The following is a 128,507-nucleotide window of genomic DNA, read 5'->3' as shown; positions in this document are numbered from 1 at the left end:
GGTTTTACTGTAGCAATAACATGATTTCCACTGTGCTCCAACCCGGGAGAATTTCAACACATATTCATTTTCAACCCTAACGCTGATATTCTCCCATGAATCGGGCCGTGACTACTATCAGCCATGGAAGACATTTGAAAAAATGAGGGACTATTCAAAGCCTTACCTTTGACCTCGTCCTCGCACCGGCAGCCTCGCACTCATGTGCGCGCCTTTCCTCGGGGGCACCTACTCCAAAGGCCTGATCATCAACACAGCTGACACACGTATACCCACGCCTGCCCCTCCTGATTCTGCCCCTCGCCTCCTCCCTCACAGCTGCCTGGGCACTTGAACTCTGTCTTCATGCTCGTAGAGCAACCTGGCTTCACAATGGGATTGTGTCATCAAGAAAAGCGGCCCCCTTCTAATCAACTCACATTGTGGGGTTGTTAGAAGGAGCATCTGTCGTATAGAATGATTGGGGACGGCCTGGATGCGGTTTTGGACGAATTGAAAAACTAAACGGAAGACACAGGGTCTGAATAAAAGAAGGAGAAAAACAGGTATTAAAGGACTAAGAATTGGGAGGACCTAGGACATCTAATTAGAGAGTGCCCAAGGAGATTCAGCACAGCCCTGCCACAAAGATTATTTGTTTACTTTAAGAGGGAGTTAAGAGTGGCGGTTTGGGGATAGCACCAGGAGATGTCAGCTGTGATGGCTTGGAGAAACAGTGTAAACTGGCAGTGTAAACAAGGGCAGGGCATTTATGAGTAGTTGAGAACGGTGAATATGAGTATGACTAGACAGAAAATAGTAGGGATGACAAGTTTTTTGGGGTGCAGTCCAAGTTGGTCTGGTATCTGGAATGAGACTGGGGCTTAATAAAAAGGAGCGTCTATACAGGAGCTTAAATCTGCTATACCTTGTAGCACTCTGAGGACAGGCCTGAATTCTGAGAAGGGCAGGTGGTAAAAGTATTGTCCAGTCCTTTTTAAGTTGGTGGCTGAGCTTGGTGAGTTGTGTTTTTAAAAGACCATTAGTCTGTTCTACCTTTCTTGAAGATTGAGGACCGTAAAAGGTATGAAGGTTTCACTTAATACCAAGAGCCTGAGAAACTGCTTGGGTGATTTGACTAGTAAAGGCCAGTCCGCTATCAGACTGTATAGAGGTTGGAAGGCCAAACTGAGGAATTATGTCTGACAGAAGGGAAGAAATTACCACAGTGGCCTGCTCAGACCTTGTGAGAAAGGCCTCTACCTATCCAGTGAAAGTGTCTACCTAGACTGAGAGGTATTTGAGTTTTCTGACTGGGGCATGTGAGTAAAGTCAATTAGTCCGTCCTGGGCAGGGGCAAATCTTTGAGCTTGATGTGTAGGGAAGGGATGGGATCTGAACAGTCCCTCAGGGGTAGTAGAATAGCAGATGGAACACTGAGAAGTGATTTCCTTGAGGATGGATTTCCATGATGGAAAGGAAATGAGAGATTCTAAGAGGTGAGCTAGCGGCTTGTAACTTAGATGAAAGAGGTTATGAAATGACGACAGAATAGAATGGGCCTGTGAGGCTGAAAGGAGATATTTTCCTTGGTCTAAGAACTATTTGCCTTGTGTGGGAAGAGATTGATAGGTGGAAGTTTCAGCGGGGAAGTAGGTGGGAGTGACGATGTGAGGGAGAAAAACTGGCGGTGAGGAACAGAAGTTGGAAGGCTAGCTGCTTGTCTAGCCACCTTATCAGCATAAGCATTGCCCAGAGCAATGGGATCTGATGCCTTTTGATGGCCCTTGCAGTGAATGACTCCAGCTTCCTTTGGAAGTAAAGCGGCCTTGAGCAGAGTTCTTATTAAAGAGGCATTAATGATGGAGGACGCCTGGGTAGTGAGGAAATCTCTTTCAGCCCATGTAACAGCACGGCGGTGCAGAATATGGAAGGCATATTTAGAGTCAGTATAAATATTGACGCGTAGTCCTTTAGCAAGAGTGAGGGCCTGAGTTAAGGCAACTAGTTCGGCTTGCTGAGAGGTAGTGGAGGGTAGCAGTGGTAGCCTCAATGGTAGGTGTGGAAGATACTATCTTTGGGGCGTGGAAGATACTATAGCATAGCCTGCCTTTGCTGGTGAGTGGCGATTAGGTCTGGTGGAACTGCCATCAATAAACTAAGTGTGTTCAGGGTGAGGAACACGAAAGAATATGGGGAAATGGAGTGAATGTCAGGTGACCAGAGATACAGTCATGGGGGTCAGGTGTGGTATCAGGAATAATGTGGGAGGCTGGATTGAAGTCTGGGCCAGGAACAATGGTAATTGTAGGAGACTCAACAAAGAGTGAGTACAGCTGAAGGAGCCGGGGAGCAGAAAGTATATGCATCAGGTGGAAGGAAGAAAACAGATTTTGGAAGTTATGAGGGCTGTAGAGCGTCAGTTGAGCATAGTTTGTAATTCTGAGGGCCTCTAGAACTATTAGGGCGGTGGCAGCCGCTGCACGGAGACATGGTGGCCAGCCTAAAACAGTAAGGTCAAGTTGTTTGGACAAAAAGGCTATAGGACGTGATCCTGGTCCTTGTTAAGGATTCTGACTGCCCTAACTATGCCTAGGAAGGAAAGGAGTTGTTGTTTTGTAGAAGGGATCAGGGTTTGGGAGATTAGCCAGTCACGATCAGCAGGGAGAGCACGTGTGTTCTTATCAGAATTATGCCGAGATAGGTAACAGATGAGGAAGAAATTTGGGCTTGACTGAAGTAATGGGGGCCGTCCGTGAGGCCTTACAGCAGTACAGCCCAGGTAATTTGCTGAACCTGACGGGTGTCAGGGTCAGTCCAAGTGAAAGCAAAGAGAGGCTGGGATGAAGGGTGCAAAGGAATAGTAAAGAAGCTTGTTTGAGATCCAGAACAGAATAATGGGTTGTGGAGGGAGGTATTGAGGATAGGAGAGTATATGAGTTTGGCACCACGAGGTGGATAGGCAAAACAATTTGGTTGATAAGACGCAGATCCTGAACTAACCTGTAAGATTTATCCCGTTTTTGGACAGGTAAAAAGGGGGAATTGTAAGGAGAGTTTATAGGTTTTAGAAGCCCATGCTGTAGCAGGTGAGTGATAACAGGCTTTAATCCTTTTGAAGCGTGCTGTGGGATGGGATATTGGCGTTGAGCGAGGTAAGGGTGATTAGGTTTAAATGGGATGTAAGGGGTGCATGATCAGTCGCCAAGGAGGGAGTGAAGGTATCCTATGCTTGTGGGTTAAGGTGGGGAGATACAAGGGGAGGATGCGAAGGAGGCTTTGAACTGGGGGAAAAAAAGTTGGCAATGAGGTGTGGCTGTAGACTAGGAATAGTCAGGGAAGCAGATAATTTAGTTAAAATGTATCGGCCTAATAAGGGAGCTGGGCAGGTGGGGATAACTAAAAAAGAGTGCATAAAAGAGTGTTGTCCAAGTTGGCACCAGAGTTGGGGAGTTTTAAGAGGTTTAGAAGCCTGGCCGTCCATACCCACAACAGTTATGGGGACAAGGGAAACAGGCCCTTGAAAAGAAGGTAATGTGGAGTGGGTAGCCTCTGTATTGATTAAGAAGGGGACGGACTTCCCCTCCACTGTGAGAGTTACTTGAAGCTCGGCGTCCGTGATGGCCCAGGAGGCTTCTGAGGCGATGGGGCAGCGTCCGTCTTCAGCCGCGAAGTCAAGAAGATCTGGGAAGGAGTCAGAGAGCCTTGGGCCAGAGTTCCAGGGGCTCCGGGAGTGGCTGCCAGGTAAGTTGGACAGTCTGATATCCAGTGGGGTCCCGCACAGATGGGACACGGCTTAGGAGGAATCCCGGGCTGCGGGCATTCCTTGGCCCAGTGTGGCCAGATTTCTGGCGCTTGAAGCAAGCTCCTAGGGGAGGAGGTTCTGGAGGAACCCCTGGCAGTTGCAGTTCAGGCGTTTGGAGTTCTTGTGCACTGGAGATTTGGCTGGGGTTTGTCTCACAGTGAAGGCAAGGAATTGCAACTCAGAAATACATTGCTACTTGGCTGCCTCTTGCAGACCTTGAAGGCGAGGTTAATTAAGTCCTGTTGTGGGGTTTGAGGGCCAGAATTTAATTTTTGGAGTTTTATTTAATGTCGGGAGCGGATTGGGTAATAAAGTGCATATTGAGAATAAGACGGCCTTTTGACCTTTTAGGGTCTAGGGCTGTAAAGCGTCTAAGGGTTGCTGCTAAGCGGGCCATGAACTGGGCTGGGTTTTTCTATTTGATAAAAAAGAGCCTAAATGCTAACTGATTTGGGAGAGGTCGGATAAAGAAAAAAGGAGCATTAACTTTGACTATGCTTTTAGCTCCAGCCACCTCTTTAAGAGGAAATTGTTGGGCCGGTGAGGGAGGGCTAGTCACGGAACGAAACTGTAAACCAGACCCGGTGTGAGGAGAGGAGGTGATAGAAAGATTATGGGGTGGGGGAGCAGAGGCTGAGGAAGAATTGGGGCCTGGCGAGGAGCAACCTGGGGAGAAGGGAGAGGTCAGACGGGTCTGTAGAAAAGGAAGACTAAGGCCGGGCGCGGTGGCTCAAGCCTGTAATCCCAGCACTTTGGGAGGCCGAGACGGGCGGATCACGAGGTCAGGAGATCGAGACCATCCTGGCTAACCCGGTGAAACCCCGTCTCTACTAAAAACACAAAAAACTAGCCGGGCGAGGTGGCGGGCGCCTGTAGTCCCCGCTACTCGGGAGGCTGAGGCAGGAGAATGGCGTAAACCCGGGAGGCGGAGCTTGCAGTGAGCTGAGATCCGGCCACTGCACTCCAGCCCAGGTGACAGAGCAAGACTCCGTCTCAAAAAAAAAAAAAAAAAAAAAAAAGAAAAGACTAGAAAGACTCAGCGACGCTTGGGGTTGGGACAGGCGGGCGGGAAAGGAGGGGGATTTGGGAGAGTCGCATTGGGAACAGAGACTAGGGAGGGACTGATGTGTAAAAGAATGCCTGGACCTCAGGCACCTCAAACCGTTTGCCTATTTTACAAGAATTATCTAGATCTTGTAGGATGGAAAAATCGAAAGTGCCGTTTTCTGGCTATTTGGAACCCCCATCGAGTTTGTACTGGGACCAAGCGGTGTTGCAGAAGAAAATAAGACACTTAGATTTTAGGTCAGGCGAGAGTTGAAGAGGTTTTAAGTTCTTGAGAACACAGGCTAAGGGAGAAGAGGGAGGAATGGAGGGTGGAAGGTTGCCCACAGTGAAGGAGGGAAGTTTAAAGAGAAGGGTAGAGACACGGAGAAGGGGGTAGGGAGCAGCCCTGGGCTGCAACGTGGGTGAGCAGCTAAAGGAGGCGTCCCTGCAATTGACTTGCCACCAAGGGAGCGTGGGTGAATGACCAAAGCAGGCATCCCACGGAGATCAGACACCAGTAGAACGTGGGTGAATAATCAGAGGCGTCCCCGCAATGATTAAACACAGAGGGAAGGCTGCTTTCCCGAGTCTGTGACCGGCGCCGTAGTTTTGGGTCCACGGATAAAATATCTCTCCTTTGTCTCTATCAGAAAATGAAAGGAATTGAAATTAAGAGAAGGGAGAGATTGAAGTGTGGCGCCGAGATTGAAAGGAGAAAGAGGTTGAGGGATAATGAGGTTGGAGAAGAGAGTAAAAAGAGGCCGCTGACTGGATTTAAAATTGGTGAGATGTTCCTTGGACTGGTGGGTCTGAGGACCCAAGGTCGTAGGTGGATCTATCTCATGGAGCAAAGAGCAGGAGGACAGGGGACTGATCTCCTAAGGGAGGTCCCCTGATCTGAGTCACGGCACCAAATTTCACGTGTGTCCACGTGAAGAAACCACCAAACAGGCTTTATGAGAGTAACGAGGCTGTTTATTTCACCTGGGTGCAGGTGAAGAGCGTCAGCGAAGGGAGATAGGGGTGGGGCCGTTTGATAGCATTTGGGTAGGTAAAGGAAAATGACAGTCAAAAGGGGTTCTCTGGTGGACAGGGGTGGGGGTCACAAGGTGCTCAGTGGGGGAGCTTTTGAGCCAGGATGAGCCAGGAAAAGGAATTTCACAAGGTAATGTCATCAGTTAAGGCAGGAACAGGCCATTTTCACTTCTTTTGTGGTGGAATGTCATCACTTAAGGCAGGAACTGGCCATCTGGATGTGTACGTGCAGGTCACAGGGGATATGATGGCTTAGCTTTGGCTCAGAGGCCTGACATTTTGGATTTGTGTCCCCACCCAAGTCTCATGTCGAATTGGAGGAGGGGCCTGGCGGGAGGTGATTGAATCATGGGGGCGAATTTCCTCCTTGCTGTTCTCATCATAGTGTTGACAAAAAGTCAAACTCTGTGAAATATTTGAAGAGATTTGTTCTGAACCAAATATGAGTGACCATGGCCTGTGATGCAGCCCTCGGGAGGTTCCGAGAACATGTGCCCAAGGTGGTCGGGTACAGCTTGGTTTTGTAGATTTTAGGGAGGCATGAGACATCAGCCAAATACATTTAAGAAATACATTGGTTTGGTCCAGAAAGGTGGGACAACTCAAAGTGGGGACTTCCAGGCTATAGGTGAATTTAAACTTTTTCTGGTTGACAATTGGTTGAGTTTGTCTAAAGACCTGGGATCCATAGAAAGGAAATGTTGGTTGAGATAAAAGATTGTGGAAACAGGATCTTTTGAAGTCTCATAGTGGCTGCCCTTAGAGACAATAGATGACACATGTTTCCTATTTAGATCTTTTTTTTTCTTTTTTTTGGATATAAGGAATAAGTTTTAATGTTCATTAGCAGAGTCAGGTTACTACAATAAACAACAATGTATATTCCAAAATAGCTAGAAGAGAGAAGTTGAAATGTTCACAACACATAAAATTGATAAATACTCGAGGTGGTGGATCCCCAAAATGCATGACTTGATCGTTACACATTCTGTGCGTATAACAGAATATCACATGTACCCACAAACATGTACAAATATGTATCTTTTTTTTTTATTATACTTTAAGTTCTAGGGTACACGTGCACAACGTGCAGGTTTGTTACATATGTATACATGTGCCATGTTGGTGTGCTGCACCCATTAACTCGTCATTTACATTAGGTATATCTCCTAATGCTATCCCCCCCCACTACAATAGGACCCGGTGTGTGATGTTCCCCTTCCTGTGTCCAAGTGATCTCATTGTTCAATTCCCACCTGTGAGTGAGAATATGCAGTGTTTGGTTTTCTGTTCTTGTGATAGTTTGCTAAGAATGATGGTTTCCAGCTGCATCCATGTCCCAACAAAGGACATGAACTCATCCTTTTTTATGGCTGCATAGTATTCCATGGTGTATATGTGCCACATTTTCTTAATCCAGTCTATCACTGATGGACATTTGGGTTGATTCCAAGTCTTTGTTATTGTGAATAGTGCCGCAATAAACATACATGTGCATATGTCTTTATAGCAGCATGACTTATAATCCTTTGGGTATATCCCCAGTAATGGGATGGCTGGGTCAAATGGTATTTCTAGTTCTAGATCCTTGAGGAATCACCACACTGTTTTCCACAATGGTTGAACTAGTTTACAGTCCCACCAACAGTTTAAAAGTGTTCCTATTTCTCCACATCCTCTCCAGCACCTGTTGTTTCCTGATTTTTTAGTGATTGTCATTCTAACTGGTGTGAGATGGTATCTCAGTGTGGTTTTGATTTGCATTTCTCTGATGGTGAGTGATGATGAGCATTTTTTCATGTGTCTGTTGGCTGTATGAATGTCTTTTGAGAAGTGTCTGTTCATATCTTTTGCCCACTTTTTGATGAGGTTGTTTGTTTTTTTCTTGTAAATTTGATTGAGTCTTTATAGGTTCTGGATATTAGCCCTTTGTCAGATGAGTAGATTGCAAAAATTTTCCCCCATTCTGTAGGTTGCTTGTTCACTCTCATGGTAGTTTCTTTTGCTGTGCAGAAGCTGTCTAGTTTAATTAGATCCCATTTTTCAATTTTGGCTTTTGTTGCGTTGCTTTTGGTGTTTTAGACATGAAGTCCTTGTCCATGCCTATGTCCTGAGTGGTATTACCTAGGTTTTCTTCTAGGGTTTTTATGGTGTTAGGTCTAACATTTAAGTCTCTAATCTATCTTGAATTAATTTTTGTATAAGGAGTAAGGAAAGGATCCAGTTTCAGCTTTCTAATTATGGCTAGCCAATTTTCCCAGCACCATTTATTGAATAGGGAATCCTTTCCCCATTTCTTGTTTTTGTCAGGTTTGTCAAAGATCAGATAGCTACAGATGTGTGGTATTATTTCTGAGGGCTCTGTTCTGTTCCATTGGTCTATATCTCTGTTTTGGTACCAGTACCATGCTGTTTTGGTTACTGTAGCCTTGTAGTATAGTTCGAAGTCAGGTAGCATGATGCCTCTAGCTTTGTTCTTTTGGCTTAGGATTGTCTTGGCAATGCAGCATCTTTTTTGGTTCCATATGAACTTTAAAGCAGTTTTTTCCAATTCTGTGAAGAAAGTCATTGGTAGCTTAATGGGGATGGCATTGAATCTATAAATTACCTTGGGCAGTATGGCCATTTTCACAATATTGATTCTTCCTATCCCTGAGCATAGTATGTTCTTCCATTTGTTTGTGTCCTCTTTTATTTCACTGAGCAGTGGTTTGTAGTTCTCCTTGAAGAGGTCCTTTACATCCCTTGTAAGTTGGATTCCTAGGTATTTTATTCTCTTTGAAGCTATTGTGAATGGGAGTTCATTCATGATTTGGCTCTCTGTTTGTCTGTTACTGGTGTATAAGAATGCTTGTGATTTTTGCACATTGATTTTGTATCCTGAGACTTTGCTGAAGTTGCTTATCAGCTTAAGGAGATTTTGGGCTGAGACAATGGGGTTTTCTAAATATACAATCATGTCATCTGCAAACAGGGACAGTTTGACTTCTTCTTTTCCTAACTGAATACCCTTGATTTCTTTCTCTTGCCTGATTGCCCTAGCCAGAACTTCCAACACTATGTTGAATAAGAGTGGTGAGAAAGGGCATCCCTGTCTTGTGCCAGTTTTCAAAGGGAATTTTTCCAGTTTTTGCCCATTCAGTATGATATTGGCTGTGGGTTTGTCATAAATAGCTCTTATTATTTTAAGATACGTTCCATCAGTACTGAATTTATTGAGAGTTTTTAGCATGAAGGGCTGTTGAATTTTGTCAAAGGCCTTTTCTGCATCTATTGAGATAATCATGTGGTTTTTGTCTTTGGTTCTGTTTATATGCTGGATTACGTTTATTGATTTGTGTATGTTGAACCAGCCTTGCATCCCAGGGATGAAGCCCACTTGATCATGGTGGATAAGCTTTTTGATGTGCTGCTGGATTCGGTTTGCCAGTATTTTATTGAGGATTTTTGCATTGACATTCATCAGGGATATTGGTCTAAAATTCTCTCTTTTTGTTGTTGTATCTCTGTCAGGCTTTGGTATCAGGATGATGTTGGCCTCATAAAATAAGTTAGGGAGAATTCCCTCTTTTTCTATTGATTGGAATAGTTTCAGAAGAAATGGTACCAACTCCTCCTTGTACCTCTGGTAGAATTCGGCTGTGAATCCATCCGGTCCTGGACTTTTTTTGGTTGGTAGGCTATTAATTATTGCCTCAATTTCAGAGCCTGCTATTGATCTCTTCAGGGATTCAACTTCTTCCTGGTTTAGTCTTGGGAGAGTGTAAGTGTCCAGGAAATTATCCATTTCTTCTAGGTTTTCTAGTTTATTCGCGTAGAGGTGTTTATAGTATTCTCTGATGGTAGCTTGTATTTCTGTGGGGTCGGTGGTGATATCCACTTTATTATTATTGCATCTATTTGATTCTTCTCTCTTTCCTTCTTTATTAGTCTTGCTAGTGGTCTATCAATTTTGTTGATCTTTTCAAAAAACCAGTTCCTGGATTCATTGATTTTTTTGGAGGGTTTTTTGTGTCTCTATCTCCTTCAGTTCTGCTCTGATCTTAGTTATTTCTTGCCTTCTGCTAGCTTTTGAATGCGTTTGCTCTTGCTTCTCTAGTTCTTTTAATTGTGATGTTAGGGCGTCAATTTTAGATCTTTCCTGCTTTCTCTTGTGGGCATTTAGTGCTATAAATTTCCCTCTACACACTGCTTTAAATGTGTCCCAGAGATTCTGGTGTGTTGTGTCTTTGTTCTCATTGGTTTCAAAGAACATCTTTATTTCTGCCTTCATTTCATTATGTACCCAGTAGTCATTCAGGAGCAGGTTGTTCAGTTTCCATGTAGTGGAGCGGTTTTGATTGAGTTTCTTAGTCCTGAGTTCTAGTTTGATTGCGCTGTGGTCTGAGAGACAGTTTATTAAAATTTCTGTTGTTTTACATTTGCTGAGGAGTGCTTTACTTCCAACTATGTGGTCAATTTTGGAATAAGTGCAATGTGGTGCTGAGAAGAATGTATATTCTGTTGATTTGGGGTGGAGAGTTCTGTAGATGTCTATTAGGTCCACTTGGTGCAGAGTTGAGTTCAATTCCTGGATGTCCTTGTTAACTTTCTGTCTCATTGATCTAATGTTGACAGTGGGGTGTTAAAGTCTCCCATTATTATTGTATGGGAGTCTAAGTCTCTTTGTAAATCTCTAAGGACTTGCTTTATGAATCTGGGTGCTCCTGTATTGGGTGCATATATATTTAGGAAAGTTAGCTCTTCCTGATAAATTGATCCCTTTACCATTATGTAATGGCCTTCTTTGTCTCTTTTGATCTTTGATGGTTTAAAGTCTGTTGTATCAGAGACTAGGATTGCAACCCCTGCTTTGTTTTCCATTTGCTTGGTAGATCTTCCTCCATTCCTTTATTTTGAGCCTATGTGTGTCTCTGCATGTGAGATGGGTCTCCTGAATACAGCAAACTGACAGGTCTTGACTCTATCCAATTTGCCAGTCTGTGTCTTAATTGGACCATTTAGTCCATTTACTTTTAAGGTTAATATTGTTATATGTGAACCTGATCCTGTCATTATGATATTAGCTAGTTATTTTGCTCGCTAGTTGATGCAGTTTCTTTCTAGCATCGGTGGACTTTACATTTTGACATGTTTTTGCAATGGCTGGTACCTGTTGTTCCTTTCCATGTTTAGTGCTTCCTTCAGGATCCCTTGTAGGGCAGGCCTGGTGGTGACAAAATCTCTAAGCATTTGCTTGTCTGTAAAGGATTTTATTTCTCCTTCACTTATGAAACTTAGTTTGGCTGGATATGAAATTCTGGGTTGAAAATTCTTTTCTTTAAGAATGTTGAATATTGGCCCCCACTGTCTTCTGGCTTGGAGAGTTTCTGCTGAGAGATCTGCTGTTAGTCTGATGGGCTTCCTTTTGTGGGTAACACGACCTTTCTCTCTGGCTGCCCTTAACATTTTTTTCCTTCATTTCAACTTTGGTGCATCTGACAATTATGTGTCTTGGAGTTGCTCTTCTCAAGGAGTATCTTTGTGGCATTGTCTGTATTTCCTGAATTCAAATGTTGGCCTGCCTTACTAGGTTGGGGAAGTTCTCCTGGATGATATCCTGCAGAGTGTTTTCCAACTTGGTTCCATTTTCCCCGTCACTTTCAGGCACACCAATCAGATGTAGATTTGGTCTTTTCACATAATCCCATATTTCTTGGAGGCTTTGTTAATTTCTTTTTACTCTTTTTTCTCTACACTTCTCACTTCATTTCATTCATTTGATCTTCAGTCGCTGAAACTCTTTCTTCCAGTTGATCAAGTAGGTTACTGAAGCTTGTGCATTTGTCACGTAGTTCTTGTGTTATGGTTTTCATCTCTATCAGTTCTTTTAAGGTCTTCTCTGCATTGATTATTCTAGTTATCCATTCATCCATTCTTTTTTCAAGGTTTTTAGTTTCTTTGCACTGGTTACGTAGTTCCTCCTTTAGCTCTGAGAAGTTTGATCCACTGAAGCCTTCTTCTCTTAACTTGTCAAAGTCATTCTCCATCCAGCTTTGTTCTGTTGCTGGCGATGAGCTGCATTCCTTTGGAGGGAGAGATGCACTCTGATTTTTTGAATTTCCAGCTTTTCTGCACTACTTTTTCCCCATCTTTGTGGTTTTTATCTGCCTTTGGTCTTTGATGATGGTGATGTACTGATGGGGTTTTGGTGTGGGTGTCCTTTCTGTTTGTTAGTTTTCCTTCTAACAGTCAGAACCCTCAGTGGTAGGTCTGTTGGAGTTTGCTTGAGGTCCACTCCAGACCCTGTTTGCCTGCATATCAGCAGCAGAGGCTGCAGAAGGGGATATAATCTCCTGGTGTCTCGTTTGCTAAGACCCTTGGTAAAGCGCAGTATTAGGGTGGGAGTTACCTGAATTTCCAGATGTTGTGTGTCTCAATTTCCTTTGGCTAGGAAAAGGAATTCCCTTCCCCCTTGCACTTTCCAGGTGAGGCGATGCCTCGCTCTGCTTCAGCTCTCGCTGGTTGGGCTGCACCCGCAGACCAGCGCCAACTGTCTGACACACCCCAGTGAGATGAACCCGGTACCTCAGTTGAAAATGCAGAAATCATCCGTCTTCTGTGTCGCTCATGCTGGGAGCTGGAGGCTGGAGCTATTCCTATTCGGCCATCTTGGCTCCTCTATGTCCCTATTTAGATCTTTAAAAGGTGCTAGACTCTTAATCTCTTCAGGACTGGGAGGACTTGAAAGAAAAAGATCTAGCTATGTTAATACAGATTGTTTAGAGGTGCAAAATTTCCTCCACAAAGGACAGCTTTGCAGGGCAACGATATGTCAAAGAAACATGTTTTGGGGTAAATTATTTTGACTTTCTTCTTTGTCACATAATGTTATGCCAGAGTCAGACTGGGAAGTAAGTCACAACATGTAGGGTTAAATAAAACCATCTCATGAGAATTTATAGTGTGTAGGACATGACCATCCAGATAGGATTTAGGACCATCTAGATAGGAATTTGGGCAAGATAAAAAAAAAAAAAAAAAAATGAGAGCTTAGTCCTCAGTAGTGAGCGAGTTCTCCTGAGATTTGATGGTTTAAAAGCGTGTGGCACTTCCCCCCTTGTCTTTTTCCTGCTCTGTCAAGTGAATAAGATACCTGCTTCCCCTCAGCCTTCCGTCATGACTCTAAGTTTCCTGAGGCCTCACAGCCATGCTTCCTCTACAGCCTACAGAACTGTGAGTCAATGAAACCTCTTTTCTTCATCTATTACCCAGTCTCAGGTAGTTCCTTATAGCAATGTGAGAACAGACTAATACAAGGAGCACTCACACACAGTAATCACAACCCTGCGGTCAGCTATTCCATGCACTGGCTCCAACCCAGTGGAGTGAATTGGACACGGATCTTCAGTTGACAAAGCCACCCTGGCACAATTCTTCACTTTTCACTTCACTTTATCCTTCAGCGTCGCTGCCTTGGTAGCTGTTCACCTTCTCTCCCTTCAGGTAACAGGATCCAACAACCCATCAGGAACTTCATTAGATGTGGCACAATCCCATTTCACCCATACTACACAATTAAAAACATTTTAGGCTTGGTTCTCCTCCCATGATGATTACCTGTTGGAGTCCTGTTTTAACCTGACCTACTAGGAGACCTAGATAATTATACCCCAGCAAATCCCCTAACGCACCACCTCACATCCAACCAGAATGACACATCAACCCCATGCTCTATTCCCAATACCTCAGGAGGAATTCTAGCCCCTGTCTTCTCTGTTCTCATCCTGGCCATTTTCCCAATACTTCACCTGTCTAAACAATGGAGTACCCCTAATATTCCACCATTCAGCTAATGTCCATCTGAGTTCTAGGAGCAGATCTTCTCACACATATGTGGATTGGGGGTCAGCCCATTGAACAGCCTTTCATTATGTTTGGTCAAGCAGCATCCATTATGTATTTCCCTCTCATTCTCCTTTTAATACCACTCACTAGCTGAATCGAAGACAAGCTACTGAAAGGAAGAAGTCCTTATGGTATATTTATGTGACCCTGGTCTTGTGAACCAAAAATGGAGAGCACTCCTCCCTAGGCCAATTCAAGGAAGAAGCCATCTGCTCCACCACTGGTACCTAAAGCTGTGATTCTTCTTTACCCCCTGACATTCATACTTGAGGTACAATTAATTAATTTTAACTGCCATGTCAGTATTGGAAAAACTCCTATAAATTATTATGACAACCATGAACATTTTTGCATTGCCACTTTTCCCCACTAATTATGTACTATGTGTTTAATCACACATTGTACGTTTATGTATTATTGTACGTTAAATTGTGCCCTGCATGAGTATTAAGCAAGAATATGAACTGTCGTGACAACCTGTCATATGTCAGCCAGGCCAAAATCCACAAACCCAGTTCTCAAGAGTGTGAGTGTCACCCAATACAGACAATCCTTAACATTACATAGGACATGTAACTATAGATCATACATAGCACATGTAAGCCAGATCATTTCCCAACAACATGCTTATCACCTCCAAATAAACTTCTTAACTACCAAGCTTCTAGAAATTAGCCACCGTTTGGGAACAGTCCTCCTCCTTACTCCGGGACCATAAAACCTTGGGTCTTTCACCATCTGTGAAGTTCACCGGCACTTTCCCCTTCCCCGAGTCATACAGGAAAGAGGACCTGGTTAACACCGTCCACATGCCCTAGAAATAAACAAAATCAGACTGCAGGACACAAAGACTTAGACAAATCTTCAAACTGATGTCCTAGCATTGTAAAATGCCCCAGGTTAATATGGCGTGTCTATGCAATTCCAATCAAAATTCCAATGCAACCCCTTCTCTTCTCTCCCCTCCTCTGCTCACTTCCCCTCTGCTCCCGTCCCCTCCCTTGCTCCCGTCCCCTCCCTTGCTCCCGTCCCCTCCCTTGCTCCCGTCCCCTCCCTTGCTCCCGTCCCCTCCCTTGCTCCCCTCCCCTCCCTTGCTCCCCTCCCCTCCCTTGCTCCCCTCCCCTCCCTTGCTCCCCCTCCCCTCCCTTGCTCCCCTCCCCTCCCCTGTTCCCCTCCCCTTCCCTGTTCCCCTCCCCTTCCCTGTTCCCCTCCCCTTCCCTGTTCCCCTCCCCTCCCCTGCTCCCCTCCCCTCCCCTGCTCCCCTCCCCTCCCCTGCTCCCCTCCCCTCCCCTCCCCTGCTCCCCTCCCCTCCCCTCCCCTCCCCTGCTCCCCTCCCCTCCCCTCCCCTCCCCTGCTCCCTTCCCCTCCCTTCCCCTCCCTTCCCCTCCCTTCCCCTCCCTTCTCCTCTCCTTTCCTCTCCTCTCCCTCTTTTCTTTTCTGAGACAGAGTCTCGCTCTGCCACCCAGGCTGAAGTGCAATGATGTTGGCTCACTGCAACCTCCGCCTCCCAGGTTCAAGCAATTCTCCTGCCTCAGACTCCTGAGTAGCTGGGATTACAGGCATGCGCCACCATGCCCGTCTAATTTTTGTATTTTTAGCAGAGATGGGGTTTCACCATGTTGACCAAGCTGGTCTCAAACTCCTGACCTCAAGTGATCCGCCCGCCTCGGCCTCCCAAAGTGCTGGGATGACAGGCGTGAGCCACCGTGCGCTGCCAGTGCAGCCCTTTTTAATAAATGACAAGAGTCATAAGAGAATCTTAAATAATTACTAGGTAAAACTACTTAGGAAGGGATACTTGACCTCCAGGTATTAAATTACATGAAAATGCTCAGTAAACAAATCAACCTACAACTGGCATAATTTTTGGAAAGGTTTACATTACAAATGTTGGAAATAAAGATTCTAGAACTTTTTTTTTTTTTTTTTCATTTTAGGGAAAAACATTCTAAAGGTAAAACAATAGAAGTAAATGAAAACGGAACATACCTATCCAGTGTGACATATTTGTGAAATATATAGTTTTATATATTTTAAAATGTACACAAGTAGATCTGGGCTGGGCACAGTGGCTCATGCCTGTAAACCCAGCACTTTGGGAGGCTGAGGCAGGCAGATCACCAGAGGTCAGGAGTTCGAGACCAGCCTGGGCAACATGGTGAAACCCCATCTCTAGTAAAAATACAAATATTAGCCGGGCGTGGTGGCGAGTGCCTATAATCCCAGCTACTTGGGAGGCTGAGGCAGGAGAATCACTTGAACTTAGGAGGCGGAGGTTGCAGTGAGCTGAAATCGCGCCATTGCACTCCAGCCTGGGCAACAGCGTGAGACTCCATCTCAAAAATAAATAAGTCGATCTGAAACAACAGCACAAATGCTGAAGCTACGGCACACCAAGGGCTTGGTTCACTCCAGTGGCTACACCCAGGCGACAGTGGGAGGGCAGCACTTGAGCCCGGGGCCACAGGAAGCATCCATGGGAGCCCACAGGCTGTTTGATCTTTCAAGGAGACAGACCAGGCAGGCCTGAGGGGCAGGGCTGGGTCATGGTGGGCACCTGTCAGGTACAGGCTGTGGATGCCTCCTCCCGAAAGGAATCAGGGCTCCCCAGGGCCAGGGCAGGAGGGGATAAGACAAGAACCCCGTGTTCCACCCAAGAGCCACGAAGCTGCGAGGACAACCAAGGCTGGTCATAAAGACAGAGCAGACACGGAGGCGCCACTGGTCACAGACGGGACACAGTGGCTGCATTAGGAAAAGTAAGGCCACCAAATGTGTTTAGAGCCACGCAAGATGATGCTTACAACATGACTGTCACCGTTAGAGGAGGCAGCTCTTCACCCTGCCCTTGGTGAATCAAGGAGCGTAGCCGGTGACCCTCCCGCCGTCCCTCAGGAACCAGGCACACGGAGGGAGGCACGGATGCTCTTCCTGGAAGATTCTAGCTATCAAATGAAGAGGGCTCACGGACCAGCAGATCCTGCTCAACCACCTGGTGAATGAACAGTGGCTGTAAACGTCCCCAGGAGACAACTGAAGACACACAGCCCACAGGAGCGTGCGGCCAGCAAGCCCTGCGGGAAATCCAGCACGCTCACGCATTCACAGAGGTGTGTGCATGGCGCATGGGGGCTCCGGAGAATCCAGGCGGGGTGTCCCCGGGCCGGCGGCCAGGCTGCTTCAGCAGAACCACCGAGAGGGGAGCCAACAGCAGACAAATGGGGCCCATAAGCTAAGAGACCTAAGAGACCTCGGCCAGTGGCCTTGGAGGAGCACTGGGGAGACTCTGATTCCAGCCAGCCCAGAAAATACGACGAGACCGTCCGGGAGATGTGAGCTCTGAGCGAGGAAGACTCAGGAACCGCTGGAATGTCATTTTCAGGTGGATGGTGGTTTTGTGGTTATATATTTAAACAAAAAAGAGGCCGCATGTGTGAAGGGTTCCTGCTTATATTTACAGATAGGTTTTGTTTGTTTTGGTTTTGTTTTTTGTTTTTTTCTGAGGTCTGGGATTTGCTTTTACTTACTTGGAGGGAGAACATAGGCAGGTGTGAGGATGGGAAGCCGGGTCAAGCAGGCATAGATCACGGCAGGAAGCGGCGAATGGAACCCGGTACAGCACTCTCCATTTCTTCCGGGGTGTGTGAAACTCACTGTGATCAATGTTATGATTTACACATTGATCATGGGAACTAGAACACACTGGTGCATCCAGACAATGGAATATCAATGAACAGCTGCCACGCTTAACTGAGGTCTCATGTACGACGTTTCCCGAAAGAAGGAAAAACTACAGAAAACAGTGTCCTGCTTGAGACACCACCGGGTGCCAAAAGGGGAGCTGGTTCTCTGCCCTCTGAGGTGAGCAGCCTGGCTTCTGCAGCGAGGCCTTTCCCGAGGGACAGGACCTGGGATCTGCACGGCTGTCCCGTCCCTCCGCTTGGGAAAGGGCAGGGCCTGGTGGTGCTGTAGCGGGGGCTCCGTGACAGGTGGGAGTCGCTGCAGGCGGGAGGCGAGGTCTCCCCTCCCCACCCCAGGAGCTGAGGGCCAGGGCAGGCTTGGGAAGCAGGCGGGCCAGCAGGGGCCAGCAGGGGCCAGCAGGTGGGGACAGCCAAGCTGTCCTGAGGAGAGACGGGGACAGGCAGGGTGGCCAGGAGCACCAGGTAGTCAAGAGGACAGCATGGACAGGCCAGCACCTGTGACGGGCTGGGGCCTGGAGGTGGGGGCTGGGCTGTCAGGGGCCACCATGCACCAGCGGGAGGTGGATCTAGTGAGTCACAGCCCTGGAGAAGCAAATCACATCCTGACCTGGGGTGTGGAGGTCACACGGAGAATGTGTCCCCCTGGCGCGGGCACCACACCCTGCTATTGACCAAGAGCCTGCACAATGGTGGTCTCTGGAGACCCTCACCGCAGCCTGGGAGGCGACCACACAACAAGCTCCCCCCGCACCCCGGCAGTGTGGGCTGAAAGATGCTGACAGCCTCGGGGGGACAGAAGTGGGGGTACCCGGTGTGTTGACATTTGCCAGTTTCCTTGATGTAGAGACTGCTGCCATGGTCACATTCAGGCTGCCACCATGATGTCACCTGGTGCAAAAATGCCTGAAACCTTAACAGTTGGCTGTCAGGAGCTACATTTAACCATCCACTGTCATTAGCCTGCTGGAACCTGCACAAGCGGGCTCTGCACCCTCTGTGGGGCTCACGCAGGTTCTGCTCCTGTAGCCCTTCCGGGGCCACAGCTGTGGACTCACAGGTCCCTCAGCTCCATGGCACTGCAAGGTCTGGGGAAGGGAGAGGCTTGGGGTTTGGACCAGGCTGCAGAGTTGCAGACAACAGAATCCACGCTTGCTGACTGAAGCATGAAAAGCTTTACTGAGGGCTCACAGAAGGGCTGCGAGGACAGCAGAATCAGATACTGGCACAGTCCGGGCCAGCAGCATGGCCCACTCACACCTGCCTCTCCAGGTCACACAGTTCAGGATCCAAGCCCTGCGTAAACACATCTGACCGGAGAACCGAAATCCCATCGAGAACAGCTGCAGGGAGCCTGGGGTCATGGTTTTCAGCTCCTGGCCACTGCAGTCCAGGAAGGCCAGCAGACAAGACCTAAGCCAAGCCCCCACATCCCCCACGAGGGGACATGCCAGGAGCGCCCAGGACTCCGGGCCGCCCTCTGTGCTATGCGCCGTGGGGTCAACTGCCTCCCAGCCATGAGCCACACCTGATCAGAGTTCCTTAGAAGCCGGGCTCCTTGCCTTCCTGCCTTGGCTCTGGTGACCTTGGGATTTTGCAGACCCTCAGGAAGAGCTGCCCAAGACAGCAGCCCCACTCCAGACCCTGTCTGATGGGCTGTGGACATCTGCACATTCCACAGAATGTGACTAGCTGTGGAGCTCAATGTGAAATGCCCCTTTGCTGGCCGGGCCCTGCCTTCAGCCTGGACACTCGTCCCCATGTCCTGCCCAGATGAGCTCTGGGCAGAGCCAGAGTTTCCTGGCTGCTTTGGTTATGAAACACACGTCCAGGTTTAGCCCAGCCTCATCTGCGGTTTACAGCTCTCATCTACCCTCCCTGTAGGCGAGGTTGGGGGCCCCAGGTTCCCCTCCCGCGGGCAGCCCCTGCAGAGGAGGCGGGGGTCTCTTAGGGCCAGATTCCTCTTCCCCAGGGCCCTTCATGAGAAGAGGCCCCCACTCACCCACAGCTGCCAGCATGCCCCACACCCCATTGTCTGCCACGCAACCCCCAGCAGGCCCACGCCCTGCACCCCTATAGCCTCCAGCCAGCTCCTGTGGTGCCTACGCCGTGAGTGGGCCTGGGAGTCTCCCTGCCCTTGGTGGCCTTCCTGCCCCAGGGAGCCTCACCCCACCAGGGACGGCCCTGTGGATCAGGATGGTTCTGCTGGTGGCTACACTGGCTCCGGGCCCATCCCCCACTGCTGGACCCCACCCCGCACAAGGGAGCCTCTGGGCAGGCATCTGGGGCGCCAAAGTCCAACAGGAAACTAGCAGGGGGAGGGGTCCAAGCCTGGGCTCCTCTCCTAGGGTTAGGAGTTAGCTTTAGAGTTAGGGCTGGGTTGGGTTAGGGGTTAGCATGAGGGTTAGGGTGAAGGTTGGTTTAGGGGTTAGCATTGGGGTTAGGATTGGGCTGGATCAGGGGTTAGAATTAGGGTGAGGGTGAGGGTTGGGTTAGTGGTTAGCATTAGGGTTAGGGCGAGGGTTGGTTTAGGGGTTAGCATTAGGGTTAGGGTTGGGTTGGGGTTCAGGCTCTGCCTCCCGTGATGCCCAGGGAGCTTCCGGGGGTGAGGGTGGTGAACTGCCAGCATCAGGAAGCTAAGTCCCGCCCTGCCAGTCTGGCTGGAAGATTCTGGCTCCCTGGTGGCCCAGAAGTCACAGAATCCCCCCAGTTGCCTCTCCCCTCCCCCTTGCCTTGTCTCACAAGGTGCAGACCCCCACCATGTCCACACGTTGAACTGAGACACTCCCTTTGTCCCCGCCTCACCGCTGTCAACGCTGGTGGCCTGGCTGGTGTGGGGCTGAGCCCACGGCCTCTGCAGATGTGGGAAACTCTTGCAGTCAGTGCAGCATGGAGGCAGAGGGGCTGATCTGGCCTGGGCATCCCAGCGGGCAGCAGGTCCCGGGGTGCATATGCTCACATGTGGGCTGCAAAGAACTGAGGCACGGGGAGAGGTGGGGTGCTCTGGGGCCAGGCAGCGATGTCATCTCAGGGTGCTCCGCCGCCCCTCCTTCAGCAAGTGTCCATCATGGGCTCCAGGCCCCGCCAGTCAAGAGGTCACAAGATGCGACGGGAGGGGAGGACAGAGAAAGGAAGTAGAGGGGATGGGAGGGCTGTACCCCGGGAGAGCTGAGGACTTGCAAGCACCTATGGTGGGAGCTCCAATGAGCATGAAGGAGCTTTGGGGCCCCACAGTGTTGGGGTCTCTATGGCCTTCCTTAGAGGGGAGGTGTTTTCCCCTATGTCAGTGGGGCAGGGGGCACAGTAAGGCCAGGACGGTGGGCAGCTTATGGACCTGACTGAGCTCCAGTGCAAGGGACGGGACCTCTGGTGTCCTCCTGGTCCTCTCCCCATCTCCTTCCAACAGGAGGTGGGCAGGGGCCCAGCAGACCTTCACCAAGGGGAAGGCCAGATCCTGGGCTGGGGCAGCCCAGCAAATTGGGGCAGGGAGGGATGGGCCTGCCCCTGCCCTGTGCACCTCCTGAAGGGCCACGTCTGGGTGGTGTACAGGCTCTGGGCTGATTCTAGGGTAAAGGCCAATGAAGAGTCCCCTGGCAGCAGGGAAAGGGCCCCCCAAAATGTAAGATGGGACTGGCTGGCACTCACAGGACACAGGGCTGAGGAGAGGCCCTGCCTTCACCACCCAGGCCTCAGTCCACACTCTCCTTGGGAGCTGGGGTCACACATGCCGGGCAAACCCACCACAGGCACCCTGGCATGGAGAAGGGGGGGCAGGAGGACGCCAATCACCATGTGACCCCAGGCCTGCAGGCCAGGCCAGCAACAGTTCACCTGCCCCGCCTGCATCCATCAGAGAGCCAGGGATGGCACCAGTTCTTCACCCACACATCCTTATGCTATGCTTTCAGCCACTTGGCCTGTGGATAGAAACCCCCACAGGCCCAGGGCACTCTGCTGTGTCAGCTCCTGCTTCCTCCAAACAGTGGAACCGGACACTCCACCACATGCTGGCCGTGTCTGGACCATGAGGACCACACGGCCCCACACCAGCACGGGTGCACTCCCGGGAGCTGGCACTTGGTTCTAGCTCTCGCTGGAAGGGTGAGCGGCGCTGGCAGTTTCCGTGGAAGTCTCTCCTCCGAGCACGGCGACACTTGGGCAGCATGGCATGAGGGAAGCAGGCGGGGCCTGGGGCTGCCTCCATTCACACACTGGGCCGGGCTCCTCACCCACCCCACGTCTGCACGGTGGGCAGAGCAAAGCCCACCAAGCACCTCACAACACAGACGCTCTTGTGACTCACACTGCACACACCCTGGTCAGGCTCTCACCTTCCAAGTCACCTGATGCTTTCCAAACACAAACCACCCTCAACTTCCAATCATGTTTAAGCATCTGTTTAGTGAAGCATCTCTACATACCTACACTTCAGTCTACACACAATGTACACTGATCACTCATTTGCACCCCCCAAAAAATACTCAAAGTACTTTAAAATATAAACACTCATAAAAAGGACAATAAAAAATAAAATTAGGAATTACTATCATATAGGTGGAGGTAACATCTAACCTGAATGTTAAGGTAAGTAAATTGAATACTAAATTATCTCTGAGATTCCTGGCAGCAAAGGTGAAAAGAGAGAGTTCCTGTTGCTGGAGAAAATGAAGCATCCCATTGATTGGCCTTGAAACATCAATCACCAATACTCCCGGCCTTGGAAAAAGCTGTTTTATATTTTAGTAGAAAAAGCAAGGCACAGGGCCAGGCATGGTGGCTCACACCTGTAATCCCAGCACTTTGGGAGGCTGAGGCGGGTGGGTCACTTGAGGCCAGGAGTTCAAGACCAGCCTGGCCAACATGGTGAAACCCCGTCTCTGCTAAAAATATAAAAATTAGCCAGGCATGGTGGCAGGTGCCTGTAATTCCAGCTACTCAGGAGGTTGAGGCAGGAGAAGTGATTGAGCCTGGGAGGAGAAGGTTGCAGTGAGCCGAGATCACCCCAGGGCAGGGCCTTCCACAATAGGCACAGCCAGAGGGGCAGGAAGCAGGCAGGGCCCCAGATATGTGGCTGCTGTCTTCCCCTAGGCAAGCTACCTTGGACTTTTCCCAGGTCTCTCTCCATATTGTTCACCCCATTACTGGACTGAAATTTTGGCACTAGGGTTACTCAAACACTGTGAGAATAAAAAGCTTAGGGCAGTTTGTTTGAGCTACACACCCCACTTAGCTCTCTAGAAAAACCTGGTTTCTGTTACTTTGCTCTGGAAACAGGGCTCATGTTCCAATGTACCTGGAACAGTAGAACAAGGCTCATGTTTACCTACAGTGCACTTTGTAGGTAAACAAGGGCAAGCCAGGTCCTCAGCACAGGACTTATCAGTGCCTTCAGCAGGTGAACCTGAACCCGAGCCCCCTCTGGTGAACCCTCATGCTTGTGGAGCACCCCCTGTGTCCTCTGCGTGCATATCCACAGCCTGCGGGCCCTGTGTGGGAGAGGCTCGCATGGTGGAAGGAGGCGGAATGTCACGATGGACAGCCCAGGTTGAAGTCCCATTGGGATCATTTCCTGATGGTGTCACAGGCAGTCATTCTGTTTCTCTAAGCTTCAGGTTCCTCATCCGTCACACGGATGTGATGGCAAAACCATTCAGCCTGGAGGTGCGCTGTGCCCGAGGGCAACAGTGGGGAGCACGGCACACATGGCTGTGACACCTGCCTCAGGGAATAGCAAAAGCATCAGTTACCACCTACTACAGAAGTGACAGCAGCCATCGGCGGGGGTCTGCCGGAACAGGCGCTAGGGCCCTGGGCCGATGGGGTCCTTGGAGGCAGGGGCGCTGGGCAGAGACTTCAGGTACTCCAGGTGCCTCCGGGCATCCTCCTGGTTGTGGCGCACATAGTACACGACATAGGCGATCACCATGGCGAACCAGCCGAACATGGTGACCAGCATGGCCACGTCTGTGGTCCTGTGGGGGACGCTGCAGAGGCTGGCACCCGCATCCAGAGCCTGAACCAGCGGCTTCCCCACAAACTCCTCCTGCACTGAGGTGTGGCAGGCGATCTCGTCCACGGAGTCGGGGTCCAGCTTCAGCTCCCACAGGGCCTCCTGCAGGGCACACTCGCAGTGCAGGGGGTTGTGGGACAGTCGTATCTTGGCACTGAGCTTGCCCAGGGCGTCCTTGGGGATCCTCTGGATGCGGTTATAGGACAGGTCCAGCAGCCGCAGGCCCCCGGCCAGGCCCGCGAAGGTGGCGGGGCCGATGGCCTCTATGGCATTGTGAGACAGATCCAGCTCTCTGAGCCGGTGCAGGTGCTGGAAGGCCCCGTCCGGGAGGTGGGAGATCTTGTTGGCATCCAGCTTCAGGAGCACAGTGTCGGCCGGGATGTCCTGGGGGACTTCCTGCAGGCCCCGCAAGCTGCAGTAGACAGCCACAGCCCCTGCATGGTCAGGGCACCGGCAGGGCTGCGGGCAGGTGGCGCCCAGGCGCAGGCAGAAGAGGAGGAAGAGACAAGACCCCCGGGTGGAGACCAGCAGGAGGGAGGGGCCAGGCAGGCGCACTGTGCCCATCCTGAGCTGGCCTGGGAATGGGGAGATGCGCGCCTCTGCTCAGGCCTGGAGATGGAGCTCTTTTCTGCTGGCAAGGCCTTATCCAACCAGACAAGAACCCGCCATCCTGCCCCACTGGAGAAGCAGTGCACTCCACTCTGGCAGCTCTGAAAGGGAAGACGCAGGAGGGAGGGGAGAGGGAAGGAGGGTAGTCAGCACTGCCTGCTGCAGTCATCTGGGAAACGCGTCCACTGGTGGGAAGGGTGTCCAGGGCCCACTGAAGGGTCTGGGGTGGGGACCACGCCTCCTTAAACAGCTCTGCCTGTAACTTCTGGAGACTCCCAATGCGCCCGGGAGGAGCGTCCCACAAGTGCAAGGAACTGGCACTGCCAGGGGGCTCCGTGTGGCCCAGTCGGTGGTCACTGCGGTCAGCCCTGGCCACCTCCCACACCTCTGGGGACCAAAGGCCGGGTGGCGGGGTGGCGGCGGCCTGGGACCACCCAGCCCCTCCTCAGGGTGGATGCCAGGAGGACGGGGACGGCTGGAGCTTCTGCCAAACCTGGAGCGCGGGTCAAGCTGGGCACGTGGCCGGGCACCAGCGGGCGCTCGCGCGCCAGGGGCTACTCCCGCAGCCAACGCCTGGCTGACTCCGACAATCCCTAAAAACTGTAATAACCCAGCAAGCCCTTCCCTGCCAACCCTAAAGGAGCCGCGGCTCGCACCGGGCGCAGAACCGCGCCTTTTAACTGCCTGAAGAAGCGGAGAAAACGGAGAAGCCAAGCCCTGTGCGCGCGGCCCGCGTTGGGCGTGGACGGCGGGGCCGCGCGCGGAGCCGGCCGGGAGGGGCTCGGACCCCCGGGACCTCGAGCCTTTAGACCCTCCGGCCCTAGGACCCCCGGAACCTGCGACCCCCGAGACCCGAGCACTCCCAGCGGGGGGATGGTCATGGGTGGTGGGGAATCCACGCTCCCAGGGCTGGGCGGGGGCTTTACCTGCGCGGCGGCGGCCGGAGGCTGCTCTGCGCGCCGTTCCCGGGTCTCTCGGAGCCCGCCAGACCCGGTTCCACGCCTGGCGCGGCGGCGACCCCGTTGCCCCTGCGCCCGCGCACGCGACCACTGACAGGGGAGGCCGCGGCTCCGGCCTGCGCGGGCGAGGGGAGGGGCGGGGCCTGGAAGGAGGGGCGGGACGAAAGGCGGAGACTGGCTGTGTCGATTCCCGAGTGGGCGGGGAAGGGGCGGGGCATGTAAGGAGACCTGAACGGGATTCGTGGTTAGGCGGGGGCGGGGTTTGAGGGCGGGGCTTGGAAGAGATGGGGCGGGGCATAGGAGGAGCCGGTGGTGCGACTTTAGATGGAGCTGGTACTAAGACTCAGGTCGCAGGGGCTGTGGGCGGGTTGTGGGCGTGGTTGAGGCTTGCTGGGGACGAGGTTGTGGGGGCTGAGGGCGTGGTTATGGGTATGGGCGGAGCCTGCGGACAGGGAGGAGCTACGGGTCCAGCCCCTGCCCCTCTTAGTAGGCAAATTCCCTCTTCCCTCTGGCATCGGGGCTTCTGGGGCTTGAAGACCCTGGGTCTAGCGGGAAGCCCCTGCTGAGTGTCCCTCGCCTACCCCGTGGCCAGTGGGTGAGTAGGGCTAGATCTCCGCCCATCTAGGTTCCCTCCTGCCCCAGCTCTGGCGTCTGACATCCCAAGGAGGAATGCAGGGTGGGGGTATTTGAGCCGGACCTGAACCATCCTCATGATTCTCAAAAAGTAGCTTTATTGTGGTGTAATTGATAGACGGTAAGCTACACATTTTAATTTGATACGTTTTGGCACTCGGATATGCCTGTGAAACCATCACTACAATCAGTCTAGTGAATACCCTGGGTTCCCTCTTGGTCATCTCTCCCTGCCCTCCCTCATCCCCAGGCAAGCACTGATCTGCCTGCTGTCACTACAGATTACTTTGCATTTCCTGTAATTTGCACAAATGGAATCGTATATGTGCTTTTTGTGTAGCTTCTTTCGCTCAGTGCAATTATTTTTGAGATTTATCTGTGTCGTTTGGTTTGTCAATGGGTATTTCTTGTATGGCTGCGTGGTACTCCAGTGTATGAGTGTACCACAGTTTGTTTCCATTCACCTGCTCATGGGTATTTGGGTGGTTTCTGGTGTTGGCTCTTACAGATAAAGCTGATCCGAACATTGTGCACAAGTCTTTGGATGAATGCTTTTCTTTCTCTTGAATAGATGTCTAGGAGTGGAGTGGCTGGATGCCACGGTAGCCATATGTGAAACTTTTTAAGAAACTGCCAAAGCGATTGTATGGTTTTACATTCCACATCCTCCCCAGCACTTGGTATGGTTGGTCTTTTTAATTTCAGATACTCTAATAGGTGTGTGGTGACAGATGGAATTGTGGTTTTAATTTGTATTTCCCTGTTGGCCAGTGATGTTGAGCATCGTTTCATCTGTTTATTCTCCATCTCCCATGGTAAGCATTGAGTTGAAATCTTTTACTCACTTTTAATTGGGTTGTTTATTTTCTTATTATTGAGTCTGGGAGTTTGTTGTATATTCTGGATACAAGTCCTTTATCAGATATGTGATCTGTAAATGTTTTCTCTGAGCCTTTGGATTGTGTGTTCATTCTCTTAACGGGTTTTCAAAGAGCAGAAGTTTTTAACTGTGAGGAAGTGCAATTTATGTTTTTTTTTTTTTTTATGGATCCTGCTTTTGGTGTCATAAGATTTTCCTCACCTGAAGTCACAAGGGTGTTAGAGTTTTAAAGGTTTGCATTTGGGTCTATTACCTATTTTATTTGGGTTTATGTATATGATTCAATGTTTACTTTTCGTGTATGTGGATAATCAGTTTTTTCTAGACTGTTGAAAAGACTATCCTTTCTCTTGTTTGCTGAGAGTTGTTTGAATCAGGAATGAAAGTTGGATTTTGTTTTTTCTGCATCTATTGAGAATCTTTTTGCGTGATGGTCTGTTACTATGATAGCGTATACTGATTGATTTTAAAGTGTTAAATCAATCTTGTGTTCTTGGGATAAACCCCACGTGGTCATGATGTATTATCATTTTTATGTATGGTTGAATTTTTTAATGGATATACAACTGCTGTGTTTGTTGTATTCCTGAATGAATGTATGTCGTTTGTATCTCTCAAGAAATTGCCCATCTAAGTTGTTGAATTTATTAGCATAAAGTTATTCATAATATTCCCTTATCTTTTCAACATCTGTGAAGCATGAAGTGACATCACCTTTCTCATTTCTGATACTGGTAATTTGTAGCTTTTTTTTAACTGAACAATCAGAAGTTTATCAATTGTATTGATCTTCTCAAAGAAATAGTTTTTTGATTTCATTGATTGTTGCACTTTTTTTTCATCGACTTCCACTCTTACCTTTATTCTTTCTTTTGCTTTTTTTTTTTTTTTTTTTTTTTGAGGCAGAGTCTTGCTTTGTGGCCCAAGCTAAAATTCAGTGGGTGCAAACTCAGCTCACTGCAAACTCCACCTCGCGGGTTCAAGCAATTCTCCTGCCTCAGCCTCCCGAGTAGCTGGAATTACAGGCATGTGCCACCATGCCCAGCTAATTTTTGTATATTTTTAGTAGAGACAGGGTTTCACCATGTTGGCCAGGCTTTTCTCGAACTCCTGACCTCAGGTTATCCACCCACCTCAGCCTCCCAAAGTGCTGGGATTACAGGCATGAACCACTGCATCCAGCCTCTTTTGCTTACATTGGGTTTGACTTTCTATTCTTTTTTAGGTCTCTTAAGGTAGAAGCTGGAGTCACTGATCTGTGACCTTCTTTTCTAGTATAAGCATTTAGTACTATAAATTTCCCTCTAAGTTCAGCTTTAATTGCATCCCAGAAATTTTGATATACTGTATTTTTATTAAGTTTAAAATAATTTATAATTTTCCCTTTGATTTCCTTTTTGACACGTGAGTTTAGAACTATGCTATTTCATTTCCAGATACTTGGGCATTTTCCAGAGCTCTTTCTGCTGTTGATCATTAATTTAAATCCATTGTTGTCAGAGGACATCTATGTTTTGGATCCTTTTAAATTTTTTGAGACTCCTTCATGGCCCCGAATATGGTTGGCAGTTGTTGCATGTGCACTTGAATTTGTGTTCTGTTGCTCCACGAAGTGTCCTATAAACAGCAATGACTGTGTTATTTTAGTCGCCTATATTATCATCCCCTTTCTGTCTACTTGCTCTGCTAATTATTGAGAGAGAAGCCTGGGCAACAAAGTGAGACACCGTCTCTACAAAAAATCAAAACCTTAGCCATGCATAGTGGCGCATGCCTGTAATCTGAGCTACTCGGGAGGCTGAGGCAGGAGGATTTCTTGAGCCCAGGAAGTCAAGGCTGCAGTGAGCCATGATTGTGCCACTGCATTTGAGCCTGGGCAGCAGAACAAGACCCTGTCTCAAATTCTTGATAGCGGTGTCGAAACTTCTGACTGTAATTGTAGGTTTGTCTGTAATTTTTCCTTGCAGTTCTATCAGCTTTTGCTTCGTGTGTTTTGAGACCCTGCGCTCACATCGTGCATGCTCTTGACTGGTTGACTCCTGTGTCATCATGAAATGACCCTCTTTATCCCTAGACTCCGACTTGAAATCGATTCCTGCTTTCCTGTGATTAGTTTAGCATGGGATATCTTCTTTCACCTTGCTACTTTTTACCTAGTGTGTCTTATACTTACATTAGCTTCCTTGGAGATTTCCGTAGCATCAAAGTATCTGCTTTGACATATTTATTAACTCTAAAAAAGTAATAACAGCTTTTCAGTGGAGAAACCACCTTATCTATGTGACAAAGCTCGGGCTGTCAGTGGCAAGGCAGATTGGCATCATGTACCCTTGATACGACACCCTGAGAAGGATGTCACTTCTGCGATATTCCTGCCAAAAATGCATCTCCCCATTCCAATCGTGAGAACATCCCGGGCACGCCCAAACTGAGAAAAACTCTACAAAGTGACTGGTCAGTGCATTCAAAGGCAAAAAGCTCACGGAAGATGAGAGAAGACAGGAGAAGTGACAGCTAAAAGCAGTGGGGAATCCTGCAAGGCACAAAGAACATGAGCAGAGAAACTGCAGAAGCTGAGTGAGGGCAGCTGTGAAGTTGGTATGTTCAAAGCGGAAGGGATGCCAAAGGCAAACCCAAACGTTACGGTATATTTTAAATTCAGTGAATTCATGCAGTTGCCACCGAACACTGCAGTGTAGACAGGAATGAGTCCGCAGACATTACCAAGAGTGAAGGAGGCCAGGCTCGCAAAGCACACCTGGCCAGGTTCTGACCGGGGAGGTTCAGGAGCAGATGAGACTCGTGGGGGTGAGGTCGTCAAACGCATGGGGACAACAATGCGGGGGCTCCGGGGGCTGGAGATGACCGGGTGCTCGTTGTTGACATAAGAAACCCATCGGCTGCTCACACCTGAGGTGTGCGCATGACTGTGTGTTATGCCACCGTCAAGACTAGGCAGATGTGCAGCCTGCTCACTGGTCGCAGACACTTCTGGGTGTTGACTGTGTGTGCACTGACTGCTGAGTCAGCGGCACTTGCCTGAAGCCACGTGGTGAGTGCCTTCTTGGGTTCCCTGGGTTGTGTGTGTATGTGGCCTGCCCCATTTGGTGAAGACGTCAGCGGTCTCCGAGGGCCCTGCACGCAACCTGGGCCACCGTCTGCTCCAGACCACAGCCTGTGCTCTCAAAAACACCAGAAGCCGCCTCCTGCCTCCCTGGTCTGAGCCTCCCTCACGGCTGTGATTGAGTTCAGGGCTGAGCATCTCACTCTCTTATCTGCCCAGGATCCAGCCTTGTGGTCTGGGAGTAAAATGTAGCTGCTCCAGCTGGTTAATTGCTCTCCCAGCTCCGAGGGTGTCTCACTGGGGACTGGCATGGAAGGAGCTGCACTTCCCGCATCCACGGGGCTGGGATGCCATCAGGCAAATGAATAAAACATCCTGGGTGAAGGAGCCGGGGTTGCCCACCCCACACTCAGACAGGGCCGCCTCAGATGAGCCTGCCCCACTGCCATGGCTGGCCACTGGGTGCAGGCTGACCACCCTGCTGCTCTCCGGGGCCCTCTGCTGCCCCTGCCTTCACACTCGTCCCTCCTGTCCCGGCCCCTGACCCAGGATGGGGACCCTCAGACAGAGCCCCGGCCGTCTCACAGGCAGGGCAGGGGCAGCGCTGTGGGGAGGGCCAGAGCTGTCAAGGGGAATCCACAGCCCCCACCCCTTCCCTGGGTGCCACCTTCAGCTGAGTGTTTCTAGATCCCACAGACACAGAGCTGAGACCTGCCCCAGAGAGTGGGAGCTCAGCCTGGTGGTGCAGCCAGAAACAGGAGCACTGAGCACAACATGGCCCTGGCAGAGGTCTGGACCCACAGCCAGTAACTGAGGAGTCACAGGCTTTCCCTGTGGCACCTGGAGGCTGCACTGCAGGGAGAGAGGGAGCTGGAGAGGAGTGGGGTGGGCCACATCCAGTCTGCATCGTGGTTCAAACCTGCCACCTGAGCCCCTTGGGGGTGGAGGATGCTGACCACAGATGCAGCTTCCACGACCTCCCAGCCCCAACTGCCTCTGAGCTTCGAAGGGGCCTGAAGATCTACATTTTTATCAAACCCACGGTGACTCCGTCACAAAAGTTGGTGACGGGACTGACACTAAGCAGGGCATAAGGGGTCAGTTGTGTCCTTGGTGACACTGATGGGGTGAGGGGGATACCTGGGGACACGGGGTTGGCCAGAGAGCTTTGGGTCAGGGGGAAGACAAAGGCCTGCCCAGAGCAGGGTGGGTGTCACCTGCGGCCAGTGCTCAGCGGTCAGGCAGCCCCAGGCTCCATCTGGAGCCCCTGCAGGGCGCCAGGGCACATTGGCACCACTGTGCAGGGGAAGCCAAGGAGGAGGGCATGTGGATGCCGCCATCCTGGCCCGGAGGGCTTGGGGACGATGTTGGAGCCCAGGTTTAGGAAAATGAAGACTCGGCGCTGGTGGGTTGGAGAAACTGGGGGTGTAGGGCATCCACAGGCCTCAAGAAGCTCACGCGTGGATGGAGGAGAACTTCAGGCAGCCGTGACACAGCCCCCGGCCCTGGACGTGTCAAACTTTATTTGTGGAAAGCACAGAGAAGCCAGCCAGGTCTGAGATGGCAGATTTAACATCCTGGGTTTTACCACATTCCTCATCCTGAGGGCCCTGATGGTTGGCACACTTGTGAGCTGTTGACACCAAACCACAAGGTCCCCACCTCCTGCCCACACCGTCCCTCCTTCCTGCGCGTGGCCAGCACGTGGCTCCCAGGTAGTGGAGAGGGAGAGCTGCTTCGGCCCCATCCCAGGGTCCCTGGGGCTAACCCTGGCAGGGGCCCTCTGCGTCTCTTCACAGGCCTGGGCTGTGTCTGGACTCCTATCCCCCCACGGAGCTTATCCTGACAGGAGTTCAGATGGTGCCCCCGGGCCAGGCAAGGATCCGTGTTGAGTCACCTTGGAACATGGAGGCCCTCTTGGGGAGAGTGGCAGGGCCCCTTCCTCACAGGTATAGGCCCGATGGGGCCACAGGGGACCCCAACTCTCCAGGGAACTTGCCTTGGGCCGGTGAACTGCTCGGGGTTACACAGCCAGGAAGGGAGTGAACTCTGGCCAAGGGCCCAGCACAGGCCCAGCCCCTCACCTGATGCCCAAGGGTCTCAGGGGCCCCTCAACTCCAAGTGGCCTGTGCCCTGTCTTGAGCTCTCCTCCCAGGTCACCCTGACCCCGTCCAGTTCATGAGGTCGTCTGTGGCAAACTTGCGGCAGCCATGAGGGGCAGTGGGTCCACCAAACCCCATCCGGTGCAGGGCCCAGGATCAGCCTAAGTCCTGGACAGGCTCGGGAAAGAGAAGCCGCAGTTTCCGGGGGGACCACCCACGGACTGCAGCTGCCGGGCCTGAGTGCAGAGTCAGTAGTGAGCCCCAAATTCAGCTGCCACCTTCTGGAGGAGGGTCTTGTGGTTTGCATATAGTGGGATGCGCCTGTCCACCACTTGCCATCGGATGGAGGCCCCCAAGTCGCAGGCGTGCAGGTTCTGGAAGAACAAGGGCAGAGCTGACCCTCCCTGCCAGCCCTGCCTCTGCCCAGCTGAGCCCTACAGACTGCAGCCTTCGAGGGCACCCTCACTTTACTCCTCTGTGAAACAGGAGGCAGGACCCCTGTGTCAGGTGCACCAGAGATGCACTCACAAGGCCCTGAGGATCCTTCAGGGGAAGAAGATGCAGGTGCAGCTTTGCTGGGAGCTGTTTAGCCTCCATATAAAGCCCTGGGTTATCGCATTCTTTCCCATGCAGTTCTGAATTAAGAGCACGCAGGATTGATCCAAGCACTGGGAATCCACATCCCCATAAAAGGCTAAAAGCCGGCAGCAGAGGCGGCGGGGGGGCCTTGCCAGCCTCACCCCTGGATGCCATCCTCGAGGCCTCCCTGGAGGACCCAGGTCCCTGAACTACACAGGGCCTTCATAGTCGCCTGTCCAGTCCTGTCAGCTCTGGCCATCTGCAGTGGCTCCCTGGCCCCTCCCTGGTACCCCCTTTGTCACTTTCTGGGCAAGACTCTGATCCTGTAGCCTCCACTTTCTGGCCCTGGGCCCCGGGAGTATGGCCAGGTCCCTCCCTTGGACGCCCCAGAGGCACGTCCAGAATCCAGACCCCCTCCCTCCTCCCCAGAGGCCACACCCATACCCTTCCCCACCTCCCCTCCCCGGAGGCTGAGTTCATACAGAGTTCAGCCTGTTCAGTTCCACGTCGTTCTGGTCCTGGAAGTGGACGCTGACGGCCACTGTCTCGATCCAGGCATTGTCTGTGTTCCTCGGGTCGTCCATGTAGCCTTTGTACACCTGGATAGGCAGGGCAGGGTAAGCCCAACAGCAAGGGACCCCTGAGCGGTGCCCCGGCCTACCACGTGCCCTTGACCCTGCCCCAGCTCTGAGCACAGCTTCCACCACGCACAGGACCCTGGCCCAGCTCTCCCCAGCTCCCCCGAGCCTGCCTGGGCCTGCACGGCAGAGCAGCCCAATGCCGGCTTCATCCTGAACAGTCCTTGCCCTGCAGAGATCTTGGAAACATCTGCTCAGTGAAGGAAGTCAGCTTCAAAAGCCACCTGCTGTAGGAGTCCACTCCTAACAGATGTCCAGAACCCGCAAATCCAAGGAGATGGGAAGCAGATTTGGGAGTGCTGGGGATGAGCTCAGGGTGATGGAATGTTCTGGAACTGGATAGAGGTGGTGGCTGCACAATGTTGTGAAGTGCTCCACGCTGTGGCATTGATCACTTCTTTTTTGGAGACAGAGTTTCACTCTGTCACCCAGGCTGGAATACAGTGGTGCAACCTCAGCTGCCTGCGTTCAAGCAATTCTCCTGCCTCAGCCTCCCGAGTAGCTGGGATTACAGGCATGCACCACCAGGCCTGGCTAATTTTTGTATTTTTAGTCAAGACAGAGTTTCGCCATGTTGGCCAGGCTGGTCTCAAACTCCTGACCTCAAGTGATCCGCCCACCTCAGCCTCCCAAAGTGCTAAGATTACAGGCGTGAGCCAGTGCACCTAGCCCGTGTAGCCTGTTATTATAAAGAGTGTCCATGAAGGTGGCTGTAATCCCAGCACTTTGGGAGGCTGAGGTGGACAGATTGCTTGAGCCCAGGAGTTCATGACCAGCCTGGGCAACATGGCCAAACCCTGTCTCTACCAAAAATACAAAATACTAGCCCGGTGTGGTGTCTCACCCCTGTAGTCCCCACTACCTGGGAGGCCGAGGCAAGAGGATTGCTTGGGCCCAAGATCGCACCACTGCATGCCAGCCTGGGTGACAGAATAAGACCTTGTTTCCAAAACAAGTGTGCATGCATCTGTGTGAGAGAGAGCTGGAGATGGAGGCTTCCTAAGGAAACATTGAGGTTTCTAAAGAAGTAAACAAGTCCTGGTACAGTCGGTCCCCAGGCTGGGCATGCCCGTGGGAAGGGCTCTCCAGAGCTTGGGAGCCAGGGGCAGGTCTGAGGGAGGGGCTGGCTTCCCAGCACTCTTGGGCGCAGTGGTGCCCCAGGCAAGGGTGGCTGTGCGGAGGAGGGTGGCACCATGCCTCCAAGCCGCTGTCACACCCGAAAGCAGCAAGGGTCCTCAGCCCAGCCCCCTTGACTTAGGAGAAAATGGAACAGAGAGGGAGGGTGAGATGTCTGAGGGGCCTGCACACAGCTGTGCTTCCTGGTCCTCTGGGAGCTGTGCAATGTGGGGGCAGGGGCTGGGACCACCATCACCCAGTGAAGCTGGGTGGGACTGCTGTCACCCAATGGGGCTGGGGCAGGTCCCCAGTATCATGCTGTGTTCATCCTACAGCCCTGGGAACACACAGGGGGAGCAAAGCACACAGGCCAGGAATACCTCCATGCCGCGCGTTAGCAAGTTCTCAAAAGACAGCCAGTGCTCCTGCCGAAGGATCTGCTTCAGCTTCCGAGGCAGCGTCTCCCCTGGCTCCCGGGAGCCCTAGACAGACAGAGGCAGGTCAACAGGGTGCTGAAGTGGGACCTCAGGCTGCCCTGGCACCCGTCTCCACTGGCCTTCTGCCCATTGTGGGCAGCGGCCCAGCCCTGGGAGCCACAGGCAGGCAGCGTCTCGGGCTGGAGTGACATTGCCCAGAACCAGTCATCCACGTCAGCATCTGTGAGCCTGCCATGGCCTAAGCAGGGGGCACTGGGCTGCAGGCACAACCTCTGAGGAGCAGGGACAGCCCCCAGGATACCCACCCTGAGCTCAGGCTCCCTAAGGGTGACAGGGCACCCCCTCCCAGCTCACACCCAGTGCAGCAGGCTGCTGCAGTGCGTTCCCTGTTTGCATTCCTGTCTCTCCCAGTCCCACCCTGGCCTGTGCTCGGGCTGGCTGGGCTCGCAGATGCTCCCGAGCGCCACCTGCCTTAGGGACCTGACTGTAGCCTGAACCTCCTCCTCCCCACACCCATCTTTCCCGTCCTATTTGTCATTCAAAGTCCCATTGAAACACCCCTGGGTTTCTCATGAAGACTTTGCAGGCCACGTCAAGACAGTCCCACCTCAGCCCCGTGACATTCTCACCCTCAACTGTGAGTGCCCTACAGAGCCAGGAACCCAGGAGGCCCCTCAGAGCACCCCTCTCAGTGACCAGCCAGAGCTGACAGAGATGCCAGTGAGTGGAACCCCAGACCCAACCCCACGCTCCCCACATGGAGAGGCTAAAGTGCCAGAGAGCAGAGGGTGACTCATGCCCTAGGGCTGGGTGTGCGCAGGCAGAGAAGCCACTGGGTGAGAGCGGCAGGGCAGCAAGGGGACCCTGAGGCCAAAGGCCCCCTCTACTGTGAGGTTGGTTCCAGCTGTGGAGTGAGGCCCCCAACGCACTGGGACTCAGCAGCTGGGCCTGGGCTCCGGCATCCCTGTTCCTGCCCAGACGCCCTCATGGCACTGCTGCCCTGCACACAACGGTGGCACACACACCCCCACCCCAGCAGTGGCAGCCACCAGGCCATGAGCTCGGGGCCAGAGAAATGCAACAGCTTCTTGCTGAGTTGTTGTAAGTCACAGACTCCCCCTATCAGGTGCAGAAGAGAGGCCCTGAGGGGCAGGCTGTACCCCAGAGGTCCTGCACCATGGCAAGACCTGGCAGGACGAGCCTCTTCCATCCCCTGTAGTGAGGGGGCTGGACGGCTGTGGAGGCCGGGCTGGCCTGGGAGGAAACAGGAGCTGTTGGAGGCACTTGAAGAGGAAAGGCCCAGGCCATCTGTCCCGACTGTGTCCACCCCTCCCACAAGACCCTGGGGTGTGCTCCAGCCTTAGCCCCACAACCAGCCACTGCCCCTGAGCTGAGGGGCCTGTGCACACCCCTGGACCCCGCCTGTCCCTGTATGACACTGTCCTGTCTTTATGGCTTAGCAGGTTTGTGTCTGAGACACTGGTGAGGAGCTACCTCTGACCCCAACACCCTGAACCCCACAAGGGGAGCCCAGGTGGCCTCCAGCCCAGCCCATGCCTGGGACACAGTAGGTGTCCCGTTAGTGTTTATGCACCAAAAGATCCTCTGATCCTGGGTTTTTTCTAACTGCAACATGAGGAAACAGGAGGAAGAGGAGTGTCTTCTAAAGACAAAATAGGCTGGGGTCTTGAACCCTCCCTGCCCCGGGGCTGGTGTTCAGTCCGTGGGTGGAATGGATGAACGGATGAGTGACCCACACACAGCCCAGTGGACAGAGGCCCCACGAGCTGCAGCCTTACCCCAGGCAGGGCCCAGTGCTCCGAGAGAGGGAGCTTCACTACCAGCACTTCCAGCATCTTCTTTATGCTCTTCCTGCAGATGGCTCCGTCCTTGTTCCGCCTCCACCTGCAGAGGGAACGACCACAGCTGCCCCGGACCTGCTATGGCCTCCACCCTCCCCTGTGCCACGCTGGGGCTGGCCCTGGCTGGGGCGGGGCGGTGTCAGGCCCACTGCAGGCTCAAACTGTGTTCTTTTTCAAGTTCTTCATCCCCAGGGAAAAGACTGAGCCAGTAACCGCTTAGGGGATGTCCTTCCTCACTTCCATCAGCAGCTGGTAGGACTAGAAAGAGCCCCAGCCTTCATGGAGAATTTTTTAAAGATTAAAACCTTTAGAGAGGTACCTGCCCTTTGACCCAGCTTTGCAGTTTGACCACTCTTAGAAAATGCCGGTGGGAACCCAGTGGGGTGATGTGGGGTGCCGAGTGCCACCTGGGGGTGATGTGGGATACTGAGTGCTGCCCAGGGGTGATGTGAGGAGCCGAGTGCCACCCGGGCATGCCAATGAGAGACCAAAGGACAGCAGAGGGTTTGACTCGCACCCCAGGGCCATGTCTGCATGGCCCTGAGGCCAAAGGCCCCTCCGCTGGGGGAGGTCCAGGCTGTGGAGGCATAGCCCCCAGAGAGCACGGGGCACAGCAGCTGGGCCTGGGCCCCAGAATCTCATTCCTGCCCAATGTGGGCAGCAAGAGCCCCCAGCAGTTTCCTCAGGGATGGAGGCTTCTGCACCCGCACGGAAGGCGGCCTGTGCCTTGGGTGAGAGCAGTGGGCCGGCTGCTGGAGTGCAGAGGAGTGAGTCTGAGGGGGTGAGTGTGGAGCTGTGTCCCTGTCTGTGGATGGGTGTGGAGGAGTGAGTCTGAGGGGTGAGTGTGGAGCTGTTTCCCTGTCTGTGGATGGGTGTGGAGGAGTGAGCCTGTGGTGGGAGTTGAGTGTGGGGCTGTGTCCCTGTGGAGGGGGGTCCTCTAATGGGCCGGGACAGGCAGAAAAGTGAAGGCAGCCCCGGGAGAGGGGCATGGTCCTGGGATCTTCCTCCAGGGGGGAGCATGCACATTCCTGCCCCGTTTCGGGTGTATTCATGTTTATCCACAGACGCCCCTCATGTCCCCTTGATGGGCACCAAGTGCCAAGCACCAAAGCCGCCCTTCCAGCCCCTGGGCACCGGGGAGTGGCAGCAGCCCCTGGTGAAGGTGGGAGCGGCCGCGTTGCTGAGGTGCTGGTGCCTGGCAGGCGTGAACTCACTGCGTGACCATGGGGTACAGCGTGTGGTTGGGTCCAAAGCAGCTGAGGCTCCCGCGCCCACGCAGTCCCGTCCGGCCCATGGGGTTCCTGGTAGGCAGAGGGGTCAACTCAGTCCACCATCCACCACTGGGGGAGGACAGGGTGGGGAGGGCAACTGAGAGGGGACAGCGGGCGTCAGAAGCTGGTGCACAGTGGGATGGCATTCAGGCTTCTTTAGGGACCTGCTCTGGCCTACAGGGGAGGATCCCCTTGGGACCCCCAAGGAGTAAGACCAAGGCTCTGGGTTACCTTGGGGTCACCTGGTGGGGGAAGGGTCTCCCTGGGAGCAGAAGTCCAGCCACTGCAGGCCAGCGAGGGGCTAAAGTGCCACCTTCTCCCCACAGAGCGTGGAACTAGCTGACTGCTCGGGCCAGCACTTTGCATCCAAAGGCCCCAGAGCATGGTCTCCATCCTGGCAGCCTTCCGAGGGGCAGCGTGGGAGCCAGGCCAGACACCCAGAGGCCCTGCGTCCGTGTGGCCACAGAGACCCCCAGCGGAGTGTGCTAACCACAGGCAGCAGGAGCCACAGATGCTTTCCCTTGGGCCAGGCTGGTCTCCCTGACACCACGAGGTCCTATACGAAACAGCAAGTTCTAGAAATGGGCGAGTTCCTGTGAATGCACCACTAAAACAGAAGGAAGAAACGCACCGCTGCTACCATGCGGTGGGGGTGGTCTCCACGTCTACAGAAGGTCCCCAGCGGTGTCCCCACCACAGTCCCTGCCACCATCCCCACCACCAATGTCCCCGCCACCATCTCCACCACCATCCCCGCCACCAGCATCCCCGCCACAGTCCCCACCAGCGTCCCGGCCACAGTGTGGATAGTGGTATCATTCCTCCACCAATCCACTCTGACCTCCAGATCCCACCAGAGCCGTAGCCTCCGACCCACCCCTCATGGGCCTCCTCTCTGCACAGCCTGGACTCCATCATCCTGAGTCCACGCGGCCGTGCATGGCTGCCCTGGGACAGCTGACCACCTCTAGCACTGGCGGCCACCAGCCAGGCCTACGCCACCTGTGCCACCGTCCCCGACCCTGCCTGGCGTGGCAGCCTCCAGCTGGCCTCCCCGCCTCCGCCCAGCCCCTCCTCTCTGTTGCCCCCCAGCAGCCGCCCTGCTCCTGCCCAGCTGTCAGAGGCCCCAGCTCTCGTTGCACCACTGCGCGGACCTGCCTGCGTCCGTGGTGATCAGAGTCCACACCAGAACCTGCCCAGTGTGTAGGGCCCACCTGGCCGGGCCTCTCAGACAGCCCTCCCAGCTCACTCTGCGGTCTCCTCTGTGGCCGGGGGGCCTTGCGCAGTGGGGCCCAGGCAGCCTCCCCAAAGCTGCTCAGAAACCAGAGCCCCGGCCCCACCAAGCTCCAGAGCTGGCACCACATGCAGCAAGCCCCGGGGACCTCAGCGCCAAGGCTGAGGCTCACTCAGGGTTCCTGCGAGGGCCACTGCTGCCTCCCCTCAACCCCAAGCCCGTCTCTCACTCCCGTCTACCCCGCCCTTGCCAGCCACTATTCTCCTTCCTGTACTCACGCCACTGAGCGGGCAGAACCCGGAGCCAAGGCCATGGACAAATGGGGCGCCGGGCAGAGCTACACTGAGCTCCAGAAGGAGAAGGTGGTGGCAGGTCCTGCTGCTGGGAGCAAGGCTGCCTCGTCTCCCCGTAACTGCTGTTCACGCCAAGTGCGGCGCGTTGGTCAAGAAGCTCACAGAGGAGGCCGCACGCTCTGCCTGGCACGAGTCCACCCCCACAGGAAGCTCCGGGCCCCAGGGCCCTGCTGTCATCTCACTGTCCCTGCCCCTAGTCGGCCAGTGACAAAGCCAGGAGGGAGGTCGGGGCCTGACGGCTCCTACCATTAAACCACATGCACACCCGCTCCTGCCAGGAGGGAAACAAACGCTATGCACCCTTGCTTCTCAGTCAGCCTGAGTGGGCCGGGCAGCAGGGGCTTCGGACCACCACGCTGCCCTCCCCGCACCGCAGCCCCCACCCCACAGCCGAGTCTTCAGCTGCTGTCACTGTGCCCTGATCTCTGAGCCCCCGGTCATGATCTCGTCCATGCGGTTCTCAACCCCTCATCTCCCTGCTGTATGCCCGGTAGCTCCATCACGACGTCAAGGCATAGGCCCGTCCACAAACCTACCCACACAACCCCAAAGCTCGAAAACAGCGACACTCCAGCTGCAGCAATCACATGTTCATTCACTCATCCACTCACAGCTCCAGAAATGCAGGTGGGTTGTGGGGTGGAGAGCTGGCCTTTGGGTTGAACAAGGCAGAATCCTTGCTGACCTGACCTCAATCCATTTCAGAAAGAGCGGGCAAGACAAGCCCAAGTGGAGTGGATTCAAAAGAGGAAGGGACGAGCTGGCAGGGGCCAAGGAGACAGCGTGTTTAAAGAGTTATGTCCGCAGGAGCAACGCAAGAGGGCAGGACGACCCGGACGCAGGAGGAGCAGTATGCTCAGGATGAGGTCCTTGAGAGGCAATGGGAGACGGGTCTAGCACAAAGGTGCACTGGGGTGAACAATGCCCACAAATTTATGTCCTTCCCAGAACCTCAGAATCTGGCCTTGTTCAGAAATAGTGTCTGCAGGTTTAATTAGTTAAGATGAAGCTACACTGAAATAGGGTTGGCCCCAAACCCAGTATGATTTATAATCCTGAGAACAGAAGAGGCACAGACACATGCAGGGAGAGGCCATGTGGCTAGGGGGCAGAGATCAGGGTGATGCATCCACAAGCCAAGGAATGCAAAGGGCTGCCAGGAACACCAGGAGATGGAGAGGCAGGAAGGGGTCTCCCCTCAAGTCCTCAGAGGGAGTGTGGCCCTTGATTTCAGACTCCTGGCCCTCAGAACTGTGAGATAATCCATTTCTGTTAAGCCCCCCAGTTTGTGGTACTTAGTTACAACAGCCCCAGCAAACTAATACAGTGAGGGGGCTGGCCCCAGACGGACGTGGGGGACAGTCACTCCTGTACCAGAAAGGGCATCTGAGTGTGTGAGTGACTTGAGTCAGACAAGTTCACACAGGCTGCTGTTGTGAATGGGCCAAGAGGATTAGGGTTAAGGTTAGGGATTGGGGTTAGGGTTAGGGTTAGAGTTAGGGTTAGGGGTTGGGGTTAGGGTTAGAGTTAGGGGTTAGGTTAGGGTTACAGGCAAGCAGCTGCAACAACCCAGGGTAGAGACTGGGGCCACGGAGGACATTTCAATTTCAAGAATCAGTGTGTTGCCAATCCCACTCCAACAAAAGTGCAATAAAATTAGGAAGTGATAACAAAGAATGGCTTAAAAACTGTAAATAGCGGACAAGGCATAGTGACTCAGGCCTGTAATCCCAGCACATTGGGAGGCCAAGGCAGGTAGATCCCCAGGTAAGGAGTTCAAGACCTGCCTCACCATCATGGTGAAATGCCATCTCTATTAAAAATACAAAAAGAATTAGCTGGCATGGTGGCACATGCCTGTAATTCCAGTGATTCGGGAGGCTGAAGCAGAAGAATTGCTTGAACTGGGACCCTGTAGGCAGAGTTTGCAGTGAGCCAGGATTGCACCACTGCACTCTAGCCTGGGCTACAGAGTGAGACTCTTTCTCAAGATTAAAAAAACGAAACATACATCACTAAATAATCACATGAAGATTATGCTGGGTGTGGTGGCTCACACCTGTAATTCCCAGCACTTGGGGAGGCAGAGGCAGGAGGATTGCTTGAGCCCAGGAGCTTAAGACCTACCTGGGTAATAGAGTGAGACCGCATTCTCCACAAAAAGAAAAAAAAGAGCAAAACAAAAGTGTAAAATGAAGATTATAATGAAATTTATAAAGTAAAAAATAAAATCTCTACACATCAAAACTTAAGGGATACAGCCTACCAGGTCTTAGAGAGAATTTATAGTCTTAGGTACCCTTATTAGAAAACCGGGAAAATTGAATAAAAATGAGCTCTAACACATAAATCAAGAGCAAATCCATAAGAAGTAGAAAGGAAGGAAAGATAACAATAAAAGCGAAAATGGATGAGATAGAAAAATTAAGATAATCAACAAATCCAAAAGCTAGTTTTTTGAAAAGATAAAATTAACCACTGGCAAGAATAATCAAAAAATAAAAATAAAAAACAGAGAAGAGAAATACATAATAAATATCAATGCTCAAAGGAGAAATTACTGTATATTTATGTTAGAGATTTTTTAAATCATAAAATATTATGGATATCTGTGACACAATATATTTCAAAAGTTAGATAAAATGATAATTTTCCAGAAAATTTACAATTGCTAAAAAGGACCCAAGAAGAAACAGGAAATAAGGTTCCAAAAATCATTATGGAAGATAAAGTAGTTAGAAATCTACTTGCTCAAAATATGTTAGACCTAACAGTTTCATAGGTGAGTATTATCCAACTTTAAGAAACAAATAATTATCTCCACCTCATTCAAAGAGTTCCAAAGAAGAGAAAAGAAGGAAAGCTGACCAGCTCATTCATTGAGATGGGTATAACCTCATACCAAAACTAAAGTAAGACAGTACAAGAAATATAAATTAAAGGCAAATTCCACTTTTGAACACAGATTTTTTTAAATCTTAAATAAAATGTTAGTAAATTAACTCCAGCAGTGTATTAAATATAACAGAAGAGTTTATTCTAGGAATGCAAGGATGGCTCAACACTGAAGAAGCTATAAAAATAATTCACACACTGGCTAAAGGGGAAACATCTTATAACTATCTCAGTCAATGACAGAAAAACCATTTAGTAGCATTCAGCTCCTGACAAACTGGGACTAGATAGAAACATTCCTAATCTAATAAAATGTATTTATAAATTTCTTCAGTAAATACCATACTTAATGGTGAAATGTTGATAGCATTCCCATTAACTCAGAAACAAGGAAACCTGTTAATATTAGCAATATTCTAAATTACACTGAAGAATTTGCCCAGCACAATAAGGCAAAAAAAAAAGGAATGAGGCATGATTATTGTAAGGAGAAAGACAATATTGTTATTCACAGAATATATATTATTTACATAGAAAATCTACAAACACATTTATATAATTAATGAGAAAGTTTAACAAAGTTGTTAAAGTCAGCATACAAAATTAATAATGCCTCTATGTATTTTTTAAAAATTGAAAATAGAAAAAATATTATAGGCCAGGAGTGGTGGCTCATGTCTGTAATCCCAGCACTCTGGGAGGCTGAGGCGAGTGGATCACCTGAGGTCAGGAGTTCGAGACCAGCCTGGCCAACATGGTGAAACCCCGTCTCTACTAAAAATACAAAATTAGCTGGGCATGGTGGTGGATGCCTGTTAATTCCAGCTACTCAGGAGGTTGAGGCAGGAGAATCACTTGAACCCAGGAGGTGGAGATTGTAGTGAACCGAGATCATGCCATTGCACTCCAGCCTGGGCAACAAGAGTGAAATTCCATCTCAAAAAAAAAAAAGAAAAAGAAAAAGAAAAGAAAAAATGTTATAATTTCCCCAAATAACAAAAGTTATCCAATACCTGAGGAATAAATATTACTTAAAAGTGTAAGATCCTTATGAGCAAAATTATAAAACTTTAAGGAAGGACAAACAGAAGACATAAATAAATGTTGGCATATATACATAGATGATTCATTATCATAAAAGTGTCATCTCAAATTTTTCTATAAATTTAATACAATTCTTATCAATGGATTTGTCATGGAACTAGGAAAACTGGTTTTTAAACTCACAAAAATGCTAAAGTCTCAAGACCAGAAAAGGCAAGTTTAAAGACATGCTACCCCAGAGTCAGGATTATTGCAACGCTATGGCAAATAGTGGCATGATCTGCTACGAGATGAGTGGGACAGAGGCAGACAGAGCTATGAAAGAGGAGTCAGACCTCATGCACACCTCAGGGGAGGAGTCAGACCTAAGGGGAGGAGCCACGCCTCGGGGGAGAAGCCAGACCTAAGGGGAGAAGCCACACCTCAGGGGAGGAGCCAGACCTAAGGGGAGGAGTCACACCTCAGGGGAGGAGCCAAACCTTAGCAGGAAAGGAAGTCAGGCAGCTCACTTTCTGTGTGAATTCACAAAATTAATCAGGCCCCTCCTCACACCTTATACAAGCAGCCTTCTGCTGTATTAAAGACTCAGTGAAAAATCTAATTTTAAAACGTATCAAATGAATATAGGAAGGCGTGTCTTTATAATTTCATAGAAAGAAAACACACCTAAGGAAAGACAATGAAAATATGATTCGTAAGTCCACAACAGAAGCACGGTGCATATAGAAAGTGCTCTTTGCTACTGAAGCCCGCGTGGCCACCACATCCTGCCATGTCCTGACACACCTGCCTGTGTGGCGACCGCCGGTGAGAGCAGGTGCTTGTGCCTTGTCACCCACACCAGGCACCTGCAGCTCTCCTCAGCTTCCCACAGCCACCAGATGCACCTCCCTAAATACCCACCCTTGCCCATCCCGCACACCCCCAACACCAGAGCAGGCCGCCTGCAGCTGCAGCCACCTGGCCAGGACCTCTGCTCTCAGGCCCCATAGCCTTCTACCACCTCCTTCGACCTCCAGCTCCAGGCAGAGGAGCGCACACCCTGTTCCAGAGCATTCCGCCAAGGCCTGCCATGCAGTCCCCCGTCCTTCAGACCCCTTGGCTCCTCTGCTCCATGGTTCGTGTCCCACATCCTGGCAAACCCCCAACCCCAGGTTCTGGTGGCCCCTCCTCCACCTCCTCCTCATGGCAGGGTCCAAGAGCCCCAGGCTCCTTCCCTCCAGGGCACTTGTAGGCACTTGCAGGTCACCTGACACTACTTTGGGTTTCCTCACCTGTGTGATGGGTGCAGCGCCGATCCTGTGGGGAACACGACGCCAGGTGAGTCCACCTTCCCGGCTAGGTGAGCCTGCCAGTGCCCATCCCCGTGTCCCCTCCCTGCTGCACAGCCCCTGCCCATCCTCCAAGGTGTCCCCCTCTCCCAGCACAGCCGTCTCCCGCTGCCCATCCTCCGAGGAGTCGCCCTCTCCCAGCACAGCCGTCCCCTCCTGCCCATCCTCCAAGGCGTTGCCCTCTCCCAGCACAGCCGTCCCCCCAACCTATCCTCCGAGGAGTCACCCTCTCCCAGCACAGCCATCCCCCCCACCTATCCTCCAAGGAGTCGCCCTCTCCCAGCACAGCCATCCCCCCTGCCCATCCTCCAAGGCGTCACCCTCTCCCAGCACAGCCGTTCCCCCCAACCATCCTCCAAGATGTTGCCTCTTGCAGCACAGCAGTCCCCAGGTACACAGACAAATCCAAGTCCCCAGGTTATGGCAGGGACTGTGGGGCAGGGCCTGCCGGAGGCCAGGGGGCAAGTCCCACCATCCCATGCCCTGTCCCAGGAGCTGCAGTGATGCCGTGAGTTGATGTTTTCTTCCTTTCTGTGGCTCACGTGCTTTTTTGGTTTGTTTCATGAAAAAAAATGCCTCCTTTGCCCACAGAGGAAACCTGTCCCCCAGGCAAACCCCAAAGGCTGACAGGGCGGGGCCTGCGGGGGGCACACTCACAGGGGCAACCCGGCCTGGACTGCGTACGGCCCGTGGAAGCTCCGGCGGTCCCTCAGGCCGTCTACCATGTTGTACTTGATCGTGGACAGCGGCTCCAGGGTGCTGGGAGCAGAGGAGAAGTCGTGTCTGTGTCCCCGTGTTGCAGGTGGGACAGAGCAGACAGGCAGGGTTCACCCCCCACCAAGGGCCCAGCCGAGTGGCTGTAGGCTGAGTGTATATGACAGTAGGAGCTGGGCCCCTTCAGGCCCCCATGGACCCTTCCTGCTCACAGGGCCTCCCCAGGCTGGGCCCTGACTGGGATACTCGAGGGAGCCCCTGGGAGGTCCTGGGTTTGGGGCCAGCTGGGAGCACAGACAGCAGCTCACACTCACTCTCCCACGGGGTCCATGGCGGCCGCGTCCTTCCTCTCCGCTGTGTAAAAGGGCGGGTCATAGATCAGGAACTCCGTCTGTTGCAAAACAGGGAATTTTCCCCTAGATTTTTACCCCCACTGCAAAGCTGGGCCCAGGTACCCGGGTAAAAGGGCTGCTACGCTGGGTCTGAACCCAACCCCAACATCCCAACATGCAGGGCAGAAGCTCCAAGCTGGACAGAGCCGGGGGCTGGGCAAAGCCAGGAGCTGGGCAGAGCTGGGGGCTGGGCAGAGCCGGGGGTTGGGCAGGAGCTCCAAGCCGGGCAGAGCCGGGGGCCAGGCAGAGCTGGGGGCTGGGCAGAGCCGGGGGCTGTGCAAAAGCTCCAAGCCGGGCAGAGCCGGGGGCTGGGCTCAGGGACCCCCACCCTGGGGCCAGCTGAAGGGCAGGCAGCCATGACTGGAGGCCTTGGGGGTCTTCCCAGAGTGAGGCAGGGGTCTAAGCTGGACCCTGGAGGCAAGGAGGATTCTGTGTGGTGGACAGAGGCAGTGAAAGCAGCAGCCCGGAATGTTCTGGATGGGCCAGAGAGAAGCCCTGCACCAGGAGGGCAGGGGTCTCCGCAGGGCCATTAGCCATCTCGCTGTCTCTGTGTCTCTGTCTCTCTTCCATGCCTGGCATCTGGAAAGGGGCCAGAGCCATTCACGGGGATGGGTGGGGTCTAGGACCAGGGCATGACCTGGGGGAATGGGGCCAGTGGGGCTGGGCCCCAGGATGGTCATGGGAGGAGCCTGAGCTTCGAGCTCTGTGGGGGTCAGTGTGCCCCCTGAGGCCCCTCCACAGAGCTGTGGGGCTCCTGTGATTTGACTCCCCTGTGCCTCAGTTTCCTCAAATGTCAAACAGGGGCTGCCAGACGTACAGATCCCCCTGTGGCTGCAGTGGCCGGGAGCCAGGATTAACACCAGATGGATGGGGACAGGGCTGCCCTCGCCTCCCCAGGGGCCCGGCCACTCTGCCTGGTTGGGCTCGGGCAGGCGCTCACCTCCCACGGCACCTTCTCGTTGGGCACGGGGAAGCGTGTGACGGGGCAGTTGGGATAGAGGAGGTGCCGGGCATTCACGTGGTAGCTGTCGCCTGGCTCTTCTATCTTCTTCCTGCCTCCTAGCTCAGTATCTGGCTCCTCCACGGCCTTCTGGGAAGCTGGGGACAGTCAGGAAGCCATCATGTAAGGCAGAGCCCAGGCTCAGGTGCCCACCCGCAGGACAGGGACTTCCTCTGTAGTCCTTCGGCCAAAACATCTGGGCTCTACCACCTCCCCAAGCCCAGATGGCCATGCAGGTCGAACACCAGCTCTGAAGTGAGCAGGGCCCCCAGGGAGGACGGCCATCAGAGCTCAGGGCAGCGTCCCTGCCGGCACCTGCCCCTTTGTGCAGCAGCAATCAGGGACCTCAGTAATGAGCTGAACTCACAGTGCAGTTACCAAGAGAAATGTGCTCCTTGGGGGCCAGCGAAACTCAGTGGCCCAAGGAAGGCTACCTATGTCCATTTCATAGCCAGCTGTTAACTTAGGAAAACAGACTTTGCTTCTCATCGCTCAGTCCACGTGACCAGGTTCAGACACAGTCTGCAGCTGCCCAGCTCGCACCCCTAACTCCACAGTGGGGTATGTGGAGAGCTCAGGGCACGGCAGGCCAGGCCTCCCCATGGACGTCCAGGAACCTGGTCAGGTCAGGGATCGGGCGGGGCCTCGGCACCAGCATTGGTGGGTGGACTGAGTTCCTGAGGGCGCTGGCCCTGCCAGGCCTGGGAACGGGCTCCAGCCAGTGCCTTCCTCCTAGCCAGAGCCCCGCCAGCTGCCTCTCCTCCCAACTGACCCCAGACCCAAAAGAACACAGGCGGGTGAAGACCAGCTGCTGGCCTGGCCACCCACTCACCCAGAGTGGGGACGTCCACCTCCGAGCCGAAGCCACTGGCCCGCAGTGTCTTCACAATCCAGTGCAGGGCTCGGGCCGTCTGGGCCACCTGGAAGGCACGGCCCGAGACACAGTGAGCACCTACCACCCACATGTATGGCACACACCCCAATGCCCACCGAGACCTCACTCCCCCAGCCAGGAGCCCCACCCCTGTCACTCAGCCCCTGCACACTTTGAAAGTGAGACACCACCTCCTCCCCACGCAGCCACCAAGCCAGCCAGGATGCTGCCCCGGGCCCACCCAGCTTCCCTTGGGGGCTGCCGAGTCACACATCTGATGATGCAGCCTGCCCAAGAGATACAACAGTGGGACTGTCACTGGACTAGACAAGTCAGAGGATGGAGCCAGCATGAAGCCACAGTCAGGCAGTTCTCCACCACAGGGAGAGGTCACGGGCCGCCAAAGCCAGAGGTTTCCAGGGTTCCTGCACCTCCCAGGAGGAGCCTCCCCAGAGGCGATGCAGCCCCCACAGGGGACAGCAGGACGTATCTCACCCATGTGGCTCAGAGCTGGGTACCCTGTCAGGGGTCCCAGCAAAGCCTAGACTGGGGGAGAGGGTGGCCTGGGCAGACCTCTGGGTGCAGCAGGCAGGACTGGTGGATGGTGGATGTCCCAGGAGCACAGGGCCCAGCCCTGCCCCAAAGAGCCGCTGGGAGCAGCAGCACTGGGTGGCTGAGCCATCCACAGGGCTCAGCGCTGACCACAGAGGCTGCCGTGGCCTCAGGGGCTGTCGTTGGAAAGCACGGCCCAGCCCAGCTGGTGGATGTTGATGGGGTGGGTGGGCAGACCCTCACAGGCCATCTCTAAGTCCTCCCCACCTCGGTCTCATGGCCTCTCCAGGGCTCAGAGGCCGGGAGGGACACTTTCTTTCCTGGGAGCAGCTAGGAGCACAGCCCGGCCACAGAGGCCTCAGTGCACACAGGAGCAGCTCAGTCACAGAAACGCTCGGGCAGGGTTTTCTGGAGGACACACAGGGCGCCTCTGCCAGCTGGGAACGGCTGCCCCGACGTTCTGGCCTCCTCCTCACCATCGCTTCTCAGAGCCCTACTCGGTGCCACCACACAGCAGAGCCGCCCAACAGTGGCACCTCCTGAACGGAGGCCTGGACCTTGGACCCACCTGCTCCTCCAGGGAGGCCAACCTCTGCTCCATGGAGCCCAACCTCTTCAGCGGGTCCAGGTCTAGCAGGTCCACCATGGCGTCAACCCTGAAAGAGGAAGCAGCTGAGCTGGATGCACACCAGGCCTTGGGGCCCCGGGAATGCCACACCGCTCTGCAGAGGGCCCTGCATCAGTCTTCACTTCCTCTTAATATGAAACTATTTCTAACATGCATTTCTCCCATAGAACCAAACTGCCCAGGGCCCCAAAGGGAAAGACGTCTCAGCAGACGGACAGCCGAGGCTCACACAGCAAGCTCTGGCAGCCCGTCCGTCCCAGGAGAGGGGGCAGGTGAGCGAACTGAGGGCCAGGAGACAGGTCACAAGCAATGAAACTTCCTCTGGGCACAGCAGAGGTTGATTTGTTGTGGGGGTGATGTGGAGAGGCGCTGCTGTTCTGGGGATGTTTGGTTTCTGTCGTATTTTGCGAGGATCGTGGAGCAGCGCTGTTTTTCTGGGAGTATTTGGTTTCTGTCGTATTTTGTGGGGATGTGGTGTGGTGCTGTCGCTGGGGAATGTTTGCTTTCTGTCTCATTTTGTGGAGTTGTGGAGTGGCGCTATTATTCTGGAAATATTTGGTTTCTGTCTTATTTTGCTTTACCCAGCCTTGGCCTGCTGTGTTTATGGTTAAAATAAGTCTGTGGCCAAACACGAGTCCCCAGCTCTCATCCACTGTCCCCTGGGCTCCCTCACTTCCTTGCGCCCACTGCAAGTGATATTCTTATAATACATTGAGCAACTATTTTAGTAACACAGAAATTTTCTGGGGATATGTCCCACTTTAAACAGTTATCTAGGGAAAGGGAAGAAAATTATTTCGCGCCGGGCCTGGGAGTCTCCTTTCACCCACACTGCATTTTGCTTAATCCCACAAAAGCCGCTTAACTGCACCTGCTGTGTTTTCCCAGACAGCCTTGCAAACATGCGAGGGTGGTTACTGGCGCCTTCTCGGACCCGCGTGATTCCACCACCGTGAGATGCAGAAACTGTCTAGATTTGCAGACAGAGCTTGTCCTTGACCCCCAAGGCTCCAGCCCTGCTCTGTGGCAAGGAGCTTTGGTGAACTCAGCTCACCTCAGTGCTGCAAGGTTATGGCACCCCACGCTCATTCGCCTCCCGGGTCCCCGGCTTCCTCACTGGACCCACGGAGGGTCAGTGACCAGGTTAGGGCCCTTGGTGAGGGCTGAGCTCTTTCCTCACTTTCCCTGGAGCCCGTGTTCTGCAAGATCAACTCGACTGAAGCACATCAGCTTCTGTCCCAGGCCCCTCTGTAGATGAGCCAGAGCTGCTGACCAATGGGAGTGACAGGTGAGCACACCAGCCAGCGACCCAGTGGAAATACATTCTGCAGGCTCATCTTGGGAAAACTTACGTTCACACACAAATACGCATTAGAGTCAGGGTCTCGCCCTATCACCCAGGCAGCCTCGAACTCCTGGCCTCAGCCTCCTGAGCAGCTGGGACTCTGTGACCCCAAGTACACCACCGCACCCGGCTACTCTTTCCGTTTTGTTTTTTGTTTTTTTTTTTGTAGAGATGGGGTCTCACTATGTTGCCCCAGCTGGTCTCAAACTTTTGGCCTCAAGAAATCCTCCCACCATGCCTCCTGAGTAGCTGGGATAACAGGCATGAGCCACCATGCCTGGCTAATTATTTTTATTTTTTGTAGAGACGGGGTTCTCACTATGTTGCCTAGGTTGGTCTGGAACTCCTGGGCTCAAGCAATCCTCCCACCTCAGCCTCCCAAAGTGTAAGGATTACAAGCGTGAGCCACTGCGCCTGGCCTGAAAATTTATATTTTAGTTAAGTTTTTTCAACCTCAGAAAATAACTGGAGGCGCCCAACTTCCACTGAGCACCCAGGCTGGGAATAGGCAGCAGACCGACTCTGAGCTTTAAGACGTCTGGGATAGGGCAGGAGCTGAGCAGCATTTGGGACTAAATTGTTTTTTGAGGTGGAGTCTTGCTCTGTCGCCCAGGCTGGAGTGCAGCAGCATGATCCCGGCTCACTGCAACCTCTGCCTCCTGGGTTCAAGTGATTCTCCTGCCTCAGCCTCCCAAGTAGCTGGGATTACAAGTGCATGCCACCACACCTGGCTGAGTTTTGTATTTTTAGTAGAGATGAGGTTTCACCATGTTAACCAGGATGGTCTCGATCTCCTGACCTCATGATCCACCCACTTTGGCCTCCCAAAGTGCTGGGATTACAGGCGTGAGCCACCACACCCAGCCTGGGACTGATTCATTTGGGGCCCAGCCCACTCCCTTAAGGCAGGAGGCTGCAAAATCGCTGGGGCCTGCATTCCAGGCCACACTGCTGGCCAGTGGTGGACACTGAGCCACCTCTCTCACTTTCCTGGGCCTCCACTTCCTTGTGGGTAAAAGTGGAAGAAAAAATACCTCCCTCTGCAAAAGGGTTGAGCGAGATGATGCAGGTGAAGGGCGGGGTCCTCAGTGAATCCTTAACACACGCCAGCCATTGTATTCCAGCCCTGACTATGTTGGTCATCAGCAGAGCTGTGGCCTTTCAGCTTCATCCTGACATGCGGAGGCCGCCTCTCCCAAGCACCTTCCCCCAGCATCTGGGCCCTGGGCATGGCCACTGCTCAAAGTCAGACGTCCCAGACGAGGCCATCCATCAAAGCTGTGCTTGGCCAGAGCAAGTAAGAGAAGGTTCTCAGGGCACTGCATGGCCCCATGTCTCTCCTCTGTATGTGGACCATCGGAGCCAAACGTCAGGCTGAGCAGGCCTGGAGACCAGTGACCCCAGCCTCCTGCAACCCTGCCAGGCCAGGAACTAGCAGCAGTTCCAGAACTGCACAGGATTTGCTGAGTGCCTTCTAGGCACTGGGCCTGCTCTACATCCCATGATACTATGGGGAACGTGTGGGACTCTGCCCCTACTCTCACATAGAGCCTGGCTGGTAGACATGACCCAACCCACAAACCCACCAGCCAACCAACCAACATCCAGATTCCAGAAAGATAGGGCATGGGGACAGGGTGGGTGGAGGGCAGGAAAGGCCCTCCAATGAAGTGAGGCATGAATAGAGAGAGACAGCAAGTCCTGACTCTCTCTGGGAGAAGACTGTTCTAGGCAGAGAGCACGCCAAGGGCTCAACTGGAAGTCATCATGCCCAGACTCAAGCAAACAGGGCACCTGTATCTAGTTCACTCAGAATGGGAGCTAGAAGGGGCTTTGACATCAGCTAGTTCATTAAGGTCCTCATATTGTCACCATCATCATTACCATCGCCATCATAATCACCATCATCAACATTACCACCATCACCACATCCACCATCACCACATCCACCATCATCACCACCACCACCAGCACCACCACTACCATCATTACCACCACCACCATCACCACCACCACCATTGCCACCATCAGAAGCACCATCACCACCACCACCATTGCCACCATCAGAAGCACCATCATCACCACCATCAACACCACCGCCATCATCACCACCATCACACTACCATCACCACCATTTCCATTACAACCATAAAAATCACCATTGTCACATCACCATGACTACCACCATCACCACCACAACCACCATCACAATCACCACCAAATCACCATCATCACTAACATCACCACTACCACCACCACCACCACCATTACCAGCACAACCACTACCATCACTACCATCACCATCACCACCATCACCACTACCATCAACACCATCACCACTACCACCATCACCACCACCACCAGCACAACCAATACCAAACCATCACCATCATCACCACCATCACCATCACCCACCACCACGACCATCACTACCACCACCACCACCATCACCACCATTACCATCACAACCATCATAATCACCATCACAACTACTATCACCATCACCACCATTACCACTGCCACCACCACCATCACCATTACCCACCACCATGACTATCACTACCACGACCACCATCACCATCATCACCATCACCATTACCGTCATGACCATCACAATCACCATCATCACCATCACCACCACCATCACCACCATTACCACTGCCACCACCACCATCACCACCATCACTACTACCAGCACAACCACTACTATCACCATCACCACCACCACTATTACCATCATCACCAACACCATCATCATCACCATCCTCACCATCACCACCACTGATATAATTTGGCTGTGTCCCCACCCAAATCTCACCTTGAATTGTAACTCTCACAATTCCCATGTGTCATGGGAGGGACCCAGTGGGAGGTAACTGAACCTTGGGTGTGGGTCTTTCTTGTGCTGTTCTCGTGGTAGTGAATATATCTCATGAGATCTGATGGTTTTATAAAGAGTTCTCCTGCACAAGTTCTCTCTCTTTGCCTGCCGCCATCCACGTAAGATGTGACTTGCTCCTCCTTGCTCTCTGCCATTATTGTGAGACCTCTCCAGCCATGTGGAACTGTGAGTCCATTAAACCTCTTTTTCTTCCCAGTCTCAGGTATGTTTTTATCAGCAGTGTGAAAATGGATTAATATAGTAAATTGGTACCAGTAGAGTGGGGTGCTACTGAAAAGATACCTGAAAATGTGGAAGCAACTTTGGGACTAGGTAACAGGCAGAGGTTGGAACAGTTTGGAGGGCTCAGAAGATGGGAACATGTGGGAAAGTTTGGAACTTCCTAGAGACTTGTTGAATGGCTTTGACCAAAAAGCTGATTGTGATATGAACAATAAGGTCCAGGCTGAGGTGGTCTCAGATGGAGATGAGGAACTTGTTGGGAACTGGAGCAGAGGTGTCTCTTGCTATGTTTTAGCAAACAGACTGGTGACATTTTGCCTCCACCGTAGAGATTTGTGGAAGTTTGAACTTGAGAGAGAGACGATTTAGGGTATCTGGCAGAATAAATTTCTAAGTGGCAAAGTATTCAAGAGGTGACTTGGGTGCTACTAAAGACATTGAGTTTTAAAAGGAAAGCTGAGCATAAAAGTTTGTAAAATTTGCAGCCTGACAACGGGATAGAAAATCCCATCTTCTGAGAAGAAATTCAAGCCAGCTGCAGAAATCTGCACAAATAACAAGGAGCCAAATGTTAATCCCCAAGACAATGGGGAAGATGTCTCCAGGGCATGTCAGAGGTCTTCACAGCAGCCCCTCCAATCACAGGCCCAGAGGCTTAGGGAAGACCCATGGGCGGGGCCCAGGGTCCCCATGCTGTGTGCAGTTTAGGGACTTGGTGCACCCTGCATCCCAGCCACTCCAGCTGTGACTAAAAGGGGCCAAGGTACAGCTTGGGCTGTTGCTTCAGAGGGTGCAAGCCCCAAGCCTTGGCAGCTTCCATGTGGTGTTGAGCCTGCAGGTACACAGAAGTCAAGAATTGAGGTTTGGGAACCTCCACCTAGAATTCAGAGGATGTATGGAAACGCCTGGGTGTCCAGGCAGGAGTTTGCTACAGAGGCAGGGCCCTCATGAAGAACCTCTGCTAGGGCAGTGCGGAAGGGAAACGTGGGGTCAGAGCCCCCACATAGAGTCCCTACTGGGGCACTGCCTAGTGGAGCTGTGAGAAGAGGGCCACTGTCCTTCAGACCCCACAATGGTAGCTCCACCGACAGCTTGCAACATGCACCTGGAAAAGCCACAGGCACTCAATGCCAGCCCATGAAAGCAGCTTGGAGGGAGGTTGTGCCCTGCAAAGCCACAAAGGTAGAGCTGCTCAAGATGGGAGCCTAGCTCTTGCATCAGCGTGACTTCAATGTGAGACATGGAGTCAGAAGAGATCACTGTAGAGCTGTAAGATCTGACTGCCCCACTGGATTTTAGACTTGCATGGGCCCTGTAGCCCCTTTGTTTTGGCCAATTTCTCCCATTTGGAATGGATGTATTTACCCAATGCCTGTACCCCCACTGTATTTGGGAAGTAACTAGCTTGCTTTTGATTTTACAGGCTCATAGGTGGAAGGGACTTGCCTTGTCTCAGATGAGACTTCGGACTGTGGACTTTTGGGTTAATGCTGAAATGAGTTAAGACTTTGGGGGACTGTTGGGAAGGTACGATTGGTTTTGTAATGTGAGGACATGACATTTGGGAGGGGGCAGGAGCAGAATGATATGGTTGGGCTGTGTCCCCACCCAAATCTCATCTTGAATTGTATCTCCCACAATTCCCACATGTTGTGGGAAGGACCTATTGGGAGGTAATTGAATCATGGGAGCAGGTCTTTCTCAGGCAGTTCTCGTATAGTGAATAAGTCTCATGAGATCTAGTGGTTTTATAAAGAGGAGTTCCCCTGCACAAGTTCTGTCTCTTTGCCTGCCACCATCCACATAAGACGTGACTTGCTCCTCCTTGCCTTCTGCCATGATTGTGAGGCCTCCCCAGCCATGTGGAACTGAATCCATTAAACCTCTTTTTGTTCCCAGTCTCAGGTATGTCTTTATCAGCATGAAAACAGACTAATACAACCACCACCATCAATACCACCATCACCAGCATCATCCCTACCACCATCACCAGCATCGTCCCTACCACCATCACCAGCATCGTCCCTACCACCACCACCATCACCCTCACCACTACTATCACTACCATCACCAGCACAACTACTACCATCACTACCATCACCCCACCACCACTACCATCACCATCGCAGCCACCATCATCACCATCGCCACCACCATCACAGCCACTATCATCACTATCGCCATCACCACCACCATTACTCATAAGTAAGAGTGATGATAAAAGCACCAGGCCACATTAGCAGAGCCCTGGCTATGGTTCAAGCATATGTGCTCAATTCTTTACAGTCAGGACCCCACTGTATTCCGGAAACAACTCCAAGGTGTCGACAGGGACTATCGTGTCTCCATCTTACAGACAAGGCTAGGGAGGTATGGAAAGGCAGGAGTACATACCTGTCTCTAAGGTGGAGGGCACTTAGCCTGGTCGGTCCAGAGCCCACAGTCTTGGCTATCCCCTGCCAGTTCCAGGATGCCCCTGTTTGTGACTACAGGAGCCTCCATGCTGCCATAACTAGGTGGCACTGTGTCCATTTCCCCCTCCTCCTCTCATGCCATGGTGAGATGCACACTGAGAGCAGGACACTGGGAACAGCCCTTCCTGCTGCCCACTGCTGGGCCATTAGACCTTGCTGACACTTAGCAGGGCCAAAGGGCTGGCAGTGGAGAGAAGGGAGCAGAAAGATTTTCCCCCAACACTGACCTCGCACCCTGGAAAGAAGCAAAGTGGGAGGAACCGAGAGGGAGGATGGTGCTGAGCATGGCTGACCTCAAGGGCTGGGCTGCTGAGGCCCTGCAGAAGCTACAGTAAGGCTGTGCACCAACAAGCTCACAGAGCAAACCACCCCCAAACCAGCCTGGACCCCATGTGCACATTCCCCCAGGCCTCCAAACCGGCTCCTGTGGGCCAACCTGCCCCTCCTCCAGCCGCAGAGGCTTCCCTCCCAGCCTCTGACCCTGCGCCCTGTGGGACCCAGCCTTCCTAAGGACCCCAGAGGGCCCTGGGTCAGCTGCGGGCATAGGCCCAGATGCCTACAGCATTGCAGGGGCCACGGGGTACAGCGTTCCCTCGCCGGTGAGGCATTGCTGGGCCTCCCGACGTGGGACATGTACTCATGGTGCCTGTGGACCTGCAGGAGGTCCCCTAGAGGCTTCCCGCCCCCAAGCCCGCCCGAGCCCCCGTACTTATTGCTGATGTCCTCGATCTTCTGCTCGGGCCGCTGCTTTTGCTGAAACTGCTGATTCTGCAGGTAGTTCTCCTTCAGGTAGATCTCCCAGGATAGCAAGGCCGCCTCCTCGTTCTTCTCCAGTTTGTTCTCTGTCAGGGTGGGAGGACAGACCAGGGGATCTGAAATCCTCAGGACGGTGGGCCCTGAAGCCCTGACCCACCCAGTTGGCAGGAAGAGCCCTCCGCACACCTACCCCGAGGGAGCCTCTGGGCTCGGTCCCCACCACTTGCTCAAGGCCAGCAGAAGGGGAGTGGCCTGAGTGGCCTGCAGGCCCGCCAAGCGTCCAGGGTTCTGGGCAGAGCTGCCACGCCATCTCCACCCCCTGTGCACCCGGGCAGCCAGGAGATTCAGGAGAGGCACTGAGACTGACATACTGAGCTGCTTGTGCCTCTTGGCCGGAGTCTTCAGGATCACCCTCTTGATGAAGAGCTGCAGGTGGCTGAGGAGGATGAAGGGGGGCGGTGCGGCGGGGCGGCTGTGGTACTCCTCGATCAGGTCATGGCGCTGGAACTTCCAGATCTGGTCCGTGTGCTCCTGCACCTGCTGGAAGGTGTAGCTGTCAGAGAGGAAAGAGCGACATCTCGAGGTCAGGGTGTTTACCTGGAACAGACCCCTCTCACTGCCCGCGTACCCACTGTGATGCCACAGAGAGCAGAGCCACACCGTGTGCCCACTCTGATACCAAAGAGAGTAGAGCCACACCTGCGTGCCCACTCTGATGCCACAGAGAGCAGGCCAGCTCCAGGCACAGAACTTAGCCCACAGATCTCACAATTCCAGGCAAGTAAAAAGGAGAAGCACACAGACTTTCGATTTATAAGCCTCACTGGTGAATGACACAAAGTGGATGTTTATCAGGAGACAGACACTGTCTGGCATTGAACTCTAAGAGTTGATCTGCAGATTCTGACAAGCACCAGAGCCAGACCCCCCAGAGGTGCATATGGAAGGGGCAGGGCTACAGGGGCCTCCTGGGTGTGTCTCAGGGTGACAGGCACAGAGCCCTTCGCAACGGGAGCTGGCAGTGTGGGTGCCATACTTGCTGCAGGGATGGTGTCCTGCCACCAGCCCCTTGGCCTCGAGATGACAGTCCTGGCCCATGCTCAGGTTCTCTCAACGTTCAGAACCCATGTTAAAGCAAAAGGTGGCAACCTCAGCAGCTTAGCCAATGCAACAAGAAGAGAAACAGTTGGTTCCTAATAAAACCAGGAACAAAAGGATTTTCAGAGTCCCGGCTAGCACAGGGCCTGTCTGCAGAGGTTGGGAAGGGCTCTGAGGGCCTGGGAGGTTTTTCTGAATTATGGGGGCAGCATGGGGACACTGGGCTTTCTGGGGGCCATGACGGTTCCACATCCATGCTGGGCTCCTCAGCTCCACTGTCAGGGCCAGGAATTGGCCATGGAACCCCCAAAGCCAACCCAGGGGCCCACCAGGACCCCAAACACCTGCGCTTTCATTCTGCGTGGCCTCCTGGTTCCCTGGAGTTCTTTTTTATGCTGCCTCTGGTGTGAGGTCCTCAGCATTTAATTTGTTCTAAGTTTAAAACCTGCAAGAGCAAACTGGAACCCCCAAAGCCTGGGACCCACAGCTGCTCTGGCCGATCAGAGACGCGACCCCAGGGGACCACGTCCACCAGGGGCCGGATGGACAGCCACCTCTTTTGTCCTTCTTGTTTCAAAAGCAACAATAGCAAATAATATTCCAAAAGTTCTATGATAAGACTGCATGCTTCAAGACACTAAGGATTTAAAGAAAATGCTAGATATTTCCAAAGAAAAGAAACAGCCACTGCATGAGTCTCCTGATGCTGCTGTAGTGAACCGCCACTGCCTTGGCAACTTAAAGCAATCAGACTTTTCTCGCAGTCCTGGAGGTCAGGAGCCTCACGGGGCTAAAACCAAGGTTCAGCAAGGCTGTGCTCCTCCCGTCGGTCAGGAGCCTCCATGCCTTGCCTTTCCTACCTTCCAGAGGCCACCAGCATTCCTGGGCCGGGGGTCTCACCTCCCCTCACAGCCTATTTCCATCCTCACGTTCCTTCTCTGCCTCCGTCTTCCACGGCCCCTCGTGATGATGTCGGGCCCGTGCAGATAACCCCGGATAATTTCCCATCTCAGGATCCTCCACTTAACCCCATCCTCCCAGTCCCTTTTGTCATATAAGGCCCCATAGCCACAGGGTTAGAGTGTGGACATCCCTGGGGCTGTTATTCAACCTGCCACAGATGCCACAAACACCAGGCCCAGAGGAGTGGACACGTGTGTGCAAACCCACAAAACCAGCAAAGCATGTGAAGACCGGCAGATGAAGAAGCCCCTAATGACGCAGGAGGGTGGACATGGAGCCATCCACAGATGATCAGAGCTCAGGGGAAGGCGCCACAGAGCCAGCGCCCTCCGAGGCACACGGTGGGGGCAGCAGGAACACGTCTAGGGCTAGGGAACCGGCCCCAAAGAGCTAAAGAACCCAGAAACTAACAAAAATGCTCACACTTACAGATGGCAGACAGGAAAAGAAACCACCTGCTGGGATGCTGAGACTCGCTTGCAGGAGCTTTTAGAACTGGCTGAGGTCAGCTGGAACCGAGCTGGCCAGCTGGAGTCTGCACAGACCAATCTTGCTGACCCCACAGCCCGAGTTTCCACCCTGGGGTCCTGGTAACTCCGCCCAGATGTGCACACGAGACCCGTGAGGAGACACAACTTTCCAGACTCCCCTTTTCTTCCACCAGCCACCTACTAATCCACGAACCCACCCCCGAACCTTCCCCAATAGAAACACTGCATTAAAGCCAGCGCGGGGGGACAGACGTGAACTGCACCCCGTCTCCTTGTGGATTGGCCCAGAAGAAAAGCTTTTCTTTTCTCAAAAACCTGGTGTCATAGTATTGGCTTCCTGCACATCGGGCAGTGAGACCTTTTGCTCAGTCACAGGGAGACACAGGCAGAGCCCTCGGAGTGATGAGGGGACAGCACTGAGCAGCAGCGGCCCCGACACGCCCCCAGGTAGGGCTGTGAGCTCATGGATACTGATGCTCCTGTGCAAAAGGAACGAGGCCGACACCAGCATCCCTGCCCCGTGGGAGGAGGCTGCCTCCAGGAGACACCTGCGCCGCGAGCGCAGGCCCATGTGGATCCATCCGCAGCACCGCGGGTCCCCAGCAGCGCCAAGGACAGACCCAGGCCAGCTCAACAGACGCAGCAGTGACCACGGAGAGTGGCTGTGCACGCTCCACCAGGATATCAGTGAGGCGCCTGTGTGCACCAGCCATCCACACTGTCCACAAGACCCTGGAGACAGCTTGGCCACTGCGGCCCAGCAGCGCCGCCCACCCACCCGCCCGCACGCCAGCCCCACCCAGGCGCTCACTTGAACATGGCGATGAGGAGGTTGAGCAGGAGGATGTTGGTGAAGAGCAGGTAGAGGCAGAGCAGGAGGACCGTCAGCCACTCGGGGAAGGCGGGCCTCTGCTGCGTCACATCACTTTCGGGGCACTTGGGTTTGTAGGGGTCGGTGCCGTTGGGGCTGCAGTGCTCCGGGTTGAAGTTCACACCTGGCGTTGGGAATGGGGGTGGGTGAGCCGAGAGAACAACACAGAGTCAAGAGGATCCTGGCAGGAGGGGACCCTCGAGGCCTCCAGTCACTGCCAGGTCCCCCGCAGGCCTGATGCTGCTCATCTGGGTGACCTCAGCTGTCACCTCTGGGCCTGAAGTCCAGAAGGAGGCATCTGTCTCCAGCCAGAAACAGGTAAGAGGCCCCGGAGGCAGAGCTGCACCCAGGCTGGCCCGTGCCTCCGCCCAGTGTACGCCACCCACCAGGGCACTGCCAGGGCCCCAGCCAGGGTCAGCACCAGGTCCCAAGCCTGGGGAGTTCAATTCGGTGGGAAATAATTTAAAAGGAAACGCAAGGAGTAGTGGCTCACACCTGTAATCCTAGCACTTTGGGAGGCCAAGGCGGGTGGATCACCTGAGGTTAGGAGTTTGAGACCAGCCTGGCCAACATGGTGAAACCTTGTCTCTACTAAAAATATAAAAATGAGCCAGGCATGGTGGCACATGCCTGTAATCCCAGTTACTCAGGAGACTGAGGCAGGAAAATCACTTGAACCTGGGAGGGATGTGGAGGGTGCAGTGAGCTGAGATCACGCCATTGCACTCCAGCCTGGGCAACAAGAGCAAAGCTCTGTCTCAAAAAAAAAAAAAAAAAAAAAAAAAAAGAATTGAAAAGGAAAAACAATTAACAACTATCTCAAAGAGAAGGGAGAGAAGGGAGATGTCGAAAAGGGAAGATGCTGCTAAGACAATGCACTGACAAGTGAAACGGGTGATTGTGAAGCAAAATAGCATCCTGCATGCATAGAAAGTAAGGGCTGTTTAATATGTAACCAGTTTCTACCTTAAACAAATCTCTAAGGAAACATAGGAAGTTGTTAACAAAGGTTAACTCTGGGAGGTGAAATTATGAATAACATTCTTTCCTTATACTTATCTTGAATTTTAAAATTGTTCAACAATGAGCAATGCAGTCCTGGGTAATCAAACGTATTTTGAATGTGTTACTAATTTTCTAAGATAGAAACTCACTCTGATGGCTATAAATTCTGATATTTAAAAAGAAGAGCTAAAATTATTAATGTAACTTTCCACTGTAGCAAACTAGAAAAAGAAGAGCAAACCACCCTTTCACAATAGAAACACTCAAGAAGACAGGACTCAAAGAGAATCTCTGTGATTGACAGGACATTTACAAAGACCCCCGCAGCTAACATCATACCCAATGGGAAAGACTGGATGCTTTCCCCCGAGACAAGCCAAAAGCAAGCGGAAGGAAGGAGATAATGAAGATTAGAATATAAATGAGATCAAGAAAACAAAACCAATGAAGTCAACAAACCAAACTCAGTTCTTGAAAAAGAGCAACAAAAAATTACTACCTTGTAGCTAGATTGATCAAGAAAAAAAAAGAGACAAGGCTCAAATCGCTAAAATGAGAAATGAAAGAGAGGATAGTGCTACTAATCTTACAAAGGAAATCCTAGAGAAAATTATATGCTAAGAAATTAGATAATCTAGAAGAATGGACAAATTCCTAGAAAGACACAAACTACCAAAGGTGACTGGAGAAGAAATAGAAAATATAAATAGACCTGTAACACATAAGAGATTGAATTAGTAAGGCAAAAACATCACGCAAAGAAAAGTCCACACTCAGAGGACTTCACTGGTGAATTCTACCAAATGTTTACAGAAGAATTAAAGCCACTCTTTTACAAACTCTTCCAAAATATAAGAGGAGGAACTACTTCCTAAGCCATTCTATGAGGCCAGTATTATCCTGACACCAAAACTAGGCAAACATATTACAAGAAAAGAAAACCATAGACCAATATCCTTCATGAATGTAGGTGCAAAAATCATCAAAAAAAAAACAGCTAGCAAAGTGAATCCAGCACCAAATAAAAGGGATTATTCACCAAGACCAAGTGGGACGTGTCCCAGGAACACAGAGTTGGTTTAACATTCGAAGATCAATTGATGGAATGCACCATATTAATAGCGAAAGGAGCAAAAACCATCAGAACATTCGAATAAGTGCAGGAGAAGCAGCTGACACAGTCTACCACTCCTTCACAACAAAAACACTCAAGAAACTAGGAATAGAAGGAACTTCTTCAACCTGATAAAGCACATTTACAAAAGCCCCACAGCTAACATCACACTTAATGGTGAAAGAGTTGTTCCCTAAGATCAGTGGACTCGTTGTCTAAGATCAGGAACAAGGCAAGGATGTCCCCCGTTGTCCCTTCTGTTCAACATTGTACTGGAGGTTCTAGCCAGGGCACTTAGGCAAGAAGAAATAAAAGGCAACCAGTTTGGAAAGGAACAAGTAAAACTGCCTCTTTTTGCAGATGACATGGTCTTGTATATGACAAATCCACTAAAAATCTGTTAGAACTAATAAAGAAGTTTAGCAAGGTTTCAGGGTTCAAGATCAATCTACAAAAGACAATGTATTTCTATATACCAGTCATTAACAATTCGAAATGAAATCAATAGGACAATTCTATTTATAACAGTTTGGAAAAGAATAAAATATTTAGGAATAAATTTAACAGAAGAAGCATAAGACTTATTACTGAAAACTATAAAACATTATTGAGATAAATTAAAGAATTAAATAAGCAAAAACACATCCCATGTTCACAATCAAAATCACAGATGCCCTTTTCGGAGAAATTGATGAGCTGATCCAAAAATTCTTGTGAAGATATGGCATCCAGAGGCCAGAGCAATCCTGGAAAAGAACAAATTAGGACTCACACTTCCGAATTTCAAAACTTACTACAAGGCTACGCCAACCCAGACAGTGTGGTCAAAACTTACCACAAGGCTACGCTCACCAAGATAGTGCAGTCCTGGCACAAGGACAGACATCAGTGGAACTGAACTGACACTCTAGAAGTAAACCCTTATGTTAATGGTCCACTGATTTTCAACAAGGATGCCAAGATGCTTCACTGGGGAAAGAACAGTCTTGTCAATGAATAGTGCTGGGACAACAGGAGAGCCACAAGGAAGACTGACCCTTACCACACACCAGGCCAAACAAAAAGCGAAAGCTATAAAACACTTAGTAGAACACAGGCGTAAATCATGGCCATGGTTTTCAGCTAGGACACCAAAAGCACAATGATCAAGGAGATTGATAAGTTGAACGTCATCAAACGTTCGAAAGTTCGTGCATCGAATGACACCATAAAGAAAATAACAAGTCAGCCCACAGATTGACAAAAACAATTCAAATCATACATTTGGTAAGAGACTGGTATCCTTATGTAAAGAACTCTTACAACTCAATAATATAAAAGACAGATAACCCAACTGAAAAATAGGCAAAGATGGCTGGGCGCGGTGGCTCACGCCTGTAATCCCAGCACTTTGGGAGGCCGAGGTGGGTGGATCACGAGGTCAGGAGATGGAGACCATCCTGGCCAACATGGTGAAACCCTGTCTCTACTAAAACTACAAAAATTAGCCAGGTATGATGGCGTGTGCCTGTAATCCCGGCTACTCCGGAGGGTGAGGCAGGAGAATTGCTTGAACTAGGGGGGCGGAGGTTACAGTGAGCCGAGATCGCGCCACTGCACTCCAGCCTGGGCAACAGAGTGAGATCTCGTCTCAAAAAAAAAGAAAAGAAAAATGGGCAAAGGACAGGAAGAGACATTTCTTCAAAGAAGATGTACAGATGGCCCAATTAGCACCAGAGGAGACGCTCAACATGGCAGGTCCTTAGAGAAATGCCAGTCAAAGCAACAAGGAGAGCCAGTTCCCATCCATTGGGATGTGAGCTTTTTTTTTTTAATGGACAATAACAAATGTTGGCAAGAAGGTAGAGAAACTGGAATCCTGGGACTGGGCAGGCAGAAATGTGGAATGCGACAGGCTGTCTGGAAAACAGCCCGGCAGGTCCTCAAAAACTTAAACATGGAGTTCTCGTGAGCCAGCCACACATTCCCAGGTGTCTAAGAGAAATAAAAACATACCCACACAAAACCCTATAAATAACCGTTCATGCTACGTTATTCATAGCATTTGAAAAGTGGAAACGGCCCAGCGTGGTGGCTCACGCCTGTAATCCCAGCACTTTGGGAAGCCGAGGCGGGTGGATCATCTGAAGTCAAGAGCTCAAGACCAGCCTGGCCAACATGGTGAAACCCCGTCTCTACTAAAAATACAAAAATTAGCCAGGCGTGGTGGCGGGCACCTGTAATCCCAGCTACTCAGGAGGCTGAGGCAGGAGAATCGCTTGAACCCAGGAGGCAGAAGTTGCAGTGAGCCGAGACTGTGCCGCTGCACTCCAGCCTGGGCGACAAACAGAGCGAGACTCCCTCTCGGGAAAAATGAATGAATGAATGAATGAATGAATGAATGAATGAAAGTGGAAACAACTCATATGTCCACCAGCTGATGAATGGATGAATAAAATGTGGTATGTCCATACAGCAGGGTCCTATTCAGCCATAAACAGGAAGTAAATACTGATACGCGATGATGAACCTTGAAAACATGATGCCGAGTGAAAGAAGTCAGACACCAGAGACTGCCTATGACATCATCCAGTTTCTATGAAATGCCCAGAAAAGGCAACTTGCAAGTAGCTTCGTGGATGGCTGTGGCTGAGGGGAGGGAGCGGGAGTGGCTGTGAGTGAGATGCAGGGTCTTCTCAGGGTGAGGCCAATGTTATAAAATTAGGTTCTGTAAAGATACTGAAAACCACTGACAGGTACACTTTATCCAGGTGAACGTTCTCTCAGTGAAGCTGTTAAAAGAAAAAAACCTTCTATATGGAAAGTGTTCTATCTGGCAGGCACGGTGGCTCACGCCTGTAATCTCAGCACTTTGGGAGGCCAAGGGGGCGGATCACTTGAGCTCAAGAGTTCGAGACCGGCCCGGGCTACATGGCGAAACCCCTGTCTCTACAAAACATACAAAAATTAGCCAGGTGTGTTGGCATGCACATGTAGACCCAGCTACGCGGGAGGCGGGTGGAAGGATGACTTGAGCCCAGGAGGTAGACGTGCCACTGCACTCCAGCCTGGGTGACAGAGCAAGACCCTGCCAAAGAAACGGAAGGAAGGAAGGGAGGGAAGGAAGGAAGGGAGGAAGGAAGGAAGGGAGGGAAGGAAGGAAGGGAGGAAGGAAGGGAGGGAGGGAGGGAGGGGGGAGGGAAGGAAAGGGGAGGGGGGAGGGAAGGAAAGGGAAGGAAAAGGAAGGAGGGAGGGAAGAAAAAGGAAGGAGGGAGGGAAGGAGGGAAGGAGGGAGGGAGGAATGAATTCTCTCCATCAACAGAAGGAAGTTATTTCTGATTGAGGTGAGAGGGAAAGGGGAAACAGGGTGACATTCCATTTCAGGGGGCTGTCAGCTGATGCCCCAGGTGCCCTCAACCCACTCTGACCTCTGTGTGGCACCACCCACCCCCACCCCCACCACGCCCCCACTCCTCCCTCCCCTGGGCAGTGGGAGCCCCTTCTACTTCCTGCCACGGGAGCTGGGGAGTGAATGTCCCCAAGGAGGACGCCGGCCAGGTGGGAACTGCAGGACCCCCTGACGGAGCCAGCCTCACTCCCACTCAGGCTGCGGCCCCTTTCCAACCTCTCTCCTACTTCCTCCACCCGAGCTCCCATGGTGCCCGGCTCCTACCGTCGATGTAGCCCGGAATCTGCCCGAAGATGGTGAGGTAGGAGTGGTAGACAGCCCCTCGGAACAGCCAGTCCACCCGGCGCTCGTTGTGGATGAGGATGGCCTGCTTGGCCACCCCAAAGGACACCACCCACACGGCCAGCAGGAAGAGGAAGAAGAAGACATCCTTCATCTGCAGGACAGAGAGGTGTGTGGGCTACACTCTCCCGGCCTCTGGCACTCACTGGGCCCAGAGGCAGGCCCAGCAGCAGTGGAGATGGCACTGCCACTCACAGCACAGACGTGGCACGCGGGAGACTCCCAGGAGCAGCCTTGGGGCTGCTTCCACTCTCTCATGGACGGCCGACATCTTTGTGCTGGCACCACAAAGTGCAAGAGGGGTCAGACATAACCGTGACCCCAGGAGGAAACCTCCTAGAGCTGAATCAGAGGTCAGGAATGAGTGGGGATCAGAAAGGAGAATGAAGGAAGGCTTCCTGGAAGAGGTGACACACAGGCAAAGATTCGAGAAGGGCATTCTTGGGAGCCCAAGGGGCAAAGCAGGACAGGGGGCCGGCAGGTGTGCTTAAGCCCTGGTCTGAGCCACAGGCAAGGGGCCTGCCCTCCCCGAGGCCCACCCTGGGCTGCAGGCCACGATGGAGCTGGTGCCCCCGTCCCCTTACCATCCGCTTCACAATGATGATCTTGGGCCCCAGCGTCTTACTGACGGTAAAAATGTGCATGAGCCGGAGACAGAACAGGATGAAGTCCAGAGAGAGGATGACGCGCCCGGGATACAACGTCGCCGGGATGAGCCTGGCCGCCAGGCAGAAGCACACGCACCTCAGCCACCTGCCACAGTGGCCCTCGGAGCTGTCCCCCGCCACTCCTCCAGCTGTCCCCGCCCAGGTGGGCCCTGGAGGCAAAGGGCTCTGGTGGGCCCTGCATCCCAGGTGTTCAAAACTGGCATGAGATTGAGGAGCAGAGCTTCCCACTTCTCTTCAGAAAGGTCTGGACGCCCAGCGCCACAGGACAGTCTGGCATGGGGGCACCCTAGGGAGCCAGCAGGTAGCCAGGGCCCTCTTGCCTCAGAGAAAGGGGGCCGTGGCCTCGCAGAGACCCGAGACCATCACAGGCAGTGCAGTGACCGCACAGCAGGGAGGCAGAGGGAGAAAGGGGCAGCTGCGTGTCTGTGGAGCTGGGACAATTCCAGTGGTTGCCATCCATGGCCCCTTGCACATGGACAATCTCAGCTCTGCCAGGAGCTCTCATGCCCCTTCTGTGCTCCCTCGACAATCCCAAGGGTAGGTGGGGCACTGTCACCCGGACACCCGTTAGACAGATGACAATCCAGGGTTCACAGAGGAGCTGAGCCTTGTCTGGTACGACTGGCTCCGGGCCCGGCCTGTGCTCATCCCCTGCGGGGCTGGCTGCCTCAGACAGGGGCCCACCATCGGGGTGAGGCCACTCACCTGCAGATCAGCCCTGCCACGAAGAGCAAGATCGCACCAACATCCAGCTTATTCCAGAAGTCACTGAAGTACAAGGCTGCCTTCTTCATCAGCCCACACTCGTCAGGGTCATAGAAGAGCTACTGGGAAGAGGGTCGGTGGGGAGGCAGACGTGCTGTCACTCTTACTATCCTCACTATCGCTGTCACATCACTATCCACTATCATCACAGTCACTGTTGTTACTATCACCACTGTCACTATCACCACTGTCCTGTCACCATCACTGTCACATCACTCCACTATCATCACAATCACTGTCACTATCATCACAGTCACTGTCACTGTCACTATCACCACCATCCTCACTGTCACCATCACTGTCACATCACTATCATCACTATCACTGACACTATTCATCACTATCCTGTCACATCACTATCCACCATCATCGCAATCACTGTCACTGTCACATCACTCTCCACTATCATCACTATCACTATCATCACAATCACTGTCACTATCACTATCACAGTCACTATTGTCACTATCACCATCACCACCATCCTGTCACCATCATTGTCACATCACTATCCACTATCATCATCACTATCACTGTCACATCACTACCACCACCACTATCATCACAGTCACTGTCACTATCATCACTATCATTGTCATTATCACCACTGTCCTCGCTGTCACCATCACTATCATCAGTCACTGTCACTATCATCATAATCACTATCACTATCCTCACTGTCACTGTCACTATCACAATCACTGTCACTATCATCACTATCCTGTCGCTGTCACATCACTCTCCACTATCATCACTATCATCACAGTCACTGTTGTCATTATCACCACTATCACTGTCACTATCACCACTGTCCTGTCACTGTCACATCACTCTCCACTATCATCACCATAGTCACTGTCATCACTATCACTGACACTGTTCATCACTATCCTCACTATCACTGTCACATCACTCTCCACTATCATCACAATCACTGTCATATCATCACAGTCACTTGTTACTATTACCACTATCACCACTGTCCTCGCTGTCACCATGACTGTCACATCACTATCCACTATCATCACTATCACTATCATCACTATCGCTGACACTATTCATCACTATCCTCACTGTCACATCACTATCCACCATCATCGCAATCACTATCATCACAGTCACTGTCACTGTCACTATCACCATCAGTCACTGTTGTCACTATCACCACTATCACTATCACCACCGTCCTCACTGCCACCATCACTGTCACATCACTATCCACTATCATCACTACCCTGTCACTGTCACATCACTCTCCACTGTCATCACTATCACTATCATCACAATCACTGTCACTGTCACTATCACTATCACTATCATGACTATCACTGATGCTGTCATCACAGTCAGAAAATCCGAACATTGGTTTTGGTCTGAAGAGAGCTGGGTCAGTGAGGGAGATGGGAACACGACATGGAGGAACAATGCGGAGTAGTGCTGGCAGCAGCTCCCCTGGCGCCCTGCTCACTCAGCACCTGTGTGTGCGTATATGTGTATGTACATATATTCTGCATGTATGTGTGTATATGTCTGAATATATGTATGTGTATGTTTGCATTGTGTGCATGTATTTGTGTGTGTGTGCACTGTGTGCATACATTTGTGTGTGTGTATATGTGTGCATGTATTGTATGTGTGCATGTTTGTATGTGTATATGTGTATGTGTATTTTTCTTGTGTGTGTGTATATGTGTCTGTATATGTGTGTTCATATGTGTATGCGTATGTTCGTGTATGTGTGCATGTGTATGAGCTTATGTGTATATGTGTATGTACATGTGTGCGTATGTGTATGTGTATGCTTGTATGGAGATGTGTATATTTGTGTGTGTATGTGTATGTATGTGCATGCATGTGTGTGCATGTATGTACACATGTGTACATGTGTTATTGTGTATGTGTATGCATGTGTACTGTGTGTGCATGTGTGTATGTGTATATTTGTGTGTATGCACATGTGTAATGTGTATGTATGTACGTGTATGTTTGTGTATATTTGTATGCACGTGTGTGCATGTGTTTATGCATGTGTATGTGTGCACATGTGTGCATGTATATGTCTGTATATTTGTATGTATGTATGCATATGTGTATGTGTATATGCATGTATGTGTATGTGCATGCATGTGTGCATGTGCGTATGCATGTGTATGCATGTATGTGTGCATGTGCGCATGTGTGTATGCATGTTTGTGTGTGCATGTGCATGTGTGTGCGTGCATATGCATGTGTATGTGCCTGTGTGATGTGTGCATGTGTGCATGTATATGTGTGCATGTGTGTGTGTATGCATATGCTTATGTGTGCATTTGTGTGCGTGTACATGTGTGCATGTATCTATATGTGTATGCATGTGTGTGCACGTGTGCGTGTGTGTGTTGCAGCAGCCTCTTCCTCACTGTCAGGCGCCAGCTGCCTTCCCACAGGGATGTTTGTTCTGTTGGGGGCTACACTGCTTCTTCAGCAGGCCAAGAGTGCAGGACCCTGGTAGGAGCTGTGGGAGCCCCCATTTGGCCTGCTTGGCAGGAGTCCCCACACCCTCCCTAGGCATAGGCCCCAGGACGCAGCAGCTGGACAGGTGAAGCAGGTGACCAGCAGGACCAACCAGGGCCCTCCCCGGATCACAGACAGATGCAGGGAGTAGGAAGTGCCCCCTCTGCTCTCAGGCTGCTGCCCATGGGGCGGGGGCTAGGGGTGCATGGAGGCCTCCAGAGAGGCCTCGTAGAGAGGGTCTGGTGGCAGAAGCCATGTGGCAAGAGGAAGGCCAAGGAGAGCCCGGCAGAGCCAGGGCCACAACACAGCTCCCAGGCCCCGCCCAGTCCTGGCCCTGATCTTCCTTCCTGGGGGTGCCAGTGCCTCCCCGAGGGCCCCAGTAGGCAGTGGTATTTACACAGTGCACACCGCTTTCTAACTGGGGGCCTGATGCTCCACCAAGGTCAGAGAGCACAGGTGAGTCAAAGCCAGGACCACTGCCCCGTGGCCAATCCCACCCCCTCACCACTTCCCTGAGGGTCCATGGGCCTAGTTCCCATTCACCGGCTGCCAGCAGGTGTGGGCACCATAGGGACACGGTGGAGACCCCACACAGTAAGGGATTCGCCCCGCCTGGAAGGCAGCTTGGCCTCACCCAGCTCCAGGGAGGTAGCCTCTGAGCCCTTGGAATGTCCACCTGATGAGGCTGTCTTTGTTTACCTGGGGCCTGGGCCACGCCAGGTAGTCCCACAGTGTGATTTGGGGTGGGGCCCTGGGCAGTTTTCAGTTTGACCTTTGGAGGGCTGGAGACTGAGGTCAATCACGTGGTGTCAGCCGCGCCTCTGTGACTGACCTCTAGTAGACACCAAGGCCCGCGAGCTTCCCTGGGGACCGTGCCTCCATGCCTGAAGCCACACATCATCACTGGGAGGATGGAGTGCCACCCACCCCTCCACAGGGAGGGGCTGCCAGGATGCCCTGGGCTCAGAGCTGTCCTGGATGCAGCTGTGTCCCTCCCCCTGGCTGCTTTAGTCTGTAGACTTCTGCTTAATAAACCATAAGTGAGCATTACCACTCCCCAGCATCTGTGGGTCCTTTTGGCTCGTTACTGAATGTGAGAGGGGTCTTAGGGACCCCCCACCTTGCATAGCTGTTCCTGGGGGAGGGGACACACCCATTCAAAGTCCACAAGGTCAGGGTATCCACCTGGAGCTGATAACCGGTCTCCAGGAGGGGAGGATGTCTGGGCTGAGGGAAAGTAGGGAAGCAGGCACAGGGGGCACGAGGAAGGAGGGGCCCCAGCCACCCATTTTGGAGAGGGAGCACTGGCTCTGCCCAGTTCACAAGGGGCTAGGCAGACTAGGTGGGGTGTGCTCTAAGCCCTGGGTCCCCTACCAGAATGCAGCCAAGTGGGTGGCCCCGGGCTGGGGCATGGAAAGGCAGATGGGGCTGTACCTGCCGCGTCTCCTCGCACACCAAGGAGAACAGCCAGAGGTAGATGGCGCACTCGCACCAGGAGGGCATGGGCTGGAAGTCCACCATGAGCACATAGGCGAACAGGCAGAGGAAGGCGAAGTAGGAGAGGATGTTCAGGTGGAAGACCACCACGGGCGCGGTGAAGAAGGCGCGGGCACGGGCCACGGGGCTGCTTACCCCCTGCAGCCTCTTCTCTCTGCAGCCATCGCAGTGGAGAGGAGACAGTGACCGCCAGGGCCAGGATCCTGACCTCCACAGGCTTCGGCCACCCCATGATCCCCCGTGCCCCTCTGAGATATGCTTTTACGGGCAAAAGCACTCAGGGATCCAGGGCCAGAATAGCAGCTCCAGGCGGAGCCAGCATAGTGCAGCCACCAGAGTGGGGCTGGACCCCACAGCCCAGCAAAATGAGGACACAGGGATGCCCGCTGACACCCTGCCCATGGCCATGACTCTCATGGCTGCAAACAGGGAAGCCCAGCCTGCCCCAAGCCCAGCCTTGGGTGGACCCCAGCTTCAGAGCTCCCGGTGCTCAGTGGATGCTCAGGCTTTAGTCACCCTCCTGTAAATGGGGACAGGCTTTCCTTGCCATCCTCACTGGGGGCAGGGCTGACCACACTCTCCCTGTGGCATGCCCTGATCCCGGGTCCCTATTCCGGGGCCGCTGGAACGGGAGCAGAGGCGGCCATTAGTGACACAGCTCTGCCACCCTCAGGACAGCATGGGAGAAGCCAGCACTGCTTTAGGACACCTGAGCCGCTCCTCCCTGTCTCAGTTTCCCACCAGGATTCCTGAGCATTCAGGTACCCATCGTGGCCATCAGGAGAAAGGGAAGGAGGTGGGCAGTGTGGCCTGTGAGTTGCAGAAGGGGCTTAGCCACCTCGCTGGAGTCTTGAATCTGCCCTGACTTCCAGGAGACCCTGAGCCTCCATCCAGCCCTCAGTAAACCACAGCAGACCCCACAACGTCCCAGCAAGCCTCTGAGGAGATGCAGGTGGGGACACATGGCCAGCCATGTCCTCCTCCTTCGGAAGGGAAAGCGATTACATCAATACAGGCTCTGCAGCTGTGAGGACAGGGAGGCACTCAGCCGCGGCTCACTGCCCCTACCCCAGACCTGCACTCACTGCCTGCGCCCCAGACTGGCTCAGGTCTGCAGTGCTGGCAGGAGCTGGAGACCATCTTTCCTGGCCTCTCCGACCCCAGGCTGCTGTGGCCGAGGGATGGGCTCACCAGCATCATGCGATCAGCGCTGGGGCTGGGGCAGGGCAGGTGCTTCCAGCACGTGGGGCCCTGTTCCGCTTCCCACCCCCATCTCTATGGCCCCAGGATCAGGCACAATTCTGAGGACACATAACTTGCTCCCAGCGAGGGGATCTGGGGAAGGTCCTGAGCCCCCAGGAGCCCCTCCCACAGTCCCGCAGCCCTGCAGTACCTGAAGGCCCTGTTCCGCTTCCCACCCCCATCTCTATGGCCCCAGGATCAGGCACAATTCTGAGGACACATAACTTGCTCCCAGCGAGGGGATCTGGGGAAGGTCCTGAGCCCCCAGGAGCCCCTCCCACAGCCCCGCAGCCCTGCAGCACCTGAAGGAGATGAGGCCGGTGAGGAGCAGCGGGAAGGCCAGCATGCACAGGGTCACACGCCACAGCCCGTTGTCCACGCAGAGCTGGCCCCACCACACCTTGGTCAGGAAGGCCTGCGGATGGGGGCAGTCTCAGGATGGTGGTGCCCAGCCCTGTGCCCCAGATGGTGCCCATCAGCTGTCTGCTGAGGACTCGGGGTGCCTAGTGGACAGAGCTGCCTGTAGTCTCACAGCAGAAAGTGGTGAAAACACAGAGCTTGCCCGGGGGCATTTGGGTGCCCAATCCCACCCTTCACGTGACCTTGAGCTATGGGACCCCATCTCTGCTGGCTTCTAAGGCCCCGCAGTTGCAGGCTGTCGAGTGCTGGCCCCTCAGAGCTCTGCAGTGGGGGACAGGACCCCTCCACAGGCCCGGCACAGCCCAGGACATGATGGGAGCTCATGGACTTGGCAATAGCTTGGAGCTCCAAGGAAGCCCAGCATGCGAGGGGCACTTGCTGTGGGCCAGGCCCTGCCGGGGGTGCCAGGGCGATGCTGAGGGCAACCATGCCCGGGAGCCCCTGCGTCTCCAGGGAGGACACACCGTGTCCCGCTTATCCCTTCAGGAAGAGAGGGCGGACGCCATTCCCAGAGCCACCTGGGCATCTGCCTGCTGCTCCCAGATAGGAATGTCCATGGGGAGGTGAACTGTGACCTCCGCGGCCACCAGCTCCTGCTTTTGCTTCACATTAGTTTCCTCGTCTGCAAAATGGGAGGCCAGAGCCTGGAGCAGGTGGCCAAGGGGTCAGGCGCTGTCCCCGAGCCTCTGAGGGCCCTGAAGCCCCTGTGAGTGTGCGTGCCGACTGCGTGAACAGGAGGCTGTGTCCGCCCTGAAGGCACCACAAGCATCTGTTTCTGGAAGGTACCCTTGGGAGGTCACCTGGATGCCTCCGTGAGACACAAACTTCATATCCTTGGCCTCCAGGGCGAGCTGCAGGCAGGTGGTCTTCCCCCAGGCCTCAGACACGCGGATGAGGAGTTTCTGGGCTCTCTCTTCGTCCTTCCGGTAACATTCAGTGAAGACCCCTGGGCGGAGACATAAGAGCCCCATCAGAGAAGCAGGTCACAATCACTGAGCCCTGGGGACGAGTCAGAGGGTAACCACTCTGGAAAGCACCACCAGGAAACAGGGAAGGGCACAGGGCAAATGTGGGACTGATGTCTCAAAACACCTGGGCCCGGAGAAGAGGACCCCAGGGAGAGGGCACATAGGGCTAGAACCACCTCTACAAAAATTACAACAGGGAGAAAATTATGACGGGGACAGAGAACTGACCTAACCAACTCCATCTTGCTTCTAACCTCCAAGGTCCATTCCTGGGCACAGGCCACACTAACTTTGAGAGGAACTTCGTTTATAGTTTAACTTCCAAACAAAGATGATAGTAACCCTTTCCCAAAACAAACCCCCTTCTTGCTGGGGACCAGTCTGCCTTTGTAAGACTAACAAAGTAGCCACAAATTAGAAATTACAGTTTAGGAGTCATACAGCCAGAGGCCACAAGATTCCAGACCGCACCAACTCTTCCTAGGAGTAACATCACTGTCGGAAAACCCAGGATATTTTCAGAGCCTGCGTTCTGATGCACCACTGTGGCCACCCTGACTGGAAATCTGGCCCAACCAGTTCTGTGACCACATCCAGGAACAGCAGACAGCCAGAAGAATCCGCTGTGATTTCACCTCTGGCCCAACCAATCAGTGCTCCCCACTGCCTGGCCCCCTATCCACCAAATTATCCTTAAAAACCCCCAGTCCCACCAGGTGCAGTGGTTCACGCCTGTAATCCCAGCACTTTGGGAGGCCGAGGCGGGTGGATCACCTGAGGTTAGGAGTTCGAGACCAGCCTGACCAATATGATGAAACCCCGTCTCTACTAAAAAGACAAAAATTAGCCAGGCGTGGTGGCATGTGCCTGTAATCCCAGCTACTCAGGAGGCTGAGACAGGAGAATTGCTTGAACCCAGGAGGCAGAGGGTATGGTGAGCTGAGATTGTGCCACTGCACTCCAGCCTGGGCAACGGAGCCAGACTCTGTCTCAAAAAAAAAAAAAAAAAAAAAGTCTCCAAATTTTCAGGGAGACCGATTTGGGTGATGAAACTCCAGCATCCCATTCAGCCGGCTCTGTGGGAATTGAACTCTTTCTCTATTGCAATCTCACTGTCTTAACAAATGGGCTCTCTATCTGGGCAGCAGGCAAGAGAAACTCAGTGGGTGGTTATGGGGCCAAGACTCAGGGATGAGGGAGGACCCCAGGGTGAGCGTGCAGGGCTGAGACCCAGGGACGAGGACCCCAGGGTGAGGGCACATGGGGCTGAGACCCAGGGATGGGGACCCCAGTGATAGCATGCATGACTGAGCCATGGCCTGCAGCCTGTGCCTGGCAGAGCTCACCGATGGCTCTGTGCTCACACTCCTCTGCCAGCGCCAGCATCTCCTCCGAGCTGTCCGTGTCCTCCTCCTCCTTGGACAGCTCCTTCAGGATCTTGCTGCAGGCCAAGGCCGCTGCAATGCAGTCCTGGCTCTGGGGACCGGAGGAGCCACCGTGAGACTCTAAAGGGCCTAGCCAGGCTCGACCCAGCCTGGGGAACCCAACACACTGCCCTGGGTGATGAAAACAAGGCCCGGGGACGGTGCGGGCCCCTGGGCAGTCACTGTCTGTGACCACATCTACACAGATAATTTAAGCCCCACTCCAATCAATACACAACCTCTGATGGTCCAGGCTCCCGCGTGGCCTGTGAGAGGGGACTGCTTGCCCTGCAAAGCCTAACGGACAGCATGTGCCCAGTATATGCACCAGCCCCCACCAGAACCCATGTGAGCTGCAGAGGGCGGCACCACCCGGCCTGTGTGTGCCCAGCAAGACTCAGCCCTGGATATAACCACAGAATGAGTTTTCTTAGCAGAACTTTTAATTTAAAAATTCCTTTCCTAGGCCAGGCACAGTGGCTCATGTCTGTAATCCCAGCACCTTGGGAGGCCGAGGCGGGTGGATCATGAGGTCAGGAGTTTGAGACAGCCTGGCCGATATGGTGAAACCCCATCTCTACTAAAAACATAAAAAATTAGCAAGGCGCGGTGGCACATGCGTGTTGTTCCATTTACTCAGGAGGCTGAGGCAGGAAAATCGCTTGAACCCAGTAGGCGGAGGTTGCAGTGAGCCAAGGCCGTGCCATTGCACTCTAGCCTGAGCGACAGAGCGAGACTCCGTCTTAAAAAAAAAAAAAAAAAAAAAAAAAAAAAAAAAAATTCCTTTCCTGCCTAGAGCTAAGTTCTTTGTTCTCCAACTCTGGGTGCCCCAAGTCCTTCCTGCCGTTGGAGATGCCCACACCCCTCCACAGGCCCCGCTGGCACTTGGCCTCAGGCTCTCCAACCACGCTCCCCAGTTGGCCGCTGGCCTATAGCAGTGTCTGCTGAGAAGCTGGTCTTATTACCTGAGCCCAGATGATTCCTGCCAGCTCCCGACGGTTCTGGACGATGGCCCAAATGAGAAGGTCACGGACGGGGTCCATGGTGAAGGTCACATGGCCTGAGGAACGCTTGTGGAGGGACCGGAGGCTCACTCCCTGCACCTAGTAAGCAGTGGACAGTCAGCCCCAGCTGGGCCCCACTGGCTCAGAGTCACTAGAGGAGCCTGTTAGAGGTGAAAGCCCTGATCCCAGCCCTGACCTTCTCAGGATCTCACTGTCCCTGGAGAACTACAGCCTGAATTTTCAGCAACACCCTAGGTCATTCTTATGCACACTGAAGTTTTTTAAAGCACTGTTCTAGAGACATCTAGAAACATCTAGAAAGTGAAATACCCATCTAACTCCTTTACCAACATTTGTAGACTCTTGTTTCATGCCAGGCACTTCAAGGTTCCCTAGTCTTATCTGATGGCATCAAAGCCACTTTCAACGAAGTAAACTTCTAGCACAGTGGAGGGTGTTAACAGGTCAGTGACTGTCTTCTCCCTGAGGGAATCTCCTTCAGTGTCTCTGGCAGAGCGGCCACTAGGAAAGATCTGCCAGGTGGGCAACAAGGCTCACACACGAGCAAGGACGGGGCACCTTGCCCAGACCCACCTCCCCTACACGGCTGGGCTTTTCCCCGGACCAGGAAGCACGTCCTCACGTAGCTGGGAAACACTTCCCGGAAGTAGAAAACACATCTCCAAAATCACATACTGTAAAAAACATACCTCAAGTGATCCTAGAGATTTCCTGAAGGTTTTTCATTATAAAGAAATGTGTTTTTCTTCCTAAACCACAGGTACAGATAAGCCTGAGCTTCTCTTTTGGACCTTCCTAAGCATATTCCAACTGAGCGTCCTAAATAAAGTCTCTGGACTTAAGAAGCGCAGATTGTTAATGTATAAAACCAAGCCATACCCGGCCTGACGCAGTAGCTCACGCCTGTAATTCCAGCACTTTGGGAGGCCAAGATGGGTGGATCCTAAGGTCAAGAGTTCGAGACCAGCCTGGCCAACATGGTGAAACCCCATCTCTACTAAAAATACAAAAAATTAGCCGGGCATGGTGATGGGAGCCTGTGATCCCAGCTACTCAGGAGGCTTAGGCAACAGACTCAATTGAACCCAGGAGGCAGAGGTTGCAGTGAGCCGAGATTATGCCATTGCACTCCAGCCTGGGCAATAAGAGCGAAACTTCTTGTCAAAAACATAAAAACAAAAAAACCAAGTCATACCCATATCTTTCTCAAGAGTGAAGACAGAGCTCACTGGAACAATGGATCGATTGGAAAACCTGGAGGAAACAGACTATTTTCTAGCAGGAAAAAAACAAAACCAAATGTGAGCTTAGAGGAGATGGAGAACCTAAACATAAAAATAATCAGAAAATAAACTGAGAAAGTTACTAGAACTATTACCAATTAAAAAAAAAAAAAAAAAAAAAAAAAAGGCACTGGGCCCAGATGGACTCACAGGGGAGTCGACCAAAGTTATAAGAAGCAGTTAACTCCAGTTACATAAACTGTCCTGGAGTGGAGAAGGAAAGAAAGCTTCCCAAATGGTTTTTACAAAACTAACATAAAATTGATATCAAAACCTGACAAATATAGCTCCCCAAATAAAACTGCAATCAAAGGCTTAAGCATTCTGATGCAAACACCCTGAAAATGTTGTCAAGAGAATCCAGTATATTAAACTGGCACTGAGGCCAAGCTGAAATTCAAAACAGGAATAAAAACATGTTTCACTGTCAGAAAATCTGTTAAAATAATTCACCAAATTCATAGGTCAAAGAAGAAAAGCAGCTCAATCTTCTCAAAGGCATCTGATGCTTTGTTTTGTAAAACCTTAATGAACCAGAGATAAATACTCCCAAGAGGCCGGGCACGGTGGCTCAAGCCTGTAATCCCAGCACTTTGGGAGGCCAAGACGGGCGGATCACGAGGTCAGGAGATCGAGACCATCCTGGCTAACATGGTGAAACTCCATCTCTACTAAAAAAAAAAAATACAAAAAACTAGCCAAGCAAGGTGACTGGCGCCTGTAGCCCCAGCTACTCGGGAGGCTGAAGCAGGACAATGGCGTAAACCCGGGAGGCGGAGCTTGCAGTGAGCTGAGATCTGGTCACTGCACTCCAGCCCAGGCAACAGAGCGAGGCTCTGTCTCCAAAAAAAAAAAAAAAATACTCCCAAGAGAAAATACAAATACAAAATCCAACATCATTCCTGACATTGAGTCACTGCCAGGTTCCCACTGAATAAGGGTACATAGACTAGGGCAGGGTTCTCACTGAATCAGGGTGGAGATTACAGCAGGGTTCCCACTGAATCAGGGTGGAGATTACAGCAGGGTTCCCATTGAATAAAGGTGGATATTAGAGCAGGGTTCCCATTGAATCAGGGTGGATATTAGAGTAGGGTTCCCATTGAATCAGGGTGGAGATTACAGCAGGGTTCCCATTAAATAAGGTTGGAGACTAGAGCAGGGTTCCCATTAAATGAAGGGGAGACTAGAGCAGGGCTCCCATTGAATCAGGATGCAGACTACAGCATCCACTCTCCTACAGCTGCAGTGCACACTGGGCATCTCACAAAAATACGCTGGAATGTTACTGACTGGACTGTAGGAAAAAACAAGCACATCTACTGGGCAGGAGTGGGATCAGGGCAGCCAGATCATGCTCCCTGCAGAATCTTTTGTACTGTTTGGAACTTTTAGAAAGGGTATGGTATGGACTGAACTGTGTCCCCCTAAAATTCATATGTTGAAGCCCTAACCCCCAATGTGACTACAGCACTTGGAGATAGGGTCTTTAAGAAGGTAATTAAGGTTAAATGAGGCCACATTGTGGGTTCCTAAGTGGATAGGTGTGTTCTCTTTATAAAAAGAGGAGTGAAGCTAGGTGCAGAGGCTCACACCTGCAATCCCAGCACTTCGGGAAGTCAAGACAGAGGATCACTTGAGCCCCGGAGTTTGAGACCAGCCTGGGCCATATAATGAGACCCCATCTCTACAAAACATAAAAAAACAAAAACAAAAACAAATTTTAAAAAACCTGGGCATGGTGGCACGTGCCTATAGTCCCAGCTACTCAAGCGACTGAGGCAGGAAGATTGCTTGAGCCCAGGAGGTGGAAGCTACAGTGAGCCATGATTGCACCACTGCACTACAGCCTGGGTGACAGAGCCAGACCCTGTCTCAAACATAAAAATACGCAAGTCATGGTGGCTCAAGGGTGTAAATTCCAGCCTTTTGGAGGCTGAGGAGAGCGGATCACTTGAGACCAGGAGTTTGAGACCAGCCTGTCCAAAATGGCAAAACCATCTCTACAAAAAATTTTAAAAATTAGCCAGGTGTGGTGGTGCACACCTGTAGTCCCAGCTACTTGGGAGGCTGAGGTGGGAGGATTGCTTGAGCCTGGGAGGTTGAGGCTGCAGTGAGCTGTGATCACGCCACTGCACTCCAGCCTGGACGACAGAGTGAGACCCTGTTTCAATAAAATAAAAAATAAATAAAAGAAAAAGAAAAGGAAGTGGCACCAGAGACTTCTCTCTCTGTCATGCAAAGACACAGCAAGAGGGCAGCCACGTGCAAGCAGGAAGAGGCCCTGGCCAGAAGCCAGCCCTGCTGGTGCCTTAATCTGGGACTTTGGGTCCCTAGAACTTCCAGAAAATAAACTGGTAGTTTCTGCCCCATCTGTGGAATTTTGTTACAACAGCCCAAGCAGCCTAAGATAGAGCATGTGTCTTTTCTAATAAAAATAAAAGCTAATTTTAAAAACAGAGAGCTCTAAGAACATAGCAGTATCCCACGCAGGCAAGGCCAGGTTGGGCCCCGTTACCAGCACGCACATTGAGCTTGATGTGGGACACGGGCAGCAGGAGCCGAGGCTGGTTGCTGTGCCAGGGCCGGGGGTAGAGCGGCTGTGTGAAGTCCCCCAGCAGCTCCCGTAGCACCTGGGCCACGTGGTGCATCTGCAGGCGGGGCACAGCGGGTGCACAAGCCAGGTGCTCGGGCTCCTCCGCCAGCACCTTCTGCAGCTTGCTCTGGAACAGGCAGGAGGGCTCCAGGTTCTCATACAGATAAAGCAAGGTATTCCAGGTGACAAACTCCTTCAGCTGCACCCCGTTCTCCAGGAAGAGCTTCACGAACTCAGGCTTGTTGGAGATGAGGGCAGCCGTCATCATGGGGTGCAGATCTGAAGGCTGAGAGTAAGCATTGTGTGGTGACGGATGCATTTGGTCATCATCCCATGTCATCCTGATCTCAAAGACCCTGGAGATGGGGGCTGCTGTTGTCCCCGACCTGGGGAAGATGAAAGCTGTCCGGGTCACCCACCCTCAAGGGAAGGGCTGGGATCCAGATGAGGCGATCCTCGCCTGCCCTTGCTTCGGTGGTACAATGCACGTGGGCCCAGTGGGCCCCTCCACAGGGCACTCAGGAAGACTTACCTTCCACTGCCACTCATCCGTGAAGATCTCACTGCGGGCAATGTCCACGCGATTCCATGCCACTGCCAATTTCAGCTGGTGGTCCCAGTTCTCGTGGCCAAAGTGGTCTTGGCTCCGGGAGGCTGCAGATGAACAGGTGCACACTGGGCCTTGATCTGGGGCTCAAAGCCATTTCCCTCCAGGGCGACTGACTTATGATGTCAGAGACAGAGGTGTGTCATGAGCCCTTGCCTCTCAACAATTCAAAGTGACAGGTGCAGCACTCAGTGACCTCCTCCCATACACACAGCCTTGCAAAATCATGTTCCATTTCAGAGTCAGAATCAGTGAATCTTGGGGCTTTAGTCATCATGTCCATGCACCCCTATTTCCCCTGCCCTCCTCCTGGCCATGCCCTGGCCCCTGAGCAACAGGTGGGCAGTGAGCAAGAAAAGGGCCTCCCTGTTTTAAGAAGACATAGGTCTCTGGAGGGCAGGCATCTTACACTAACTCATCCAAAACTCAGGACTCAGAAGCCATCGCATTTCCAATCCTGCCTCAATTGCCTGTAAATGTTCAATGGCAACAACCACCTCACTGGTTCTCAGGACAAGTTATTTTGCTCAAGTACTTTCTATGCTCTCTTTCTGGTTTAACTTTTCAAAACATGGGTTGTTATTTGGGGAAAAAGAAAAAAGAACTTTGACCCTTACCTCACACCATACACAAGAATCAACCTGAAGCGGTTCATAGGCCCAAACATAAAGGCTATGTCTACAAAGCTGCTATCAGAAAACAGAAGAAAATATCTGCAACCTTGGGATGGGCAGAGATCTCTTAGCTATGACACAAAGAACATGAACCATAAAGAAAAACTAATTAAATTGGCTGGGTGCAGTGGCTCATGCCTGTAATCCCAGCATTTTGGGAGGCCAAGGTGGGCGGATCACGAGGTCAGGAGATCGAGACTATCCTGGCTAACATGGCGAAACCCCGTCTTTACTAAAAAAACAAAAAATTAGGCGGGCGTGGTTGTGGGCGCCTGTAGTCCCAGCTACTCGGGAGACTGAAGCAGGAGAATAGTGTGAACCTGGGAGGTGGAGCTTGCAATGAGCCGAGATTGCGCCACTGCACTCTAGCCTGGGCGACAGAGCGAGACTCCGTCTCAAAAAAATAAACAAATAAATAAATAAAAATAACAATAAAAAAATTTAAGGCTCCTGCTCTTCAAAGACATCTTGAAGAAAATATGAAAGCAAACTATACACCATGAGAAAATAATATCTGACAAAGGATTTGTATCAGAATATACAAATAACTCTTACAAATCGAAAATTGGAAGACAAATAATCAAATAAAAATGGACAAGAGATCTGAAAGACATTTCAGAAGGAAGACAGGCAAGTGGCCAAAAAGTCCTTAAAATGATGTTCCACATCAGTAGTCCTCAGGGAAATGTAAGTTCAAACCACAATGAAATGTCACTTCATGCCCACTAGGATGGCTACAGTTTAAAAGACTGACAACACCAAGTGTTGACAAGGATGTAGGGTAATGCTCATCCATTGCCAGCAAACAGGAAAAGGAATGCAATCTTTTCAATCTTTTCAGAAAAGTTTGTCAGTTTTTTACAAAGTGAAACATACACTTACCATAAAGGCCAGTAATTCCACTCCTAGATATTGACCCAGGAGAAATGAAGACAAATAGCAGCTTTATTCATAATAGCCCCAAACTGGAAACAACCTAAATGCCCACCAGCAGATGACTGGAAAAACAACCTGTGGTGTATTCACACAATAGGACACTCCTTCACAAACAAAAAAGAACGAAGTTCTGACACATGCAACAACATGGATGAATCTCAAAAACAAGGCACTGAGCAAAAGAAGCAAGACACAAAAGAATGTATCATGTATGATTTCATTCATGTGAAGTTCTAAAATGGGCAAAACTATTCTAGAGTGACAGAAAGCAGACAGATGACTTCCAGAGCCAGGCTGGAGGGAGGCTTAACTACAAAGGGTCATGAGGGAACATTCAGGGTAAGGGAGATGTCCTGTATGGAGACTGTGGTGTGTCACAGTGTCTATGCTTGTTATACATTTAGAATTGGAGGAGCTTATTGTCTCTAAGCTGAACCTTCATAAAGTTGATATTTTAAAATTCATTATGTTTTTAAATTGTGGTAAAATACATGCAGCATAAAATTTACCATCTTAACTTCTTGGGGTTGTTTTGTTTTGTTTGAGACAGGGTTTTACTCCGTCCCCCAGGCTGGAGCACAGTGCTGTGATCATATTTATAATCATGAGGCTTATTGCAGCCTCAACATCCTGGGCTCAAGCAATCCTCCCACCTCAGCCTCTTGAGTAACTAAGAGTACAGATGTGCGCCACCATACCTGGCTAATTTTTAAATTTTTTTGTAGTGACAGGGTTCGCTATGTTGCCTAGGCTGGTCGCAAACTCCTCGGTTCAAGTGATCCTCCCACCTCAGCCTCCCAAAGTGCTGGGATTATAGGCATGAGCCAGCTCACCCAGCCAAATATTTTTAAGTGTACAGTTCACTGGTAGTAAGTACATTAATAATGTTGTGCGGCTGTCATCGCTGTCCTCCATGTATCTTTTTATCTTGGAAACTAAAACTCTATCCCCGTTAAACACTAACTCCCCAAGGTCAACTCCCTTCCCCCAGACCTTGGCACCCACCATTCTACTTTCTGTCTCCATGAATTTGACTACTCCAGGGACCTCATGTAAGTGGAATCATACAGTATCTGTCCTTTTGTGACTGGCTTATTTCACTTAGCATAATGTCTTCAAGGTTCATCCATGTTGTATCATGTGTCAGAATTTCCTTCCTTTTTAAGGCTCGGTAATATTCCATTCAGGTATAGACCATATTTTGCTTATCTATTCTTCTGTCGATGGACACTTGGGCCTCTTCCACTTTTTAGCTATTGCGGATAATACAGCCATGAACGTGAGTGTACAAATATCTCTTCCAGACCCTACTTTAAATTTGGGGGTGGGGAGTGGCATATAATTCTAGAAGTGAAATAGCTGGATCATATAGGAATTGTATTTTTAAATTTTAAGGAACTGTCATCCTGTTTTCCATGACAGCTGCACCATGTTACATAGCCACCAGCAGTGCACAAGGGTTCCAGTTTCTCCACACACTGGCCAACATTTGTGATTTTCTGTTCTCTTTTATAGTAGCTATCCTAATATGTTTGAAATGATATCTTAGTTTTGATCTGCATTTCTCTAATGATTAGTGATGCTGAGCATCTTTTCATGTGCTTATTGGCCATTTGTACATCTTCTTTAAAGAAATGTCTATTCAAGTCCTTTGCCCATTTTTGAATTGTGTTGGGGTTTTTTTTATTGTTGAGTTATAGGAGTTCTCTATATATTCTGGATACCAATCCCTTACCATATGTATGATTTGCAAATATTTTCTCCCATTCCATGGGTTGCGTTTTTACTATGTTGATAATATCTTTTGATGAACAAAATTTTTAATTTTCATAAAGCCCAATTTATCTATATTTTCTTTTGTTTCCTGTGCCTTAGGTGTCATAGCCAAGAAACCACTGCCAAATTCTTTGTCATGAAGTTTTTGTCCTGTGCTTTCTTCTAAGAGTTTAGGTCTTATATTTAGAAGTCCTTGACCTACTTTGACTTAATTTTTGTATATGGTGTTAGGTAAGGATCTAACTTGATTCTTTGGCATGTGAATATCCAGTTTATCCAACATCATTTGTTGAAAAGACTATCCCTCTCCTCACTGAATGATTTCTGCATTCGTGTCAAATATCATCTGACCATATATGTGAGGGTTTATTTTTGGGCTAACTATTCTGTTCCACTGTTCTCCATATCTTTTTGGGGTTTTTTTGAGACAGGGTCTCACTCTGTTGCCCAGGCTGGAGTGCAGTGGTGCAATCATAGCTCACTGCAGCCCCAACCTTCTGAACTCAAGTGATCCTCTCCCCTCAACCTCCCACATTGCTGGGACTACAAGCATGAATCGCCATGCCCAGCTTTTATATTTTTTATAGAGACAGGGTTTCACCATGTTGCCCAGGCTGATCCCAAACTCCTAAGCCCAAGCAATCAGCCCACTTTGGCCTCCCAAAGTACTAGGATTACAGGCATGAGCCACCACACCCAGTCCTCTATGTCTTTCTTTACACCATTGCCAGACAGTTTTGATTACTATAGCTTTGTAGTGAGTTTAGAAATCAGAAAGTGTGAGTCTTCCAGCTTTGTTCTTCCCTTTCAAAATTATTTTGGCTGTTTGGGATCCCTTCAGACTCCACATGAATTCTAGGATGAGCTTTTCTATTTTTGAAAAAAAAAAAAAAATCACTGGGGTTTTGATAGGAATTGCATTGGATCTCTAGATTGCTTTAAGTAGTATTGACATCTTAACAATATTAAGGCTTCCAATTCATGAACATGGGATGTCTTTCCATTTGTTTATGTCTTTCATTTCTTTCAGCAATGTTTTACAGTTTTCATTGTACAAGTCTTTCATCCCCTTGGTTTAATTAATTCCTCAGTATTTTTTTTCTTTGTGATGCTACTCTAAATAGAATTGTTTTCATAATTTCCTTTTCTGAGTATTCATTTTTAGTGTATAGAAATGCAGCCGATTTTTTTGTGTTGATTTTGTGTCCTGCTACTTTGCTTAATTCATTTATTAGATCAGGGGTTTGTTGTGGAATCTTTACAGTTTTCTGCATACAAAATTGATATGGTTAGGCTCTGTGTCCCCACCCAAATCTCATCTTGAATTATAATCCCTATGATCCCCATGTGTCAAGGAAGAGACAAAGTGGAGGTAGTTGGATCACGGGGACATTTTCCCCTATGCTGTTCTCATGATACTAAGTTCTCATAAGATCTGATGACTTTAGAAGGGGCTCTTCTTTCTTCATTTGGCACCTCTCTTTCCTGTCACCTTGTGAAGACAGTGCCTTGCATCCCCTTCATCTTCCACCATGATTGTAAGTTTTCTGAGGCCTTCTCAGCCATGCTGAACTGTGAGTCAATTTAACCTCTTTCCTTTATAAATTACACAGTCTTGGGCAGTTCTTTATAGCAGTGTGAAAATGGACAAATACGAAAATCATATCATCTGTGAACATAAATAATTTTACTTTTTCCTTCCCAATGTATAAGTTTTTGTTTTTGTTTTTGTTTTTTTGTCTAATTGCTCTGGCTTGAACTTCCAATGCAATGTTGAATAGAAGTGGTGAAAGTATGCATCCTTCCCTTATTTCTATCTTGGAGAAAAAGATTTCATTTGTTCTTATTTTTCTAATTACTTAAGTTGTAAAGTTAGGTTGTTGGTTTAAGATCTTATTTTTTTTTTCGTTTTTTTGTTTTTGAGATGGAGTCTTGCTCTGTCGCCCAGGTTAGACTGCAGTGGCACAATCTTGGCTCACTGCAAGATCCGCCTCCCAGGTTCACGCCATTCTCCTGCCTTAGCCTCCCGAGTTGCTGGGACTACAGGCACCTGCCACCACACCCAGTTAATTTTTTGTAATTTTAGTAGAGACAGGGTTTCACCATGTTAACCAGGATTGTCTCGATCTCTTGACTTCGTGATCTGCCCTCCTCGGCCTCCCAAAGTGCTGGGATTACAGGCATGAGCCACCGCGCCTGGCCTAAGATCTTATTTTTTAATGTAAGCATTTATAGCTATAAATTTCTCCATTAGCACTGCTTTTGCTATGTCCCATAAGCTTTGATATGTTGTGCTTTTGTTTTCATTGGTTTCTTGATTTCCCTTTTGATTTCTTCTTTGATCCATTGGCTGTTTAAGGTAGTGTTTAGTTTCCACAACTTCGTGAATTTTCCACTTTTACATCCATTATTGATTCCTAACTTCATCTTGTCAGAGAAGATACTTTGTATAATATCTACCTTAAATCTATTGAGAGATAAATTAAGACTTAATTTGTGATCTAATACGTAGTCTATCATCTCGCTGTGGGTGTGAGGTTTTATGCACATCAAGTGCTTGATAAGGGGAGTCTCAAATCAACACAGAAACAAGATGAAAGTCTGGCCTTTATCACAAAAGTTCCCTGCTGATCCCAGCCTGGGCCCACTCTGCTGAGCCCTTCAGAATCAGCCTGGGGCCTCTGACCCTGGAGGGTGAGAAGCCCAGCATCGGGCAGGAGGAGCACGTATAAGACCAAGGCTTCCCAGTGTCAGGGATGTCCTGGCCATGTTGAATCCAGCTAGGTAAGATAAGGAGGCATGAGCCTTCTCTCCTGTGGCATAAGAAGAGGACAGTGATGTTTGTGGCCTGGAGAATGGGCCAGGCTAAGCAACAGAAGTTACACAGACAGCCACTGCAGCTCGAGTACATCACACCATTCCTGAGGCCCTGCTCTGCCTCTACACTCTCCTGCATCAGAGGTAGAGGAGCTAAAGTAGCCAGCAAGCAGGAAATTGGGAGAGGCAACTTCCGCACTCTTCCTTTCCACCCTGAAGTTTTGTGAGAAATTATGACTATTACAAAGGTATAAATGACAGCGGCTGCACTCCGATTCCAGTTACAAATAAAGGAACTCATACCTCTAACATCAGGTGACAGGCAGGCGCCCACCTGCCCATCGCCAGCTGCCCTCTGGTCAGGGTTTCTGACCAAGGAGGAATATTCTGGTTCCCAGAATCATGGCACTTCCAGACTAGAACTTAGCATCGTCAGAGCCCACGTTCTGGCCTCCACCCCATTCCCCCCATGTTCCCTGACCCTCACCTTTCAGCAAGGCCTGCAGGATGGCCACATCCACATCCTGCTGACCATCCTTGCCTTCCCGGAAGACAGTCAGCAGCTGCCGCCTCCGGACAATATCTTGGATCTGCAACAAGCATTTTCCAAGTGAGACACACAGTGACCCCTGAACCCCTGCCTCCTCTAAGACACACAGAATTGAGGCCCCAGACACAGCCAGAGCCCGGGGTCCTGCCTGCCCTTGTGGTCAGGACACCACCACATCTCCTCTTGCCTTAGACGGTGTGGATGAAGATTCATGGGGACCAAATACAACACGTTTGTGAGAGTCCGTTGGGTGGAAAACACAATCCAAGAGCAACGGATCTTCATCCTGATGCTAGTGCAGCTTCATGCGAGGCTGCTCCTCCCGGCCCTCCTGCTAAGCCTGGGCCACTCCTCACCACCTGCCTACCTGCCTATCTATCTGTCCATTTATCTATCCATCTATCTATCCATCTATCTATCTATCTATCTGTCAATTGATTTATCTGTCAATCGATCAATCCATCTATCCATCTATGCATCTATCCATCTATCTATATTATCTATCTATCCATCCATGTATATATCTATCCATCCGTGTGTGTTTCATCTATGTATGTATGTACGTATCTACCTATACACCTATCCATGTATCCATCTATCCATCCACATGTATCTATCTATTGTCTAGCTATCCATCCATCCATCTTTCCACCCATCTATATACACACCCACCTACCAACCATTCATCCATCCACTTATCTATCTCCCACTCACTATCTATCTATCATCTATCTATGTATTTATCAATTCATCTTTTTTTTTTTTTTTTTTTTGAGACAGAGTTTTTGCTCTGCCACTCAGGCTGGAGTGCAGTGGCACGATCTTGGCTCTCTGCAACCTCCACCTCCTGTCTTCAAGCAATTCTCCCGCCTCAGACTCCCAAGTAGCTGGGATTACAGGCACCCACCACCAGGCCTGGATAATTTTTGTATTTTTAGTACAGACATGGTTTCACCATGTTGGCCAGGCTGGTCTCGAACTCCTGACCTCAAGTGATCCACCCACCTCAGCTTCCGAAAGTGCTGGGATTACAAGTGTCAGCCACTGTGCCCAGCCCATCCATTTTATCATCTGTCTGTCTACCTATCTATCCATCTATCCATCTACCTATCATCTAGCTACCCATCTATCCATCCATCCATCCACATGCCCACCCACCCACCTACCATCCATCCATCCATCCATCTATCCATCCATCCATCCATCTTTCCATCCATCCATCCACACACCCACCCATCATCCATCTATCTATCTACCACCCACCCATTATTCATCCATCCATCCATCCACCATGGTGTCCCTAGCAGGTATGTCTGCTACAGTTATTCCTCCTTGAAGCACCTTCCCTCTGTGTCCAGGGCAGGCAACTCCACAAACGCATCTTCCCATGGCTCCCACTGCTCCCAAGGCTGGCCACGCCTGGCCTCCTCTGCTTCTCTCCTCGTCCCCAGCCTGGCCTCATTTCTTCCACACAGACTCTGCCCTCACCTGGAGGGCTCCTCACACTCCACCTCCACGCCTAAGACCCCAACGGTGCCCCATCGCTCGGGGCCCAGCTTTCGTGATAACTCCGAAACACATCCTGGACTCCCTGGCGAACTCCACCCTCATCCAGCAGCCAAAGGTCTCCTGGCTTTCAGCCCCCCATCCTCACATGGCAAAGCAGCTCCCAGTGTCTGAGCCCGTAAAAGTCTCCAGCCTTCAGCCCACCCTGTCCTCACACGGTCAAGCAGCTCCCAGCGTCTGAGCCCATACAGACACCAGGGCCTGTTTCCTCGTCTGAGTGGAACACTCAGTACCCCTAGCTGATAGATGAGAAAGGCAAGGCTGAGCAAGGGTGGACAACTTCTTCCTGGCCACAGCTGTGAGACCTTGCAGGGAGGCCCCAGGGCCCCTCTGACAGGGCCGCCCACCAGCGGCAGCACTCACTCCAGGATGGGGCAGCAACTCCTCCAGAGTGTAGACGGACACTACAAGAAGGCGTGTTAAGGGAGCGCGCTGACCCCAGCTGTGTGGCTCGGCCTCTCCCCACTGAGCAGGAGCCTCAGTGAATGCCGAGCCCCTGCTGAGGCCTGACGGCTCCGTGTGAAAGCACCACTTTCAGGGCCTTGGCTTGGCTATGGAGAGTGCATTAAAAATAAGCACCTTTCAACAACAGCTGATTAAACTCAGTTCTGAAAATTGCCTGAATAATTTATCAACCAGCAGAGAAAGGGCTCCAGGGCCTGCCTGACAAGTCCCAGTGGAACTGGGAAGGAAGGAAAGCCGCCCTGACGTCGGGAGCTGAGCAGCCGCCCACAGCCGGACCGTGATGCTTTCACAGACTGATCTGACGCTTGCGGCTACATCATGTTATTCTCCTGCCGGGCAAACACGCTCTCAGAAGACATCCGTGCAGAACGAGGTCACTCTGAGACCATCACAAAGCACAGAAGAAAACAAGGTCACTGTGCACCCACAAATCACCAGTCATGGAAACTGCTTCTAGACGGGCCAACGGGGCCAAGACCTCCACCCAGCCCTTCCGATACCCGTAGTTCCTGAGGGTGCACGTTTTTCATCCATTCTCCACAGGCCCAATCTGGCCAAATACACGTGTCCCTGTGGCCTGCAGCTAGCGGCCACCACTGCCCACAGAGCCCAAATTAAACACAGTGGGAGCCGTGGAAAGTGCATGTCAGCCACTCAGAACCTGGGGATGTCCAGGTTCTGCAGGAAGGACACAGACAGAGGGCTCTGCCGGCCCCGGCCTGCTGGGAAACAGAGGATGAAAAGGCCCCGGTGCCAGCCCCTGCAAATATCCTCTAGGAACTGAGTCAGGTGACCCTGGAACCAGCAGGTACAGGGAGGGCAGGGACTCTCCACTGGAGCCCGCCCCCTAGGGCGGGTCAAGGGCTTTGTGAGGTGGTCAGGGCTGACCAACCACGGTCCTTCACAACTAACCCCCTCTGGAGGCTGGGGTCATGGCAGGGGCCACCCAAAATCTACCCCTGGACTGGGGCAATGGCCCCTCCTGAGGCCACTCTACGTGCCTCCATTAACTCACCCATGAGGCTATGAGCTGGACTGACCCTGCGACCCACAGCCATTACTCAGCAGCTGCCCTGCTGCCCAACTCGGCTGAGGCCCCCCCAGTGCCTGCCTCCCACCCCTCCAATCCAGCAGACTCTTTTCACAGCACCATGACCCTGGCAGTGTTCCCAGCCCGCCCTGCTGTGCTGCCGGTGAGGTTCACACCCTCCTTTCACGTGCTGTCTCGGGATCTGACCTCCGGAACCCAGCCAGGAGGCTTGCCACCTGCGCCCTGCCCTCTGCAAATCGCTCTGGCACCCGCTCAGACCCGGTGGGTTCTCCGCATCGGTCCGTGAGTCCTGGTGCTGCCCACCAGGCTGACGGTGTCTCTGTGAGGCAGCCACATGCCGGTGACCATCGTGCCCGTCAGCCTCACCTTTTTGGTCCACTCGACAATGCTGCTTTCCGTGAAGGTCTCAAACATCTCCTGGAAGAACATGCTCAGTTTCTGCTGGATCAGGGAGACAGTGATGTCCGAGACAGGCAGGTTGGCCACCTGGGCAATGACGTCGGCCACACGGCCCGAGCCCTCCACAACCACGCAAGGGGTGCCGTTGGTGGTGGCGTTGTAGATGGTCTGCAAGGCAGGTGGGGGCATGAGCCCGGGACTGGGTCCTCGCCTTGCTCCAACGCTTTCTGAACGGAGAATTCTCCAAGGCCAGCTAAGGGAAGGGCTGGCTAACACTACTCCAAGATCCACTGAAAGCACTTATCAGTTTGGTGGCGTCCCCTGCTCTGGGGGAAGAGGGAGCTGCCCCAACACACTGGGGGCTGCACACCTGGCGCCTCTCAGGCCTCAGCACCAGCAGAATCAAAGGCTCTCAGCATTTTTGCCTATAGACCTGCAGATGTGAGGGCCTCGCAGCAAAGGGGACGCTGCATGGACCTGGAGTTACCAACCTCATAAAAGCCCACAGTAAGAGCAGGGCAATGAGGAGGGCCCCTGGGCTCCAGGGGGTGCTGGACTTCGGGAAGGGACTGGCCACAAAGCCATCTGGCAGGAAGGACCCTGCCATGTGTATGAGCATCTGCCTGGGGTAAGGAGGCGGGTGTAGCCGCCCCAGGAGAGCGTGAAGGGTACTTGGCATGCGTAGGGAGTGAGGACCCAGTGCTCTGTGGATTCCTGTCCAGCCTTAAGCCCCCAAGGCTCTGTTTTGACCTCCTGCAATCACGAAACATAAATGGGACCCTGCCTATGATTCCATCCTTCACAAAAGCCCACACTCTTGGTCCAGATCCGCAGGCTATATGTCCTCATACGTTCCTACAGCAGGTGAGGTCGCCTCGCACCCTGCACGCCACAAAGTGGTTAGGATTCGGGTCAGGAAGGAAGGCCAGCAGAGCAGCGCATTCAGGCCGCATGCCAAATCCACAGTCACACAGCTGCTGGCACCACAGATCTGGGATGCGGGCCGTGGCTCTGTACTTTGAAAAATGCTTCCTGGAAGAATCTTGGGGGCAGAGCTGCAGAAACTCCCCAGCCTCCCCGGCAGGTCCCGGGAGCAGAGGCTCCCCACTCGCTCCAGGCCCTGGGACCCCATCCTTTCCTTCCATGCCGGTCAATGGCCTGGTCACAGTCAAGCCCAGCTTCCTCCCCCAGGCACCTTCCTCCGACCCGTCCTCCACCCACCCGGAAGCAGCGCTGTCACAGGATAGACGCTGTTTCTCGTCTCCTGGTGGGCAAGCTCATCGCTCTCTCTTGCCAACAGTCTTGAGGGCTGAGACAAGCACTTCTGGACAGTCATCTGCCTGCAGCGGGACGGACCCACACATGCTCCCTCCCACCCAGCCATGCTCACCTGCAACGTGCCCGGGCCGCCCTCCAGCACCACACACACGATGGGGATCTTGATGGCCACACCTAGAAAAAGCACAGAGCCGAGTGAGGGGACAGAGGTGGGTGGGGGGCAAGACCCTGCACTGGGGCACTCTCCCCTGCCCCCTGCCAGCTCCAGCCTAACCACACACTGAAGCACCTGCTGGGAAGCCTCTAGCCAGTGCTGAGTTGCTGTTGAAGGTCAAAGCTCCACATTACCAGGGGACCCACCTGTTCCACATCGATGAGCAGACTCGAGAGCCCCCTGCCGCCCACACCTCCCCGGCTCGCTTGCATCCCATCCACCCCCGCTTGCTTTCTTGGGAGGGAGGGAAGGAGGGAGGGAGGGACAACCAGAGCTGACACCCCAACAGGTGGGCATAACCCGTCACGTGTAGGTGGGAGGACACGACATGTCCATCCTTTGTCCCTCTGCCCGGCCCCACCCTGAACTTCATCCAGCCCAACAGCAGGGGAGCCTGAGAAGGACTTAGCAACCCTTTTCCCCAGGCAGCAAACCCTGTCTGTGAGACCCCATGGGCCCATGGTCTTCACACACTCACCCACACATCCCACCCTGGGTGTCCTAGTCAAGCAGGGTTCTCGAAGCAGGGTCCCTGAACCTCAACATCACCCCCACCAGGGAACGTGCTCCTAATGCAAGTTCTCAGCCCACCTGGAGGCGCTGAGTCGGACCCTGGGGCCGGGGCCCACGCACTGGTGAGGAGCCCTCCAGGGGAGTCTGCTGCACAAGGAAGCTTGCAGGGGACCCCAGCCCACCTGGGCACAGGCCAGACACCTCCCATTCACCATCTCCTCTTTAAGACCTCCTCGAGTGACATGCAAAACCCCACACTTGACCTCCCGACGTCCTCAAACCCATCCCATCCCACCTATGAGGAAAAAGGTGTCAAATCCTAAGTTTTGACTATCGTACATTCTGATATCTGAACCTGAGACCAGACCATGATCACGGTTTAAAATAATTGTAGGGCCAGGCACAGTGGTTCAAGCTTTGTAATCCCAGCACTTTGGAAAGGCGGTGGGAGGATCCCTTGAGCCCAGAAGTTCGAGGCTACAGTGAGCTGAGATCACACCACTGCACTCCAGACCCTGTCTCAAAAAAAAAAAAAAAAAAAGTAGGCTGGCCTATTACCTGCGAGCACACAGGTGAGCTGCCAGCCCCCCGACCGCCCTCCCACTGGCTGAAACGGGCAAGAGAAGACGACCCTCCTGGAACAAAGTATAAAGAGACATGGGATAGAAACCCAGGTGTGTTCTGAGGACACTCCAAGTGCCACCAACATCCTGGTTGTGACCAGCTGTCCCTGACACTCTGACCAGCCCACTGTGCTATCTGCCCAAGCACCCTTGAAAGCAAGCTTCCCTACCTCCTCTTTCCTTGGTCTGCTCCGATATGAACTTCTCCAGCCTGGTCCTCAGAGGAATCTCCACCCCATACTGGCCGTGGGTCCCGTCGTCCACGAGGATGAAGTGAGAGTGGTTGCTGTCTAGGCAGGTCAGGTTCCCTTGGCCGTCCTCATCAAGTATGTACTCAGCAGGGAAGCTGCCCTGGAATGGCCAGGAAGCGTCAGACACAGCTTCTGGAAAGCTCTGCCTCTCTAATGTGAGCAGGCTGAACACCGGCCCCCAGAGAGACCAGGTCCCAGTCCCTGGAATCTGTGGATGTGGCCTTATTGGAGAAAGTGACTTTGCAGATGTGATTGAAACATGAGAAGATTAACCTGGATGATCTGAATGGGCCCAAAATACCATCACAGGTGTCCTTACAGGAGAGAGGTGGTGGGAGACACACATCGGAGAGGAGGACGAGGGACCACAGAGGCAGGGACGAGCGACACAGCCACAAGTGGAGAAAGCTGGAGCCCCCAGGAGTGGAGAAGGCAGGGAAACAGACCCTTCTCCCAGGCCTCACGAGGGGTGTGACTTCAGAGTTCTGTCCTCCAGACACGTGAGAGACCACAATGCTGCCGTTTCAGGCTTGTGGCCATTTGTTACAGCAGCCACAGGAAACAGATACAGGTCTGGGGTGAGGAAGTGGGGTGCTGCTGTAACAAACACCTAAAAATGTGGAAGTGGCATTGAAGCTGGCAATGAGGAGAAGATGGCAGGATGTTGAAGCACCACGAATAGAAAATGTCTCAATGTCCTTGAAGAGAATATTGGTGGGAATGCGGTGTTAAAAGCCTTGCAGAGACGGGCACAGTGGCTCACGCCTGTAATCCCAGCACTTTGGGAGGCCGAGGGGGGAGGATCACCTGAGCCCCAGAGTTCGAGACCAGCCTGGACAACATGGCAGATCTCATGTCTACAAAAATAAAAAAAATTAGCCGGGCATAGTGGCGCGCACCTGTAGTCCCAGCTACTTGGGAGGCTGAGGTGGGAAAATCACTTGAGTCCAGGGGCTCCAGGCTGAAGATCGCACCAACGCACCCCAGCCTGGGCAACAGTGAGACCCCGTCTCAGAAAAAAAAACAACTTGCAGTAAGGGCTCCGAAGGAAGCAAGGAGCAGGGCAGGGAGGGTTTTGTTACCTTAGAGCAGGGGTCCCCACCCACTGGGCCATGGACTGGTAATGGTCGGTGGCCTGTGAGGAGCTGGGCTGCACACAGCAGGAGGTGGGTGGTGGGTGAGTGAGTGAAGCTTCATCCCTATTTACAGCCACTCCCTATCGTGTGTGTGACTGCCTGAGCTCCACCTCCTGTCAGATCCACGGCATTAGATTCTCATGGGAATATTAACCTTACTGTGAACTGTGCGTGCGAGGGACCTAGGCTGTGTGTCCCTAAGAAAATCTAATGCCTGATGATCTGTCACTGTCCCCCATCACCCCCAGATGATGGGACCATCTAGCTGCAGGAAAACAAGCTCAGGACTCCCACTGATCCTACATGATGGTGAGTTGTATGATTACTTCATTATATATTACAATGTAATAATAGAAATAAAGTGCACAATAAACGTAACGTGCTTGAATCATCCCCAAACCAACCACTCACCACCCCGCCCCCATCTGTGCAAAAATTGTCTTCCATGAAACCAGTCCCTGGTGTCAAAAAGGTTGGGGACCGCTGCCTTAGAAAATATATACATGGGCCAGGCACAGTGGCTCACACCTGGAATCCCAGCACTTTGGAGGGCCGAGGCAGGCAGATCACAAGGTCAGGAGTTCAAGATCAGCCTGGCCAACATGGTGAAATCCTGTCTCTAGTAAAAAACCAAAAATTAGCTGGGCGTGGTGGTGGGTGCCTGTAGTCCCAGCTACTCGGAAGGCTGAGGCAGGAGAATCGCTTGAACCCAGGAGGCAGAGGTTGCAGTGGGCTGAGATAGTGCCACTGCACTCCAGCCTGGGCGACAGAGTAAGACTCTGTCTCAAAAAAAAAAAAAAAAAAAAAGAGAGAGGGCCAAGGGTATGTCTGCACAACCCCCTGCTAGTGACGAAGAGACTAGGCAAGGAGACTGCAATTCACTCAACCATCTCAGAAGACAGGAGTGGAGACGGCATCACAGGAAAGGTCAGCAGAGCCCTTTTTGTCTACTGGCAGAAATTCCTATGGCATTCAAAGGAGGCACACAAGGTTTTCACAAATGTTACATCAACAACAACTGCAAATTTGGACTGAAAGGGACAGAGGTGCGATAAAATGAAAGGTCGTCAGACTCCTTAAAATCTTCAAGCAGGAAATAACCTATAACCTTCAGGGAAAAGGATTGTCCTGAAGGCAGAGCTGTGGACACAGAGCAGGGTGGGGGGTGCCCAAGCCACAGAAGGGTCTCCCCAGTCTCACCACCTAGTGCGTTCCCCTGCTGGGTTTTGGAATTGCCTGGGGCTGGTGATGCCTTCGTTCCTCCCGTGTTCCCCCTTTGGGAATGACAGTGTCTACAGCTGTGATACTATACCTGACCTTCCCTGCTCTTCCCTTGTATTTTAGAGACAGATGACTTGTTGTCTCCTCTCACAGGTGCACACATGAAGAGAAAATCTGCTCCAGAGTCTTTAGCATCCCTGACTTAAATGATGACATTTGGGACTTTTGAGCTGATATTTTTGTTTGTTTTGTTTTGTTTTGCTTGAGATGGTGTCTCGCTCTGTCATCCAGGCTGGAATGCAGTGGCACAATCTTGGCTCGCTGCAACCTCCGCCTCCCGGGTTCAAGGGATCTTCCTGCCTCGGCCTCCCAGTAGCTGGGATTACAGGCGCCCACCACCATGCCTGGCTAATTTTTTGTTGAGACGGGGTTTCTCCATGTTGGCCAGGCTGGTCTCGAGCTCCTGTCCTCAGGTGATCTGCCCACCTTGGCCTCCCAAAGTGCTGGGATGACAGGTGTGAGCCACCGTGCCTGGCCGAGCTCATGATATTTACATGAGATTCTGATCTTGGAGTTTCTGCTGTAACGGGTTGGTAGTTGGAGGGAATCATTTGGTTTGGTTTGGACAGAGTCTCGCTCTGTCAGCCCGGCTGGAGTGCAGTGGCATGATCTTGGCTCACTGCAACCTCCAGCTCCTGGGTTCAAGCAATTCTCCTGCCTCAGCTGGGATTACAGGTGCCTGCCACTATGACCAGCTAATTTTTGTATTTTTAGTAAAGACAGCGTTTCACCATGTTGGCCAAGCTGGTCTTGAAGTCTCGTCCTCAAGTGATCTGCCCACCTCAGCCTCCCAAAGTGCTAGGATGACAGGCGTGAGCCCCCACGCCCGGCCAGGATCTGGCAATGGGGTGAACGTATTTTGCATGTGGAGTGTACAGGAGTCTGAGGCCAGAGGGAGGACCGCAGTTAGCTGAATCACGGCCACCCAAAGACATCAAGGCCTGCTCATGGATCCGGTAAGTGCTGCTCCTCATTTCCCTGTTTGGAAAAGCATCTTTGCAGATGTCAGTTAAAGATCTTGATATGAAGGCATCACCCCAGATGACCCCAGTGGGACCTCAACACCATCACAAGTGTTCTTATGGGAGACAGCGGGAGATTTCACACAGGCTCACAGAGAAGGCCACGGGACGCGGAGGCAGAGACTGGAGGGAGGCGGCCACCAGCCAGAGGATGCCCATCAGCACCCAGACCCTGGCGGCAGCAGGAATACTCTTCCCCAGGCCCTGGAGGGAGGTGGCCCCGCCAACATCGATGGCTGCATGATGGCCAAGCGACGCGGATTCCAAATCTGATAGACTAAGTTTCTGCTGCTTTAAGCCGCCAGGTTTGTGAGCCTGGGTTACAGCAGCCCCGGGAGACAGATCCAAGGCAGGGTGGCAGCGGGGCTGGGACACCCACCCTCCGCTGTCCACAGAGAGGGAGCACGGCTAAGCGGAAGCAGCCACAGTCCCATTCCTCCAACAACACCAGCAACAGTGGTGTCACGGGAAGTCGTCTGAACTCAGCGTGGGGAGGAAAGTAAGGAGTGACCTGCGACATCACCCAGCCGCTCCTGGCTTCAGTTTTTCAATTCATAAAAAGAGCAAGCAAAGCCAAACAGCCGGTCCAGTCAGACCCCACCAGACATATTCATGATTCTGATGCAAAAGGAAGGTGGAGGCCGAGCTGCGGCTGGCCAGGGCTTGCTGGGCCCTCGTGGGCATCTGGGAGTGTCCCCTGCCCCCAGGAACGGACACACAGTGTCTGTGATGTTGCCAGAGGAGTAAATCACCCCTCGGGGTGACGAGGGAACCTGCTCAGTGAGTCACAGGCCAGGGTTTGTGGGCTTTCCTGACCACGCGGATTCAGGGGCACACACGCATTATGCCAAAGTTAGTGTGTCCTTGGAAAATCTGGTTGAATGACTCATTATCTGTCCCAACTCAAGGCTCTGGATTAAGGCAACTGCTTCTCCTGCGGCCAGTTAACCAGAGGCAGGAGTGCTCCACCCTCAACCTTGACAGAGAAGCTGGGGCTGGGTCCTGGCTGCTGGGGACGGCAGCACGGTGGGATTCCCAGATGCAGGAGACCTCTGAGTGCAGGGACTCAAAGTGCTAAAAGCTCCGGTTCGGGGTCAGATCTCCCTGGCTCAGCCCTGCCCAGCTGCCCGCTGGCCATGCTCCCTCCCTCTGCTGTTAGCGGAGCCCTCATAGCCAGTGACTCTCATGTGGACCCCTCTTGCAACCTTGAGGGAGATACCAGAGTCCAGCCAAGTTAGCCATTCATCCAGGTCACCTGGGTCAGGGACCGGGCCAGGAGTTGCGCCCAATCTCCTGAGTGTGCCCGCCATCCCCGCACACCCCACCTGCTCCCTACAGCGCCCCATCAGACGTCACCCACACCCCGGCCCCTGCACACTCCGCCTGCCCCCTACAGCACCCGGTCACACGTCACCCACACCCCTGGTCCTAGGCTCCCCTCCCTAGGGGGCCGCGCTCACCGTGGGATGGATCAGGCCCTCGCGGCGGTGGATGGTGCCCCAGGTGGCGACTCCGATGGTGATGACCTCACCTTCCTTGTAGCTGCTGCTCAGGCTGAAGTCTCGCACCGCCTCGCCCACCTGCTTCATGACGCCGGCGTGGGAGCCCCCCGTGATGATCCAGGCCCCTGGGGAAGCAGCACGGGTGGGCAGGCCCCGCAGTACTGAGGGGCACCCTGATACCCAGGAGCCTGATGCCTGAGCCCCTCTAGGCTCAGCGATGCCCGGCCCCCATCAACACAGAGCCCCTCACTCAGGGGCTTTTAAACCAGCATCAGGTGTAAGGAACTGGGGTTCCCACGGCCCTCAGGCAGGGTGGGAACAGGAGCAGGCCCCACCCCTCTCCCTGGTCCCTGCCACCTCCTCTGGCCCAGACTCAAGATCCCGGTTCTCAGCACGCTCTCTGCATTCTTCTATTTTGCTTTCCTTCTTCCTCCCAGCTTTCAGGACCCAGGTGCGGCAGAGTACGTCCTTGCTCACACCACTCAGCCTGGCCCCTAGGAAGGACTCCCTCCACTTCCCACCCACCGCCTGCTGCCAGAGGTTTGCAGCCAACCCTGTAAGAAACACACTTCTGGCCGGGCACGGTGGCTCACACCTGTAATCCCAACACTTTGGGAGGCCGAGGCAGTCGGATCATCTGAGGTTGGGAGTTCGAGACCAGCCTGACCAACATGGAGAAACCCCCTCTCTACTAAAAATACAAAATTAGCCCAGTGTGGTGCTATATGCCCGTAATCCCAGCTACTCGGGAGGCTGAGGCAGGAGAATCACTTGAACCCGGGAGGCAGAGGTTGCAGTGAGCCGAGATTGCGCCATTGCACTCCAGCCTGGGCAATAAGAGTGAAACGCCATCTCAAAAAAAAAAAAGAAAGAAAGAAACACACCTCCCATCCCACATCTGGTCTGACCCAGTGTCGTGAGCTGGCGGCAGCTTTGCCTGAGAGCAGGAGGTCCCCAGGTGTCTGCTCGCCTGGCCTGCCCCAGGGTAAGAGGCACAGGTGAGGCCACGGCTGCTGCCCCACAGCCTCCCCTTGAGGCACCAATGAAAGTCACATTTGTTCGTTTTTGGGATTTGTCCCTGGTATAATGCTGCCATACCAAAGGCTGGGTCACAGTGTCACCATAAAAACAACAATTGGGCCAGGCGCAGTGGCTCAGGCCTGTAATCCCAGCACTTTGGGAGGCCAAGGTGGGCAGATCACCTGAAGTCAGGAGTCTGAGACCAGCCTGACCAACATGGTGAAACCTCGTCTCTACTAAAAATGCAAAAATTAGCTGGGCGTGGTAGCATGCGCCTGCAGTCCCAGCTCCTTGGGAGGCTGAGGCAGGAGAATTGCTTGAGCTCAGGAGGCAGAGGTTGCAGTGAGCTGAGATTGTGTCACCACCACTGCACTCCAGCCTGGGCGACAGAGCAAGACACAAGACTCCGTCTCCAAAAACAAAAAACAAAAAAAAACAAAAAAAAACAGCCAATCAGCCAGGCACGGTGGCTCATGCCTATTATCCCAGCACTTTGGGAGGTCAAGGCAGGAAGATTGCTTGAGCCCAGGAGTTCAAGATCAGCCTGGACAACATAGACCTTGTCTCTACAAAAATTAGCCTGGCATGGTGGCATATGCCTCTAGTCCTAGCAACTCGGGAGGCAGGGGCAGGAGGATCACCTGAGCCCAAGAGGTCTAGGCTACAGTAAGCTGAAATCATGCCGCTGCACTCCAGCCTGGGGAACAGAGCGAGACCCTGTCTCAAAAATAAATGGATGGAGATGGAGATGGAGACGGAGATGGAGACGGAGACGGAGACGGAGACGGAGACGGAGATGGGGATAGATGAGATGGAGATAGATGAGATGGAGATGGAGATAACAGTTGAAAAGCTGTTACTAGCTTTGGGCCAGGAAGCAGACAGCAAGGTCACTGATATTGAAAGCTAAAAAAAAATGCAACATGAAGACCTGGAGCGGGTGAGACCCGGAGAAATCCATGGCATTATTTGAGAGGGCGAAGCATCAGAAAGTGCTTGTGGGACAGTGACCTGCGTTAAACCTAGTCCCACGTGACCAGACTGAGAAAAGGTCTGGTCATTTTACAAGCAGGGCTGTGGGGCTCACAGGTCAAAAGATGCAGCCATGCCTCACAGTCACCAGGCAGACAAACCGAGGACTCTTAAGCCACACAGGCCAAGTCAGGCTCAGTTACGACTCTCCACTTGGAGGCAAAGACCACACCCCAGGAAAAGCAAGGTGACCCCAGACCCATCTGGACCCAACATTGCCAAGTAATCACCTCAGAGCCTCACTAGTCACCCACTCCCCTCCAGAGAGGCCCGGGCAGCCTCGAGGACTTGGGGTCCCCTCCACAATGGAATCAGGGTAGGGCAGGGCACCAGGTCACGGCCCCCGGGATCTCACACCATCCACCAGGACTGGGTCCCTGCCTGGCTCTCACTGGTGGTGCAAACTTGGGAGGTGATTTGACTCCAACCAGGCAGTTGCCTCAAGTGAAAAGATGGAAATAATAATGCTCCTTGCCGGATGCTGATGGAAAAAAGTGATCATGGAAAATGTGATGACCGGGAACTCTCGCTGGCCCCCTACGACTGTCCCACAGCGCTGGCCCCAGCCGTGCACCCAGGCCACCGAGGTTCCCAGGTCACTGAGGTTCCCAGGCCACCAAGGTTCCCAGGCCACTGAGGTTTTCATCTCTGCTTGGCCCTGGGCACCAGCAGGGCCACGCACTGAGCCATCTCCAGCCCATGGGCAAGCCAGGGGCAGCACCGGGCATCAGGGAGCAGCTGTGCCCAGGTGAAGGGTGCATGGGTCCGACTCAGGCTGGGGCACAGCCTCGGCGGCTCCCAGGGACTTTTTGGGTCCTGATGGCCCTGACTGCCCCGGCACAGCCTCCACAACCCACCCCGCCCACCCCCAGGGGCCTCGTGTCCCTCCAGCCTCCGAGTTACCTGTGGTCTGAGCCACCTTGACCAGGCCTCTGCGGAAAATGCTCTTCAGCCGCGGCTTCATGTTGAAGTTCTTGGCGCCCCCGGTCACTGAGATCAGGAGGTTGGGGACATCCAGCCCCCAGTGCTGGGTCATGAGGTGGTAGATCGTGCTGGAGGGCGTGTCCTGGGAGACTCTAACATACTGCGGGAAGGGAAGACGGTGGAGGGAACCCGTGTATCAGTGGGCAGGGACAGCACCGACCCACACAGGCCACGCGGAGAGGCCCCAGTGGGCGGCAGACACCGCACACCTTTCTGGCTCAGACCCAGTAAAGGGGTCCCCGTGTGGGCAACGCACAGGTCATGAGAGAAGAGGGAGGCGGAGAGGCCCAAGCCAGGAGCAACAGGCCGTCCCTTGGGGACCAGAACCGCCCTCAGCAAACCTCCTCCGGCCCTCGTGCCCCCACGGCACCCACTTTTTCCTCTTCCTCTCGATTTTGGGAGTGCCTCTCAGACACGCACCAGCAGACTCCAATTCCTGCCCTAGCGCCTGGGCCCTGCCTTTCCAGGGTCTAATCATCTCCTGCACTGGGGTCTTTGCCCTCCTGTCCTTGTGCGCCCAGCACTGCCCCCTCTCCTGTCCCCTCTGCTCTGTGGCTCCTGTGCCCTGGCCCATCCTGGGGATTCAGGGGGCCCAGCTTCCTGTGCCTCCCATCTGAACATGGCTCTCCCAGGCTCTGTCGTCACTCTGGCCCCTCATGCTCCAGGAGACCCTCACGAGTACACAGTGGACTTCCCCTGTTCCGCTAGGTGGGCCGTGTCTGAAGAGACCCAGCCGGGCCTGCAACCCCCGCCGGGATTGGCCCACCAGAGACACAAAGGTGATGGGTGAAATCCAGAAATGCCATGAGGTGCCCTTAAAACAAACATGTGGTAGCATTGTCACTAAAGAAGGTCCAGTTAACCCACAACCACGGTGCCTGTCACCATCAGAACGTGGGCCCCACCGGGTCCACCAGGCATCTGGAGGTGCTGGTCTCCCTGGGAGGAGCAGGGCTGTGGCCTGCATGGTGGACGCTCCTGGGCTTCGAGGCAGACCTGCTGCACCACGGGGTCTGTGTCCCAGCTGTCACTCACTGTCAGGCCACAGGCGTTTTTCCCTCACACCACCTGCCCCTGTCGGGAGCTGCAGGGCTGGGAGAAGCCGGGGAGTGGGGGAGGGATGCAGCCAGAACTCCGGGTTCAGACGCAGCTGGACTCAAACCCACCACTGGCACTGCCACCATGGCCTTGGGCAACGGGTGGGGTCTGCCCATACCTCAATCCCTCATCTGAAACCCGACAACGGGACTGTTCCCGTAACCACAGAGACAGAGGGGCCCAGGGGCCTGGAGAACACCCACATATGATGGTGACACAGGGTGGCTCAGGGGCTGGGCCAGCCAGGAAGCCTGGGGCCACATGACCCCGTCTCCGAGACCTGCCCCACTCAACCTCTTTGGTCACCTCATGGCATCATCACGCATCGAGTGGACAGGTCAACTCGGCAGGTACCAGATTCAGGGCTCCAGACTCCAGCACAGAGATCAGTGCCACCCCCTCCCAGGACAGTGGCACCCAATCGCTATCTCAGAACCCTCCGGAAGGCTGGTCAACACACAAGGGACCAAGTCTCTGACTCCACAGGCCTGGGATGGGGCCTAAGAATTGGTCAGAGATGGCTGGTCCTCCAGGGACCACAGTGAAGTTGTGCATGAGAGAACCCAGCCCTGCGCCTGGGCCTCCCTCCAGCAGTCTGCAACCTCACAGCACTCTCCTGCAGGCCAGGCTCAGCCTGGATCACGCTGTGCCTGGCCCAGCCTCCTCGCAAGGACTCTCGCCTTTGGTTCCAGACTTGCCATATGGGCCTCCCTGCCATCCTGGGCCCCTTCCCCCTGCTTTTCCCTCCCTCTCCACACCCTTCCTGCCATTCCCCAAGCACACCCTGAGTGTGTCTGTGTCCTACATCCCTCTCCTTCCTCCCTACTTGCCCGCAGGCCCTGACAAATCCTACCCAGGGCCACCCAGCCAGAATTCACTCACCACTCCCGGCTTGCACCTTCCTAGAAAGCTCACTGTGCCCCACACTGCTTTGCAGATGACCAAGCACTCTGAGAGTGGGATGCATCTCTTGCTTGCCTTGCAGAACCCCTCCCTACCCTCTCCTTTGCTGTGCAGTGGGCTCTATGCACCCTGGATCTTTGCCAGCCTCCTGCTCTTGCCCCAGGAAATGCCAACCACGACGTGTCACTGTGGGGCCATGCAGCTCCGCCCACAATTCAGAGCAAGAGTGATGGAAACCAACCTTTTTCACCTCCTGGCTCAGGCCTGTGAAGACGATGTCACCAAAGGCATCTGTTGGCATCTCCTGGACATGTTTCTTTGGGTCCCACCGTGTGCCCTGGAAGGCGTCGGGCTTGATTGCCTCCTCCAGGTGCTGCTCACGCGTGTAGCCGCACTGACACACCACCTTCCTGCAAAGACACAGCACCAGTCACCCAGGGAGTGCGGTGCCCTTCCTGCTCCCTGTGGAGGCATCGGAGGAGGTCCAGTGGAAAGCCGCAACATTCCCCCACCCAGCAAAAACAGGGCACCTGCCCCTTCCAGCCGTGGGGGAGGCCGCAGAAGCCTAATGGTGAGCTGGAACTCTTCTCACCCTCAGCAGTAACAAGAAGCCTCCCCAGGAAGTGTCAGTGGATCAGTGGAGGCTGCAGGGGGCTTTGACTTCACCCTTCATGGGGCATTGACGGGGGGGGGGGGGTGGGGGACTCCTTCCTTCACCATAGACATGTCAAGGGGACCAGCTAAAACTCAAGATCTTGAGTCTCTTAACACAAAATCTAAACTATCAAGGTTTCAATCAAACATCATTAGTTGTACGACGAGCCAGGAAAATCTCAACCAGGATGAGAAAAGACGGCTAACAGCCACCGACACCAAGATGGCACAGATGTTAGAGTTATCTGAAAATGATTTTAAAGCAGCCACATTAGAAATGCTTCAACAAGCAATCATGAACATGCTCAAAACAAATGAAAAAAACATAAATTTCCAGTAAAGAAAGAGAAGATATACCAAATGCAAATTTTAGAACTGAAAAATGCAGTAACTGAAATAAAAACTCAATGGATGGACCCAACAGCAGGATGGAGGAGACAGAGGAAAGAAGCCGGGAGCAGGAAGACAGAACAGTAGAAATTGCCCAATAAGAACAACAGAGAGAAAACAAACAAACAACAACAAAGTAAACAGAACCTCTGGGACCTGCAGCACTATAACAAAAGATCATACATTCATGTTCAGAGTTACCGAAGGAAAAGAAAAAGACAGTGATCCTGAAAATGTATGTAAAGAAGTAATGGTCAAAATTTCCCATATTTGACAAAAAAGACATAAACCTACACACTCCACAATCTGAGTGAACACCACACAGGATAAACCCAAAGAGATACACGCCAAGACACATAACAGTTAAACTTCCAAAAACTAAAAACAAATAAAAAATCTTAGAAGCGGCCAGGTGCGGTGGCTCACACCTATAATCCCAGCCCTTTGGGAAGCTGAGGCGAGTGCATCACGAGGTCAGGAGTTCAAGACCAACATGGCCAACATGGTGAAACCCTGTCTCTACTAAAATCCAAAAAATTAGCTGGGCATGGTGGCGGCCGCCTGTAATCCCAGCCACTCGGGAGGCTGAGGCAGGAGAATCGATTGAACCCAGGTGGTGGAGGTTGTGGTAAGCCGAGATCAGACCACTGCACTCACTCCAGTCTGGGCAACAGTGGAAGACTCCTTCTCAAAAAAAAAAAAAAAAACACCTCAGAAGTGACAGAAGTTGGGATCTTCTTAATTGAAGGCAGGCTAGGGAATTTGTCACCAGCAGACACACCCTAGAAGAATGGCTAAAGGACGTTCTCTAAACAGAAAGGGAACAAGAAAACAAGGAATTTTGGAATATCTGAAAGGAAGAAAGAATAACAAAAAGAGTAACCTCTTGAATTTCGTAACTGATGTTTGATGGCTGAAGCAAAAATTATACCACTATCTGACATGGTTTTCAATACATGTAGAAGAAATATTTCAAGCAATTATAGATTAAGAAGGGGACAGGCATTGGGAGTTATATCTGATGTAAATGACAAGTTGATGGGTGCTGACGAGTTGATGGGTGCAGCACACCAACATAGCACATGTATACATATGTAACAAACCTGCACATTGTGCACATGTACCCTAGAACTTAAAGTATAATAATAAAAAAAAAGGGGACAGAGATATAAAAGGAGATCATGTTTCTATACTTCACTCAAACTGGTAAAATGTCAATGTCAGTAGATTGCAATAAGCTATGTTATATAATATACTATCTAGAGCAACCCCTTTAAAAAAAAAAAAGTGATACAAGAAGATACACTCAAAAATAGTATGGTGTAAGCAGTGGCTCACGCCTGTAATCCCAACACTTTGGGAGGCCAAGGTGGGCAGATTGCTTGAGCTCAGGAGTTTGAGACCAGCCTGGGCAACGTGGCAAAACCTTGCCTCTACCAAAAATACAAAAATTAACCAGGCATGGTGGTGCATGCCTGTAGTCTCAGCTACTCAGGAGACTGAGGTGGGAGGATCACCTGAGCCCAGCGAGGTGGAGAGTGTAGTGAGCTAAGATCATGCCATTGCACTCCAGCCTAGGCAACAGAGTGAGACTCTGTCTCAAAAAAAAAAAAAAAAGTATGAATAATCAAAATAGAATTCTAAAAAATGTTCAAGTAACCCACAAAAAGACAAAAAAAAAAGAGAACAGAAAACAAAAAATAAAATAGCAGATGTAAGTTCTAACATACCAATAATTACATTAAATATAAATTTTCTAAATACAACAATTAAAAAACAGATTGACAGAATGGATTTTTAAAAAAATAGGACTCAATTATTTGATGTCTACCAAAATCTCACTTGAAGTGTAATGACACAGGCAAGGTGAAAGGGAAAGGAATATTCAGCAGTTAAATAATATTGACACAAGGCTGAGCGTGGTGGCTTACACCTGTAATCCCAGCACCGTGGGAGGCCAAGGCGAGCGGATTACTTGAGGTCAGGAGTTCAAAGCCATCCTGGCCAACATGGTGAGCCCATCTCTACTAAAAATACAAAAATTAGCCAGGCATGGTTGCACATGCCTGTAGTCCCAGCTACTTCCAGTCTCCGGGAGGTGGAGGTTGCAGTGAGCCAAGATCGTGCCATTGCACTCCAGCCTGGGCAACAGAATGAGATTCCATCCCAAATAATAATAATAATAATAATAATAATATTGACACAAGCAGCAACTTGGATATCAAGCACGCTGTGCTGAGGGGAAAGGACATGAGTCATGTAGCGTATGATTCCATTGATGTAACAGTCTCAAAATGACACAATGATAGGCATGAAGAAAGATTGGTGGTTGCAGGGTTCAGGGATGATGGGGGAGAAGGTGAGCTGACCATACGGAGGAAGTACAGGAGGAGCTCGGTGGAGATGGTCAGTGCTGTGTCGACCATGGTGGTAGTTACACAAATAAACATGGGAAAAATGACACAAGGCCAGGCACGGTGGCTTACACCTGTAATCCCAGCACTTTGGGAGGCTGAGGCAGGCAGATCACTTGAGGTCCGGAGTCCGAGACCAGACTGACCAACATAGTGAAACCCCATCTCTACTAAAAATATAAACATTAGCTGGGTGTGGTAGCGCTCACCTGTAGTCCCAGCTACTCAGGAGGCTGAGGCAGGAGAATTGCTTGAACCCAGGAGGCGGAGATTGCAGTGAGCTAGTGTGGTGCCACTGCACTCCAGCCTGGGCAGCAGAGCGAGACTATCTCAAAAAAAAAAAAAAAAAAAAAAAAAAAAGACATAAAACTAAACACTTGCATTCTACCAGCTTGAATTCCTGGCTTGTACTACGGTTATGCAGAATGTAGTCACAGGTGGAGCTGTGGGGCCTATCTGTAGTATCTTTGGAACTTCTGTACATCTATAATAATTTCAACATAAAAAGTTAAACACACACACAAATGGAGGCTCTGAGCAGATGACACGGGGCTAGCACCTCGCCCAAGGTCTTCCACCTCCTCCCCTCACCCGGGGACGGTGGGAGCTGCCGGAATCGCAAGCCTCCAGGACCTGCTGCTCTGCCTCCTCCCCTTCCTCTGGCAAGAATGCAGCAATCTCTTTCTTTAACTGCTACCTTTCCTCTGTTTTCTTTGTAGGTTGAAGTCTTTTTGTTCCTTTACTGCAATTCATTGGTGTTTCAGGGCAAGAAAAGATACATTTATGTGTCCTTTATAACTTATTTAATTGGAAATCCACAAATATTTTTAGATTCCAATGTTTTGCTAGTAACAAGTAACCTAGAAAAGTACAGATGAGGCTGGGTGTGGTGGCTCTCGCCTGTAATCTCAGCACTTTGGGAGGCTGAGGCGGGTGGATCACAAGGTCAGGAGTTCAAGACCAGCCTGGCTAATATGGTGAAACCCTGTCTCTACTAAAAATACAAAAATTAGCCAGGCGTGGTGGTGTGCACCTGTAATCCCAGCTGCTGGGAGGCTGAGGCAGGAGAATCGCTTGAACCCGGGAGGTGGAGGTTGCCGTGAGCCGAGATAGGGCCATTGCACTCCAGCCTAGGAGACAGAGTCAGACTCTGTCTCAAAAAAAAAAAAAAAAAAAATACAGATGAGACAGGAAAACAAACAAACAAACAAACAACTCTAAAACCAGATGAAACCTGAACCAGATGGCACAGGGGAAAGACCACTGAGCAGTAAGAAAGGAAACGGGTTTGCCCGCCACGTATTGACTGTGTGATCATGGATGTTTCTACACTCCATTTCTCAATCATTAAAATAGGAAAAATAACTCCTTCCGGATGTGCACCCTACAAAACCGTACAAACTCCTAAGGTCACACTCAAGGCACTACAGACTTGCAGGGATCTTGCCAGCACCTGATGTCAGAGGTGAAGCCAGCTGGATTTCTGGGTCGGGTGCACACTTGGAGAACTTTTCTGCCTTACAAGAGGATTATAAAATATGCCAATCAGCACACTGTAAAGTGGACCAATGGGTGCTCTGTAAAATGGACCAATCAGCGCTCTGTAAAATGGACCAATCAGCAGGACATGGGCGGGGATAAATAAGGGAATAAAAGCTGACCAGCCTCCACCCCACGCCCAGCCAGCACTCGCAACCTGCTCAGGTGACCCTTCCATGCCGTGGAATCTTTGTTCTTTCACTCTTCACAATAAATGTTGCTGCTGCTCACTCTTTGGGTCCATGCCACCTTTGAGAGCTGTAACACTCACCGCAAAGGTCCACGGCTTCTTTCTTGAAGTCAGTGAGACCAAGAACCCACCAGAAGGAACCAACTCCAGACACAATGTGACCTCCCCACAGTTTACGGATAAGAGACCTGGGGTCCGAGTTGGGGAAAGGAGTTCCCTGGACAAGGACCTCAGCTCTCCCCAGTCTTGCTCCAATGGTGCTCCAAATGTCCTTGTATGTTCCTAACAGCCTATCGCAAGCTACCTCCTGTCCCTCTTCTCCTTGAACCATCACCTCTGATGAGACTGGAACTTAAACCTGCATGGTGTTTGCAAGCCTGATGTGTTGCTGGAAACTGCATTGCAGCCACTGACCCAGAAATTACCTCATCAGAGAGCTTGCTCGGAACTCGGCCCAGATAGGCGTAAACAGGACACCACGCGCGGCACCCCACAGGAAATGAGAGCTCTTGGAGGTGCACTCTCTCCAACCTGGGCTCCTTCCTTCCACCCGAGGGGGGCTCCCTGCCCACCCCCCGCATGTACATCTGAATTCTGAGGCATCCCCTCCAGTCTCTGCACTTCATAGATGAGGATGATGACAGGCGGCCCAGGGAAGAGAAGCCGTGTGCCCAAGGTCATGAGATCCATGGTGGCAAAATGTGAGCACAAAGGTCTGGACGGGGGTGTCTAGAGCAGAAACGGACACAAGACGAGTCTGTGCGGAGCTGAGGACGATTACCAGGACGTAGGGCTAAGCAGTGGGATTACCTGGGCAGGTGTCGAGGGCCTCCAGGTCTGGACGAGTGGGGTGGAAAGACCCTACCATGCTTAATGGAAACACATAAGTGGTATAAATAAATCTGCTTCGAAAGCTGTGTTTGTGGTGGAGGATGCTCACCACTCACTCCGCCCTGGTCTTTCCACAAAAAGGAGGGACATTCCATCCCCTCCTCAGGAAGGAACAGGCCGGAACACTCCTGGCCCCTTCTCCCGCTGCAGTGACCACCGGGGTTGGTGAGATGAGAGAGGCTTCTGTGCGGGACAGTCTCGGCATGGCAGATCTGCGGCTGCCTTCTCAGAGGGGCCTGCTTTCAAGGTGGTGTCTGGGAACGGGGTTTTTGGAGCGTCTCTCCGTCCCCGACTGCTAGGAGTGCTTTGCTGGGCCTGGACTGTTCCTTCAATGGGTTTATGAACAGCTGCTTTCCTGCTGGGAGTCTGGGATTTGGGTGGTTGCCATGCAGAGGGGCCCACGTAGCCAGCGCAGGATGCATGCCCTGGGCTCTGAGCCTCGAATGGGCTTTGCAGGTTGCCGCGTTCTTCTGGGCTGGAGGAAGGACCACGCGTGGCACCCACACAGGAGAGCGGCAGCAGCCTGTGCTCAGAGTCTCCAGATTGGGCCTGTGTCTTTCTCCTTTGCTAAGCCTATCACGTAGGCCTTCACCATGATAAACCTTAGCTGTGTGCACAGCTGGGAGTCCTAGCAAACCCCTGATCATGGGGGATGGCTTTGGGGACCTCCAGAAGCAAGTCTATCCTGCTTACATCTGATCCAGGTCAGCACCCCTTCTTCTCTGGGCCCTGCTGCCCCAAGGGTTTCCACTTCCATGTGAGAAGCATGCAGAGCTGACCAGCAAAGGCCCAGACCCACGGGGCCTCACCTAGGCTTCTCAGGACACAGCAGGTCAGGGTGTCAGCGGCATTCACTCTAGCATTCACTCACAAAACCAGAGTGAGTCCATCTTGAATAGGCACTGGGTGAAACGAGGCTGAAACCTACTGGGCTGCGTTCCCAGACAGTTAAGGCATTCTAAGTCACAGGATGAGACAGGAGGTTGGCACAAGACACAGGTCACAAAGACCTTGCTCATAAAACAGGATGCAACACACTGGCTAAAACCCACCAAAACCAAGATGGCGACAAAAGTGGGCTCTGGTTATCCTCGCTGTCTATTACATGCTAATTATAATATATTAGCATATGAGACACTCCCATCAGCGCCATGACAGTTTACAGATGCCACGGCAATGTCAGAAATACCCTATATGATCTGAAAGGAAGAAGAAATCAGTTCTGGGAAATCCCCACCCCTTTCCCAGAAAACTCATGAATAATCCATCCTTGTTTAGCACATGATCCAAAAATAACCATAAAAATAGCCAACCAGCCAAGCGCAGTGGCTCACGCCTGTAATCCCAGCACTTTGGGAGGCTGAGGCGGGCTGATCACCCGAGGTCAGGAGTTCCAGACCAGCCTGGCCAACATGGTGAAACCCCATCTCTACTAAAAATACAAAAATTAGCCAGACGTGGTGGTGCATGCCTGTAATCTCAGCTACTGGGGAAGCTGAGGCAGGAGAATCCCTTGAACCCGGGAGGCGGAGGTTGCAGTGAGCCAAGATTGTGCCACTGCACTCCAGGCTGAGTGACAGAGAAAGACTCTGTCTCAAAAAAAAAAAAAAGAAAGAAAGAAAGAAAAAACCCACACAACAACAAAAATACAAATTTTTTAAATGCAGTATAACTTTTTATAACATCTGCATTGTATCAGGTATTGTGAGTAACCTAGAGATGATTTAAAGTATGCTGAAGGATGTACGTGGTTTATATGCAAATACCACACCATCTCATATCAGTGACTTGATATGAGATTTTGGGACTGATATGAGATATGGGATTGTGATATCTGTGGGTGTCCGGGAACAATTCCCCAGGGATGCCGAGGGACAACTGTTTTACTGGTGACCGTGAAACTGTGATGATGTACCATGTACACTAGAGGTTACCGGCTACTTTCGCTGCCTCAGCGTCTGCTCCTATCACTGCCCATGGAGAAATGGGGCCCTTATCCAAGGAGGGGCCACCCTGGGGCAGCACAACCTTCCTCTGTTTCCCATGCACAGGATGCTCCCCCCTCCCCATATTCAGTAAATATAAGCTAAAGGCCACTCTCTGGGAATTAATACAACATTCTGCTTTGGTCCCAGCCCCCCAAAACTCAGCATCTAGCAAGATAGATGAACACAAAGCAGCACAGCTACAGCACGACAGCTGGGATCAGAGAGAGACACGCGGTGTGGTGGGAGGGAAGCTCACTTCCTGGTAGAGGTTGTATAGTCAAGGCAGGCTGCACGGCAGAGGCAGCATCTGCAATAGGCCTTGAGGGATAAGTAGGAGCTCACCAGGCAATGAAGGAGTCAAAGGAGAAAGCGTGTGGCCCATTTGTGGAAGAGCATGAAATGGGTGTGGCAGGGGGAGGGCACACAAACACAAATCAACACTCTGTTGGTGCCTAAAGGGGCGCCAACTGTGGGGAGCACCATCGGCTCAGGAGGGCCATATCCAGCCGCTCAGAGACAGTGGCCATGTTGCCTGCGAGGGGGTCTTGGACACACCTGAGTCGTGGGCTCTGTGGGGAGAAGGGGTAAAGGGGGCTCTGTGGGGACTGGGAGTAAGTCGGGCCTCTAAGCTGTGCAGGGGGGCTGTCTTCTGGCCGTGGACTCTCCCTGAGGCCCTTCTAGTTCCTGGACCCTGGGACTCTCTCTCTCGGGGTGGGAGCAGGTGTGGAAATGAGAGGATTAGGGGATGCACCTGTGTTCAAACCACTGGGCCTCGCCGCACGATAGCGCCATGATAACCCCAAACAAGTCACCTAAACTCTGCACCTTGGTCCCCGCACCTGCGAGGCAGGATGAGGGTCAACTGTCCCCCACAGGAGGCTTGGGGGGTAAGGTGGAAGTGCTCTATGGACTCTAAGCCTCGGACGGACACAGAGGTATCTCCACTGGCCTTTCACCGAGGCCCTGAGGGGTCTTGGCCTCATCAGCTATTCCATGTGGGATCAGAATGGAAGAAGTCAAAGACAAATCTCGTCACTTACCCAGCATCAGACAGTTTGGAACTTTCCACAAAGTACACGCATTCTTTCTTCTTGATGTTCTCAGGAATCCATGAACTGAGGCTTTCTTGCTGGAGGTAAAGAGGGTGTGTTGAGATCCTCTGACATTCGAAAGAGCACCCCCAGCCCCACGGAGAAACATCCGTGCTCCTTGAGGCGCTTCCACACTACTTGTTTGAAGGAAGGAAGCCTGCGTGACCCCGAGCCAAAGATTAGAAGCACCTTGCCGAGACTCTCAGGTGGGGATTCAGGAGGGAGGAATGAATCTAAGAAATCATTTCCACTTGGGACCGATTTGAATGTGCGCACTTTAGTTTATACAGCAACACCACCTTCCTTGGGAACAACGTGGTGTGGTGGAAAACATGGAGGCTGGGAATCTGGGGACCTGGATCTGGCACCATTGGGAAAAGGGCAGCTACCCTCCTGCCTGGCTGGCAGGGGGACTGCAAGATTCCATGTGCTTTCAACACACTTGCGTCTTTGTATCCAGGACTTGGGGGAAAGATAGCCCAGGCCCAGGCCCTCCCAATCAGACAAAGGATGTGAAATCATTATGCAACAAGGTAAGCATGGGTAACAGATTGCCAGGACTCTAGCGCAACATTTTTGAGTTAACCCAGTGATTTCCCAATCAGACCAACCATAGGAAATGATTGTGCAACGCAGAGAAGGCCAGAAAGGCCAGTCACGCGTCACCCTCCCCAGTTGTGTTTTCCCAAGGGCATGGCTGGGCAGGAGCCCCTGAGGTCAGCAGACCCTTGCCCACCCCCATCGTCACAGCCTCAAGCTGCAACGTGCCCAACAGTGACCTCCGCGGCCACGTGCCAGCTGCAGGCTGACCGGCAGAAAGCTCACCTTGTCGTTGCCGAAGGGGCACTGCGGCCTCCAGCCCTTGAAGAGGCTGCTGTTGCTGTGCCGGAGATTGGAGACCATCCCCAGCTCAGCGACCCTCCTGGGTGGCTCCACAAAGCCCTCCTCCTGCTCGGAGCCAGCTTTCCTCAGGGCCGAGGGCTCCATCCTGGGACCGCCACGCCAGCTGCAACCAGGCCTGCTGCCCTCAGGACAGTCCTCCCTCCAGCTCGCTACACTGGGGGTTCTAGAAACACACGGGGTGGTTGCTGAAATAGATCAGAGACAGGAAGACGAGGCTGATGTTCTGAGAAGGCCACATGCTTCCTCACGTGAAGCCCTCATCCGGTTCTCTTCATCAGCCTGCACATCTTCCCGGCTGCCTGAGCTCTGTCCCTTGGCTGGCGCCCCTGGATACTCCAGGGGAGTACATGCACATGCAGGGGTCCCAGCGCCCATTCATAATGGTAACAACCTCAGGTCACCGCAGGGCCAGAGAAAGAGCTCCCTCCCCAACGGGTGCAGCCCCCGCCCCCCGGCTGCACTGCGCACTGCACAGAGAAGTCTCCGTGGCCAGCGCCAGCTGCCGGCGACGTGGTTTTGCAACCGTGCACAGCTCCTGCTTCCAGACGCCAGTCACTACTTTCATATTCCAAAAATAAAAAAAATAGCCCTCACTGTCCACAAAGGAAGTTTCTTCTTGTTGATTTTTGAGACAGAGTCTCACTCTGTCGCCCAGGCTGGAGTGCAGTGACACGATCTTGGCTCACTGCAACCTCCGTCTCCCAGGTTCAAGTGATTCTCCTGCCTCAGCCTCCCCAGTAGCTGGGATTATGGGTACCCATCACCACGCCCCACTAATTTTTTTTGTATTTAGTAGCAAAAGGGGTTCACCATGTTCCTCAGGTTGGTCCTGACCTCAGGCGATCCACCCGCCCCCTCCTCCCAAAGTGCTGGGATTACAGGCGTGAGCCACTGTGCCCAGCCTAGAAAGGAAGTTTTGGGGGGTACTACATCTCTCCACTCCAGGACAAAGACAATAATTCAAAGGAATCTTATTCTCTCATGTCCTTTCTCCCTGGCTCTGATGTGGCCTTCATCACTGAGGCCAGAGGAAGCCACCAGATGACTGCCCTCCCTTTACAAATGAGAAACATAAGCGAGTTCAAGCCCTGCAGGGTCTCCCTGAGCCCCTGGCACCCACAATGCGGTTCTCATGAGGTCATCCATGATCACCCCCAGTCACTGCCCCAAAATGTGAAGGGGAGGGTTGCTTGGAGGCAAAAGATCTGACTGCAATTCCCCACTCATCCCTGCCCTGAAACCCGATCTCTGACCATGTCCTCTCCACTACACATGACAGTCACCGTCAGACAAACCTTTGCTCTGCCATCCCCTCATTACATGAGGTGACCGAGCCTCTCTTGCAGGCCACCGGAGCTTGAAGCTCAGTACCGGGAGCTTGGGGCTGAGCTGCTGGCTGCTGTCCTGGGGCAGGCACTCTCAGGCCACCCCACCTCCCACACTCTCCCTCCTCCCCTTCGCCCCTTGGCCACACCACTAAACTCAACTTGCCCTTCCCAGCCTTTTCCTGCCGTTCTCAGAGCAGATGTTGTGCCGCATGCCAGTGGGGCCTTTCCAGGGCCATGAGCTGTCCCAGCAGCCACTGGCCTGGCTTTACAACCAGCTTCCAAGGGAAGCAGAGGGACAGAGACGTCCGCAGTGGCAGGAGGAAGAGGAGGCTCTGGAGAGCTCGCAGTCACACCCACAAGAGGACCCAGGACTGCAGGTGGCTCCCCAGGCAGGCAGTCCACCCTGCATGGGATGAGGATGGCTCCATGCTAGAAACAAAGGCTCCAGCATCAGACGGGAGGGTCCGCGGTGAGGGACTCTCTGCGTTAAGGAAGACCAGCATGTTCTGTTCACACACTCATCTTTCAGGCAGCTGCCCACCTCAGCACAGCCCCTAGAGTCTTGTGCAGGTTCCTCTAATCCCAGCGGCAAGCAGACCCTGGGGAGCAGGTTAGACCTGCTCCAACACCACCCCAGACTTTGCAGGAGGCAGCCAGGAGCCCCCATGAGCATCTGATGCCTGCTGTGGGGGGCCACTGGCTCGACCCAGTCCCCAAAAGGACGTGTGCCTCAGCCCAGGGGTGCAGAACCCTGAAACCCAGGCCTGGCAATGACCTTCCAAGGGCCCGTCCAGCCCTCTCTGGAGTTCTTTTTTTTTTTTTTTTTTTTTTTTTTTTTTTTTTTTTTTTTTTGAGACGGAGTCTCGCTCTGTCGCCCAGGCTGGAGTGCAGTGGCCGGATCTCAGCTCACTGCAAGCTCTGCCTCCCAGGTTTACGCCATTCTCCTGCCTCAGCCTCCCGAGTAGCTGGGACTACAGGCGCCCGCCACCTCGCCCGGCTAGGTTTTTGTATTTTTTAGTAGAGACGGGGTTTCACCGTGTTAGCCAGGATGGTCTCGATCTCCTGACCTTGTGATCCGCCCGTCTCGGCCTCCCAAAGTGCTGGGATTACAGGCTTGAGCCACCGCGCCCGGCCCTCTCTGGAGTTCTTAATCCCTTTCTCACAGATCACCTGAGAACAGCTTGGGCCACCTGGTTCACAGCTAAAATTCTCTACACGCAACTGGCACAGGTGTGAGTGTTGAGAGCACTCAGGAAGGAAACGAACTTCCAGAAGACAGATGCATGAAGCAGGCTTGGGAAGGGCAAGGCCCCATGTGGGGTGGATTTCCAAACCCAAACCCTGCACAGAGCTATTCCCAGGAGAAAGGGGTGCAGTGGAGCCCCTGAGGGAGCATAGGTTGGGGCAGCATTCTGTGCCCTTCAGGGTTAGCCACTGAGCAACCCCGTCCTCAGCCCCGGGGGCCCTGCATGGCAGGGGTGGTGATGGGAAGAGCACTCCCACCTGGGCCGAATTCAGGAAGACTCGTTGGCACCTGAGCCTAGGACCAGGCAACTCAAGAGGATCCTGGTGTGCCTGCCGCCCCCAGCCAGCCCAGCCCAGCCCAGCAGATTCCTGGGGAAATGGAAGGTTCTGTCTGGGCAGGGCAGGCCACCCACACCAGCAGGACTGGGACAGGCGCGCCCTGCACTCCCTCGGTACACCATGTGGCCACCCTGCCCTCTCTGGAGGTTGCTCTGGCATCCTCTGAAATCCCCGCGTGAAAGCCAGCCCTTCGGAGACTGGACTGGCAGAGGCGGGTGCTGGGACAGAGGAAGTAAGCGTCCCAGCAGCGAGCCCTGCGGTCCCGGCGGACTGGCAGGGGCCGAGGACGGCTGAGTCCCTCATCTCCCGGTCCCCTCGCGCCAGCCCGACAGGGTCGCCCCAGCGGCAAGGCGTCCCGCGGACAGACTGCACGCGGATCCAAGTCAGCGCCCTGTGCCTCTGCATACACTAGGCGCCCCAGTCCGCGCCCCGAACCCTACCGGTGCCCCTGCACCAGCGCCCCGAACCCCGCCAGCCCCTGCACCCCACCGCGCCCTGCACCAGCGCCCCGAGCCCTGCCCGCACCCCTGCACCCCGCCGTGCCCTGCACCAGCGCCCTGCACCACTTCTGCGCCCCTGCACCCCACCGCGCCCTGCACCAGCACCCCTAGCCCCACCCACGCCCCTGCACCCCACCGTGCCCTGCACCAGCGCCCTGAACCCCTCCTGCGCCCCTGCACCCCACCGTGCCCTGCACTAGCGCCCTGAGCCCCACCCGGGCTCCTGCACCCCGTCGCGCTCTGCACCAGCGCCCCGAGCCCCATCTGCGCCCCTGCACCCCGCCGTGCCCTGCACCGGCGCCCCAAACCCCTTCTACGCCCCTGCAGCCCACTGCAACCTTCACAAGCTCCCTGTCCGGCGGCCTCCGTCCCAGCGCCCGAGCTCGCGCCCTCGCCCTGCCCCCGGCGGGCACCTACCTGCTCGGAGCAGCCCGCGCCCGGCGTCACCCGCGTCTCCGCGCAGCAGGGCCTCCCTGGCCCCGCGAGGCCGTCCGTACCTCGCCCGAGCGTGCGCGGCGTGCGCGGTGCAGTGGAGCCGCCCGCAGCGCTCTGCGTCAGTCAGCCCGGAGAGCGCCTCCCACGCCGCGTCCCGGGCCCGCAGTTAGAGCCAAGGGCACGCCAGGGAAGACGAGGCCCAGACACCCCACCTGCGGGCCCGCCCTCCCCAGAGACCTGGGACTGGACACTCGCACGGATGTGTGCCTTCTGAGGGTTGGGGGCACCTGTCTCCTTTAAACTGGGGATTATCTTTAAATCCTGAATAGCCAGCGGAAGCGGGACAGGCAGGACAGGAGTCGCAGGGGGACCTGGGCCTGAGTGAGACCCCCCACAACGGGACTCAGGACCACCTGCTCAAAGACCTCTGCAGCCCCCTCCCCCAGCACTCCGGATATGACCCCAGAGCCAGGGACCATTCCCAGTGAGACAGGCAGGACCCCAAGGCTGGGGCAGGCTCAGGGCCTGCTCCCTGGATCTGTCTCAAGGAAGGGGACAAAAACAGCCAGAAAGATCAAGCCCAGCAGTCCCCATCATGGCAGGTGCTGGCCACGGGGACCTACGGATGTCTAACTCCACCCTGTGTGGTGCCCACTGTCTGGCTTGGGGAGGGACAGGGACTGCCCTCTGATGCCTGAGAAAGTGATTGCACCTTTCCCAAATGGCCTAGACCACCTAGATGCCCTTTCACCCCACAAAGCCACGCAGTCCGCCCCTGCCTTGCCACCAGTGGGCGATACCCGGCTGCCATTCCTGGGCCCCACTGGCCTCCGTGTCCAGGGAAGTGAAGAGGCCCTGTGGCCTCTGATCTGGGGGGAGGGAGGGTGCCCCCCAACTCCTGCCTGACCCGCACCCTCATTTCCTCCCTGGATGTGCAGGCCTTCTGCCCAGACTCCTGCCCTGAGCACACGCCTCTAGAAGGCCCTCTGCAGATGAGCCAGCCAGTAGTGCCCGCCTGCTGAAGCATGTCCACCATCTCACTAACCCACCATCCTGGTACCTGCAAAGTGGTGGGAAAGCGGTCAGAGCCCCTGGTGTAGGACAGTACTCAGGACACTGTGCTCTGCACAAGCATGGCCGGAAGCTGCCCTCCAGAGTGGCGGCCAGCAGTGTCCCCAGACCTGCAGCTGTGCCTGGGGCCGCACAAGCAGCTGCTCTGCCCTGCTGGACGGCAGAGTCTTCCGTCCAGTCCATCCTACAAACTAGAAGTGCTCGATGGGCACCCGCTGCAGGAGTTGGGTGTTGGGGGCCGCACCGGGGGTGGTGGAGAATGAAAGAACACACAAAGACAAAGACACACAGAGAACATGGCGGCCGCGCTCAGAGCCTCCGCCTCACTTTATTTATACTCCATAAACCTCAGGTCAGCAGAAAGAATGCAATGCAAAACAAACTTTCTTTTCCCACATGTAACCTTCTACTCAGTACCTTGTTTCTATATTCTTTCTTATCTACCCGCCTTCTTGGCGCCTATGGGAGTTCATTAAAAGTTCAGTTGGAGGCCGGGCGCGGTGGCTCAAGCCTGTAATCCCAGCACTTTGGGAGGCCGAGACGGGTGGATCACGAGGTCAGGAGATCGAGACCATCCTGGCTAATACGGCGAAACCCCGTCTCTACTAAAAATACAAAAAACTAGCCGGGTGAGTTGGCGGGCGCCTGTAGTCCCAGCTACTCGGGAGGCTGAGGCAGGAGAATGGCGTGAACCCGGGAGGCGGAGCTTGCAGTGAGCTGAGATCCGGCCACTGCACTCCAGCCTGGGCAACAGAGCGAGACTCCGTCTCAAAAAAAAAAAAAAAAAAAAGTTCAGTTGGAGATACTGTCCTTGAGCCCTATCTATTCTCAGCATACTGTTTTCAAAGGCCCCTGCATTTCCCCCCTTTTAATTTTGTTTTGCCTCAATCCTAAAAAGGTAGCCCATATTTGTTCCTGTGTTTTCTGTTGTTTTTGGTGGCGACGGAGGGAGCATCGAATCACCAAAAGAAGTAGACCCAAACCAAGTGCCCAAAGCAATATACTTCCAGAGATTGTAGAAATCCATGTTTTTATCTGAGTCCATGGGTTAAAGGCAGCAAGGCGCTGCCCCAGCTCCTGCAAGGTTACAGTTCCAGACAGCACATGTATTTGTTGTCGAAATGCTTCGGAAATGTTCTGAGTGAGCTCTTGAATGTCCAAACTAATATTTTTATGGCCAATTAATAATTTTCGGATTACAGTCCAATTTTGAGAGATGTTAAAAGGCACAGGCATTACACAAAATTGAGTGGAATTCCAATCACATTGTAATGTTACCCGAGTAGTGAGTACAGTGAGCTGATCTCCAAGCCATGTCAACGCTTGCTCCATGTTGTCCAATCTTTCAGCAAGTTGAGAATCAATGTTTCGTTGTTGAAGCCATAACCGGTGAGATTGTTCATGCCATTGCTGCACAAATTCAGCATTTTGTATGCTTTGATGAAGAGCGAGCCCTGCTACAGCCGCAGTGGAGGCAATGGCAACAAGACTCATCACCGAGGCAATTATAAGTCCAAGGGCACGGCGGGTTCGCTGAAGAGAAGTCCAAATATAAGTTTCAAGAGGTGATGCCCCCCACGGTCGCGTAAGATTAACAGGTAGCCAAATTTCCTTACGAGCCCTGAGGATATAAATATCCCCAGCAAAGTTGTGCCACCAAGAATGATTGAGGCAAGACAAAAATGTACACATATTTGTACAATTAACAATTCCCGTATTATTATCCCATATCAAATTCCCTGCTAATAATAGGTAGGGCTTATGGACACAAGCAATAATATATCGAGAGGTATTCCGATATAACTGAATATGAAAGGAATTAGTTGGGTTAGAAAGATTAAGGGACATATTCCCCACAAAAGTGCTAATGGCATCGCCTGCAGCTAACAACTTCCAAAGATGACTCTGTACTTAGGCCTCCTTCACACCATACCAAGGTTTCATTATTGTTAGCAGCAATACTTTTATTTACCCGGTGCCATTTCAAAGGTATGTGACTAAATTTTATTTGAAAATCACCGTGCACACTTCAATCAGTTATTTGCATCCCATTGTATTCTAATAAAATCCGGGTTTTATTTCCCCGACATAGTTGTCACTCCAGCACCTCAATATTAGGAGAAACCTCTGGAATAGGACAAAAAGGTAAAGAGCTAGGAATAGTTTCATTACTATATACAGTATGATTATAATAACAGTATTAGCAGCCACATAACTATGATTATAGCGAACAACCCAGGCTTCATACGATTTTCGGAGACAATGAGAACTATTTCCCATGCATATTGGAAGTTCTTCCACTCCAAATTGGTATGTGTTGTTTATAATTTCCGTTTCCCGTTCTATATTGTCCTTGTCTATATAGGGGGACGGCATTCAAGTAGTGTCATTGGTGAAAACCTTAATTTCCGCCTCTCCCCAGGTGACTCCCTGATACAAGGGTGGAAAGGGAATATAAGTGCAATATTCATACAAAGCCTCACTAAGGGAAATAAGTCCCCCGCCGAGGCACATCCAACAAAGGAAGAAATGCATGCTGAATCCAGTTTTCTTTTCAACAGGGTTTCAATCATCTTGTAGGAAACCACTCAGGTCCGCTCCCTGTAAGGACAAGAGCATAGCCCCGTTCCTGTTTTAGAACTTGCCCTTGAACATACTTACCTTCTTCATTAGGATACCAAATCTTTAAATTGTCAGCGGGGACTATCACCGAGAGAGGTGAGGAAAGATGGGTTATGACAGCGGAGTCTTGCAATTGTCTCCATTGATTCAAAAAATAATTTAAGTAAAAAGAACCTTCAAAATCAAAAAAATTAAGGTAGAAAGGTTAACCTTCAAAAAAATGTGGTTTTTTGGGGGGGCTCATTTCCCCCTTTTTGTTTTAATAGTTGAGTTTTTAAAGTTAAATTTGCGCGCTCAATGATGGCTTGACCTTGACTGTTGCCCGGGATCCCGGTGATATGTTGAATATTGTATTGCTGTAAGAAAACTTGTAATTTATGAGAGACATAGGCAGGGGCATTATCAGTTTTAAGTATAAAAGGAATGCCCATAATGGCAAAACAAGCTAAGAGATGTGTAATAACAGAATCAGCTTTCTCAGATGGCAACGGACTGGCCCATTGAAAATGAGAAAAAGTATCAATAGTATGATGAACATACTTTAATCGTCCAAAAGAAGGAATATGTATAACATCCATTTGTCAAATTTGATTAACTTGAGTACCTCTCAGGTTAATTCCAGGATGGAAGGATGGAATGCTCAAAGGAGCACAGAAAGGACAAGCTCGAATAAGAGAACGAGCTTATTTACGAGTTAAATGAAACCGTCGTTGAAGGCCAGAACTATTAGTGTGATGTAGAGCATGTTCTTGTTCTGCAGCCTGCAAGTGGCCAATTAGAAGTGAATCAATCTGAGTATTTCCATGAACTAATGGTCCAGGCAGTTGAGAATGAGAACGAAGATGAGTGATGAATAAAGGAGCTCGACGTTGGCTCAAAGTAGAAAATAACAAGGAAAAGAGTTTTTGAAGAGAAGAAGTAGCACAAAGAGGTAAAGTGGCCTGAGAAATATAAGAAGTAACATAAACAGCATATTGAGAATCACTAACAATATTACAACCAGTAGTAGGGAAATCAAGTAAGACCGTGAGAATAGCAAACAATTCTCCCTGTTGCACCGAGGGATAAGGATAAACTGTAACTCAAGACTGATGAAGCTTCTTGCCAAGAATCAGAAGTCGCAAGAAGATAAATGATCTGACTATGAGTGAATTGAGAGATAATTAAGGAAGGATCTCCTCCCCAAAGTTGTCGACAGTGATGCCGTCCTTTGATGATCAGTTCAGCTAAACGATCGATATAAGTAGCCAAGTGTTTAGATGTTTTATTGGACAAAAAGATCCATTTTAGCGGCTGATTGGTCTGATGAATCATTCCTGTAGGAGAATGTAAAGTATGAAATAAACAAAGGGAAAGGGGAACATCGGGAAGGATATAATGTAAATGAGCCTTTTGAAGTTGCTCTTCCACAAGCTGGAGTTCCTGTAAAGCCAAAGGAATTAAATGATGTGAGCTGTCTAAGTGACTGTCTCCTTCTAGAATAGAAAAAAGATGTTGTAACTGAATAGAGAAAAAACAATTTTTGAGATCTATGACCATTAATTTTTAACTTTGTGGGATAAGGGCAGGATTAGGAAGACCAGGCTGTAAACTTTCCCTAGGTTTAATGTAAACATTTATAGTTTTAAGACAAGACAAAGACGGGAATTCCATGCAGAAATACGTGGCTTTATATTCCTCTCAGCCATTTGTTTTTTGACTTACTCTTTTAGAGTCCTAAGTATTTCTTTAAATAATGGTCACTGTTTCATATAAATAGGAGTGGTGGCTATGAGTTTAAAGGATTGTAGCCCATTTTGAACATCATATTTTTGGCAGCTGAGGAAATATGAGGAATGTTTAAAAAAGCAGCAAATTGTTGTGAAAGATCTTGTTCCCAAAAATTAATATTGATAGTAACAATATAAAAATAAAAATAAAAAACACTTGACCTTGTTAACCTTTAGGACCGACATAGGTTAAAGGTTCTACGTCTTGATAAACCACAGAAGCAGCACCCAAGCCAGTGAGTATAACTGCAACTTGTCTTTTTTCCTATTGTATAGGCCTCTAATTTAAACAAATAATAGACATATTTACCACCGTATCAATTAACCCTTTAAAAACTATTTCATTAATGTGCAATGAACATAAGGGCTTTTGATTAGAAACTAAAGTTTCCCAAAAAACAGTTTTTTCTGTGCTACCAAACCCTCCCTATTGAGAATACATTCCCCTGCCTCTAGGCATATAAATTGTGAGACTTGAACCATAATAAGACTTTTATTAGTAACATCATGTCCTTTTGGCAAAGGGCCACACTCTCTAACAGCTAATTTATATACTCCTCTATTAGGAGACAAAGTATAAGGCTGAGTAATAACTAAGTCAGCAGCGGCGCTCTGCTTAGTTGCCACATAAAGCTGAGAAACTGGGGTAAGGTGTGGGATCCTTAAGGAGGACCTGAATTTATCCCTTGATGTTGTAGGCCATTGCTCACTGGGTATTGTATGCAGATTTAGTCAATAACAAATATTTGTAAACAAATAAGGTGATTACAGGTACAGAAATTCAGTTCGTAGCTTACTATTCAATAGAGTATCTGCTTTGTAAAAGATGGTGGACCACAAAATACTGAACGGATTTTGGTTTTCAAAACACAGTGATGCTATCCAAGGCTAAATGGATACTTGAAATTGGGATTGGATCTGGTGCTGAGATACAACTTTTACTTAGTTATTGATTTTTCTTTCCTCCGATTATTCCAAGGAGGGTGACTACCATTTTTGTACTTTATAGAGCAGTCTAGAGGAAAGGGTTAAGCATGTAAGCTCTGGGGACAGAAAGTCATATTTTCAAAATATAATAGCTATATGACCTTGGATACATTTATAAAACTGTCTTAACTCTGTTTTCCTGTCTACAAAATGGTAATAATTATAAAATTTGTCAGTCTTAAAGGGATGTTGGAAGAACTAAATGCAAGTGAAGATTTTTTCACAGTAGTAGACACATAGTAAGTACTCAGTATACTATGGCTATTATTACTGTTATTATTGTTAATATTACGTCTATTAATTTTAGCTCTTTAATGTAACAAGTGCAGAACCATAATCTCACATCCTTCAGAGTCATGCTGATCTTGTATTTTTTGGTCCTTTGACTAGTTTAGTGATTTATTACAAGAAACCTAGTTAGTTTGTGCATTCTTTTCCTTTCTTATATTTCTCATTTGTAAAGACTGATAAACCAACTACACTTTCAGACCTGGTGACATAAATTGTTGGGGCCCCAAGCCTGTGGGCCCCGGCTCCCATTTCCCAGGAGAGGAGACAGTAAATTTCCACTTTTATCAGTTTTGAAATGACATTTATTTGTCCAATGTCGACCTTTACCACAACATTTGTACACCTCTGAAGGCAGCTTTCTGCCTTGAGGGATAAAAGTGTTCAATTTTTATGACATTCTTTTTTGAAATGTCTAGGTTTACCACACTGAAAGCAAACACCTTGTTTGTTATTTCCTTTTAAGGCTTTAGACAAAGCTCCAGCAAATAATTGAGCATTATAAATAGCCCCTCCAACACTAACACAAGTTTTAATATATTTGTCTAAATTGGCCCCATTGGCCTTTAATGATTTTAACAATTTTTGATAGTCAGCATAAGCATTTTTAAAAGACAACGTTTGTAACAAAATTTTTGAAGCAAGGTCAGCACCCACAATTTTCAAGACAGCATCCTGAAGACGGGCTACGAAATCTGAATATTGTTCATTTGTGCCCTGTAAAATCTTCACAGAGGAAAGGGAAGATTTTCCTGTTATCTCTACCTTATTTTAGGCCCTTAAAAACAAAGTCTTGATTTGAGTAAGGGCAACATCTTCTAGACCAGCCTGAGCACTAAGAGTAGCATATTGGCCCGTGCCTGTGAGTTGTTCCTCAGTGGCTCCTGGGGGATCACACATAACATTTTTTCTAGCCTGTACATGCGCCTTGTTCATTTACCAGCTGTGCAATTGTAACCACTGAGAACGATCAAGAAAAGCCTTCCCCAAAGTCTTCCAGTCTATAGAAATTATCAAACTTTCTGATGAAAAAATATCAAGAAGACCAAGGATAGGGTTCATAGTTAGAAATGGCAGCTTTCATTTCTTTTTAAAAATTTAATTTATAAGGCATTAAATTGGACATTATTGCCACCATTTGAAAACTAAGCATTAGGAGCAAAAGAAGCACAAATAATTGGAAACAGATCCAGCTCCTTAAAAATTTTTTTTTTTTTTTTTTCTTTTCCTTTTCTCCCTCCCCCAATGGCAGGCAAGGCACTGAGAAAACTTTGCCAAACAAAGGTAAAGATAAGGAAGCCCGGGGGTTGGAGGCACTGGAAAATCCTCTTTTAACAGGGCTGAAGGAAAAGAAACAGGGAAAGCTCACAAAGGTGAATTAGAAGAATGTATCTGTAATATTTGTTGAAGCATTTCCATAATACACTGCATGTCAGAATTTCCCTTAGAAGAAGGAAGAGCTGGCTTTTTCTCTTCTCCCCCTTTTGCTACCCTGGCACAAATGGGCTCCATTTCAGATTTATTTTATTTTATTTTATTTTTCCAAATCCTCAGATACCTTTCCTCCTGTGGCTACATTACCACACTCCAAATCAGTCTCAAGTAACTCTAATGTCTGAGTGATAGAGTGACACAAGGTCCACAATTTTAGAGGCATAATATCCCCTAACTGGAGAGCGCTAAGCAAAGCTTTTACTACCTGTAAACCATTTTTTCTGATTCTGCTGCACTTTAGTCTGATACTGAAACCAGTAACAATGTTGTTCAACATGGGCAAACAATCGCTTCAAAGTCTTTTTCTTTCACTTCTACTCCCATGGACAGCAACAGTCCTTGAAACAGCCATAAATATTCTGAGGCCAGAGAGATGGAATTCCCATAATGAAAGCTTAAGAAGGTTCCCCTTAACAATATCTGAGCCTTACCCGCTCCTAGGGGGTTCCCCTTCTTGTTCTCCCCTACTCACCCGTGCTGACCCTGCTCGCTGCGCCACTTGTTGGGGTCCGTGCCGGGGGTGGTGGAGAATGAAAGAACACACACAAAGACAAAGACACACAGAGAACATGGCGGCCACACTCAGAGCCTCCGCCTCACTTTATTTATACTCCATAAACCCCACGTCAGCAGAAAGAACGCAACGCAAAACAAACTTTCTTTTCCCACATGTAACCTTCTACTCAGTACCTTGTTTCTATATTCTTTCTTATCTGCTCGCCTTCTTGGCGCCTACGGGAGTTCATTAAAAGTTCAATTGGAGCTACTGTCCTTGAGCCCTATCTATTCTCAGCATACTGGTTTCAAAGGCCCCTGCAGTTGGGTTCTATGACCACCAGCCACATCCCCAGGGAGGTGTCTTAGACCCTCCTTAACAGGCAGAGGAAGAGAAGACCCCCTCCCTTTCACCCGCTCCGTGTCAGCAGAGCCTCATCCAGTGCCCCTGCCCTGGGTGCTTTCTGGCTGGAGAGCCATCTCGCTAACAGAAAACACACTGCAGGGCAGTTAATATTTTATAAGACAGTCATAACTGCCGAGCCATCTGCGAGACGGGCTGGGCGCTGTTTCCAAGTATCCTGGGCCTCTGTGGGAACGTTACAGAAGGTGAAGTAGTCACCAAGATGACCATCTCTGATGAAATAGCCGGGCCCACATCGCCCTGGGAGCGGCTCCTGCCTTTCTAGAGAAGAACCGCACACTCCACAGAGGGCCATGTCTGTCTGCCCAGACGCTGCTGCAGTAGCAATTATGCGATATTCTTCCCATAAAAGAGAGGACACGCGACCATAAAACCCGAACAGGGCAGGTACCGATCTCCATTGCGAGTCCTCTCAAGTTCAGAGAGAGAAAGCACTTGGCACAACGTGTTTCTCACAGTGTGGGCACGAGGCCCAGGTAAAAAAGGCCCCTGCTCTGGCAGCAGGAGAAAACCGCAACTGGAGAAAAAGGCAGTGACGGGGCCACAGGCACTGGCACACTCTGGTCCTGAGTGTGACGCAGGAGCAGGTGACAGGTGGCGGGCCCCTCAGAGGAGACTCCAGGAAGGAGGGAGGCCCGAGCTAGAGCAGGGGCAGCAAACTCTCTGCACAGGGCTGCATGGTCGCTGCGGCGGGTTTTGCCGGCCACGTGGGCTCTGTCCCAGCTCCTGGCCTCTGCCCTTGCAGTGGGAAGGCAGCCGTGGGCCATTCAGCTGACCCTGAACGACACGGATTTCAGCTGCGGGGATCCACTTCTACGCAGATTTTCTTCCACCTCTGCCACCCCTGAGATGCTAGACCACCCCCTCCTCTTCCCCCTTCTCCTGCTCACGGGAAGACGACAAGGCCTTTATGATGACCTGCTTCTACCTTTTTTTTTTTTTTTTTTTTTTTTTTTGAGATGGAGTCTCACTCTGTCACCCAGGCTGCAGTGCAGTGGTGCGATCTCCGCTCACTGCAAGCTCTGCCTGCCGGGTTCACACATTCTCCTGCCTCAGCCTCCCAAGTAGCTAGGACTACAGGCACCTGCCACCATGCCGGCTAATTTTTTGTATTTTTTAATAGAGATAGGGTTTCACCGTGGTCTCGATCTCCTGACCTCGTGATCCACCTGCCTCAGCCTCCCAAAGTGCTGGGATTACAGGCGTGAGCCACCGCGCCCGGGTGACCTGCTTCTACTTAATGTGAATATATTTTTTCTTCCTTGCGATTTTTTTTTTTTTTTTTTTTGAGACAGAGTCTGGCTCTGTCGCCCAGGCTGGAGTGCAGTGGCCGGATCTCAGCTCACTGCAAGCTCCGCCTCCCGGGTTCACGCCATTCTCCTGCTTCAGCCTCCCGAGTAGCTGGGACTACAGGCGCCCGCCACCTCGCCCGGCTAGGTTTTTGTATTTTTTAGTAGAGACGGGGTTTCACTGTGTTAGCCAGGATGGTCTCGATCTCCTGACCTCGTGATCCGCCCGTCTCGGCCTCCCAAAGTGCTGGGATTACAGGCTTGAGCCACCGCGCCCGGCCTGCGATTTTCTTAATAACATTTTTGTCTCTCTAGCTCCCTTTATTGTAGGAACACTGTTTATAATACAAGATACAAAATATGTGTTTATGCTATCAGTAGGCCTTCCTTCTGGTCAATAGTGAGCTATTCGTAGTTAACTTTTGGAGGAGTCAAAAGTTATACACAGAGTTTCAACTTTAAGGGGTGTCGGAGCCCCTAACT

The 128,507-nt window shown here is 51.8% G+C and overlaps 2 protein-coding genes, 1 long non-coding RNA gene, 2 other non-coding genes and 1 pseudogene across 9 annotated transcripts; 1 reads left to right on the top strand and 5 right to left on the bottom strand.

The window, feature by feature from the left end:
- Positions 1-19,509: 19,509 nt before the first annotated feature.
- On the bottom strand, positions 19,510-21,115 carry LOC140710504 (putative uncharacterized protein LRRC3DN; annotated as a pseudogene).
- Positions 21,116-21,832: 717 nt separating this feature from the next.
- Positions 21,833-25,154, bottom strand: LRRC3 (leucine rich repeat containing 3). Its single transcript, XM_007969910.3, has 2 exons — positions 24,997-25,154; positions 21,833-24,171 (listed from the first exon to the last, which is right to left on the bottom strand). The coding sequence occupies exon 2, from the start codon at positions 24,023-24,025 to the stop codon at positions 23,252-23,254; it is 774 nt and encodes a 257-aa protein (XP_007968101.3). The 5' UTR covers positions 24,026-24,171; positions 24,997-25,154; the 3' UTR covers positions 21,833-23,251.
- Positions 25,155-31,086: 5,932 nt separating this feature from the next.
- On the bottom strand, positions 31,087-117,701 carry TRPM2 (transient receptor potential cation channel subfamily M member 2). Of its 5 annotated transcripts, none has more exons than XR_012090976.1 (33): positions 117,568-117,662; positions 113,661-113,923; positions 112,785-112,873; positions 103,920-104,088; positions 101,597-101,777; positions 98,600-98,766; positions 93,620-93,800; positions 92,212-92,273; positions 90,789-90,989; positions 87,278-87,380; positions 80,513-80,634; positions 79,913-80,266; positions 76,042-76,179; positions 74,999-75,128; positions 73,485-73,630; positions 72,567-72,679; positions 70,960-71,176; positions 66,973-67,094; positions 66,184-66,316; positions 65,522-65,693; positions 59,691-59,874; positions 56,699-56,880; positions 56,281-56,413; positions 48,569-48,656; positions 47,407-47,494; positions 46,515-46,672; positions 45,497-45,573; positions 45,126-45,227; positions 37,555-37,641; positions 36,278-36,383; positions 34,422-34,523; positions 32,770-32,886; positions 31,087-32,082 (listed from the first exon to the last, which is right to left on the bottom strand). XR_012090976.1 is itself a non-coding variant. In XM_007969888.3 (33 exons), the coding sequence occupies exons 2-33, from the start codon at positions 113,820-113,822 to the stop codon at positions 31,957-31,959; spliced, it is 4,509 nt and encodes a 1,502-aa protein (XP_007968079.3). In that variant the 5' UTR covers positions 113,823-113,923; positions 117,568-117,701; the 3' UTR covers positions 31,087-31,956. The 5 variants fall into 5 exon arrangements, 4 of the variants coding, with proteins under 4 accessions (XP_007968079.3, XP_037840822.2, XP_072867155.1 ...); XM_007969888.3 differs by having other exon boundaries at positions 66,973-67,091; positions 117,568-117,701; XM_037984893.2 differs by lacking the exons at positions 31,087-32,082; positions 32,770-32,886; positions 34,422-34,523; ... (2 more) ...; positions 45,126-45,227; positions 45,497-45,573 and adding an exon at positions 45,586-46,153 and having other exon boundaries at positions 66,973-67,091.
- On the bottom strand, positions 34,480-34,548 carry LOC119619510 (Z6 small nucleolar RNA). Its single transcript, XR_005235977.1, has one exon. It is a non-coding gene; the product is annotated as a Z6 small nucleolar RNA (small nucleolar RNA).
- On the bottom strand, positions 36,264-36,324 carry LOC119619509 (Z6 small nucleolar RNA). Its single transcript, XR_005235976.1, has one exon. It is a non-coding gene; the product is annotated as a Z6 small nucleolar RNA (small nucleolar RNA).
- On the top strand, positions 46,781-59,213 carry LOC119619321 (uncharacterized). Its single transcript, XR_005235722.2, has 3 exons — positions 46,781-47,194; positions 48,796-48,900; positions 58,820-59,213. It is a non-coding gene; the product is annotated as an uncharacterized lncRNA (long non-coding RNA).
- Positions 117,702-128,507: the final 10,806 nt, after the last annotated feature.

The sequence above is a fragment of the Chlorocebus sabaeus genome, chromosome 2 (genome assembly GCF_047675955.1).
Source record: "Chlorocebus sabaeus isolate Y175 chromosome 2, mChlSab1.0.hap1, whole genome shotgun sequence".
Lineage (NCBI taxonomy): Eukaryota > Metazoa > Chordata > Mammalia > Primates > Cercopithecidae > Chlorocebus > Chlorocebus sabaeus.
The sequence above is the reverse complement of the archived record's forward strand: the minus strand, read 5'-3'. Positions and strand labels throughout refer to the sequence as shown.

Bases quoted from the DNA above. Each gene is read 5' to 3' on its own strand.
- TRPM2 (XM_007969888.3), bottom strand. From the start codon at position 113,822: ATGGAGCCCTCGGCCCTGAGGAAAGCTGGCTCCGAGCAGGAGGAGGGC. The intron at 46,673-47,406 runs GTGAGTGGGTGG...GACTGTCCCCAG, and splicing joins GGTGGACGTCCCCACTCTGG to CTTCCCAGAAGGCCGTGGAG. The intron at 45,228-45,496 runs GTGAGTGTGAGC...CTCTGCTCCCAG, and splicing joins GCCATGGACCCCGTGGGAGA to CACCCTGGAGCCGCTGTCCA.
- LRRC3 (XM_007969910.3), bottom strand. From the start codon at position 24,025: ATGGGCACAGTGCGCCTGCCTGGCCCCTCCCTCCTGCTGGTCTCCACC.